Source organism: Somniosus microcephalus, unplaced genomic scaffold, assembly GCF_052327205.1.
Source record: "Somniosus microcephalus isolate GS21.2 unplaced genomic scaffold, FLI_Smic_1.0 unresolved_chr1, whole genome shotgun sequence".
Lineage (NCBI taxonomy): Eukaryota > Metazoa > Chordata > Chondrichthyes > Squaliformes > Somniosidae > Somniosus > Somniosus microcephalus.
In genome coordinates this window covers 146,421,700-146,539,504 of record NW_028225179.1, presented here as the reverse complement: position 1 = coordinate 146,539,504, position 117,805 = coordinate 146,421,700, and the positions used below count along the sequence as shown (strand labels likewise).

The window sequence follows — 117,805 nt, the reverse complement described above, 5'->3', positions numbered from 1 at the left end:
TAACCTCAACGACACCTCCCCATTCACCAACAGTCCCACACTCGTTACCTTTCCTCTATCACTGACCATCACATTGTCCTCTTTCGGACAACACAAATGTAAAAAACACCAGAAAATGCACATTCAAATCCAATTTTATACATTCACCCATTAAATAATGCATACAAAATGAAACTAATCCCTCTTGTGCATTCCCTTAGTGCCTGTCTTCAATGTGCCTTGGCCTATCCTAGTGCTCCTACGAGGTGCTTCCTCAGTGTCTGCAGCATGGGTGGTGGAAGGCTTCTGACCTTCAATTGAGGAGAGGGCAGATGGCCTTGGAGGATGACCTTGAGCATCTCTGGGCCTAGAGGACCTGGCCTCAGACTGCACCATCTCAGTATGGGCTACATCTGTTTGGGCCAGTTGACTGACAGGCAACAGCAAGGAGTGGCAGGCGTGGGAGCAGGAATGCTGTCATCCTGAGAGAGCACTGCAGGTTCTTGTTCCATGGAGCCACTGCCACTATCCCGGGGCAGCGCCTCAGCAATCCTGCTGATCTGTTGGAAAACAGATTGATGGACCGCTGTGACACCGTGGAAGCCCCATTGAACAGTGGTATCCAGAGCCACAATTGCAGCAATCTCAGATTCCACTGCAGCACTCAGACCTTTGATGGAAGCTGTGACATCGGCCATCAGATGCTGCATCATGGTGGGTTCCACCTGTGTGCTGATGGAAGTGACACCCATTCCATGTTTGACAGGGTGGCTCCAAGCTCTTTGGAAAGCCCTGTGTGAAGTTGGAGCCGGACTCCTCCGTGCTCCTTGACATTGTGCGCAGGCTTTCCAGTGCACCAGGCATTTGGTTGTGTACACCCATCAGCCTTCTTCAGTAGCCTAGGCCACTGAAGTCCTCATCTGAAGAGAGGAGGAGGATTAGGTAAGCCTCATCGATGCCCATTCAATGATGGCCAGCACGGTCTCCTCCATGGGGGTTAAAACATGCAGGTGCGCTTGTCCTCCTCCAGCTCCTTCCTGCTGCCACCTGTTATGCGCCACCTTATCCTGCAAGAAAGAGGTGTGAGGCTTGTAACAGTGCTAAGTGTGTGAGGGTTTGGTAAAGCAGACGAACTCAGTGTTCGAGTACTTCTTCCCACCGCCCCCTGAGCATATGTCTGGAGGGCTCCCTGCCCCCCTGCAGATACAGGATGTCTCTCCTTCTCTCCACGTTTCGCACCAAGGCCTCCAGTCAATTATCAGAAAACCTTGCTGCACACTCTCTCGCAGTTCGAGTTATCTTGACAAAATCAATTTACTTCCTGACACCAATTCCAGCAATCACAATGCAACTTCCCCTTTAAGACGCTCCTTAAAACCTACCTCTTTGACCAAGCTGCCCTAATACCTCCTTATGTGGCTTGGTGTCAAATTGTGTTTGATAACACTCATGTTTGTGAAGTGCCTTGGGATGTTTTACTCCATTAAAGGCACTATATAAATACAAGTTGTTGTTGTTGAGTTGCAGGCTGCCTTTAAGCAGCGATATCCACTGGCGATATCGGGCCCTCTGCTGAGTCCTTCTATTTTGGGGTCTGAAACCTGAGTTTACAGATAGAGTTTGACCAAATTATCAAATGATGAAATGATGAATACTGCTTTTCTATTGGTGGCCACTTTAGACAACTGGTTCTGTAAATTACATGAACAACCTCTCGCTCGTAATTCGGGAGTATCACGCAAACTTCATCACTTCTGACTGAATCAAGGAATCAATAATTTAAGGTGAATGAGAGCTAATAAGGCTTGAATAATGGAGTGTGATTGGGTACCTGGCGTTGTTGTGAGAGCGTGAGTGTGCTTGTTAACAACAGGTTCATTTCAATTTAAGAGTATTCCCCCAGAAGGTAGGAGAATTAAGTAAAACTTTTGTGCTTTATGAAAGTGTTAGGCTTTATACATTTTAAATTAGACATGTGGTTTGGATTTATTTTGATGAAATTTAAATACCACTGCTAAAATACACAAAGGTTTTTTAAAGAAGGGTAAAAAGCAGCTTTGGAGAATTACAAAGTTAGTTTGAATTTTTGCCAAGCACATTTTGTTATTGTCTCACCAGCAGGTCTGGAACTGCTGTTGTGCTGGCTGACTCCTCCCCCACCCCAAGGGCTTTTCACAGTGCAGAATTAATTCACCCCTTACTGCTATTTGCCAGATTGCAATCCTGAATGTAAAGACATGCTGGATTTGTTTATTGAAAGCATCAGCTCGAAGCGATACCCGCCGCTCACTACTGCGAACATTCTTGTGGAACAAGTTCTTTGAGTTGGGGAATTCGAGATGATTGATCATGATAATGGTGCATGATTTGTGGGCCAGGTCATTAAACAATGTGCACTATGTTAGGGATCGAGCAGAAATTCCACATCCCAGACCACCCGCATGTGTCAGGCTTGGTGTAAATAACAAACACAATGGCTAAAACTATGCTGGAGAAAGATGCCAGTGAGACTTGGATCTTAAAAGTACACCTGATAGGTGATAGTAATTAAAGGAACTGTCTTGTAGGGTTCGAAAATCCACAACCACGTTTTACCAAAAATTGGATTGCACTATACAGTTTAAAACCAACATTTTCGGCCAAGGCCGAGGTCCCGACAAGCAGGCTGGGATATGCCTGGGACATCCGAATACATGGGACTGTGGCTCAGAGGCGAGCCATAGATGTCGGCCAATCGAAGCAGAGTGCATTCTCAAAGGCCAATCAAGGGATCAAGTCAGACCTGAAGCGAGGAAACCCCCGGCCAATGGGGACCACCCAGTCCGGGTTTGAATATGTGACTCACCCCTAATCGGGCTATGAATACAAGCCATCATCACCTTAATCAACTCGGACTAGGGACAATAGTCTTGGGATCACGACAGTTAAGAGGTGGCCCAAACTAATCAAGTCCCAGGACTGACACAATGGGGCAGCAGACTTGGAGGAGCCGATGTGCACTCAAAACAATACCCCTGTCCTCACACCTACCTGTATAAATATGGAACACAAGAAGGACCAACGCTGAGAGAGAACTATTACCAGAAGAACGAACAGGAGAGCGAGTTAAGACGCTGAGGGAAAAGACGAGCCCGGGAGGGACGAGCTGGGGCGAACTAACATCTAAAGAACTCCAACCGCGCTGAGGAGAAGATCCACCATCAGGCCCCAGGCTCAATCGGTATACTGAAGGTTTACTCCGCTACCAGACGGCGCAACATCGCCGCAAGAAGCCGTACCGTATACCGACTCCCGTTCCGGGGACCTCGACAAGAAGACACCAGCGACCGAAGTGGCTGTGGAAGACGGCATTCACTCCAGTCATTTCGGGAACCTTTTCCATCAAGCACAAACCAACCAACGACAACCGACCGAAAGCGCAATCAACAAAACCAAACTTCGAGAAAACCCGACCAGACGCAGCAAGGCACTCTCCGAGGTTCGGGGTACGGCGAACCCCGAGGCACAGGTCGAATTCCGACGATGACAGCAACAACAACATCCCAAATACCGCACTCAAAATTCCATCTGTCAAGGGAGGAGGCTGTGAGTATAATCCAAGGGCCTGCAACTGTCAGTCTAGTTTAGGTAGGAAAGTGGGTTGGTGGGATTGGACTTGGTAAAGATAAAACTGTGTAAACATTCTCGTTGTGTCTGTTCTCTCTCATATTTTATTTATAGTTATAAATGTTTGTGTATGTTTATTACTTTTGTGGTAGAACTTACCTTGGCAAATAAAATTGGTTGTCACCTGTTCTTTTCCAAGGACTACTTGTCTCCGAGTGTCTATTTAAAGTGCATCGTTCTCCACCCAAATTCTGGAGTTAGAACCAGATAGGGGCAATAGGGCGCTTCGAACCCGCCAAACAAGGGAACAGCAGACTAGGGAAAAGAGAGAGGACTCCAGGAGCACTTGGGCTCAGGAGTACCCCACAGATTAGGTATAAACTGTGCGGGTCGCCACCGTATTTTAGTCCTCCTCTATAAGCTGTTGTTCTCTATCTCCTTAGAGGGTGTTTAGTGACACCCGACCTGCAGGCTAACATAAGCTGCAAGGGTATAAAGGAGACTGAGGTCCAATACATCAACAGGCACTAAAGACCCCTGCAATTGGGCAGAGCAGAGCCCCATCCCCCTTACAGTCTAAAGTACTGAAGTAACACCTTTTGATTTTTGAAGCTATGAGAGGTCATGAAAGAGCTTCTCCCGGAACACCAGTCCGCTTTATTTAAATCATTCCTGGGATGTGGGTTTTGCTGCCAATGGCAGCATTTATTGCCCACCCTTATTTACCCTTGAGAAGGTGGTGGTGCGCTATCTTCTTGAACTGCTGCAGTCTATGTGGTGAAGGTACTCCCACAGTGCAGTTAGGGAGGAAGTTCCAGGATTTTGACCAAACGACAATGAAGGAACGGCGATATATTTCCAAGTCAGGATGATGTTGGGTCGATCCCGGGTGGCGTGTCCAATTTTATTCTTACTATTGTTTTCTGTAGCGGTTTGTTACAACTGAGTGACTTGCTCGGCCATTTCAGAGGGCAGTTAAGAGTCAACCACATTGCTGTGGGTCTGGAGTCACATATGGCCAGACCGGGTAAGGACGGCAGGGTCCTTCCCTGAAGGACATTAGTGAACCAAATGGGTTTTTACCACAATCTGGTAGTTCCATGGTCACCATTACTGATACTAGCTTTCTTATTCCAGATTTAATTACCTAAATTTAAATTCCCCAACTGCCATGGTAGGATTTGAACTCATGTCTTTGGATTATTAGTCCAGGCCTCAGGATTACTGGTCCAGTAACATAACCAATATGCTACCCTGGCCATGTATGTTTAAATTTTCTATATGTTTTGGCGATGCCAAGAGACAGATAAATTAATCTGGATCAATTGTGGCAATTGTTTGAACTGCGGACTCATGTTAAAGGCGAAAAGGCAAGATCCCACATGTAACAAAGCTAAATTGGACCAGGGTGAATGAGCAAAATGTCTGAGACAAGGAAAAGGACCAAATAATGGACTGATAGCGATTTGCAAATTTTCCTACTGTTAATGTTTTCTTTAGTATCTTTGCCTTGCGATTTATGTAATCGTATGTATGTAGAATTTAATCAGGCCGTGCTCAGAGAAATGGTCCACAATCTTAATAAGTTCAATTCGGGAAGAAAATCAGGTGATTTGACAAAGAGAATGTGGGTAAATGATAAAACAATGCGCAAGCAATTAAAGGGATGGTTTAAAGGAATAAATAGGCAGCTGGAATGTTATACCAGAACAACGAAGACTATAAGAAACAATTTATCTCAAAGTGTAGTATGTATCAAGCTTTTTTTTACTTAATCCGAATGAGAATGTGGAAATCAGATGGGAATATGGATTGGCATAATGTGCAAAGATTCAGATTGGTGTATTATGCCAGGAAGCCTGCAAGCAGGGTGAGATTATTTCGGACTGATTCCCGGGATAATGGCAATCCTGTTGTATCTGCTGATGTGAGCCCGATGGAAATATTTGAAGTGGATTTGATAGACTTGTTGGAAGATGAAATACACCGAGGAGTTTGTAAACTATCCAAGGGTATTGGTGAGATGGAATGAGGGAGTGTGGAAAGCCCCAGACACCTCTTGCTGTTCCAGGGACAGTGGTTCCTCACTATGTGACTGCGACGTGCTGTGGAGCTCAGCATCACCATGTGGCTTCACCCTGGATGAAGAATCCCCTAACTGCACCATACAGATTGATCGATGGAACTCAAAGAGAACTAATGTTCAGAGAGAGGAAGCTACTGTGTTACACACCATGTGTGGTCTCGTCAACCACATTTTGCCTTACACCAAACAAAATGACGAAAATTGGGGATAAAACATTGGTGCCTTTTAGGGCCCACAAAGTAACAGAAATTCAAGTAAACATTACCCTTCAGACAGAACCCTGACGGGCAGTTGTAAATTTTGGCCATCCAATAGCACCCCTTTCATGAGTCTTAAATCTATATTGCAACGCACCAGCACTTCTCAGGGACAGTATCGACCTGGGTGTCCTTGTGCACCAGTCGCTGAAGGTAAGCATGCAGGTGTAGCAGGCGGTTAAGAAGGCAAATGGTATGTTGGCCTTCATAGCAAGAGGATTCGAGTACAGGAGCAAGGATGCCTTGCTGCAGTTGTACAGGGCCTTGGTGAGACCACACCTTGAGTATTGTGTGCAGTTTTGGTCGCCTTATCTGAGGAAGAATGTTCTTGCCATGGAGGGAGTGCAGCGAAGATTCACCAGACTGGGGTAAGCCATTTAGGATTGAGATGAGGCAGAATTTCTTCACCCAGAGAGTGGTGAATCTGTGGAATTCTCTACCACAGAAGGCAGTTGAGGCCAATTCATTAAATATATTCAAGAAGGAGTTAGATATATTTCTTAAGGCTAAAGGGATCAAGGGATATGGGGAGAAAGCAGGGACAGGGTACTGAATTTGGATGATCAGCCATGATCTCATTAAATGGCAGAACAGGCTCAAGGGGCCGAATGGCCTACTCCTGCTCCTATCTTCTATGTTTCTATGTTATGCAGCAGCAGAATGATGATATTGAACAGTCTATTGGCACCCTAGGTAAACATGAATGATGGGCGGTGGTATAGAGCATCAGTTGTGTATGTCCCTTTAAGGGAATAACTGGTCTCAGACTGCAGTACCGGCAGTGACCACCCCTGTATAAAAGACCCTAGCAGGCTTCTGTAGTTTCAGTTTCCAGGTTGTCTCCATTCAGTAAAGACTTGTTAAACCAACTCCTGCAGTCCGTGTCTCCATTAACACACGGATCTAATCCTGGCGACGAGTAAGAAACAAACTTACCTGCAACTCGGCAGCACCTCAGACGACGTTATTGAAGGTCGAAGCCAGAAGAAAGAAAAAAAAATAATCCAAAAGAACTCGAGAAACGGGCGTCGACCATGGGCAACCGCCCTCCAAATCATCAGATTGAAAACTTGCAGGAGAGACTGTCGAGAGCCAGGCTTGGTTCTCCAGTCTGTGGTTTCCCAGCTAATCGGGCTGGTGGCAGGTAGTGCACTGATCCTTCCTGGGCTGCGGCGGGCTAGAGCTCGATCGGGTGGCTCTGCAACGGGGCCGGGCAGTGAGTCGGGAAGCAAAGAGAGAGAGAGAGGGTGGAGCACACAGGGCGCGGCCGGTGCTTCGCAGCCGGGCAGCGTTCGGACCTAAGAAAAAGGAGGGAAGTGTCCCAGAGGGTCCGCTCCACGACGGGAACGGTTCTGCAATTAATGGAGCAAATATTGAAGCGCGATAGAAAAATAAAAATACCGCGGAGAACAGCGTTGGCAGCAGCGGCAGCGGCGGGAAAGCGCGGGAGGCGCCATCTTAACTCAGCGGGGAAGAAGGAAAAGCGCGGGAGGCGCCATTTTAGATTTTTAAGATGCCAAAGATGCAATAGAAGACTGGACCACGTATGTGGAAAGAGTCGAGGTATATTGCGAGGCAAACGAAATAGCCGATGAGAAAAAGGCATCGGTATTGCTAAATTTAATGTGCGCAAGAACGTACGGACTATTGCGGGATCTGATTACTCCAGCCAAACCGAAGGCGAAGAGTTTTAACAAAATTGTTGCTATCCTACAGGAACACCTAAATCCTACACCGCTGCTGATAGCAGAAAGATTTAAATTCCACAGGAGAAATCAGCATAAAAATGAGAGCAATGCTGATTACCTTACGGAACTATGCAAGCTATCAAAGCACTACCAGTTCGGAGCAGGACTGGCAGATACCTTACGGGACAAATTTGTCTGTGGACTCCTGAGTGAAGGAACCCAGAAGAGGTTACTCTCAGAGAAAGAGCTGACGCTAGATAAGGCTTTCAGCGTGGCAGTATCGTACGAAGCAGCAGCAAGGGGAGCTGCGGAAATACAACAAAAGCCACAGGAATACGGCACCCACGAAATGACACGGGGATTTGCAAAATGTTATCGCTGCGGCAGAACAAACCATGACCAGAAGGATTGCTGGTCCAAGGACAAAATATGCAGGCAATGCGGAAAGATGGGACACATTGCACGAGTTTGCAGGTCTGGGAAGAAGACCAACGACAACAAAAAGGCTACTAAGGAACCGTACAGGAAAGTACAAAAGATGACGGACAGTAGTTCCGAAGACCAGATGAGCAATAGAGAATCCGGGAACAAGAGCCTAAGCTGTCTCAAACTTCACAACGTAATCGCAAAAGAGGATCACCAAACCATTTGGGTCACCCTCACGATAGCAGGGTCCCAAGTCAAAATGGAATTGGATACAGGATCAGCTCTAACCGTCATGAATCGACGAGACTACGAGCGGCTATTCTCACACATACCCTTGAGAGAGACATCCATTGTCTTGAGGACGTATACGGGGCAAAAAGTATACCCCAGAGGAAAAATAAGGGTGCCTGTCGAATACAACGGCAAGAAAATACGGAAATTGTATCTCTGCATTCTGCAAGATGGTGGACCACTGTTATTGGGACGTGAATGGATCAGAAAGATAAGTTTATACTGGCACTCCATTCAGGCACTGATGGTGGCTGGTAAAAAGGATGACGACGTCACTCCTGGACGATTGTCAACAATCTTAGCTGACGCCAAAGAGGTATTTCAACAAGAACTGGGCACTCTTAAAGGCGTAACCGCCTCGATAAAAATAGAAGAGAATGCAATTCCCAAGTTTTTCAAAGCAAGACCGGTACCATATGCAATTCGCCCAGCCGTCGAGGCAGAGCTGGAGAATCTGGAGAATGCAGGCGTGTTATCTAAGGTAGACTGGAGCGAGTGGGCGACACCCATCGTTCCTGTCATGAAGAAAACGTTAAACAATAAGTCTGAGGAGCCAAGGAAGGTTCGCATCAGTGGGGATTTCAAGGTGACGGTGAACCCAGTCCTTCACACAGTACAATATCCTCTTCCAAGGATAGAAGATGTCTTCGCCTCACTATCTGGAGGGAAGCGTTTTACAAAAATTGACCTAGCACAAGCATATTTGCAGATGGAGGTTGAAGAATCCTCTAGGAAGTATCTCACGATAAACACTCACAAAGGTCTTTACCAGTATAATCGACTGGTATTCGGAGTAGCATCAGCTCCGGCGATAGGGCAAAGAGCGATGGAACAAGTCCTGCAAGGGATTCCGGGGACTCAGTGTTACTTGGACGACATCCTAGTTACAGGTGAAGATAACAGTGAACACCTTGCCAACCTAGAGCAGGTGCTCACTAGACTACGTGAACATGGGCTACGAGCCAATCGCCCCAAGTGCGAGTTTTTTAAGAAACAGATATCGTATTGTGGCCACGTGATTGATGAAGAGGGGTTGCATACGTCCCCTGACAAAATTGAAGCAGTAGTTAAGGCTCCAGCGCCTGAAAATGTGTCGCAACTGAGGTCATTCCTCGGATTGGTGAATTACTACCATAAGTTTTTGCCGAATTTGTCCACAATTCTGCATCCACTGAATGCCCTACTACGAACGGGAGTAGCATGGAAATGGAGCGATGAATGTAAGCAGGCCTTTCAGAAGAGTAAGGACCTAATCACTTCAAGAGAAGTATTGGCTCACTACAACCCATCACTACCGATAAGACTGGCGTGTGATGCGTCTCCCTACGGCATTGGGGCGGTAATGTCACATAAATTCATTGATGGTTCTGAGAGGCCGATAGCTTTTGCGTCACGCTCGTTAACTTCAGCCGAGCGTAACTACGCCCAGATTGACAGAGAGGCCCTCAGCCTGGTGTGGGGGGTGAAGAAGTTCAATCACTACCTGCACGGTCAGAAATTTACTCTACTAACTGATCATCAACCTCTCATCTCCATTTTCAACCCTCAGAAGGACGCATCGATAATGACGGCACAACGGCTACAGAGGTGGTCCCTTTTCCTAGGGGCACACCAATATGACATCGAGTACAAAGGAACTAAACAGCATGGGAATGCTGATGGATTGTCGCGCCTACCGTTGCCGATGGTGGAAGAAGAACTGGCAGTGGATCCAGTGGAGTTATTCCACTCGACTATAGTCGAATGTCTCCCTGTGACGAATGCAATCATAGAAAAGGAAACACGAAATGACCCGACACTCTCCTGGGTCTATGATTTAACGGTGAAGGGATGGCCAGCACATGGCGAATCACTGTTGCCAGCATTCTCGCCGAGAAGAGAACAGCTGTCAGTGTGCAGAGGAACCTTGATGTGTGGATCCAGATTAGTAATTCCACCCAAATTGAAGGATAGAGTGCTCAATGAGCTTCATGAGAGTCATCTGGGAGGGGTAAAAATGAAGAACTTAGCCAGAGCGTTTGTGTGGTGGCCGGGAATCGATAGAGAAATCGAAGAGATGACCAAGAGCTGTGCAGGATGCCAGAAGGTCCAAAACGCCCCACCACAAGCCCCTCTACATCCATGGGAGTCTCCCTCATCTCCATGGCAAAGGGTGCACATTGATTTTGCTGGTCCCTTTATGGACTCGATGTTTTTAATTGCGGTGGATGCACATTCAAAGTGGCCAGAGGTAATAAAAATGTCCTCAACCACCACAGAAAAAACTATCACAGTCTTACAAACCATATTCGCCAGGAATGGGCTGCCTGAACAGATTTGCTCTGACAATGGACCACAGTTTGTGTCTGAAGAGTTCCGGAGGTTCTTAAAGAACAATGGTGTTAAGCATTACACATCTGCCCCATATCATCCAGCCACTAATGGATTGGCCGAGAGGTTTGTTCAAACATTCAAGAAGGCTATCAAGGCAATGTGTAATGAAGATATACCCCTACAACACAAGGTGGATAACTTCTTGTTTGCCTACCGGAATGCGACACATGCGGTTACCAACCAAACTCCAGCCATGATGTTCTTCAATCGAAGACTACGATGCCGCTTGGATTTGGTTAAGCCAAATGTCAGAAGAGATGTGGAGAACAGGCAGTTTCAGAATATGAATGAAAGGCCGACCAGGAGTTTTAAGATAGGTCAACCAGTTTTGGCCCGGGACTACCGCACAGAGAAATGGCAGCCAGGAACGATCTGTACACGGCAAGGACCTCTAATGTATACCGTGGACGTTGGAGAGAGCATTGTAAGACGCCATGCTGACCAGATTCTAGAGTCACTGGAAAACGTCAACTCCACACCACGATCTGATACACCTGGCGATGAAACCGAAGTACCAATTGCATCTACCGCCGAATCGGTGATGTTGGAAGCAGACGAACCAAACAACGACATTGATCCGGACTCAACCTTGCCAGAAGAACCTGATATCCCAAAGAGGCGTTATCCAGACAGAATCAGGAAGCCTCCTCAAAGACTGAACTTATAATTGCTTAACTTCAATCAATGTATCTAGCAACCGTAATTGTAATTGTAATTAGTTATTATTTAGTTGTTAAATGAATGTTATGTACTGTTTGTCTAAAAGGGGAGGAATTGTTGTGTATGTCCCTTTAAGGGAATAACTGATCTCAGACTGCAGTACCGGCAGTGACCACCCCTGTATAAAAGGCCCTAGCAGGCTTCTGTAGTTTCAGTTTCCAGGTTGTCTCCATTCAGTAAAGACTTGTTAACCAACTCCTGCAGTCTGTGTCTCCATTAACACACGGATCGAATAGCATCCCTGGGCAAGAACAGCCTCTGTGCTCCTGCTAGTAGCACAGCTATTCGGGCCCATTGCTCTCGCAGTAATGGTCTGCTTGATTGTGATTTTTTAAAACCCTGAATCAAGTTAAGATCAGAGAGAATACGATATAAATATGAGCTCTGACCGGGAAATAAATTTACAAGGCCACAAAAAGGAGGTTCTTTTTAGCCTCGAAGTGGGGAATGTAGGAATATAGATATTGTTTTCACATTATTCTAATGCAGAACAAAGACAGAACCTCTCATCTAGATAGAATTAATTTAAACAGAGTGCTCGCAAATTCCTAACTTTTCCCTTCAATCACACTGATGACATTGGAGACGGACATTGTACTGTAAGGATTGGCTCATATAGATTATTAAATAAATAAACTAGTTAATATTAATATAATATCGAGCCAAAAGAGTTGTAAGGTTGAAAAATAAGCGTTTAAAACACAGGCTTTTGTTCAGAGCACGGTGGGGGTGGAGGTGTCAGAGAAGGAAATTACTGCAGTATAAATAAGGCAATCGATTCCTTTTACTATAGAGCATAACTTCAAAGGTTTGTTTGGGAAAAGCCAGGATAGGAGGTAACGCTATGGTATGACAAGACACGAGGCCCCTCATAATTGTCCAGCAATCTGTTCGATGATCCAAGGGTCAGAAAACACCCAATAGAGTTTGAATCCAGCAGGAAGCCAGACAATGACAGAAAATGGTATAAAGAGAGACAGAATGTTTCACTCAGTCCGAACTCTTTGACTACCTTCAAGACCAGGTAATGTGAACTGGCTTGGAGAAGCCAAGTGCACGATTTCCTGCTCAAAGTTCCCTACATGGATGGTTTTAGACATTGGGCTAAATGTATGTTTATTATTATGAGGAATAAGGAAATGGCAGAAATGTTAAACAAATATTTTGTATCTGTCTTCACAGTAGAAGACACAAAAAGCATACCAAAATGGTGGGGAAGCAAGGGTCTTATGAGGGTGAGGAACTTAACGTAATTAATATAAATAGAGAATAAGTACTAGAGAAACTAATGGGACTAAAACCCGACCAATCCCCTGCACCTGAAGGCCTACATTCTAGGGTTCTAAAAGACATGGCTGAAGAGATAGCGGATGCATTGGTTTTGATCTTCCAAAATTCCCTAGATTCTGGAGAGGTCCCAGCAGCTTGGAAGGTCGCAAATGTAACACCGCTATTCCAAGAGGGAGGAAAGAGAAAACAGGGAACTACAGGCCAGTTAGCCTGACATCAGTCGTCGGGAAAATGCAGGAATCCATTGTTAAGGAAGTGGTATCAAGTCACTTAGAAAATCATAACCTGGTTAGGCAGAGTCAACATGGCTTTATAAAAGGGAAATCATGTTTGACAAAATTATTAGAGTTTTTTGAGGATGTAACTAGCAGGGTAAATAAAGGGGAACCAGTGGATGTCGTATATTTGGATTTCCAAAAGGCATTCGATAAGGTGCCACGTAAAAGATTATTACACAAGATTTCTTCTTCTTAGGCAGTCCCTCGGAACCGAGGATGACTTGCTTCCACATTAAAAATGAGTTCTCAGGTGAAAGATGAGTCCAATGCGGGACCTACAGTCTCTGTCACAGGTGGGGCAGACGGTGGTTGAAAGGGCGGGTGGGTGGGGTACTTGTGTTGACGTGCGCTCATTGCGCTGCCTGCGCTTGGATTCCGTTTGCTCCCGGCAAAGAGACTCGAGGTGTTCGGCGCCTTCCCGGATACTTCTCCTCCACTTTGTGCGGTCTTGGGCCAGGGATTAGAGCTCATGGGATTGGGGGTAAAATAGTAGCATGGATAGAGGATTAGTTAACGGACAGAAAACAGAGAGTAGGGATAAACGGATCTTTTTCAGTTTGGCAGGCTGTAACTAGTGGGGTGCCGCAAGGATCAGTTTTGGGGCCTCAGCTATTTACAATCTATATTAATGACCTAGATGAAGGGACCGAGTGTAATGTATCCAAGTTTGCTGATGATACAAAGCTAGGTGGGACAGTAAGCTGTGAGGAGAACACACAGAGTCTGCAATGGGATATAGATAGACTAAGTGAGTGGGCAGTAAGGTGGCAGATGGAGTATAATGTAGGGAAATGTGAGGCTATTCACTTTGGTAGGAAGAATAGAAAAAAAGAATATTTTTTAAATGGTGAGAAACTTTCAAATGTTGGTGTTCAGAGGATTTGGATGTCCTCGTGCAAGAAACACAGAAAGCTAGCATGCAGGTACAGCAAGCAATAAGGAAGGCAAATGGCATGTTGTACAGGGCCTTGGTGAGACCACACCTGAGTACTGTGCACAGTTCTGGTCTGCTTATCCAAGGAAGGATATACTTGCCTTGGAGGCGCTGCAAGGAAGGTTCACTAGATTGATTCCTGGGATGAGAGGGCTGTCCTATGATGAGAGATTGTGTAGAATGGGCCGATACTCTCTGGAGTTTAGAAGAATGAGAGGTGATCTCATTGAAACATACAAGATTCTGAAGGGGATTGACAGGGTAGATGCTGAGAGGTTGTTTCCCCTTGGCTGGAGTGTCTAGAACTAGGGGGCATAGTCTCAGGATAAGGGGTAGGCCATTTAAGACTAAGATGAGGAGGAATTTCTTCACTCGGAGGGTTGTAAATCTTTGGAATTCTCTGCCCCAGAGGGCTGTGAATGGTGAGTATTTGAGTATATTCAAGGCTGAGATAGATAGATTGTTGGACTCATGGGGAATCGAGGGACATGGAGAGCGGGCGGGAAAGTGGAGTTGAGGTCGATGATCAGCCATGATCTTATTGAATGGTGGAGCAGGCTCGAGGGGCCGTATGGCCTACTCCTGCACTTACTTCTTATGTTTTTATGTACTATTCTGTTTGAAGTTAGTTGTCTGACATATTACTGTCTCTAGCTTTACGAATCTGTTAAAAGGATGAGGAAAGAATTAGCCAACAGGTCCCACAACATGTAAAACCACCGCTACAAAACAACAATACCTGAAATATCGGACGGAACCAGCAGCAACAACTCGGACAGGACTCAGACAATTCCAGTCAACCTGCAAAGTCATCATCAACAGCGGGGGATGAGGGTCCAAATTAGAATAGTTCTTCCACAGACTAGTTGAGCAATAGCCTGACACAGAGTCCCATCAGCCAGATACCCAAACTCCTCCATCACCATCCCTGGGTATGTCCTGACGCACTGATAAAATACACCCACCAGAGGAGGGTGCAGAACGGTGTAACATCGGCTGGATGTGGTCCTCAACATTGACTCCAGACCCCATGAAGTCTTGTGGCTTCAGGTCACAAAAGGCCAAGAAAAACTTCAACTGATCACCACCAACTGCCCCTCAACTAATGAATCAGGACTCTATGTTGGAGGAAGCATGGAGGGAAGCAAGGACACAGAATGTACCCTGGGCAGGGCTCTTTAAGGTAACATCACTGACCGAGCTAACTGAGTCCTGAAGGACATAACTGCCAGACCGGGCCTGTGTCAGGTGGTGGGAAAACCAACACGAGGGAATAACCTACTCGAGCTCATCCTGAAAAGCCTACCTGTTGCAGACACATCTGTTCATGATCACATTGATAGGAATTAAGACCACGCAGTCTTTGTGAAGGCAAATTCACATCTTCACACTGGGCAATTCCTCCCGGTGGAACAGATGAAGGACAAATCTCAGAAACAAAAACTAGTTATCCATGAGGCCCCCAGCAGCACCAGAATTGTAGATCACCTCATGGTCCACCACATCCTTCAGCTCCAACAAGCTAAAGACCAACCCTAGTTAACAGGGAGTGTAGAAGGACATTCCAAGAACAGCACCAGGCACCAGGCAAATGTCTAAACGATGGACCAACCAAGTGAAACTACAACACAGGACTACCTGCATCCAAAGCATAAAAAGTGACCGGCTATAGACAGACAAAGCAACTGCACCACCATCACCAAATACTACGCCAACCTGAGAGTCACCATCAAACAGAGGCTTAAGTGGACCAGCCACACCAACAACATGGCTACAAGAGACAGGCAGGGGCTTGCTACTCTGATCAACGGCTCACCTCCTCACCACCCCCTGAAAAGCTTTCCACCATCTATCGGGCTGAAGACAAGAGTGTGCTGGAATACTCACCACTCGCCCGTATGGGTTCACTGAATCAACACTCAAGAAACTCATCATCATCCAGGACCAAGCAGTCAGCTTGACAGGGGCCCCTGCCAGTGAACAGAATATCCACCCTCTTCACCAGTGAATTGTGGTTGCAGTATATCCTGTCTACAGGATGCACTGCAGCAACCCGGCAAGTTGCATTGAGCAGCACCTCAAAATCACCTCAAATAACCTTAAAATCAGAGCCAGGCCATTCAGGAGAGAAGTTAGGAAACACTTCTTCACACAAAGGGTGATAGAAGTGTGGAACTGTCTCTCATAAAAAGCCGTAGATGCTAGCTCAATCAACAATTTTAATCTGAGATCGATAGATTTTTGCTAGCCAAGGATATTAAGAGTTATGGAGCCAAGGCGGGTAAATGGAGTTCAGATAAGAGCACCCGTCATCTTATTGAATGGTGGAACAGCCTCCAGGGGCTGAATGGCCTCCTCCTGTTCCTATGTTCCTGAAGCAGCAGTTGAGACCTGGATATCGAGGCAGTTCAGGTCAGGTGGGACACACTTCAGGTGAGCTCCATCTGGTTTCTACCCAGGTGGGAGCAGGAGGAAAATCAACTCATACATACTTGAAAAGTTGAGGTATCGCAATCCAAAGATGAATTCCAAACTCTTTATTGAAACCTGATGTGCTCCCTATGCCCCAGTCTAAGACATGTATTTATACCAAGAACAAAAGTGGACCCAGCAATGACCTCTCGGGGACACCACTTCCAATCTACCCCAATCGGAGCAACATCCATTTGTTTCCCGCCTGTCAACTAACTTTCTATCCAAGCTACAGAAAATGCTGGAAATACTCAGCAGGTCAGGCAGCACCTGTGGAGAGAGAAACAGAGTTAATGTTTCAGGTCGATGACCTTTCATCAGAACTGAAAGAAGTTGGAAACAGTTTATAAGCCAATGGAAAAGGGGAAAAGTGGGTGGAGAGAAAAAACAAAAGGGAAGGTCTGTGATAGGGTGGAGGGCAGGAGAGATTAAATGACAAAAGGGATGATGGTGCAAGGCAAAAGAGGGTGGTAATGGGACAAGTAAAGGAACAAGAGATGGGTCGAGAGGAGCTGTAAATGGCAGCAGCAGAACCATTACCAGCAGCTGCTGTCCGAGAAAAAGGGAGCAGTGGTTCTGATCTGAAATTGTTAAACTCGATGTCGAGTCCGGAAGACTGTAAAGCTCCTCATCGAAAGACGAGTTGCTGTTCCTCGAGCTTGCGACGAGCTTCATTGGAACAGTGTCGGAGGCCGAGGACAGAGAGGTCAGAGCGGGAGTGGGACGGAGAATTCAGAGGACAAGCGAGCGGAAGCTCGGGGTCGGGCTGGCGGACTGAAGGGAGGTGTCCGGCGGAGCGAGCGCCCAATCTGGGGGTTGGGTCTCCCCGATGTGGGGAGGGGATTGTAACCCCATTGCCCTCACATTCAATCTGCTTGTGCCACCGGGCGGGGGATGTTGGAGAGAGGCTGCGGCCGTGTCTCAGGGCCCTGGGGACAGGGACGGGGCCAGGCGGGGACAGCGCTCTCCCAGCACCGGCTGCTCCAGGCTGCCCAGGAGCAGTGAGCCGGGCTCTTTACCCCCGGGGCGCGCAGCCGCTGCTCAAACCGCCCGGCCCCGCACACCCGCACGCTCTTTCATACCTTCTGTGATGTTAGATGCTCGGGCCACTTTTTTCTCTCTTGCCCCGCCCGGTTACGTCACTCCAGGATTTTTTCGGACGCATGAGCCTTCTCGCCACTCCCCTCCTCCAATGTCAACACCCATGCTCATTTCCAGCAGGAGTCATGGGATAGTGATCAGGAGAACCCGGTCTGATTTTCCCCTTCCTTCCGAGGGCACTGACACAACTTGGGGCACCACTGCCGCTGCCTGATCTGAGAATCTCGACATGGAACCTAGGATCCTCCTGGTCTGTATGGCTCAGCGCAACAGTGAACAGCGCCTCTGCCAACTGGGACATTGATAGCGTCTTGTCTATTGCACACATCCGCTTCACTTCATAATGTTACACCCTAACTATGGGATGAGAAGACCCCTCTCCTAACCGCTCCTACTGCCCCCTCCACCCACTGCACACACATATTACAAAGCTCCACTGGCAGGGAAGAGTGAATATACAGTCACCAGTGGCACATTCCCAATCAAACACAAGAAGGGGCAGAGGGAGCAATGAAAGGTGAGCAGGGTAACGGAGACAAAGGGAGGTCACGTCACGGAGAGGAGCTGAACATCCTCGCGGTGGACATTCCTGGAGAAATGGTGTGGTGTATGTAACCTGTTCCACCTTAAGAGATGTAATACTTTCTCTGGCTGCTGTATACGCAATACCGGTGGTGACCACACCGGTATTTAAGCACTGTGTAGTAATATTGTATTCAGTATAGTCCCTACCTCCAACCAGTAAAGACCTGTTGAATTTACTCTTGTAGTCTGTGTAGTAATTATCACTATAACACACAGACTTAACAGTGGCGACGAGTCCGATTCTTACCCTGCGGCAGTTATTTCCACGGCGGCTTCGTCCACAGACAGGATGTCGAAGAGAGGTTTCCACCCTCATCACCCTACTGGAAGACACGTCGAGCGGCAGGCATCGAGAAACCGGAGTGCAGAAGACATCCTGACCTCGAAGCCTCCATCAGCGACTGTCAGCTTCTTCTTTCTACCTCGGTGGTGGGTAAGCCGGGCAGCGACGCGACAGAAAGTCAACCGCGTTGGCTGTACAGACGGGGCTGGGAAGACGGAGGAATAAGGGCGGTGAGATCGATCGCGACCGGAGATAAGGGCCGGGCCGCTTTCGAGCGAGAGGCGCAGCGCGGGGACATCGATCGCGACCGGAGATAAGGGCAGCATTCGGGCTAAAAGGCGCAGCGTCTGGGGAAACTGAAGGCGCGAGAGCCGCGGTGAAGCGGAGACAGCGTCGGGGGACGGTTGAAGACCGCCAAGCGCGGGAAAACTGCCATTTTGTGGGCGGAGGACGACGACAAGAGCGGGAAGCCGCCATCTTGGATAACATAAAAATACAATAAATTGCAACGATGCCTAAACATGGGAACATTAATACCTTTGATAGTGACATCGAAGATTGGGCCATGTATGTAGAACGCATACAAAATTATTGTAAGGCAAATAAAATTCCTGATGCAGATAAAGCACTAACATTATTAAATTTAATGGGTGCGAAGACATACGGGCAATTGAAACACCTTGTATTACCAGATGAACCGGCGGATAAGACGTTCGAGGAGATTGTTACTGTCCTGAAAAATCATCTAAACCCCACGCCGCTGATGCTAGCGGAACGATTTAAATTTTACGACAGAAGGCAGCTGCAGAATGAAAGCAATGCTGAATATTTGATGGAATTACGTAAGCTAGCAAAATATTGTCAGTTTGGAACGGGACTGACAGAGGCACTACGAGATAAATTTGTGTGTGGTTTATTTAAACAGGATACCCAAAAGCGACTGCTCGAGGAGAATGAGCTGATGCTTGAGAAGGCGGTCACTATGGCAGCAGCACACGAAGCCGCAGCGAGAGGCACGGCAGTAATGCAGCTACGGTCACCGGAACTCGGTACAAACAAATTGGGTTTGAGTTCTGTCAAATGTTATCGTTGTGGAAAGACAACGCACGATCAGAACCAGTGTTGGTTTAAAAACCAAGAATGCAGAACGTGTGGCAGGCTTGGCCACATAGCTAAAGTATGCCAGTCAGGAAAGAAGACCAGCAACAAAAAGTCACCGCAAGGAAAATACGCAAAGGTACACAAGGTGACAAAGAACAGTTTGACCGAACAGAAGTCAGATTCAGACGCTAGCAGTAATGAACTGGATAGCTTAAGAGTACACAACGTTGGTAAGGATGCAGATCTCCAGACAATTTGGGTCACTCTTCAGATAGCAGGAGTCCAAGTAAAAATGGAATTGGACACTGGATCGGCATTGACGGTCATGAATAAGAAAGATTACAGAAGGTTATTCCAACATATTCCCCTACAGGATACGGAGATTATATTGAAAACATACACGGGGCAAAGAGTGTACCCCATCGGAAAAATAGAGGTAGAAGTGGTCCACAAGGGCGAAGAAAGCCAAGTAATGGACTTATATGTGCTACCTGAAGGAGGTCCACCACTACTGGGACGGGAGTGGATAGGAAAATGAATATGGACTGGCACTCCTTGAAGGCACTAACGGTAGATTCCGGGGAAACAGATGTCAAACCTAAACGATTGTCCAGAATATTGGATGATGCTAAAGCGGTGTTCCAGCAGGGACTGGGAACACTGAGAGGAATTACGGCAAACATCAAGATTGAGGAACATGCACAACCAAAATTTTTTAAAGCCAGACCGGTACCCTATGCAATACGACCTACTGTTGAAGCGGAACTGGAAGCACTAGAACGTTCAGGTGTACTGTCTAAGGTAGATTGGAGTGAGTGGGCTACGCCCATTGTTCCCATTATGAAATGTCCTGCGAGCAACAAGCCAGGAGATCCAGGGAAGGTTCGCATCTGTGGAGATTTCAAAATCACCGTTAATCCGGTGCTTCACACGGTGCAGTATCCGCTTCCACGGATTGAGGATATTTTCGCTTCATTGTCTGGCGGGAAACACTTCACCAAGATAGACCTGGCGCAGGCGTACTTGCAGATGGAGGTTGAGGAAGAGTCACGCCAATACCTCACGATCAACACGCATCGAGGGTTGTACCGGTACAATAGGCTGGTTTTTGGAGTGGCATCGGCTCCAGCAATTTGGCAGAGGGCCATGGAGCAGGTATTACAGGGAATTCCAGGCACACAATGTTACCTGGACGATATTCTGATCACAGGTGATGGTGATGAACAACATCTCGCAAACTTGGAACTGGTGCTCAACAGACTGAAAGAGTATGGACTTAGAGTAAATCGGCAGAAATGTGAGTTCTTCCAGAAGCGGATCTCGTAATGTGGCCATATCATTGACCGGGAGGGGCTTCATAAGTCTCCTGACAAGATTGAGGCAGTTGTAAAGGTTCCCGCTCTGGAGAATGTCTCTCAGTTGAGGTCGTTTCTAGGATTAATTAACTATTACCATAAATTTCTGCCAAATCTATCCACGGTACTGCACCCGCTAAACGCTCTTTTACAGAAAGGGGTACCATGGGAATGGGGCAAAAACTGTAAGAAGGCATTTCGCAAAAGCAAAGAATTGATCACCTCAGAGGAAGTGTTGGCTCACTTCAACCCGACACTGCCTATTCGGTTGGCTTGTGATGCTTCTCCATATGGTATTGGGGCAGTACTCTCACACAAGTTGCCAAATGGCACGGAAAGGCCAGTCGCGTTTGCATCCAGGTCATTGACCTCCGCTGAGCGCAACTATGCGCAGATCGATAGGGAGGCTCTTAGCCTTGTATGGGGAGTGAAGAAGTTTAATCATTACCTGCAGGGCCAAAAATTCACACTTCTGACAGACCATCAACCGTTGGTATCCATTTTTAACCCTGAGAAGGGTGTTTCGGTGATGACAGCGCAGCGTCTCCAGAGATGGTCTCTTTTCCTAGGGGCACATCAATATCAAATAGAATTCAAAGGTACGAAACAGCATGGCAATGCTGATGGGCTGTCGCGCCTGCCACTACCTGAAGAAGAAGACACGACGAAAGTTGACCCTGTTGAGTTATTTCATTCGACCATCATCGAGTGTTTACCAGTCACCAATGCAAGTATTGAAAGAGAAACCAGGAACGACCCGACACTGTCCAGAGTCTACGAGGTGACAGTGAAAGGATGGCCAACACGGGGTGATCCTCTGTTACCGGCATTTTCGGCAAGGCGAGACCAGCTGTCCGTCTGCCATGGTACCTTGATGTACGGGACAAGAGTGATTATTCCTCCCAAGTTAAGGGAAAGAGTTTTAAACGAACTGCACGAAGGTCATCTGGGGGGAGTTAAAATGAAAAGTCTTGCTAGGGCTTATGTATGGTGGCCGGGTATTGACCAACAGAGTGAGGAGTTAACGAAAAGCTGCACTGGGTGCCAAAAAGTGCAAAATGCACCTCCGATAGCACCGCTACACCCATGGGAATGGCCTCCAGCCCCATGGCAACGCGTACACATTGACTTTGCTGGTCCATTCATGGACTCCATGTTCCTAATCGCGGTGGACGCACATTCCAAATGGCCAGAAGTCATCAAGATGAATACCACTACTTCAGAAAAGACAATTGCGGTGTTAAGAACAATATTCGCAAGGAACGGATTGCCAGAACAGATCTGTTCGGACAACGGACCACAGTTTGTATCGGAAGAATTCCGACAATTCTTAAAGAAGAATGGAGTAAAACATTATACCTCTGCCCCATATCATCCGGCGACAAACGGGTTGGCTGAAAGATTTGTCCAGACATTCAAAAAGGCAATTAAGGCCATGAACGATGATCAGATTCCGCTGCAACACAAGGTCGACAAGTTCCTGATGTCATATTGAAACGCCGATCATGCAGTGACTAACCAAAGTCCTGCCATGATGTTTTATAACAGGAGGTTGTGGTCCAAGTTGGACTTGTTAAAACCAAATGTGCGGAGGGAAGTGGAAAACAAACAGTTTCGGCATATTAACAACAAGACCACTCGAACTTTCGACGTAGGACAACCAGTGTTGGCAAGGCGCTATGGAAACGAAAAATGGCAGTCCGGAACAATTCGGGCCAGACAAGGACCTCTGATGTACACAGTAGATATTGGTCATAATGTGATAAGGCGTCATGCGGATCAACTGGTAGAGTCGAGAGCAAGGGTCGAACCCATGGTTGTGACAGAGACAACTGTGGAAGACGTTAATGAACCTGAAGCATCTACCTCAGCAGGGAATGTACTTGATGATGATGACACCCAATACATTGGAAACCAAATAGAGGAGGCACCTCAACAACAAGAATCAGAGACTACTGAGAGGCGTTATCCAAGCCGCATCAGAAAGCCTCCTGAGAGACTGAACCTTTGAACTGTTATACCTGAAGTTATATATGTATATATGTTATTATGTTATGTTAAATGGGGATATGACTGTTAAGCTTAAAAGGGAGGATTGTGGTGTATGTTACCTGTTCCACCTTAAGAGATGTACTACTTTCTCTGGCTGCTGTATACGTAATACCGGTGGTGACCACACCGGTATATAAGCACTGTGTAGTAATATTGTATTCAGTATAGTCCCTACCTCCAACCAGTAAAGACCTGTTGAATTTACTCTTGTAGTCTGTGTAGTAATTATCACTATAACACACAGACTTAACAAATGGCAGTGAATTAAACAATACCAACAAACAGCAAAATCTGAGGGTGTTCTGACAAAGGTGTAATGTATGTACCTTTAAGAGAGGAACTATCTTTTACAGCCCCTGTATACTGCAGTACCAGTAGTGACCACACGGTGGCATAGTGGTTAGCACTGTTGCCTCACAGCGCCAGGGACCCGGGTTCGAATCCGGCCTCGGGTGACTGTCTGTGTGGAGTTTGCACATTCTCCCCGTGTTTGCGTGGGTTTTCTCCGGGTGCTCCGGTTTCCTCCCACAGTCCAAAGATGTGCGGGGTTAGGTTGATTGGCTATGATAAAAATTGACCCTTAGTGTTAGGGGGATTAAATACGTGGGGTTATGGGGATAGGGTGGGATATGTGTAGGGGTTACGGGGATCGGGTGGGATATGTGTCGGTGCAGGCTTGATGGGCCGAAATGGCCTCTATCTGTACTGTGAGGTTTCTGTGATTTCTGTGACCTGTATATAACCCTGTGTAGTAATTTGTACAGGTAGTTCCAGCATACCCTCTGTTCAGTAAACACCTGTTATTACCGTTCTCCTGCAGTCCGTGTGTTATTTATACGCGGACATAACAGTGGCGACGAGCAGGTTCGAACTCACCTGCAGTTCTGCATCACCTCACGGGGATTCATCCCTGAAAAGCAGCATCTTGGAGGTCGAAGCCAGAGCAACGGGCATCGACCGCGGGCAACCGCCCAGAGATCCATCGGAGTTCAGAAAATCACAGGGGAGACTGTTGAGAGCTGGGCTTGGTTCTCCAGTCAAGGTGTTCCAGCAAATCGGGCTGGTAGCAGGTAGTGCGCTGACCTTTCCCGGACTGCGGCGGGCTAGAGCTCGACCGAGCGGCTCTGCAAGAGGGCCGGGTAGCGTCGTCGGGAAGAAAAAGAGAGAGAGAGGGTGGAGCGCACAGGGCGCGGCCGGTGCTCAGGAGCCGGGCAGTGTTTTAAGAAAAAAAAAGGGGAAGGAAAAGAGACGCGCAGTGGACAGCGTTGAAGAAAGAATAAAACAAAAATTAAATTAATAAGAGAGACGCGCAGAAAGCCGCGAGGCGCCGCCATTTGCCACGAGGACCAGTGAGAGCGGCGTTGGCAGCAGCGCAAGGGAAGCGCGTGAAATCCACAGGGCGACGCCATTACCATATCAAACGCTAGGAGCAGCATTGGCAGCAGCGGGGGAAGAAGGAAAAGTGCGGGAGGCGCCATTTTAACCCATTGGAGAAGAAGGAAAAGCGCGGGAGGCGCCATTTTAAACCACCCAAGATGCCGAAGAGTGGCAGTATCACTGCTTTTGACAACGAAATAGAAGACTGGACTACTTATGTTGAGAGGATTGAAGTGTATTGCAAGGCAAATGAGGTGGCCGATGAAAAGAAGGCGTCGGTATTATTGAATTTGATGGGCGCGAGAACGTACAGCCAATTGCAGAATTTAATTACCCCAGCTAAACCAATGAAGAAAAGCTTTGAAGAGATTGTCAATATCTTACAGGAACATCTAAACCCTACACCGCTGCTGATAGCAGAAAAGATTCAAGTTCCCTAAAAGAAACCAGCACAAAGACGAAAGTAATGCTGACTATCTTACGGAACTACGCAAGTTATTGAAACACTGCAGTTTGGAGCAGGACCGGCAGATACCTTAAGGGGTAAGTTTGTCTGCGGGCTCCAGAGTGAAGGAACCCAGAAACGACTACTTTTGGAAAAGGACCTTACACTAGAAAAGGCTTTCAGCGTTGCAGTATCCTACGAAGCAGCAGCACGGGGAGCTGCAGAAATACAACAGAAACCGCAAGAATATAGCACCAATGAAGTGGCATATGGAGCAGAAAAGTGCTATCGCTGCGGCAGAACAACCCATGACCAGAAGGATTGCTGGTTTAAGGACAAAGTGTGCAGACAATGTGGAAAAGTAGGACACATAGCACGAGTCTGCAGGTCGGGAAAGAAAACCAACACTAAAAGAACTATTAAGGAAAAGTACAAGAAAGTACAAAAGATGACAGACAGTAGTTCAGAAGATCAGAAGAGTGATAATGACTCCAGGAGCAGGAGACTAAGTTGTCTAAAGTTACACAATGTGATCGCAAAGGAGGATCACCGAACCATTTGGGTCACCCTCATGATAGAAGGGTCCCAAGTAAAGATGGAATTGGACACAGGATCAGCCCTAACAGAAATGAATCGACGAGACTACGAGCGGCTATTTTCACACATACCCTTGAGGGACACATCAATTGTCTTGAAGACATATACGGGACAAAAAGTCAACCCCAAAGGGGAAATAAGGGTGCCCGTTAAATACAACGGCAAGGAAACACAGAAACTGTATCTATATATACTACAAGATGGAGGACCACCATTATTGGGACGTGAATGGATCCGGAAAATACAATTGGAATGGCATTCCATTCAGGCGCTGACTGTGGCTGACAAAAGGATGACGACGTCACACCTGGGCGACTGTCAAAAATCCTAACTGATGCGAAAGCAGTGTTCCAGCAAGGACTTGGAACACTAAAAGGCATAACTGCAATGATAAAGATTGAAGATAACGCAAACCCAAATTTTTTTAAGGCCAGACCGGTACCGTATGTGATCCGCCCAGCCGTCGAAGCAGAGCTGGAGAGTCTGGAGCGTTCGGGTGTGCTGTGCAAGGTGGACTGGAGCAAGTGGGCCACACCCATCATTCCTGTAATGAAGAAATCATTGAGCAGCACGCCTGGGGAGCTGAAGAAGGTTCGCATCTGTGGGGACTTTAAGGTAACTGTGAACCCAGTCCTTCACACAGTACAATATCCACTTCCGTGGATAGAAGATATTTTCACCTCACTATCTGGAGGGAAACTTTTTACGAAGATTGATCTGGCCCAAGTGTATCTGCAAATGGAGGTAGAAGAAGCATCGAGAAAATACCTCATGATAAACACTCACAAAGTTCTTTACCAGTATAACCGACTGGTATTCGGGGTAGCATCAGCTCCAGCTATCTGGCAGAGGGCGATGGAACAAGTCCTGCAAGGGATCCCGGGGACCCAGTGTTATTTGGACGACATCCTGGTTACGGGCGAAAATGACAGTGAACACCTTGCCAACCTGGAGCAGGTGCTCACTAGATTACAAGAATATGGGCTCCGTGCCAACCGCCCCAAATGTGAGTTTTTCAGGAAACAAATCTCGTATTGTGGCCACGTGATTGATGAAGAGGGGTTACATAAGTCCCCAGACAAGATTGAGGCAGTAGTCAAGGCTCCAGCACCGGAAAATGTGTCGCAACTGAGGTCGTTCCTCGGGTTGGTGAACTACTACCATAAGTACTTGCCAAATTTGTCTACAATTCTGCACCCACTGAACGCCCTGCTGCAAACTGGAGTAGCATGGAAATGGAGTGATGAGTGTAAGCGTGCCTTTCAGAAATGTAAAAGCCTAATCACTTCAAAAGAAGTATTGGCCCACTACAATCCAACACTACCGATTCGGTTGGCATGTGATGCGTCACCCTACGGCATTGGAGCGGTGCTTTCGCACAAATTCCTTGACGGTTCAGAGAGGCCAATAGCCTTTGCATCACGCTCGTTAACCTCAGCCGAGCGTAACTACGCCCAGATTGACAGGGAGGCCCTCAGCCTGGTGTGGGGGGGTGGGCGGTGAAGAAGTTCAATCACTATCTGCACGGGCAGAAATTCACCTTACTGACTGATCACCAGCCTCTTGTCTCCATCTTTAACCCAAAGAAGGGCGTTCCGGTAATGACGGCGCAACGGCTGCAAAGATGGTCCCTTTTTCTAGGGGCACATCAATACGAAATAGAGTATAAGGGCACGAAACAGCATGGAAACGCTAAATGGGCTGTCACGCCTGCCGCTGCCTACGGTGGAGGAAGCACCTGCAGTGGATCCTGTGGAGATATTCCACTCAACCATAGTCGAATGTCTACCTGTTACAAATACAAGTATAGAGATTAAAACCCGAAATGACCTGACACTCACTCAGGTCTATGATTTGACGGTGAAGGGATGGCCAGCACATGGCGACTCACTGTTGCCAGCATTCACGCCAAGGAGAGAACAGCTGTCAGTGTGCTGGGGGACCTTGATGTGTGGATCCCGAGTGGTAATTCCACGCAAGTTGAGAGATAGAGTGCTCAATGAGCTTCATGAGGGTCATCTGGGAGGGGTAAAAATGAAGAGCCTAGCCAGGGCGTTTGTGTGGTGGCCGGGGATCGATAAAGAAATCGAGGAAATGACCAAGAGCTGTACAGGATGCCAAAAGGTCCAAAACGCTCCACCACAGGCCCCTCTACACCCATGGGAGTGGCCCTCATCTCCATGGCAACGGGTACATATTGATTTTGCTGGTCCATTCATGGACTCAATGTTCTTAATAGCCGTGGATGCACACTCGAACTGGTCAGAGGTCATCAAAATGTCCTCCACCACCACGGAGAAAACTATTGCAGTCCTACAGACCATCTTCGCCAGGAATGGCTTGCCAGAACAGATTTGTTCCAACAATGGACCGCAGTTTGTGTCCGAGGAATTCTGGAGGTTTTTGAGGAATAATGGGGTAAAGCATTACACATCCGCCCCGTATCATCCAGCCACAAATGGATTGGCTGAGAGGTTTGTTCAAACCTTTAAGAAAGCAATAAAGGCGATGTATAACGACAACATTCCACTGCAACACAAGGTGGATAATTTCCTGTTAGCCTACCGGAATGCGACACATGCAGTCACCAACCGAGCTCCAGCCATGATGTTCTTTAACCGAAGGTTAAGATGTCGCCTGGATTTGCTCAAACGAAACATAAGACGAGATGTTGAGAATAAGCAATTCCAGCACATCAATGAGAAGCCAACAAGGAGCTTCAAAATAGGGCAACCAGTCTTGGCCCGCGAGTACCAAGCAGAAAAATGGCAGCCAGGAACGATATGCACACGGCAGGGACCACTAATGTACACAGTGGACGTTGGAGGGATCATCATGAAACGCCATGCTGACCAGATTCTAGAGTCACAGGAACAAGTCAACCCCATGCCACGATCATGCGTACCTGGTGATGAGGCCGAAGTACAGATTGCATCTACCTCAGAAACAGTGGTATTGGAAGCTGATGAACGAACCAATGAGAATGGGCCAGAATCGCCCCTGCCGCAAGAACAAGATACTCGGGAAAGGCACTATCCAGACAGGATCAGGAAGCCTCCTCAAAGACTGAATTTATAAATGATTATTTTCAGCTGATGTATATTGCACAAAATTGTAATTAGTTATTATTTAATTGTTAAATGAATGTTATGTACTGTTTATCTAAAAGGGGAGGAATTGTAATGCATGTACCTTTGAGAGGAACTATCTTTTACAGCCCCTGTATACTGCAGTACCAGTAGTGACCACACCTGTATATAACCCTGTGTAGTAATTTGTACAGTTAGTTCCAGCATACTCTCTGTTTAGTAAACACCTGTTATTACCGTTCTCCTGCAGTCCGTGTGTTATTTATACACGGACATAACAAAAGGCTCCACTGCTCCGACATCGAGCTGTCTGCTCTGTCCACAGTTGCTGCCTGACCTGCTGTGTGTTTCCAGCACTTCCTGCTGTTGTTAGTGATCTGTCCTTGTTGCTTTGTCTGCTGATGCCTCCTGTCTGATAAGAATACAGAAAAATATCTCAAGAGATTGTTGACCAAAATATTTATCCGGAGTACTTGCTAGACAGGAGTGATCTCTCAGCGTGTATTCAGTATCTGCTGGGCACGTTCTCTGCACTGTGTGAAAGCAAAGCGTCAGAGCAAATACCTAGAACAATTCTGCCATCTGCTGGTAGCACTGAGAAGTGGTTCATTTATTCTACCCCGTTCATGGTGGGTTTGTTAAAAGCAATTCTCATTTTGAATAAACTTTGATTTATCACGGAATCATGCAGCACAGAACCAGGCCATTCAGGCAATATTACGGAGGTGGAAGTACGCAGTCTTGGTGATGGAGTGGATGTGTGGTCGGAAGCTCATTTCGGGATCAAATACGACCCCAAGGTTGCGAACGGTCTGTTTCAGCCTCAGACAGAAAGGGCTGGAGTCAGTGGCTCGGGAACGGAGTTCGTGGTGGTGAGCAAAGACAGTGGCTTCGGTCTTCTCAATATTAACTTGAGGAAATTCTGCTCATCCAGTACTGGATGTCAGACAAACAGTGTGACAAATCAGAGACAGTGGAGGGGTCAAGAAGGTGGTGGTGAGGTAGAGCTGGGAGTCGTCAGCATACATGTGTGTAATGTATGTACCTTTAAGGGAGGAACTATCTTTTACAGCCCCTGTATACTGCAGTACCAGCAGTGACCACACCTGTATATAACACTGAGTAGTAATCTGTACAGTTAGTTCCAGTGAACCCTAAGTTCTGTAAACACCTGTTGCACCGTTCTCCTGCAGTCCGTGTCTTATTTATACATGGACACAACAGTGGCGACGAGCAGGTTCGAACCTACCTGCAGTTCTGCATCACCTCACGGGGATTCGTTCCTGAAGATCAGCGTCTTGGAGGTCGAAGCCAGAGAAACGGGCGTCGACCACGGGCAACCGCCCAATGATCCAGCGGAGAATTGAGATTCGCGGGGGAGACTGTCGAGAGCCAGGCTTGGTTTTCCAGTCGAGGTGGCCCAGCAAGTCGGGCTGGTAACAGGTAGTGCGCTGACCCTTCCCAGACTGCGGCGGGCTAGAGCTCGACCAAGCGGCACAGTAAAAGAGCCGAGCAGCGTCGACGGGGAGAGAGAGAGAGAGAGGGTGGAGCGCACAGGGCGCAGCCGGTGTTCAGGAGCCGGGCAGCATCGAAGAGAGAAAGAGAGAGAGACGCGCAGAAAACCACGAGGCGCCGCCATTTGCCACGAGCACCCCCGAGAGCAGCGTTGGCAGCAGCGCAGGAGAAGCGCGCAAAATCCACAGGGCACCGCCATTACCACAAGAACTGCCGGGGGCGGCGTTGGCAGCAGCGGGGGGAAGAAGGAAAAGCGCGGGAGGCGCCATTTTAAACCATTGGGAGACGCCATTTTAAAGCACACCCAAGATGCCGAAGAGTGGCAGTATCACTGCCTTCGACAATGAAGTCGAAGATTGGGCTACATATGTTGAACGGATAGAGGTGTACTGCAAGGCAAATGAGGTGTCCGATGAAAAGAAGGCGTCGGTATTGTTGAATCTAATAGGCGCGAGGACGTACGGTCTATTACAGAATTTAATAACCCCAACTAAACCAATGGAGAAAAGTTTTGAAGATATTGTAACTATATTACAGGAACATCTAAACCCTACACCGCTGCTAATAGCAGAAAGATTCAAGTTCCATAAAAGAAACCAGCATAAAGACGAAAGTAATGCTGATTATCTAACGGAACTGCGCAAATTATCGAAACACTGCCACTTTGGAGCAGGACTGGCAGATACCTTAAGGGATAAGTTTGTCTGCGGGCTCCAGTGTGAAGGAACCCAGAAACGACTCCTATCGGAAAAGGACCTCACGCTGGAAAAGGCTTTCAGCGTTGCGGTATCCTATGAAGCAGCAGCACGGGGCGCTGCAGAAATACAACAGAGACCGCAAGAATATAGCACCAATGAAATGGCATATGGAGCAGAGAAGTGCTATCGCTGCAGCAGAACAACCCACGACCAGAAGGATTGCTGGTTTAAGGATAAAGTGTGCAAACAGTGTGGGAAAGTAGGACACATAGCACGAGTCTGCAGGTCGGGAAAGAAAATCAACAATAAAAAAACTATTAAAGAAAAGTACAAGAAGGAAACCCGAAATGACCCGACACTTTCTCGGGTATATGATTTGACGGTGAAGGGATGGCCAGCACATGGCGACTCACTGTTGCCAGCATTCTCGACAAGGAGAGAACAGCTGTCAGTGTGCCGGGGGACCTTGATGTGTGGATCCCGAGTGGTAATTCCACCCAAGTTAAGAGATAGAGTGCTCAATGAGCTTCATGAAGGTCATCTGGGAGGGGTAAAAATGAAAAGCCGAGCCAGGGCGTTTGTGTGGTGGCCGAGAATCAATAAAGAAATCGAGGACCTGACCAAGAGCTGCTCAGGATGCCAGAAAGTCCAAAATGCACCACCACAGGCCCCTCTACACCCATGGGAGTGGCCCTCATCTCCATGGCAACGGGTGCATATTGATTTTGCTGGTCCATTCATGGACTCAACGTTTTTAATAGCCGTGGATGCGCACTCGAAATGGCCAGAGGTCATCAAAATGTCCTCCACCACCACGGAGAAAACTATTGCAGTCCTACGGACCATTTTTGCCAGGAATGGCTTGCCAGAACAGATTTGCTCCGACAATGGACCACAGTTTGTGTCCGAAGATTTCCGAAGGTTCTTGAAGAATAATGGGGTAAAGCATTACACATCCGCCCCGTATCATCCAGCTACAAATGGATTGGCTGAGAGGTTCGTACAAACCTTTAAAAAAGCAATAAAGGTGATGTACAATGACAACATTCCACTGCAGCACATGGTGGACAATTTCCTGTTAGCCTACCGGAATGTGACACATGCAGTCACCAACCAGGCCTCGGCCATGATGTTCTTTAACCGAAGGTTAAGATCTCGCCTGGATTTGCTCAGACCAAACGTACGACGAGATGTTGAGAATAAGCAATTCCAGCACATCCATGAGAAGCCAACAAGGAGCTTCAAGGTAGGGCAACCAGTCTTGGCCTGCGACTACCGAACAGAAAAATGGCAGCCAGGAATGATATGCACACGGCAGGGGCCACTAATGTACACAGTGGACGTTGGGGAGAGCATCGTGAGACGCCATGCTGACCAGATCCTAGGGTCACAGGAACAAATCAACCCTATGCCTCGCCCATACGTACCTGGTGATGAACCCGAAGTACAGGTTGCATCTACCTCAGAAACAGTAGCATTGGAAGCTGATGAACCAACCAACGATAAGGGGCCAGAATTGCCTCCGCCACAAGAGCAAGACACTCGGGAAAGGCACTATCCAGAAAGGATCAGGAAGCCTCCCCAAAGACTGAATTTATAAAGAGATTAATTTCAGCTAATGTGTATTGTACAAAATTGTAATTGTAATTAGTTTAATATTTAATTGTTAAATGAGTGTTATGGTACTGTTAATCTAAAAGGGGAGGAATTGTAATGTATGCACCTTTAAGGGAGGAACTATCTTTTACAGCCCCTGTATACTGCAGTACCAGCAGTGACCACACCTGTATATAACACTGAGTAGTAATCTGTACAATAGCAAAATACTGCAGATGTTGGAAATCCGAAATAACAACAGAAAATGCTGGAAAAACTCAGCAGGTCAGGCAACATCCGTGGAGAGAAATTTGAGTTGACGTTTCGGGTTTGACCCTTCTTCAAAACTGGAGAGAAAAGGAACTAGTTCCTTTTCTCTCCAGTTTTGAAGAAGGGTCAAACCCGAAACGTCAACTCAAATTTCTCTCCACGGATGTTGCCTGACCTGCTGAGTTTTTCCAGCATTTTCTGTTGTTATTTTAGTAATCTGTACAGTTAGTTCCAGTGTACCCTCAGTTCAGTAAACACCTGTTGCACCGTTCTCCTGCATTCCGTGTCTTATTTATACATGGACACAACAATGTGGAACCTGACATTGTGTTTTCGGATGATGTCCCCGAGGGGCAGCATGTAGATCAGCAATAGGAGGAGGCCTAGAATAGGACCTTGGGGGACACCAGGAAGAGAATCCATTGCAAGTGATTCTCTGGCTATGACTCAACAGATAAGAATGGAACCAGGCAACAGGAACTGATAACACCTGTTAGCCAAATGATGTACTGTGTCCCTAAATATAATCTGAGTTCAGGCCTGTTGAATCAGACACGACTACATATATGTAGATTAAAATCAATTGAAGCTTTATTTGCGAGAGACTTGAAACATACCAGCAAAGCAGCAACATGTCACAGCAGATAGAGGACATCGTACAACGTTCCCGCCATAAGACAGCCTCACCTAACAGGGCACAGTGATCACAATGATTGTCTCTGTCCTGGGAACTACGCCAACCAAGGCTTCTTCTGTGGAGGATTCACCGTAGCTCTCCTCCTCAGTTCAGGCTCTCTATTTTTATACCCTCTCTTATCATTGTCCTGTGATTGTCAGCGTGTCTCAGCAGCTGCGTTCCCTGCTCCTTCCCACTCTTTGATTATCAGAAAGTGTCAACACAGATGTTTCTCTTCCTGCAGGACTTAGCACCCAAGTCCTTGTCGCTCCTGCCAATGGGTAACAGCACCTTCTCATCCCACCCATTCTTTCGTGTAGCTGCTCAGTCCGTCCTCGCTGGGATCCTGGTCACTCCCAAGCTTGATTCTGAATTGTGTCTCTTTAGGCACCGGTTTGTCTGTCCCTGGCACCCTTTCTACATTCCCATGCTGGCTTTACCTTGACCAACTAACATTCATGTGTCCCTCCTGTGTCAAGTCAATAAACAGCAAGTAATTCCCCTGGACACACAATGCTAACATTGATTATATGTTCTAAGACACCATGGTTTGGAGATTATATTATCATACGTGACAGACTAAAGCTGAGAATTGACACCACTCATTGACATTCATAGAATCTGACATCACAGAAAGAGGCCATTCAGCCCATCGAGCCTCTTTGAAAGAGCTATCCAATCAGTCCCACTCCTCGCTCTTTCCCCATAGCCCTGTATATTCCTCCCCTTCAAGTATTTATCCAATTCCCTTTTGAAAGTTACTATTGAATCTGCTTCCACCCCGCTTTCAGGCAGTGCATTCCAGATCATAACAACTCGCTGCATCAAATATCTCCTCATCTCCCCTCTGCTTCATTACTACACTAACAAACTTCAGGAATTCACTTCAGCTTAGCTGTAGGAATCACTGATTAACCCTTTCCATCCCCGGTCTGTTACATTCATCCGATGTTAACTGGAGTCTGATCACCTATCAGACTGGAGCGGTCACTCTGTCAGACGGGAATGTTTGTAAGGAACTTTGTTATAGATCCCAAACTCTCACATTACACACTCATCACAGGAATCACACACATGTTGTAAATAGAGAGATGCTTTAAATGACCAACAAGTAAACCCGTGATCAGATTGCATCGCAAGTATTTCTACAAAGTATTGGATGTATATTGCAGTGACCTTACATCACATGTCAAACACAGTCAGTGAAGCTGAGGGACCTCACATAAAGATCACCTCCAGAGATATAGAGCAGAGCACTAAATACATGTAGAGAAATACATTCAGGACCACAGGGAATGGAATAATTATACAGACCCGATACGCCATCAATTCAGCAGTTTCCAACATCTTACACAGGACATTATTCTTAAAGCAATGTGTTAGTGTGTGTGAGCCTATTCTATCACTATGGTTCAGTTCATTGTTTACTGATACTCATACAACTTACTATTATAAACAGAAGCTGGGATCCTAAAATCAAACTGTTTTCTCAATCGCTGAGGCACTGGACAATGGCAAAGTGCAGATATTCAGATTATTGTAGTTATTCAGTAAAGTGGGTGGGATTTTCCCTGACTCTGTGGGTATTTATCGGTGATTATTGGTGTTATCGGTGTGGGATTTTCCCAGACCCTGCGAGCATTTATCGGGGATTATTGGTGTTATCGGTGTAGGATTTTCCCAGACACTGCGGGTATTTATCGGGGATTATTGGTGTTATCGGTGTAGGATTTTCCCTGACTCTGTGGGTATTTATCGGCGATTATTGCTGTTATCGGGTGGGATTTTCCCACTACGTGCGGGTATTTATCGGCGATTATTGGTGTTATCGGGTGGGATTGTCCCAAACCCTGTGGGTATTTATCGGTGATTATTGGTGTTATCGGGGAGGGATTTTCCCAGACCCTGTGGGTATTTATCCGGGATTATTGGTGTTATCGGGTGGGATTGTCCCAAACCCTGTGGGTATTTATCGGTGATTATTGGTGTTATCGGGGGGATTTTCCCAGACCCTGCGGGTATTTATCAGTGATTATTGGTGTTATCGGGGGGGATTTTCCCAGACCCTGCGGGTATTTATCGGTGATTATTGGTGTTATCGGGTTGGATTTTCCCAGACCCTGCGGGTATTTATCGGTGATTATTGGTGTTATCGGGTGGGATTTTCCCAGAACCTGCGGGTATTTATCGGTGATTATTGGTGTTATCGGGGGGATTTTCCCAGACTCTGTGGGTATTTATCAGTGATTATTGGTGTTATCGGGGTGGGATTTTCCCAGACTCTGTGGGTATTTATCGCTGATTATTGCTGTTATCGGGTGGGCTTTTCCCAGACACTGCGGGTGATTATTGGTGTTATCGGGTGGGATTTTCCCAGAACCTGCGGGTATTTATCGGTGATTATTGCTGTTATCGGGTGGGATTTTCCCTGACTCTGTGGGTATTTATGTGATTATTGGTGTTATCGGTGTGGGATTTTCCCAGACCCTGCGGGTATTTATCGGTGATTATTGGTGTTATCGGTGTGGGATTTTCCCAGACCCTGCGGGTATTTATCAGTGATTATTGGTGTTATCGGGTGGGATTTTCCCAGACCCTGTGGGTATTTATCGGTGATTATTGGTGTTATCGGTGTGGGATTTTCCCAGACCCTGTGGGTATTTATCGGGGATTATTGGTGTTATCGGGTGGGATTTTCCCAGACCCTGCGGGTATTTATCGGTGATTATTGGTGATATTGGGTGGGATTTTCCCAGACCCTGCGGGTATTTATCGGTGATTATTGGTGTGGGATTTTCCCAGACCCTGCGGGTATTTATCAGTGATTATTGGTGTTATCGGGTGGGATTTTCCCAGGCCCTGCGGGTATTTATCCGTGATTATTTGGGTGTGATTTTCCCAGACCCTGTGGGTATTTATTGGTGATTATTTGGGTGTGATTTTCCCAGACACTGCGGGTATTTATCGGTGTTATCGGGTGTGATTTTCCCAGACCCTGCGGGTATTTATCGGTGATTATCTGGGTGTGATTTTCCCAGACTCCTGCTCCACTGCCGGGACCTGGCACTCACCGGATGAGTCAATGGGTGGAGTATTGGGCCGGTGCACCGCGGGTTTCCAATAAGCTTCAGGCTGCCTGCGCGGTCTCGCTGGAGGTGCCGAGTCTGGGAATATTGTGTCTGGTATAAGAAGCTGTTTTATTTTTATAAAGGGATAAAACCCTGGATTGTTACTGTCCGGGGACAGATTTTCAGCGGGTCTGTGTTTTTATCCCCATCAGGGAGGAATGGACTGAAGTAAGGATAGAGTTTCTCAGTGAATGTACCAGTGAAAGTGTAGATATGGGACTTGTTATCTGAGTTATAAAAGGACACCTTCCCTCCCTCATAATCCAGGCAGACTCGAATCTTTCTTGGGTTCACACTCAGCTCTAAGGGTTTCCATGGTTTGACACAAGCCCAGTATTTATTCCCATCTCTCAGGCCCACTGCCCAGAATCCGTTACCTGGGCTCAGGGTGATTCCACCCTTCTTGTTGATGGACTCTTTGGCCACACCCACATCCCAGGCAGTCTTGTTCCCCACCTCCACCTCCCAGGAATGTTTCCCTGATGTGAATCCCTCCAATCCCAGGGCACAGACGCAGTAATTAAATCTCTCCGGATTGTCGGGGATCTGCTGCTGTTTCCCACTGTATCTCACGGTGCTCAGGTCCTCAGACAGGAGAAGGTGAGGACTGGCTGTATTCGGGTCCAAGGTGACTGGAGCTGGCGACAGAGGGACACAGATAGAAAGTTAGTCGCTCACTGCAACTTTCACAGCCAGTTAGTGAGTGGTAAAATCGGCAATGATCCAGAATTAGAAATTAATTCAGCAGCGCACAGGAGAAACGGGAAGACACTGTTGGGGAAAGGTTTTACCAGGAGGACACACCCTGCAGTGAGAGAGAGAAAGAGAGGGGGAGAGAGAGACAGGCAGTGAGAGAGAGAGAGAGAGAGAGATTGACAGAGAGAGCCCGAGAGAGGGACAGGCACAGAGATGGAGAGACAAGCAGAGAGAGGGAGAGAGACAGGAGGAAAGAGGGAGGCAGGGAGAGAGAGAGAGAGACACACACAGAGAACGACAGGCAGAGAGAGAGAAAGAGACAGGCAGAGAGACAGGCACAGAGAGACAGGGAGTGAGAAAGATAGAGCGTCAAGCACAGAGAGTGATAGAGACAGGCAGAGACACAGACAAGCGAGAGGGAGAGAGAGTGACAGGGAGAGAGACAGATAGAGGGACAGGCACAGAGAGAGAGAGAGAGAGACAGACAGGGAGAGAGACAGACAGGGAGAGAGACAGGGCGAGAGAGACAGGAAGAAACAGGCACAGAGAGACAGACAGACAGGGAGAGAGACAGACAGGGAGAGAGACAGATGTAGTGTATGTACCCGTTTACCTTTAAGGGAACTATAGAATGTAACCGTTCGCCTTTAAGAGCACTACTTTAGGTGTGGCACTATTTGTTGGCTCATGTATGCTGTAATACCGATAGTGACCACACCAGTATATAAGGGTTGTGATATGTTAACTAGGGCAGATTCGCCCGAACCTCTGAATAGTAAAGACCTGTTTTATTTGTTAATCTTGGAGTCTGTGTATTATTTGCAATACAACCCACAGACTTTACAATGGCGACGAGGCCGATCGTACCCTGCGGCAACAGTACTTCCTAAGCTACTAAGGAGCGTCGAAGTGAGGCAATCGCCTTCGTCGTGCTGCTGGAAGAAAACACGAGGCTGCAGCAACAGAAAGGAAGCAGACTAGCAACAAAAGTTCATCAGCAACAGGCACAACTACCCTTTTACCACGGTGCGGAGTGCGTCGATCAACTAACAAAATAAAGCAACCGGCGACCGCAACGACTGTGAGTAGGGGAAAGTGTGGAAAATATCCGGAGGATAAGGGCAGTGAACTCGACCACGGTCGAGGGGGTGAAAAAAAGGCCGGACAGCGACCGGGATCACAAGGCGCGGTGGCGATAAATAAATAAATAACTAAATAACCCACGAAGAATCAGCCGCAGCCGGGGAAAAAAGGGCCGGACTGCAGGAGGTCGGGGAGAGGCGTTTGAATCCGCTGAGCGAGAGCCACGCGAGCGGGTGAGCCAGAGCCTGAGAGGGAGCGAGCGAGAGCCGCGCGAGCGGGTGAGCCAGAGCCCGAGAGGGAGCGAGCGAGAGCCGCGCGGGCGGGTGAGCCAGAGCCGAGAGGGTGCAAGCGAGAGCCACGCGAGCGGGAGAGCCAGAGCCCGAGAGTGAGACCGAGCGAGGTTCCGGCCAGCGGCTTACAGCAGCTGCCGTGAAGGATCAGGAGCTGGATCTGTCCGACGCCAACTGGTTGTCCCCAGCGCCGGTTGCCCCTGCTGAAAAGAAGGGGGGAGGAGAACAAGGAACGCGATCGGCTTTTCTAGCGCGCTTCAGAACAAACTGAAGCCGGCGCACAGGCTACAAACCCCGTAAAACTGCGGTCGTCGCCCTAGGGCAAGGCTTACCCCTTCCAACAGAGGAAGAAACGCGGGAAGCCGCCGGTTAGGCGGGGAAGAAGACAAGCGCGGGAAACCGCCATTTTTGGAGGCGGAGAAGAAGTTAAGAGCGGGAAACCGCCATTTTAGAAAAAAAAAGAGAAAGTTAAACAGTTAAATAGAAATTCTGTTGTTTCGCAGAGAGAGAATAATAAGTATATTTAAAGAAATACAGGTGCTGCCACCAAGGAAAGAAAGATGCCTGAGCGAGGGAAGACTAACGATTTTAACTCCGAGATAGAAGACTGGCCCACGTACGTAGAACGTATTGAGATATATTGCAAGGCTAACAAAATAGCGAAGGAGGAACAAGCTGTAACCTTACTTAACATGATGGGTGCAGAAACATTCGGGTTGTTGAAACATCTTCTCTCTCCAGTTAAACCGGCAGATCAGACTTTCAATGAGATTGTAGCAGTGCTGAAGGATCACTTGAACCCCACACCATTGAAGCTGACTAAACGATTCAGATTTTACGCAAGAACCCAGAGGAAAGATGAAAGCAATGCGGAATACTTAGTCGAACTGCGTAAGCTAGCGAAATACTGCCAGTTTGGAGGGAATTTGACAGAGGCGCTGCGGGACAAGTTCGTATGCAGCTTGGCCAAAGAAGGAACGCAGAAGCGACTTCTGGAAGAAAACGACCTCACACTGGACAGGGCTGTCCTCATAGCTTCATCGCACGAAGCCGCAGCGAAAGGAACGGCGGAAATGCAGCTAAAGGCGGCGGCACTCGGGGTGGACCAAATTACTGCAAGCACTTCCAAATGCTACTGTTGTGGAAAGACAACGCACGACCAGAATCAGTGCTGGTTTAAGAACCAAGAGTGCAGGAAATGTGGCAAACTGGGTCACATCGCGAAGGTATGCAGGTCCGGAAAGAAGACCAACAAGCAAAGGAAGCCACCACCACAAGAAAAGTACAACAAGGTACATCAGGTGGCTGAAAAGAGTTCAGACGAACAAAATTCAGACTCAGACCCAAACAGCCAGGAGCTGGATAGTCTGAGAATCCACAATGCGGGTAAAGTAACTGATCTACAGACGATCTGGGTCACACTAAAAATAGCTGGAGTCCAAGTACGAATGGAGCTGGACACGGGATCAGCTGTATCAGTCATCAACCAAAAGGACTACCACCGGCTATTCTCTCACATACCCTTAAGAAATACCAAATTCGTATTACAGACATACACGGGGCATAATGTATACCCCATGGGAAAAATACGAGTCAAAGTGAGAGATAGGGGCAAAGAACACCCACGAATGAATCTGTACGTATTACCTGAGGGAGGACCACCACTTCTAGGACGGGAGTGGATTAAGAAAATAAACATGGAATGGCATTACCTAAAAGCCATAATGAGGGAGGACTCGGTGCAAGCTATCAGCTCAGATTCTGAAATGGATGACGATAAGACCAATCCAAATATGGAAGGCAAAGCAAAAAGGGACTTGCCGACGATGGGGAAGGAAACGAAGACAGGCCGACTGGCTTATGTTACCAAGAAGAATAAAGCTGCAGAGCAGAACTCCAGGTTGACACAGAATTCTGGGTCTGTTCAAGCTAAGGATTCATCCATGACGGAAGAACACCGAGCTCGAACTCAAAATTATGTCAAAGTACAACGACAATTAGAACAGTTGAGTGCCCGTCTCGTACAAGAGATGGAAAAGATGAAAAAGTTCTGGGACACCGAATGGGAGACCCTGGAAAGACAACAGAGACAGCTAGCTCAAGCAGAGAGCGACCATAGAGCCATCGTGGCCAAGTACCAATCACATCTCCCTGAGGCTGTTCAGGAACTAGAATATGCACAGAACGATCTAAAGGAAGAGGAATCTTCAGGAAGTCAGGATGGTATTCCAGTTCATCTCTACGACTTGTTGCAAGCAGAGTGTAACGAGTTGAAAGAACAGTATGAACAGGCTCAGACTACATTCCTGGAAGGGGTTAACTTGGCAACCTCCGAAAAGCTAGTGTTAGTGAAAGCATATGAGCAACTAAAGGTTGAACATGAGCAACTAAAGGTTGACCATGAGCAAGAAGTCCAAAGGCTATAGGATGAGAATTTGGAGATGAAAGACATGGCAGAACAGGAAAGACAAGATGTCCAAGAACTCATAAAAATATTAAAGGAAACCCAAGACAGATATGAGGCGGCAATGACCGAGGTTCAACGACTTGAAGAACAGATTCAACTGGGAATCTTTTCAGTGGAAGAAAAGGGAACTGTAAGAAACACAGAGACCGTAAGAATGGGCCCTGAACATGAGCTTAAATCGTCAAAGGAGAGGGGTTTGGAGCAGAAAAAGCTGGAGGAAGCTGAACACATGAAGAAGTCTCTTCAGCAGAGATGTCTGGATGTGGAAACAGCTGCTGCGGTAGAAGGATTAAATCACCTGATAACTCAATCCTCGATGGAAGGGGAGGTATTGAGGTCAGTAGTGAAGGAATGGCAGACAACCCTGGAGGAGTGGAATGAATATGAACGCATGAGGAAGTCTTTTAAAGAAAGAGAGATAGAGAAGGAACAGCAGTCGGCTAGCGTCCAGTTGGGTAAGGAAGAAGTAGAAGGGCCTCTCGATGGACTAACTCAGGATGACCCCGAATGTGACCATGACCTGTTGAGTGACACTGAATATTACGAGGATGTGGTCTGCCCAAAGTGTGATGAAAACTCCCAAAGTGCTGAAATGCGGATGAAGCACTTAAGGTCTAAGGAACATAGAGAGTTGGTGGCGCTACAGCTGGCCGCTGAGAAAGGAGCTCCGAGAGTTTCAAAAAGGCAGAAAAGAAAAAGAAGAAGCCGGAGATAATAACTGTTTAAAATATTATTACTTCTACTACCTCAGGCCGAACACTACGAAAGGTGCTAAATTAGTAAAAAAATCCGGGGACATTATCAAGACAGCCAGTGGGTTGTATAAGTCCGCACTGCTGGTTCAACAGGACGAAAGTACAAGCTGTTAAAAAGGCTATGGAGGAGTCACGTTTACCATGTGAACCGGCTACACCAAAAAAGATGCTGCCTGGGACGAATTAATATCAGAGACTGAATTTATGAACTGTTCCCACAGAGACTGAACCTGTAAACTGTTTCCACTGAGAGTATGTTTGTAAACTGTTATATGACGTTGACTCCATCGAGAGTATATCTGCAAACTGTTTATATAAAGTTGAAGATTGTATGTTTAACGGGATTCTGTAAGTAAAAAGCTAAAAAGGGAGGATTGTAGTGTATGTACCCGTTTACCTTTAAGGGAACTATAGAATGTAACCGTTCGCCTTTAAGAGCACTACTTTAGGTGTGGCACTATTTGTTGGCTCATGTATACTGTAATACCGATAGTGACCACACCAGTATATAAGGGTTGTGATATGTTAACTAGGGCAGATTCGCCCGAACCTCTGAATAGTAAAGACCTGTTTTATTTGTTAATCTTGGAGTCTGTGTATTATTTGCAATACAACCCACAGGCCTAGAAATTGAGTTGGCGCCGCGCCAGGGCTTTAGCGCCGGAAATTTAGCGCCGGCGCAAAGTCCCCCTGCGCGCGCCAAAAATTCAGTAGCGCCGCGCCCAGACGGCTGCCGGCGCTACTGGCGGGCGTGAGCGCCTCCCAATGGGCGCTGACTGCCGCATTGCGGCGCTGATCCGGCGCTGCGGGACCCGATGCGGTGCGGCAGGCTGGGGAAGTGCAGGCCTCCTCCTTCAGTTAAGGAGGAGCTGCCTGCACCCGCCCGCTGTCCGTTCAAATGTTGAAAAAAATGAGCCCGGCACCTCGGACAAGTGCCGGGCTTGCAGGCCAGACGCATCTGGTCCGCGAGGGGGGGGTGGAGGAGTCCGGGGAGGGAGGTGCGGGCAGGCGGCCGTCGGGAAAGCGGCCGGCCGCCGCGCGACCTTAATGCGCCGGCGCTAACTCGGGGAAGACTCGGTTGAAAAAATCTTAGTTGCGGCTGCCACGGGCGAGGCGGCCGCAACTCAATTTCGGCGCTGGGGCCCGTCACCACGGCAACCGGGACGCTGTGCACACCGATGACGTCATCGGTGCCGGCGCAGCGCAACCGGTGTAACGCCGACGGAAGGGCCCCACTGAATTTTCAAACTGGCCATAACTGCGGCGCTAGGCCCTCCAGCGCGCCAAATGGGGCGCTAAGCCTACTGAATTTTCAGCCCACAGACTTTACAACAGACAGGGAGAGAGCCAGGGCGAAAGAGACAGGGAGGGACAGGCACAGAGAGAGAGAGACAGACAGGGAGAGAGAGAGAGAGAGACAGGCAGAGAGGGAGAGAGGCAGACAAGCTGAGAGGGAGAGACAGGCAGAGGGAAGGAGAGAGAGAGAGGGAGAGAGGCTCCTTATCTCACCATATATTCTCCATCACGGTGCAAAAGCAAAATACTGTGTCTGACCTCCAGAGGCTTTCCAGTATTTTCTGGGGGCTTTTCTCCATCACAGTGTATCGTGATCTACAATAAAAGGGCCAAGGAAGGGATCTGGGACTTAAAATGTCACGGTTCAGATGTGGTCGACAAGACATTGAAGTGAAGTATAACATGAACAGAAATTCATTATTGACTAAAGGATGTTTGTGTAGACTTTCACACAAGGTCAATCCAGTTTTGGTCACACTGAACATTAACACTTTTATATCTAAACACACTGTAATCCTCTCTAGTGACAGTGTCTGGAATTGTCCAGCAACCCAGGTTTGCTGAATAAATAAAATAATTACAAATATTCTCATTTCAAGTTAATTATATGCTCCAAATTCTTGAGTAAGTGTGGCAAACAAATTATCCCCTTCACACAACAGGAGAGAAAGTATATACAGGTAGTTATCAGATAGGCAAATGGAAAAGGGATAAACAGTCAGGAGGATTGAAAGAAACCGAGACAGAGGAAGTAAAGGACCAGGTCAGTGAACTGAACGAGAAAATGTAATCAACAGCTTCCAGCAGTTACACATGCAGAACTGGTCAGTATCAGTTTGATGTCATTGAATACATTTGTACCGAATGAACAAATAGATTGGGTAAAATTAAAATCATTCTGGTTAAAAACATAGAATGTAATCCTGCGTGTGGTGTGGTATAACTGCCAGTCACTCTGATTGATGGGGTCGATATCCTTAGAATAGGATCCCATGAAATTATTACAATTCTACATTTACAGACTCCGCTTTTGTAAAGATTGATCTGTGCACAAAATGATTCTCAGGTGCCAACATTTGACTTCAACAGTTATTATATTTATTATAAAAACAGAAAATGCTGGAAATATACTGCACGACAAAAAGCATCTGAAGCAAGAAGAGACAAGTTAACATCTTGGGTGTCGACCCTTCATCAGAACTGAAAACTGAAATATAAGTAAATCCCTGAGTAGAGGGGGAGAAAGAAAAGGGGGAGAATAGCAATAACAACAGAAAATACTGGAAACACTCAGCAGGCCAGGCAGCATCCGTGGAGGGAGAAACAGAGTTAACGTTTCAGGTCTGGGACCCTTCGTCAGAACTGGTAAAAGTTGGAGATGTAACAGGTTTGAAGCAGGTGCAGAGACAGGGAAAGGGGGAGGGGAGGGGAGGAAAGAATTGAAGGCACAGTCTGTGCTAGGATTGAACTCAGGAGAGATAAAATGTTGCAAATGGGGATGGCAGAATCATCAACAGCTGCCGCCTGAACAAATGGGGGCTTATAGTCTGAAATTGTTAAAATCAATGTTGAGTACAGAAGGCTGTAAAGTGCCTAATCCAAAGATGAGGTGCTGTTCCTCGAGCTTACATTGAGCTTCATTGGAACAGTGTAAGAAGCCGAGGACAGAGAGGTCAGAGTGGGAGTGAAGCGGATAATTAAAGTGACAAGTGACCGAAAGTTCGAGGTCACTCTTACGGACTGAACGGAGGTGTTCCGCAAAGCGGTCACCCAATCAGCGTTTGGTCTCCCCAATGTAGAGGAGACCGCATCGTGAGCAGCGAATATAGCAGATGCTCCAATCACAGAGAGAACATTAATGGGCTGAATGATCGGATAATTGCAGGAAGTGGGACTAAGTGGTGACAAATCCCCTGGACCCGACGACCTGCATCCTTGGATTTTAAAAGAGGTAGCTGCAGAGATAGTGGATGCACTGGTATTAATCTTCCAGAAATCCCTAGAATCCAGAACAGTCCCCACGGATTGGCAGGTAGTAAACATAACCACACTATTTAAGAAAGGAGGAAGAGAAAAAACGGCGAACTATAGGCCAATTAGCCTGACATCAGCAAAATGCTAGAATCTATTATTAGGGACGTGGTAACAGGGCACTTAGAAAATAGTAATATGGTTTGGCAGAGTCAACGTGGTTTTATGAAAGGGAATTCATGTTTGACCACAAGGATCAGTGCTTGGGTCTCAGCTATTTACAGTCTATATTAATGACTTAGATGAAGGGACTGAGTGTAACGTTTCCAAGTTTGCTGATGATACAAAGTTAGGTTGTAAAGTAAGCTGTGAGGAGGACGCAAAGAGGCTGCAGAGAGATATAGACAGGTTGACTGAGTGGGCAAGAACATGGCAAAGGGAATACAATGTGGGGAAGTGTGAAGTTATCCACTTTGGTAGGAAAAACAAAAAAGTAGAATATTGTTGAATGGTGAGACTGGGGAATGTTTGCATTCAGAGGGAGCTGGGTGTCCTTGTACATGAATCACAGAAAGTTAACATGCAGGTACAGCAAGTCATTAGGAAAACAAATGGTATGTTAGCTTTTGTTACAAAGGGATTGGAGTATAAGAGTGAAGAAGTCTTACTACAATTATACAGGGCATTGGTGAGGCCACACCTGGAGTACTGTGTACAGTTCTGGCCTCCTTACCTAAGGAAAGACATACTTGCCTTAGAGGGAGTGCAACGAAGGTTCACCAGACTGGTTCCTGGGATGAGGGGATTGCCCTATAAGGAGAGACTGGGTAGACTAGGCCTATATTCCCTCGAGTTTAGAAGAATGAGAGGTGATCTCATTGAAACATATAAAATTCGTAAGGGGCTTGACAGGGTTAATGCTGAGAAAATGTTTCCCCTGACTGGGGAATCTAGAACACGGGGTCACAGTCTGAGAATAAGGGGTCGGCCATTTAGGACTGAGATGAGGAGAAATTTCTTCACTCAGAGGGTTGTGAATCTTTGGAATTCTCTACCTCAGAGAGCTGTGGATGCTCAGTCGTTGAGTATATTCAAGAGAGAGGTCGATAAATTTTTGGGAACTAAGGAAATTAAGGGAGATGGGGATAGTGCAGGAAGGTGGAGTTGAGGTAGAAGGTCAGCCATGATCTAGTTGAATGGCGGAGCAGGCTCGAAGGGCCAAATGGCCTATTCCAGCTCCTATTTGTTATGTTCTTATGAGGTCTGAAATGTAAACAGAATATGCTGCAAACACTGACCTCACCCACATTTCATGTCACCTCTCACTGCAGTCTTTTATTAATTTCTTGCCAATTTCTATGAAATCTTGCCTCTTTTCCTTGTGAAAATCTTTCCCATGCATTCTCCCTATCTTAGCTGGCTCCACACTCTTTGCTTCTCTTAATGTCCTATCATTGCCTCACTGACAGGATCTTGTACAATCGAACAGGTTCTCCCTTTACTACGGAGCAGTTTTCAGTTCATTGAATGCATGAACTTTCTCTCTGATTAAACTATCTGTGGTTTGTTTGTCTCTTTATTCCGCCCTGCAAAGAGTTTTACTTATCTTCCAGTCTTCAGTTCCGAAGTAGGATGTAACTAAAACACGAGTCTGTTTTTGAATGCAGACTGATAAAAGCATAACATTCTATAAATACATATATTTCAGAATTCCAACACTCAGGTTTTTTTTTCTTTTCCTTTTATTTGTCCCATTATTTACTGACATTGAGAGGAATGTTTCATCATCCTTACAGGTAACTGCAGTGATCATGTTTATTTTTAAGCCATTCTTTTGGTGAATGTTCTTGTGCGAGTTATAGTTTGGGCTTTCCATTACCCTCTTTATTGGTGTGAACATCAAATTGCAGTTTCCATAAGCAGACTGTGTGTTCTGTGCAGAGCTCAGAGACCTCGAGGACTCAGACCAGGTATCAGCCGTGACTCAGTGGTTGCACTCTCACCTCTGAGTCAGAAGGTCATGGGTTCAAGTCCCAACTCCAGAGACTTGAGCACAAAATCCAGGCTGACACTCCAGTGCAGTACTGAGGGAGTGCTGCAGTGTCGGACAAGACATTAAACTGAGGTCCCGTCTGCCCTCTCAGCTGGACATGGATTTCAATCTACAGCACAACACTAGAGATGTTGGGGGTACACCAGGAGACCCTGAGAAGGGAGCGATGTAGCTTTTTGAAGGAAAAGCTACACAGAGATTTGCTTATTGGGAAAAGAGTCCTGGAGAAAATTGATGGAGAAGTCAAGGAATCCCAGAATGCTCAATGACAGAATCAGGTCATGTCTGTGCCTGTGTCTTTTATTTCGATGTGAGGGGCTGGATTCTCACCAGTTGCTGGTTTAGTCCACGTGTCTCTGCCACTAACCCACTGATGTCCTGGGGCCCTAATTATTCAAACAGGGCAAATTAGGAGCAGTGATAGTGCTCCTCATTGAGAGACAGAGTTAGCAGGGAGGGAATAGAGCGCTGTTGAGGCCTGTTAATTAAAGGACAGGTGATTTCTTAAACAGCAGGAAACACAAGTGGCAAGAGGTCTGAAGGAGTAGCAGGAAGGACACCCTGATTCTTTGCTACATCGATGGAAGTGTGTCAGCTTTTATTCATTGAAAGCACTGCGCTAGAATTGGTGTCCTCCTGTCTCTGGCTACTGGTTTTGTACCACATTCTCCCCTTCCTGTGCACCCTCCTCATGCTGTGTGAATGGATATTCTTCCCCCGTCTTCATCATCATCCCCTTCCAGTAGCAGCAAGCTCGTCTTCACTGTGATATTATGTCGTACGTAGCAAGCTGCAGTGATTCTGGTGACTCTCGACAGACTGTATTGCAGGGCTCTACAAGATTTATACAGGCATCGAGAAACTGGGCTTCAAAATTGCATGGGGGAACAATTTGGTTAGTTATCGCCGCCCATTAGCGCCTGCGGGGGGGCGTTTAACAGGGCCCTCGGAACTTAGCGCCCGAGCACGGCAATTTTAGCGCCATTCGTAAAATTGACCAGCAGTTTTGCGGCAGCACTAAACACTACCGCCACGATCTCCTGTGCCCGCAGATCGTGACGTTGGTTGAGCGTACAACGCCTAGTAGCGCCTCGGACCAGAAATTGAGTGGAACCCCCTGCCTTAGCGCCGCCCGCTAGGAATGACAGGTAGAGGGGAACGTTTTCAAGTCGGGAAGAGGATGGGGGAGCGTTATTTAAAGGCGGGCGCTTCCTGCTTTTTCTTGTCGGCAACATTTTTGGTACATGTAGGTTGAGCGGGAGAGAGACATCTAGAGAGATTTAACGCTGTCCTAAGGAGTTCTGGTCCTCAGCACCACTTTTGAGGTTCCTAAGCACCAAACTCTTTCCCTGGGCCTATCCACTAGTGCTTCCAACACAATTCCTTTCGAGGTCTCTCCAGGCCAAGATTCAAGCTGCAATGAGCAGGATGTGGCTGGCGAGCAAGATGGCCCCTCCCCTTTAAGAACTGGAGGGCGCCAGTCTGTCTGGCTTCCATGGTAACAGTCATCACCTGAGCTTCGGTAGCGTTCTGAGGTAGCGCCTCGCTCCCAGACGTTAATGCCTTAAGAGAGGTGTGTAGCGCCTGATTTAGTGCTCAAATCACCGACAGGGGCGATAGAGGCGAATTTTGCAATCGGAGGTGATAATTAGAGCCAGGCGCTAAAGTTTGCGCCCGGCCGATATTAACGCCCCAAAGTGGATGAATTCCAATTTTTCCACCCTATAGTCTTCTCTATCGCCCTTCTTGCACTGACATAGGCCTCATTATGTCTGGTGTCCCCCTCTGTCTGTAGAAACCTTAGTGCAGTGTAAGCCATGACTGCTGGGGATAACCCTGATCACCAATCAACCATCTTGATACTTGGTTTGAGTCAGAGGAGCTGGTGTGGTAGATTAATACATGATGGAAGCATCAAGACAGCTTCCCAGATAGTGGGGTTAATGTTCAATATTAGATATGGGACATCACACACTAGCTCCACATGAATCAAATTAAAGCATTACTTGTTCATGATACTGAGCAGGTTTTCATACGGGGCTTTGATATGTATTCATTCAGTTGCTCCTTGTAACTGTGGGATCCCTGCCAGTCTGTAGCACTGGACAGCTCGTCCTCATTGTTTTTCTGGTTCCATTGGGAAGAAAATGAAGTGAATGGCCCACAGTTTTTTTTTTCGTTCATGCGATGTGGGTGTCGCTGGCAAGGCCAGCATTTATTGCCCATCCCTAATTGCCCTCGAGAAGGTGGTGGTGAGCCGCCTTTTTTGAACCGCTGCAGTCCATGTGGTGAAGGTGCTCCCACAGTGCTCTTATGGATGGAGTTCCAGGATTTTGACCCAGCGACGATGAAGGAATGCCAAAATACTTCCAAGTCAGGATGGTGTGTGACTTGGAGGGGAACTTGGAGGTGGTGGTGTTCCCATACGCCTTCTGCCCTTCTCCTTCTAGGTGGAAGAGGTCGCGGGTTTGGGAGGTGCTGCCGAAGAAGCCTTGGTGAGTTGCTGCAGTGCATCTTGTAGATGGTACACACTGCAGCCACGGTACGCCAGTGGTGGAGGGAGTGATGTTTAAGGTGGTGGATGGGGTGCCAATCAAATGGGCTGCTTTGTCTGGGATGGTGTCGAGCTTCTTGAGTGTTGTTGGAGCTGCACTCATCCAGGCAAGTGGAGAATATTCCATCACACTCCTTACCTGTGCTTTGTAGATGGTGGAAAGGCTTTGGGGAGTCAGGAGGTGAGACACTCGCCACAGAATACCTAGCCTCTGACCTGCTCGTGTTGCCACTGTATTTATGTGGCTGGTCCAGTTAAGTTTCTGGTTAATGGTGACCCCCCAGGTGTTGATGGTGCGAGATTCGGTGATGGTAATGTCATTGAATGTCAAGGGGCGGTGGTTAGACTCTCACTTGTTGGAGATAGACATTGCCTGGCACTTCTGTGGCGCAAATGTTACCTGCCACTTATCAGCCCAAGCCTGAACGTTGTCCAGGTCTTGTTGCATGCGGGCATGGACTGCTTCATTAGCTGCGGAGTTGTGAATGGCACTGAACACTGTGCAGTCATCAGCGAACATCCCCATTTCTGACCTTATGTTGGAGGGAAGATCATTGATGAAGCAGCTGAAGATGGTTGGGCCTAAGACACTGCCTGAGGAACTCCTGCAGCGATGTCCTGGGGCTGTGATGTTTGACCTTCAACCACCACAACCATCTTCCTTTGTGCTAGGTATGACTCCAGCCAGTGGAGAGTTCCCCCCCCGATTCCCACTGACTTCAGTTTTACTCGGGCTCGTTGATGCCACACTCGGTCAAATGCTGCCTTGATGTCAAGGGCAGTCACTCTCACCTCACCTCTGGAATTCAGCTCCTTTGTCCATGTCTGGACCAAGGCATCAATGAGGTCTGGGGCCGAGTAGTCTTGGCGGAACCCAAACTGGGCATCAGTGAGCAGGTTATTGGGGAGTAAGTGCCACTTGATAGCACTGTCGATGACATCTTCCATCACTTTGCTGATGATTGAGAGTAGACTGATGGGTGGTAATTGGCTGGATTGAATTTGTCCTGCTTTTTGTGGAAAGGACATACCTGAGCAGTTTTCCAGAATGTTGGATAGATGCCAGTGTTGTAGCTGTACTGGAACAGCTTGGCTTGACACGCGGCTAGTTCTGGAGCATGAAGAGAGCATCAGTCACCTTCTTTATGCAATGGTGCATGACGAATGTGGTAAAGGTCACCAGATGCTGCCTGGAAGGATCCCAGTCCAGATGCAATAAAATTCAAGAACGCAGTGACTTTGACTGCCAGACAGTGCTACTGCCCAAGTGGGTGTGAGCTGCGGGTCAGCAGCAAGCAGCGGACAAATCTACCCAAAAGCATCTGGGGGAGGGCTGCATCTTCGTGGGAGGAGAAGCACCGAGAAATGCAGATTAGCGCCTCACTATGGGAGGTGAATCATAAATTTCTCATCATTTACCAATGATTTTAAATCTATGACCTATGGTTATTGACCATTATTGAATTATAGGCCAATCCACACAAACAAATTCCACTGTCCCACTCACTGCCCCTACACTTTAATATGCTTCTTTTCAAGCAATTATCTAATTTCCTTTTAAAGAATTTACTGACTCCGTTTCCCTGTCCCTGGTGTCCAGTGTTACTGAAGACATGGGGGTATTTAACATTTAAAAGGCTAAATTCCCAAATGTAATAAGAACATAAGAAATAGGAGCAGGAGTCGGCCATACAGCCCTTCGAGCCTGCTCCGCCATTCAATAAGATCATGGCTGATCGTCGACCTCAACTCCACTTTCCCGCCTGATCCCCATATCACTGGATTCCCCTAGAGTCCAAAAATCATTCTATCTCAGCCTTGAATATACTCAACGACTCAGCATCCACAGCCCTTTCGAGTCGAGAATTCCAAAGATTCACAACCCTCTGAATGAAGAAATGGTCTTAAATGGCCGACTACATGGTTTTATGAAGGGGAAGTCATGTTTGACAAATTTGCTGGAGTTCTTTGAGGAAGTAACATATAGGGTGGATAAAGGGGAACCAGTGGACGTAGTGTATTTAGACTTCCAAAAGGCATTTGACAAGGTGCCACACAAAAGATTATTGCTTAAGATAAAAAATCACGGGATTGGGGGTAATATTCTGGCATGGATAGAGGATTGGCTATCTAACAGAAGGCAGAGAGTTGGGATAAATGGTTCATTCTCAGACTGGCAATCAGTAACTAGTGGTGTTCCGCAGGGGTCAGTGCTGGGTCCCCAACTCTTTACAATCTATATTAACGATTTGGAGGAGGGGACCGAGTGTAACATATCAAAGTTTGCAGATGATACTAAGATGGGAGGGAAAGTAGTGAGTGAGGAGGACATAAAAAACCTGCAAGGGGACATAGACAGGCTAAGTAAGTGGGCAGAGATTTGGCAGATGGAATACAATACTGGAAAGTGTGAGGTTATGCACTTTGGCAGGAAAAATCGTAGAGCAAGTTATTATCTTAATGGCAAGAAACTGGAAAGTACTGAAGTACAAAGGGATCTGGGGGGTCCTGGTGCACGAAACTCAAAAGGTTAGTATGCAGGTGCAGCAAGTGATTAAGAGGGCCAATGGAATGTTGGCTTTCATTGCTAGGGGAATAGAATATAAAAATAGGGAGGTATTGCTTCAGTTGTACAAGGTATTGGTGAGACCGCACCTGGAATACTGCATACAGTTTTGGGACTCTACTCATTGGAGTTCAGAAGAATGAGAGGCGATCTTATTGAAACATATAAGATTGTGAAGGGGTTGGATTGGGTGGATGCGGGGAGGATGTTCCCGATGATGGGTGAAACTAGAACTAGGGGGCATAGTCTTAGAATAAGGGGCTGCTCTTTCAAAACTGAGATGAGGAGGAACTACTTCACTCAGAGGGTGGTAGGTCCATGGAATATGCTGCCCCAAAAAGCTGTAGAAGCTACATCATTACATAAATTTAAAACAGAAATAGACAGTTTCCTAGAAGAAAAGGGAATTAAGGGTTACGGGGAGCGGGCAGGAATTTGGACATGAGTCTAGGTTCGGATCGGTCATGGCCCTGTGGGTAGCGGAGCGGGCCCAGGGGCCGTGTAGCCTGATCCTGCTTCTGTTTCGTGTGTCTAATGCTGTTAGATTCAGGAGATGGTTCTGTGATAGTGGATTGGCGGTTAGGATCAGATCAGCCATGATCTTATTGAATGGCGGAGCAGGCTCGAGGGGCCGATTGGCCTACTCCTGCTCCTATTTCTTATGTTCTTATGTTACATATCCTGAGACTATGCCCCCTAGTTCGAGACTCTCCAGCCAGGGGAAACAACCTCTCAGCATCTACCTTGTCAATCCCCCTCAGAATCTTATGGGCCAGAAATTCGTGACCAAATGCGTGAGTACGGTCGGGGTACTCACGCATCTGGCCGTTGGAAATGCCGGCATTCAGCATGCACAGCGCATGGGGGGACCGCCGGCATTTCCAGTCCTCGGAATGAAGGGGTTCATAGGCACAGCGCGTGCGACTGCACAGGCAGCGCTTGCGCAGTGAACTTCGTAGATTTCATTCATGGATTCAGTGAGGGTAAGTCCTTACAAGTTACACTTGAAAAAAGCAGGTGTAAAGTTGTTCCAAGGCTGCGGAGGAAGATATATTTTATTGTGGAGCTTCTGAAAGGCAATATTTTTGTTTGGGAAAGGGAGGGAAGTTATTTTAAGAAATTTTAAGTAAGTTTTAAAGTTTAAATTTTTTTTTTTAAACGGGTTTTCAGAACGGTAGGTAGAAGGAGCAATTGTGGCTGTGTGAATGGAATGTGAAAATGAGTGTTCTAAAATGAGTAATGTAACATTTCCAGCACTTTTAAGAAAGAAACTTTTCATCAGTAATAAGTAATTATGTATGTATGTCCGCATATATTCCTTTACATATATGTATGTATGTTTTATATTCCTTTACTTATGTGTATGAATGTATGTTTTTAATTATGATTTTCCAATAAGTTACTTTCTCTGAAAGTCATAATTAAATAATACATTCATACACATAAGTAAAGGAATATATACATAACACGCAAAGGAATATATACAGACATACATACTTTCAGAAGCTCCACGATAAGAAATATCTTCCTCCGCAGCCTCTGGAGCAACTGTACCCATGCTTTTTTCATGTGTAAGTTGTAAGGACTTGACCTCACTGAAAGCATGAATGAAAGCGGCGAATTTTACTGCGCATGCGTTCTGCCTCTGAACCCCTTCGTTCAGAGGACAGGAAATGCCGGTTTTCCCCGCATGCGCTGTGCATGCTGAAAACCGGCATTTCCTCCGGCCAGACGCGTAAGTACCCCGACCGTACTCGCGCATTTGGAAGGGAATTACTGGGCCAACATTTTACATGTCAATAAAATGAAAAATTTAACAATTGCACGATTTGCCCCCTCGCATCTGCGACTGAGGGTCCAAGGAGGTGCATTGCGCAAGAGGTCATCGTCGTACGTATCCTCACACTGTTCCCTTTCGGGAACTGTATGAAGTGGTGGAAGGATTTATGGCCGTGATTAACGCTCATTCCGTGACCGTAACCATCTTTGAACCAGCCATTAGGGTGGTTAGTCCTATGGCGTGAGGGTTTTACGGGCTCCCACAACCCATCTGGGGGCGGGGGTGGCCACCCACACCCATGGACGCAAGTATCCCGCTGGATGTCCACCCAGAATTTATAGTTGGAGCTCCGACTCCACTTGCCGGGACTGTCTGGAGTGGGGTTCGAAACCCTACTCCTTCTGGCCCAGCGGCGGGGATGCTTACTGCTACGCAAAAGGCCCACTCCGCACAAAAGGTGACACCCATACGTTTCCTGCGCCTTTTCCCTCCCCGTGACTGGAGCCCTATGCTGCCACTTGAAAGACCAAGCTATCATCTGCCCTTTTTGCGGCGCCTTTGACTTCTCATTACCAATGATGAGCAGGCGCTGCGCCTCCACCTCCTTGAGGAGATTGCTGAGGTCATCATCAGTTCAATTGTGAGTTCTTTTAATGCCGTGAATTGTGCTCATTCCAGCCATTTCACGTTGCTAATCGGATTGGGCCTTTGGCATAGCGGTAGGATCCCCGCCGCTGGGCCAGATCAGGGTAGGGTTTCAAACCCCGCTCCAGACAGTCCCGGCAAGTGGAGTCGGAGCTCCGGCTCTAAATTCTGGGTTGACATCCAGTGGGATATTTGCGTCCGTGGGTGTGGGTGGCCCCCCCTCCTTGTATAGCTTGTGGGAGCCCGTAAAACCCTCCCGCCATAGGACTAACTGCCCTAATGGCTGATTCAAAGATGGTTACGGTCACGGAATGAGCGTTAATCATGGCCATAAATCCTTCCACCACTTCATACAGTTCCCCAAAGGGAACAGTGTGAAGACACGTATGACGACGACATTGCTAAATAAATAAATGGAATTTAAAAAATTCTTTTAGGGCTTTTAAAAGTCTTTAAATTGCTTTAATTCTGTTTAAAACTACTTCAGATTCTTCAAAATAATGTAAACATTTTTAAAAGTTTATAAAAGTTACCAAAATCTTCAAAAAACTTCCAAAAACCTATTTAAACTGCTGCTTTGCATGTAAAAATGCTTAGCAGCTTGGCAGAAACATTGGGGGCGTGTCCTGTGAAACTGAGACCTCAAGGGGCGTGTCTCAGTTGCACAGCGCGCTACAGGCTTCGCGCTGGCTGCACTCCTGGGCGGCGTGACGTCATACGCTGCCCGGGATTCTTCTTTTTGAAACACGAATTCCAGGCGTCCCTGGAGGTGATCGGCAGGCGCGTCGGGTAAGTGCAAATCGGGACCTTGCACGCGCGGCAAGCCCCGTTCACGAATTTCTGGCCCTATATGTTTCAATGAGATCACCTCTCGTTCTTCTAAACTCCAGAGAGTATAGTCCCAATCTACTCAATCTCTCCTCATCGGACAACCCTCTCATCCCAGGGATCAATCATGTGAACCTTTGTTGCACCGCCTCTAAGGCATGTATGTCCTTTCTCAGATAAAGGAGACCAGAACTGTGCACAGTGCTCCAGGTGTGGTCTCACCAAGGCCCTGTACAATTGTAGTAAGATTTCCTTACTCTTGTACTCCAATCCCCTTGCAATAAAGGCCAACATGCCATTTGCCTTCCTAATTGCTTGCTGTACCTTCATGCTAACTTTCTGTGTTTCCTGTACAAGGACATCCAATTGCCTCTGAACACCAACATTATATAGTTTCTCCCCATTTAAAATATATTCTGTTTTTCTATTCTTCCTACCAAAGTGAATAACCTCACATTTCCCCACATTAGACTCCATCTGCCACCTTATTACCCACTCACTTAACCTGTCTATATCCCATTGCAGGCTCTTTGTGTCCTCCACACAGCTTACTTACCCACCTAGCTTTGTATCATCAGCAAACTTGGATACATTACACTCGGTCCCTTCATCTAAGTCATGAATATAGATTGTAAATAGCTGAGGCCCAAGCACTGATCCTTGCAGCACCCCACTAGTTACAGTCTGTCAACCGGAAAATGACCCGTTTATCGCTGATTGATCGTGAGCTTTCAGAAAACCGGCCTCCAGCTGCAGCAGCTTTCAGTTTTCAAATGTAGCTCCTCATGTCCCTTACATTTCTGACCAGTCTACTCTCACCTAAAGTTGGCTCCCTATTCAAGCAGGAAATAGTATTGGCACCGACTCACAATATGGAAATACCCAAGACTCCAGGGCCTAGAAATTCAGTTGCGTGCGCCAGCCGTTAGCGCCTTAGGAGGAGTAGATCTCGAGCGCTAGGCACTTAGCGGCCGGGCGCAGCGCGATCTGCGCCTACGCCCAACTTCAGTCGACATTTAGCGCCGGCGCAAAGTGTTTGCGCGCGCTCAGCTGCGCGCGCAGATTATGACGTCATTTCCTCGTGCAACGCCCTTTGTGCACCCCAATCCGGAACTTCAGTCCCGCCCGCCCAATGTGGGCGTGGCGGTCCTAAGAACTGTGAACTGGAACGCAGCAGAGGCCATGCGGGCCGTGGGGAGCACAAATTAAAGGGCACTTACCCTGAACTATAAAGGCCAGCCATTTTGCAGCAATCACTCTTGTGCAACGGATTTATGGACAAAGACCAAGGAAGAGAGCTTACTGCTTTGGCCCAACATAGGAGAGGTATTTTTGGCTTCAGTCCAGAGCTTCGCAATTCGCCTTCATTGTGAGGTCATTGTTTGGCAGTATATTATGGGGGCTGCATGGGGTGCCAACCCTCAGTTTCAGCATTATGTGCGAAGGGCTCGCAGACGCTGTGTGAGAGGGGCAGCTGCACAACCTGGCTATCCGCAGGACTCAGGCACTGCCACCTCACGCTGGAGCACCACCTCAGGAGGAGGAGCAGGAGGAGCATGAGGAGGATGAGGAGGAGGAGGAGTACCAGCCCAGGAGGGAGGCACAAGGTCCAAGGGCCGCCCGTCGGCGGTTTATTGAACGTCACTTCTAGGCCCCCTGTCAGGGAATGGCTTGTGGCAATGAAGGGACCTGAATGCAGCCGCTCCGCAAGCCCTCAGCCGGTTAAGACAACAACCACTTCAAACATCAAACATGGACAAGCTGAATAAATAAAATGCTTTATTGAACAAACTCAGGGCCCTTCCCACATGAAACCCAAAAACAGACAACACACCCAAAAAACAGTCACACACATGACTCACTCCCACAACCTGGGGAGGAATAACAAAACATTTCCGCAAAAATGGCCTTCATCCTCGGCCTTACAAAAACAACCATCCCCATAAACAAAACAACCATCCCCATATAAAAACAACCATCCCCATATAAAAACACATTTGCCCACACCCTCTACTTTGTGGCCCGCGAGGGCGATTCCTTGACCAGCCTTTTGCGGCCCCTGGCCGCCCTGCTGCTCCTCCTCAAAGTGTGCCCAGTGGCTGCTGCAAGGCTGGGGGAAGGCTCCTGAGGGGCACATGGCGTGACGGCAGATGCCCTTGGGGGTCGGCCTAGACGAGCTCTGGCCCTCGAGGGGCCGGCTGGTGACTGCTGCAGCTGTGGCTGGGCAGCAGCAGTCTCTCCAGCAGCTCGTCGCAGCTCCACTGGGGGAGTGGCAGTGGCGGCAGCAGGAATGGGGGCAAGCTGGCTGATGGCAGGCGCTCGCTGCTCGCCTGAGACACTGGCACTCGCCCGGGCCAGCACTGTAGCATGCGCAGCAATCTGCTGAAGGACAGACCGCTGTGCTGCTGCAGCGTGGCGGGTGCCCTGGCGATGCCTGGCTGACACAGCGAGTGTGGCAGCAGTGAGTGCCCGTACTGCCCTGGTCTGTGCCCGCATCAGACCAGCCAGTGACTGCACGGCACCACTGATCACCTGGTGACTCGCGGACTGTTCTGCCCCGAATTCGGCCCGACTCGCGGCCTGTGCCGCCCCGAATTCGGACCGACTCGCGGCGTGTGCTGCTTTGAATTGCTCGAAACTCCTGGCCTGTGAGGCGCCGAAATCGGCCACACTATGAGCCAGGGACTCGATGGCCTCAGGCAACCGTGCCACAACCCCCATGAACTCGGTGTGCCGGCGATCCGAGTCCACGGACATTTGATCGAGGAGGCGCACCTCCTTGGCGAGGACCATCTCCGGACTGGAGGCCGGACTCTCCCTCTGGGGAGAAGGCCGCCGAGCTGGCCGACCCTTCCCGCGTTGCTGGATGCCACTGGGCCCAGCAACTACACTCCCCTGCGACACTTCCCCCTGGCTCTCCTCCAGGGAAGACGTGTCCCCTCCATTGGCATCCCCTGGCGCGGCTGAGGGTTCCCCTGATGGGCCGCCTTCCTCTTCCTCTTCCTCCTCCTCCTCTTCCGAGGGGCTGTCACTGGCAGCTTCAGGGACCTCCTCCTCACCATCTGAAAGCAGGAAGGCACAAGAGTAGCTTTAGAGTGAGGAGAGGGCGTCAGCGAGGGAGGCATGAGTGGTGGCATTCAGCGCATTGGTCGGACAGTGGCAAAGGATGTAGATCTGAAGCGCAAGTGGGACGAGAGAGGTCCAAAAGGTGATGTCCTTACCATTGGTGCCCAGAACAGGGTCGGCATCTCCAGATGCAACGGGGCCAATCACCCGGGCACCCATGAGGCTACCCACGCGCTCTTCAAGGTCACTGAGCTGCTGGATCTGGGGACGGCCTCCCCCGGTCACAGTCCGGCTCTTCTGATTGTGTGCCAGCTTGGCCTGCAAGAGAAAGGACGGCCTCTAAGTACAGTGTGGTGCCTTGATCTTGTGTGCACTGCCTCCCATGGTCGAATAGCTTGGCCAGTGTGGTGCCCAGATCTTGTGTGCACTGCCTCCCATGGTCGAATAGCTTGGCCAGTGTGTAAAGTGCAGAATGTGCAATTGATGTTCATGCCAGTCCCATAGCTGCTGGATGAGGGCTGGCCATTAGGGCTTTTAGGTCCCTTTGCCCATAATGTGAGGTGCACATGCAAGGATGAGGAGGACACTGGAAAGGGGACTCACCCTGACAATCCTTGTGAGGTCATTGAACTTTTTCCGGCATTGGACACCGGTCCTGGGGACCTCGCTGTTGGATGTGACCCTGTGGGCGACCTCCCTCCAGGCTTTCCTGTAGACGCTGGTGGCAGGCTTCTGGCCACTGTCCGGGAACAAGAGTTTGCGTCTCCTCTCCAAAGCCCGAACCAGCACCCTCAAATCATGGCCAGTGAAGCGCTGCGCTCGTTCACGGGCCTTCTGCATCTTTCCTGGCGCTATTTCTGTTCAGCAGCAGTGTTTAGGCCTAGCTGGAGGGCTGTAGTGTCCAGGGCGTGGCAGCAGACGAACTCGACCCTTCCCCCTTTAAGAGCTGGCCGGCGCCAGGGTATCTGCTGTCAATCAAGAAATGACCGCACCTGCGCTGCGCCCGGCCTCGGCGGTTTAGCTCAGCACCGCCGGCTTTGCGCCTAAATATAGTTGTGTAACGCCAGTTTTAGCGCTCGAGCAAACTCTTAGGGCGAAGCTACTGAATATCGGCGAAGTGGCCTCGACTTTGCGCCGGGCGCAAACTTTAGCGGCCACCCGACTTTTCCGCCCGAAAAGTGGCTATACTGAATTTCTAGGCCCAGGATTTGGGACAGGGACACATCCATGGGGCAGGCAGAAGTTCAGCACAGCCCACATCTGTCCTGAAAATGCTCCCACTGGAATTTCTGCTAATTATTCAGCAAAAATGTCAAATGGAAGCTGATCTGACAATTATGTAACAGAAAACCGACCAGTAAAATCTAGTCAGTTACAAATACAATGAGATATTTATTATAAAAAGACAGGTCCCTTCTACTAATAGTGAGAGCTGTTTAATAGCTGGTGTCAGGAAGCTCACACCCACCTGTATTAATCACCGTCAGCATCTTTCTCCACACTCTGTACTGCAGTGACCCAATGTACTTCCCCACATTTATTAAAGGGTAAACCTTCTGCGGCTCTGGGAGAGTTCGCTTCGCTCTGGAACAGGAGATAAAGGTCAGTGTTGGATCATTCCAGGATGGGCGAGAGATGTTAGAAATTCAAATATCGACTCAAATCAAGGGTGTCAATTATACCTTTTCGCAGTTTCCGGAAATTTCTGCGGAACAAGAACAATTATTACTATTTGTGTTTAGAGAACATTTTATCACAAAAAGAAAGTAACAGACTGGATTCCACCGAAAAGTACATTCTAAATGTGGAAAGTTATTGGACTGCCTCTTCCTGTCCTCACTGTACTGTGAGTTACTCCACAACATTACAACTGACTCGATCTGACTGCACAACACAACTCACAGAGCTACAATCCAATTGTAAAATCCTGAAGTCTCAAATTCTTAGAATTAAAGTATTATTTAAAGAGAGTCACTTTAATCTATTCAAGTTGTAATTTGCATGTGTCCTTTTCTAGAATCTGAAAATATAATGAAGAATAGTCAGCACTGATTTCAAAAGGGAAGGTCATGCTTGACCAACCTTATTGAATTCTCTGATGTAACAGAAAGGGTAGACAAGGGGAATTCAGTAGAGGTATCATATTTGGATTTCCAAAAGGCCTTCGATAAGGTACCGCATAGTAGACTCGTGACTAAGGTCAGAACATGTGGAGTCAGGGGACAAGCAGCAGAATGGATAGCAAGCTGGCTACAGAACAGAAAACAGAGAGTAGGGGTTCAAAATAGTTACTCAGATTGACAAAAGGTGTAAAGTTGTGTTCCACAAGGATCGGTGCTGGGACCACTGTTGTTCACCATTTACAGAAACCCTTTGGACTCGGGAATTGGAAGTACAATTTCAAAATTTGTGGATGACACCTAATTGGGGATATAGTTAATACTAAGAAGGACCGTGATAAAATACAGAAAGACATTAATAAACTTGCAGAATGGGCGTGTAATTGGCAAATAAATTTCAATATAGGCAAGTGTGAGGTGGTACATTTTGGTTGGAAGGAAAGGAGGCCACATACTCCTTGGAAAATAAGTCTAAATGGGGAAGAGGAACAGAGGGATCTGGGGATACCAGATACACATATCACTAGAAGTAGTGACACAGGTTAATAAGGCCATAAAACAAACAAAGCACTGGGGTTCATTTCTAGAGAATTGCGAAGCAGAGAAGTTTCTTAAACTTGTATAGAACCTTGGTTAGACCACACTTGGAGCACTGGGAACAGTTCTGGGCCTAGAAATTCAGTAGGCTTTGCGCCCACTTTTCGCCCAAAGAGGGTTTCTGCGCCAGTGTAAGAGGGTGCGCTGATATTCAGCGCTGCGGTAATGGCGGCGGTAGCCGGTAGCGCTGCGCCGACACCGATGACGTCATCGGTGTGCGCAGTGCCCCGGTTCCGCCCCGCTTCCGGCCCAAACCCCATATTTAGTTGCGGCCGCCTCTTCTGCAGCGGCCGCAAACAGCGTTTGAAAAACGGGGCCGTACTGCTGCGCTACTGGGGCGCTTTAAGGTGGAGGTGCGGTCGGCCGCTTTTTCGGCGGCCGCCTGCCTGCACCTCCCTCCCCGGCCTCCTACACCACCCCCCCCCCCGCGGCATTGGTGGCTGATTCCCGTGAGCCCGGCACTTCTCCGTGGTGCCGGCCTCATTTGACGGCAGAATTCAGCGGCGATCTCACGGCTGCAGGCAGCTCCTCCTTAAGAGAAGGAGGAGGCCTGCAGAACCCCAGCCTGCCGCACCGCATCGGGTGGCGCAGCGGCAGCTGGAGCACTGAAATTCACTTTCAGCGCCCCAAGCGGAGGCGGGCACACCCTGGAACAGCGCCAGTTCCGACTTGGAGCGCTAAAAGTGAATATCTGTCGGGCGCAACTGGCTCTGCGCGCAGCGCTAACTTTTGGGCGTTAGCCTGCTGGCGGGCCTTAACTGAATTTCTAGGCCCTGGTCTCCATATTATAAAAAAAAGATAGAGGCCCTGGAGAAGGTGCATAAAAGATTTACTAGAATGATACCAGAATGGAGAGGTTGCACCAATCAGGAAAGAGTGAACAAACTGGGGCTCTTTTCTCTAGAAAAGAGAAGACTGAGGGGTGACCTGATGGAGGTCTTTAAGATTATGAAAGGGTTTGATAGACGTAGAGAAGATGTTTCCACTTGCAGGGGAGACCAGAACTAGGGGCCATAAATACAAGAAAGTCTCTAATAAATCCAATAGTGAATTCAGCAACAACTTACATTTATATAGTGCCTTTAACGTAATAAAACTTCTTTACCCAGAGAGTGGTGAGAACGTGGAACGCGCTACCACGTGGAGTGGTTGAGGTGAATAGTATAAATGTATTTAAGGGGAAGCTAGATAAACACGAGGGAGAAAGGAATAGAATATGTTGATGGGCTTAGTCTACGAAGGGTGGGAGGAGGCTCGTGTGGAGCACAAACACCAACATGGACCTGTTGGGCTGAAAGGCCTGTTTCTGTGCTGTAAATACTCTGTAATTCAATGTATTATTCTAGGTTTTGATGGCACACCCTGCGCGGTCTTGGAGACTGTGTCAAAGAGGGACGAAGGAAACAAAAACCAATAAATAAACAGCTACCGTTAAAAACTTGATGCTGTCCTGTTCATTCAGCTCTTGTTCAATATCCTGAACAGTGACTGAAAGCGATGAGATTTCCTCCGTTATCTTCTCAATCCTCCCCTTCATCTCCCGACTGTTTTTCTCTTTCTCCAGTTTCAGATCTTCCAACACAATCCTCTCCTCCTCACGGAGAAACTGGTGAAGTTTTTCAAATTCTGTTTTAATCTGTTTCTCTGTCTTTACGCCTTGGTCCTTTGGAAAAGAATAGTGAGATTGAAAAAACAAATGAGCATTTTAAAAAGGTTGTGCAGCCTGTGCAGTTCTCTTCATACAAGAATCTTTTAGAGAAAAACATTCCCTGCTGCAGTGAAATCCTGTTAATGGGGACCAGATGATAATTTATTCAGAAGAGGGAGCTCTAACTGTGGATCGAGCTGCTGTATTTTCGTTAATTCCGGTTTCACCAACACAAGGGAAGTGTCTGTGCTAATTCAATGATTATCTAAATTGAGATTTTACTTTGGTAATGGACATTCAACGGTTCAAAGAAAAACAAATCGTGATTGGAAAATATACAACAAAGTGACATAAAACGTACCTGAATGTGGGTTAATGTTTTCACATAATCACTTTTTACAGCGTCACATTCCTTCTTCTTGTCCTGGACCGGCTTCAGTAAGGTTCGCAGTTCCTCCTGAACAAAGATCAGTTAATTTGTACACTTTTGTGCCATAAACAGCTGAAAATTAAATACCATCTAGTTTAATCAATGAAAATTCTCAGAGCATTCATTCCCTCGAATATAGAAGATTAAGGAGTGATCTAACTGGGGTGTTTAAGGTGATTAAAGGAGATGAGAGGGGAGATAGAGAGAAACTATTTCCTCTGGTGGGAGCGTCCACAAGGGGGCAGAACCTTAAAATGAAAGCCAGGCCTTTCAGGGGTGATGTCAGGAAGCACTTCTTCACACAAAGGGAAGTGGAAATTGTTGTGTCTGTGTCTAATAAGACACAGACTGCAGGAGAACGGTGCAACAGGTGTTTACTGAACTTGGGTTACACTGGAACTGAACTGTACAGATTACTACTCAGTGTTATAGACAGGTGTGGTCACTGCCGGTACTGCAGTATACATGAGCTGTAAAAGATAGTTCCTCCCTTAAAGGTATATACATTACAGAAATCTGGGACTCTCTCCCCCAAAAAGCTGTAAGGCTGGGGGTCAATTGAAAATGTCAAAACTGAGATTGATGGATTTTTGTTAGCAAGGATATTAAGGGTTACAGAACCAAGGCCGCTACATGGAGTTAAGATACAGGTCAGCCATGATCTAACTGAACGGCAAAACAGGCTCAATGGGCTGAAGGACCTGTTCCTGCTCCTATGTACAGCTCTCAGACTTTTATGGGACCCCTTTTTCTTCACATTCAGCAGTTTCTGAGATAGATTTTCAGCTTGCTGTCTGGCATAAAACTGGCGTTAGGGATTGGCCGCCCGCTACAGGAACCACCTGATTCCATTTCCTTTCAAAAAAGACTTGCATTTCTATAGCGCCTTTCACGACCACCGGACGTCTCAAAGTGCTTCACAGCCAATGAAGCACTTTTTGGAATGTAGTCATTGTTGTAATGTGGGAAACGCAGCAGCCAATTTGTGCACAGCAAGCTCCCACAAACAACAATGTGATGATGACCAGATAATCTGTTTTTGTTATGTAGGTTGAGGGATAAATATTGATCAGGACACTGGGGTAACTCCCCTGCTCGTCTTCGAAATAGTGCAATGGGATCTTTTACGACCAACTGAGAGAGCAGACGGGGCCTCAGTTTAAAACCTCATCCAAAAGACGGCACCTCTGACTGTGCAGCACTCCCTCAATACTGCACTGGAGTGTCTGCCTAGATTTATGTACTCAAGTCCCTGGAGTGGGACTTGAACCCACAACCTTCTGACTCAGAGGCAAGTGTGCTACCCACTTTTTTTAAATTATTAATATACTCTGTTGAATATTAAGAACATTTACAACATTTACAAATCAATTCCGCTGCTCTGCACAGCCATTCCGCCTCCACATTTTAACATCAAAACCTGAAGTTTAATTTGTCTCCTGTAACATATTAATCGATTGTACTTTAAAAATTGGTTGTAAAATACTAACTTTAAAGTCCTTTCTGAATAAAACATCCACAGAGCCATATAATGATGTTTTAACTTATATTTAAAATACTCTTTTAGATTGATTCTCCTCCCCTTAAAAAACAGAGCATTCCTTCTTTGCACAATCACAAATCTAGCCAAGCTGAACATTAAATTAATTGCCGCTCTGCTAGACTCGGGCAGACTCTCCTGCAATCCCCATCTCAAAATTGAGTCCCACGGGATTCCCATTCTCGCTCTTCGGTCCCCACCCAGCAAAAAAGCTTCACACAACTGTCGAACATAGTACTTAAAGTCATTTAACTGCGGACATAACACCAGTAAATGGGACAGAGTCTCATCCCGTGTCCCACACACTGGGCAAGTTGCCCCCTCCACTCGTCCAATCTTGCACAAGACTGTCATGGTAAAGATCGGTTATGAGCCAATTTGAAATGCAGTTCAATCCATTCTGGACATTTAAAATTCGCCCACACTCCCTTCCAAATCATGTTGAAGTCCAGCTGTGGGTATATACTCTGCCAAAACTCCTGACCAGCAGATGTCTTGAATCTCCATTCTCTAAATACCTCATAAAAATCTCGAGTATTACATTTGTCAAATTGGACCAACTCTCCCCCTTTCTCCAGCAGAAATATTGGAAAAGCAGGACGCATTTAACTTCCTTTGGAGATTTCCGCATTTATTTCTTCCATCCAATCCTGTGGCATTGCCCTCACAATCTTCTCATACATGATCCCTATTGCTTTTTTCTCTACCTCCTGATCCTCCTCCCACACCATGTCCCTCACTATCGCTTCCGACAACCAACCTGGAATTACCTCGTATAATACATCTTTCACACATATAATACCAGCTTTTATAAAAGCTTGATTAAATAAAACCTCTTCTTCAATGTTGACCCACCTGTTCAAAAATAAGGGCTGTTCTATAAATGCCTCAGCCCCCTTGGGCATAAAATGCACACATTTTAAAAATTGGGCCCCAGACTCTACAACCCCCTTATAAAACCTAGGGAGAAGTTTAATCGATTTCAAAAATATATTATTGTATTCCATATACAATATCCCCTGCCCTCCTATCCCACTTCGTTTAAAAAAATGCTCAAAACAACGCTTCCAAAAACTTGTATTTGACTTCTGAAGAAATCTCTTCACCCATTTGATTCTAAAGGATTTTTTCTTCAAATCAATATCTGGGAAATTGAGTCCTCCCTGATTTCTCCGTCCAATGATGGTATTGTAAGCCACCAAGGCTGGTTTCCCTTCCCATAAAAACCTCACACAAGCCTCTCGGATGGACTTTTCCACCCACTCAGGAATATCCTCCACCGTCAATAAGTACCATAGCTTAGATAGCAGGAGAGCAGACACCACTGTCACTCTTCCTTGCACTTTCAACCACCTTCTTTCCCATCTTCCCAAAATCTTTTTAATTTTCATAACCTTCGGTTCCCAATTTAATCGATCCACTTCATCCCTGTCTTTCTTGCACCCCATATGCACCCGCAGAACTTCGAAAACCTCCACCACCTTAAAGGGACTTTCCCCCAACCATTCCCCCCTACCCCTTCCTGCAACCAGGCATTGGGACTTACTATAATTCACTCTGGCTCCTGAAGCTCTACAATATTCCTCCACAACGTCCATAGCTTTCCTCACTGACTCCCCATTTCTCAATGTTAAGGTTGTGTCATCTGCATATTGGTGTATCACCGACACCAGCCCAGAACTGGGAACCACAATCCCAACTACACCTTTTGCATCATGTAACCTAATGGTTCTGCTACCAATGTGTACAACAATGGGGACAGGGGACAACCCTGTCTCACTGATCTCTGTATCGGAAAATACTTGGATAAAAAACCATTACATTTAACACAGCTAAATATGTTTGAATAAAAAATCCTTATCCACTGAATGAAATTTCCCCTGAAACCAAATGTTTCCAAAACCTTCAATAAAAACTCATGAGAGACCCTATCAAAGGCTTTCTCTTGATCTATCTTTAATACATAAGCCTCCCTCCCACTCTCTCCCATGAGCTCTATCGCATCTTGGATTGAGACCACAGAGTCTGCGATGTCCCGGCCTATGACTCCATAGGACTGAGAGGGCAAAACTATCTGCGGCAACACCTCCTTCAAACGATTTGCCATAACCCTCGCCAAGATCTTATAATCCACATTTAATAATGTGATGGGCCTCCAATTCTTCAGATCCTGTCTATCCCCTTTATTTTTATAATAAGCTAAGCTTATGATACCTCTCCTCATAGATGGGGCCAGGCTTCCCTCAATTTTAATTTCCCTAAAAACTCCTAAGAGCAATGGACTTAAAATCTCGTAAATTTCTTAATAAAATTCTGCACTTAGTCCATCGGACCCTGGGCTTTTCCCCCCTTCATTCCGCTTATTGCTACTTTTATTTCCACTAATCCTACTTCTTGGTCACGCATGCTTCTCTCATCCTCCTTTAAACCCTCTTCAATAAAAGCAGTAACCTTCTCCATCGCCAAATTCAAAATGTCTTCCTTTGTATATAACTCTTGATAAAAGTTGCTAGCCGCCTCTAAAATCTCCCCACTTTCATGAATGATCTTCTCCCCAACTTTCAACTCTTCAATTAATGATAATCTCTGTCGCAGCTTCTCTTGCTCTAGAAAATATCTAGTGCATCTTTCGCCCTCCAATGCATCTCTAGCCTTTGCACGGAGAATGACCCCCTTGCATTTTTCAGCTCGCAATAACTCCCACTCTTCCATTAGCACCTGGATCTTAGTCTCAGCTCCCTTATCCCCTCCGTCAACTGCTTTACAGACATCTGTAAAACTTTTGTTTATATTCTCTTCTCGACGCCGGTTAGCTGCCGCTCTCTTTTTCCCATAACGTATCGAAAAAACTTTTACGTCATATTTGAAATTGTCCCACCAAACTCTTCTTTCTTTCAAGAACAAGGGTTCCTTCCGAGCATTCTTTATTATATTTAAAATCCCATCTTTATAAGCCATTTCTTTCAGGTGTTGATTGTTTAAAATCCACACCCCTGAACCGATCTTAACTCTGCTGTTCCTAAATCTAAGAACCAAAGCCGAGTGATCACTAAAAAACTTTTTTATAATAAATCTCCATCACCTCAGAACTTAACCCTTCCCGCATTAACACAAAATCTATTCGGCTCTGTTTTAAAACATCACCCACCCAACCTGATCTGGAGAACTCCCTTTTTATGGGGTTCTGGTACCTCCATAAGTCACTCAAATTTAAATTTGCCATCATTTTTACAACCTGGAGTTATCATCCTTAAAGGTCATCTGGGCTGAAATGTCCATCCGAGATAAAAATAGATTAAAATCCCCCACTATTCAAGGATTTTCCACCTCGGCCACTTCAGTGAATAACCCCCGAAAAACTCGCGACGCTTGCAATGGTCGTTCGGTGCATAGATATTAAAGAGATCGCAATTAAATCCCTCCAATTTTACCCTTGGCCGTAAAAATCTCCCCTCAGTGTCCTTGTCCACCAAGGCAACGTTCTCTTTTATGGACGGACTCACCAAAACAGCCACCCCTCTACGGTTATTGTTTGCACAACTTGCAAACACCTCTCCCTTCCAAACCTTCTGAACTCTTTCTAGGATATCCTCATCCCAAAAGGTTTCTTGCAGACACAACAAGTCCGTGCCTCTAAAACCTTGCAACAACTGCTGCAATTTCTTCTCACCCCTCAGTCCGTTCACATTAATCGAGACCAATGTAATCATGGCTCCAAAGAAGGGAAGTATGCCTGATAATCTCCCCATCATGTAATCTCTGGCCCTTCCCTCCTCACATGCTCCTTCCCAACTTTTCGGCCAGCTGTTGCTTTTTCCTGCAGCCTCCAACTCTTTTTCACCTCCTGTTTGAACCTTCCCTGCTGTTTCAGCCTCTTCCTTGCATTATGTTTGGGCCCGGGAGCTGCCCTTTCTCCCTCCTTCTGCCCCTCACTAACCTTACCCTTTCCACATAATGCCACCCCACCCCCCGCTCCACTTCCATGTCTCTGTCCCCCTCTAATTCCTCACTCTCAAGCTCTTCTGTAACCCTCTGTGCCTGCTCCCCGTCAGATACATAATCCTGCTCCCCGTCAGATACATCATCTCCCATAGAGAGTTTTCCCGCTATCGCGGTTTCTCCAACAGTGCCGCTCCCTTCGATCTCATATCCACCTCTGACCCTTGCTCCCTGATCCTTCTCTTTCTGGGACAATGGCGCACCTATATTGTTCCCTTCTGGCGTCTTTGTCTCGCTGCTCCCGTCCTGCTGCCCCTTTAAGGCTCCTGCCTCTTGCACCCTCTCCTTGTCTTGCCCTTCCTGCTCACCGAGTTGTCCGACTCCCCGTCTTTCTTTGGAGTACTTACATTTAAGATGCACCCCGCTCCCGCCTCCTCTCCCCCCGCGGACACCAGATTCTTTAGGGAGAGCTGAACCGTATTATGGCTCGAGTTTGCACTCGACACTTGCTGCCCGCTGCTGTCTTTGTTCTTTTCCACTGTACTTGGTGTGTTTTCCACCATCTCCATCCTGTTCTCTGCTCCGCAACTTTCTGCCTCTTCCTGTGCTCTTTTCTCCTTCAATTTACCAGCTGTGTCCTCCGACTTCTACGCTCCTCCAGCCGCTCCACTCACACCTCCTGCTCCTTCTCCCATCTCATCACTCATAGAGCTTCCTTCTGCCTCACACTCACAGCGGGTGGGGCCTTTGTGACACACCCCACAGCTCTCCGCCTTGCAGCTCCGAGCGATGTGTCCAGACTCGCCGCAATTATAACAGTACAAGTCTGGACAGCTTTTTACAAGATGGTCGTGTCCAAGACAATACAGGAAACACTCGTTTAAATGGCACCTAAATATCCGGAATTCTCTAATAACCGGCACAATTCTCACTCCAAAAACTACAGTATTCAGTCATTTATAAGTTTTGTTTTACTGTTAAGTAATTAAAGAGTTATGGATTACCCTCAACTGGCATTACTGTACTTAATCAAGCATCTTCCACCATCCATTTAACACAACATTCTGTAGGTGAGTACCCAATTATACTGCACATTTCTTGATTTTTTATTTCTGTTTGTTAAAAATAGCCTTGGTAGATAAACCTCGCCGTTATCCGGAATTTTTAATCAATCAGCACCATCCCAGTCCCGTCGGTGCCGGATACCAAAGAGTTTCCTGCAATAACAAACCTTAATTTGGTTATCATGCAGTACTCGAAAGTACTGCACTCCTTCCAGTGTCTCGAATTTCATGCTGTACGGTAATGACTTCACCCCCTCTGGGAACCGCACCTTTACCTAACGGGTTCCATCTGCTACCTGTGTTCCTGGATAGTACCTTTTCTTTATTGCTGAGCAAATTTTAATGTCCCACGACTCCAACTTTTTGATTAGCACATCGTCCTCAATATAAACTGGCAAGTTTAAGAATGAGATCACCACCTCTTCCGAATATAGCAGAGATACCTCCAAGAACTTATCGCCAACTTTCAGACTGAGTAAAAGTCTTTCCACCTCCTCTCGGCCACTGACCGTCACCTCGAACCCAACATTCGGCTTTGGTCGGCAGGCAAAGCAGCTTCCCTCGCCAGTCCTCATGTACGGCTTTGATAATATCATTGTTGGAGCTGCACTCATCCAGATAAGTGGAAAGCATTCCAGCACACTCCTGACTTGTGCCTTGTAGATAGTGGAAAGGCTTTTGGGGAATCAGGAGGTGAGACACTCGCTGTCGAATACCTAGCCTCTGACCTGCTCTTGTTGCCACAGTATTTATGTGGCTGGTCCAGTTAAGTTTCTGGTCAGTGGTGACCCCCATGGTGTTGATGGTGTGGGATTCGGCGATGGCAATGCCGTTGAATGTCAAGGGGCAGTTGAGCCCGATGGCCTGTTTCTATGCTGTAAATTCTATGTAATTCTATGCACTGCTCTTGTTCCAGGTTAGCAGCTCACATCCTGCAGGTATTGCACTGAAGACACGAATGGCCAGCCACCTTCTTAGTGAACAATCACCAATGACTACAATCTCACTCTGACCTGCAAACTGCATCTTTGTTTGGCTGTCTCTGGTTTTCTATCGGCCTTTTCTTCTACGATCTTATGACCTTCTACCTACAGTAGCCTGGTGGTTATGTTACTGGACTAATACTCCAGGGAAACTGAGCTCATATCTCACTATGGCAGTTTGAGAATTTGAATTCAGTTTAAAAAGCTGGTACCAGTAAAAGTGGCCATGAAGTTGTCGGATTGTGGTAAAAATTTAATTGCGGTCCTTACTCAGTCTGGCCTGTGTGTGGCTTCAATCCCACACCAATGTGGTTCACTCTTAACTGGCCTTTGAAGTGGCCGAACCACTCAGTTGTATAAAAACTGCAACAAAGAATAAGACTACAGAGGCTCACAAGGTTCACCACCACCTTCTCAGGTCAATTAATGCTACCTTGACAACAATGCACACATCCTGAGAATTATTTTTAAACTGGGCGGTGCCTGGTATCTGCTCACTAATTATAATCTTGAGCATCTTCACAGGGTTTCTGACCTTTCTTGCTTCTTTCAATAACTTCGATCCATCCAGCATTCCCCTATCATTGGCTCCCTTCAGCACGTGTCCCTCTATGATGAGAATCTGCTGCTGATTGTACTGGTCTATGCTGTGTCTGTGTATAATAAGACACAGACTGCAGGAGAACGGTACAACAGGTGTTTACTCAACGTGGCTCACACTGGAACTGATCTGTACAGATTACTACTCAGTGCTATATACAGGTGTGGTCACTGCCGGTACTGCAATATACATGAGCTGTAAAAGATAGTTCCCCCCTTAAAGGTATATACATTACAATTCCTCCCAGTTTTTGGGGAGGCTTCCTGATCCTTTCTGGATAGCGCCTTTCCCGAGTGTCTTGCTCTTGGTGCGGAGGCGATTCTGGCACCCTGTCGTCGGTTGATTCATCAGCTTCCGATGCTACTGTTTCTGGGGTAGATGCGACCTGTACGTCGGGTTCCTCACCAGGTACGTATGGCTGAGGCATGGGGTTGACTTGTTCCTGTGACTCTAGGATCTGGTCAGCATGGCGTCTCACGATGCTCTTCCCAATGTCCACTGTGTACATTAGTGGGCCCTGCCGTGTGCATATCGTTCCTGGCTGCCATTTTTCTGTTCAGTAGTCGCAGGCCAAGACTGGTTGCCCTACATTGAAGCTCCTTGTTGGCTTCTCATGGATGTGCTGGAATTGCTTACTCTCAACATCTCTTCGTATGTTTGGTCTGAGCAAATCCAGGCGAGATCTTAACCTTCGGTTAAAGAACATCATGGCCGGGGCCTGGTTGGTGACTGCATGTGTCACATTCCGGTAGGCGAACAGGAAATTGTCCACCTTGTGCTGCAGCGGAATGTTGTCATTGTACATAGCCTTTAGTGCCTTCTTAAAGGTTTGTACGAACCTCTCAGCCAATCCATTTGCCTTACCCCATTCATTTTCAAAAACCTCCGTTGTTGGAGCAAATCTGTTCTGGCAAGCCTTTCCTGGCAAAAATGGTCCGTAGGACTGCAATAGTTTTCTCCGTGGTGGTGGAGGACATTTTGATGACCTCAGGCCATTTCGAGTGCGCGTCCACGGCTATTAAAAACATTGAGTCCATGAATGGACCAGCAAAATCAATATGCACCCGTTGCCATGGAGATGAGGGCCACTCCCATGGGTGTAGAGGGGCATGTGGTGGTGCATTTTGGACTTTCTGGCATCCTGAGCAGCTCTTGGTCAGGTCCTCGATTTCTTTATCGATTCCCGGCCACCACACATAAGCCCTGGCTAGGCTTTTCATTTTTACCTCTCCCAGATGACCCTCATGAAGCTCATTGAGCACTCTATCCCTTAACTTGGGTGGAATTACCACTCGGGATCCACACATCAAGGTCCCCCGGCACACTGACAGCTGTTCTCTCCTTGTTGAGAATGCTGGCAACAGTGAGTCGCCATGTGCTGGCCATCCCTTCACCGTCAAGTCATATACCCGAGACAGTGTTGGGTCATTTCGGGTCTCCTTTTCTATACAAGCGTTAGTTATCGGTAGGTATTCAACTGTAGTCGAATGCTATATTTCGACAGGATCCACTGCTGGTGCTTCCTTTGCAGTAGGCAGTGGCAGGCGTGATAGCCCATCAGCGTTTCCATGCTGTTTCATGCCCTTATATTCAATCTCATAGAGGTGCACCCCTAGAAAAAGTGACCATCTTTGTAGTCGTTGCGCAGTCATCACCGGAACGCCCTTCTTCGGATTAAAAATTGAGACAAGAGGCTGGTGATCAGTCAGCAAGGTGAATTTCTGCCCGTGCAGATAGTGATTGAACTTTTTCACTCCCCACACTAGGCTGAGGGCCTCCCTGTCAATCTGGGCGTAGTTACGCTCGGCTGAGGTTAGTGATCGTGACGCAAAGGCTATTGGCCTCCCTGAGCTATCCGAGAATTTGCGCGACAGCACCGCTCCAATGCCGTAGGGTGACGCATCACATGCCAACCGAATTGGTAATGCTGGGTTGTAATGGGCCAATACCTCTTTCGATGTGATTAGTATTTTGCTCGTCTACATTCGTCACTCCACTTCCATGGCACACCAGTTTGCAGTAGGGTGTTCAGTGGGTGTAGTATTGTAGACAAATTTGGCAAGAACTTATGGTAGTAGTTTACCAGCCCAAGGAACGACCTCAGTTGTGACACATTTTCCGGTGCTGGAGCCTTGACTACTGCCTCAATCTTTTCTGGGGACTTATGTAACCCCTCTTTATCGATAACGTGGCCACAATACGAGATCTGTTTTCTAAAAAACTCGCATTTGGGGCGGTTAGCTCGGAGCCCATATTCCTGCAATCTAGTGAGCACCTGCTCCAGGTTGGCAAGGTGATCACTGTCATTTTCGCCCGTGACCAGGATGTCGTCCAAATAACACTCGGTCCCTGGGATCCATTGCAGGACTTGTTCCATTGCCCTCTGCCAAATAGCCGGAGCTGATGCTACCCCGAACACCAGCCGGTTGTATTGGTAGAGACCTTTATGGGTGTTGATTGTGAGGTATTTTTTTGATGCTTCTTCTACCTCCATTTGCAGATACGCCTGGGCCAGATCAATCTTAGTGAAGTGTTTCGCTCCAGATAGCGAGGCGAAAATATCTTCAATCCGCAGAAGTGGATATCGTACGGTGTGAAGGATCGGTTTCACTGTTACGTTAAAGTCCCCACAGATGCGAACATTCCTTGGTTCCCCAGGCGTGCTGCTCAACGACTTTTTCATCACAGGGACGATGGGTGTAGCCCACTCGCTCCAGTCTACCTTGGACAGTACACCTGAACTCTCCAGCTCTGCTTCGACGGCTGGGCGGATCGCATAAGGTACCGGTCTGGCCTTAAAAATTTTGGGCTTGCGTTTTCTTCAATTTTAATTGTTGCTGTCATGCCTTTTAGTGTTCCGAGTCCTTGCTGGAACACTTCTTTCGCGTCGGTTAGGATCTTTGACATTCGCCCAGGTATGACGTCGTCATCCTTTTTGGCAGCCACAGTCAGTGCTTGTATGGAATGCCAATCCAGTTGTATTTTCTGGATCCATTCACGTCCCAGTAATGGTGGTCCTCCATCTTGCAATACATACAGGTCTAGTTTTGGTGTTTCCTTACCGTTATATATAACGGTCACCCTTATTTTTCCTTTGGGGTAGACCTTTTGCCCCGTGTAAGTCTTCAAAATAATTTTTGTGTCTCTCAAGGGTATGTGTGAGAATAGCCGCTTATAGTCCCGTCGGTTTATGACTGTTAGGGCTGATCCTGTTTCCAATTCCATTTTTACTTGGACTCCTGCTATCTTGAGAGTGACCCAAATGGTTCGGTGATCCTCCGTTGTGATCACATTATGTAGTTTCAGACAACTCAGTTCCCTGCTTTCGGAGTCGTTATCACTCTTTTGTTCGTCTGAACTATTCTCCGTCACCTTATGTACCTTCTTGTACTTTTCTTTTGGAGATTTCTTATTGCTGGTTTTCTTTCCTGACCTGCAGACTCATGCTATATGTCCTACTTTTCCACACTGTCTGCACACTTTGTCTTTGAACCAGCAATCATTGTGGTCGTGTGTTGTTCTGCCGCAGTGATAGCACTTCTCTGTTCCATATGACATTTCGTTTGTGCCATATTCTTGCAGTCTCTGTTGTATCTCTGCAGCGCCCCATGCTGCTGCTTCATGTGATACCGCAATGCTGAAAGCCTTGTCCAGCGTAAGGTCCTTTTCAGATAAAAGCCGTTTCTGGGTTCCTTCACTTTGAAGCCCACACACAAACTTGTCCCTTAAGGTATCTGCCAGGCCCGTTCCAAACTGGCAGTGTTTCGATAGTTTGCGCAGTTCTGTCAAATAATCAGCATTGCTTTCATCCTTATGCTGGTTCCGTTTGTGAAACTTGAATCTTTCTGCTATCAGCAGCGGTGTGGGGTTTAAATGTTCCTGTAGTATCGTCACGATGTCTTCAAAGCTCTTTTCCATTGGCTTCGTTGGGGTTACTAGATTTCGTAATAAACCATACGTCTTTGCACCCATTAAATTTAACAATACCGACGCTTTCTTGTCATCTGACACCTCATTTGCCTTGCAGTATACCTCTATTCGTTCGACATATGTAGTCCAATCTTGGACTTCATTGTCAAATGCGGTGATATTGCCACTCTTCGGCATTTTGGGTGTGGTTTAAAATGGCGTCTCCCAATGGCTTAAAATGGCATCTCCCGCGCTTTTCTTCCTCCCCCGCTGCTGCCAACATCGCTCCCGGTGGTTCTCGTGGCAATGGCAGCGCCCTGTAGGTTTCACGCGCTTATCCTGCGCTGCTGCCAATGCCGCTCTCCGCGGTCCTCGTGGCAATGGCGGCGCCTCGCGGATTTCTGCGCGTCTCTCTCTCCCTCTCCTCAACGCTGCTCGGCCCCTGAACACCGGCTGCGCCCTGTGCGCTCTGCCCTCTCTCTCTCTTCCCCGTCGACGCTGCTCGGCCCTTTGCTGTGCCGCTCGGTCAGGCTCTAGCCGCCGCTGTCCGGGAAGGGTCTGCGCACTACCTGTTGCCAGCCCGTTTCGCTGGACCACCGTGACTGGAAAGCCAAGCCTGGCTCTCGACAGCCTCCCCCGCAATTCTCGAGTCTCTGCTGGATGACTGGGCGGTTGCCCGTGGTCGACGCCCGTGTCTCTGGCCTTGACCTCCAATCCACTGATCTCCAGGAACGAATCCCCGGGAGGTGATGCAGAGTTGCAGGTAGGTTCGAACTTGCCTCGTCGCCAATGTTGTGTCCGTGTATAATAAGACACAGACTGCAGGAGAACGGTACAACAGGTGTTTACTCAACGTGGCTCACTCTGGAACTGAACTGTACAGATTACTACTCAGTGCTATATACAGGTGTGGTCACTGCCGGTACTGCAGTATACATGAGCTGTAAAAGATAGTTCCCCCCTTAAAGGTATATACATTACAGTCTCCAGCTACAGTCCCTGAAGGTTCCCTCTCCTGGCCTTATCACTTACTGAATCGAATTCTATCCACTCAGACTCAGAAAATCTCTTGATTTCTCTCCCTGTAAGTTCCTGCACCTCGAAGGTCAGAAATCCTTTATAAGCTGCTGATTAGAGTCATAGCTTTATCCAGCACAGAAAGAGGCACTTCAGCACATCGTGTCCGCACCGGCCATCAAACTCTGTCTATTCTAATCCCAGTTTCCAGCACTTGGTCAGTAGCCTTGTATGCTATGGCATTTCAAGTGCTCATCTGAATGCTTCTTGAATGTTGAGGGTTCCTGCCTCTACCACCCTTTCAGGCAGTGAGTTCCAGATTCCAACCACCCTCTGGGTGTAAAAGTTTTTCCTCAAATCCCCTCTAAACCTCCTGCCCCTTACCTTAAAACTGTGCCCCCTGGTTATTGACCCCTCTACTAAGGGGAAATGTTCCTTTCTATCTACCCTATCTATGCCCCTCATAATTTTATACACCTCAATCAGGTCCCCGCTCAGCCTTCTCTGCTCTAAGGAAAACAACCCCAGCCTGTCCAGTCTCTCTTCATAGCTGAAACGCTCCAGCCCAGGTAACATCCTGGTGAATCTCCTCTACACCCTCTCCAATGCAATCACATCCTTCCTATAGTATGGCGACCAGAACTGCACACAGTATTCCAGCTGTGGCTTAACTAGCGTTCTGTACAGCTCCATCATAACCTCCCTGCTCTTATATTCTATGCCTCAGCTAATGAAGGCAAGTATCCCATATGTCTTTTTAACCACCTTATCTACCTGTCCTGCTGCCTTCAGGGATCTATGTACATGCACACCAAGGTCCCTCTGATCCTCTGTCCTTCCTAGGATCCTACCATTCATTGTGTATTCCCTTGCCTTGTTAGTCTCCCAAAATGCATCACCTTGTAGGAATGGCTAGATTCCTAACTAAAGGACTGAGGTCGAGTCAGTCTATCAAACAAACGATGTTTAATACTAATCAACAGAGTTTAAAATGAAAACACAGGAGAACTACATTACAGGTCTGAACTCTTTGCTGGCTCCACGAGTACTGGCTAGGGCGGCTCCCCAGCCTGATGTCATGACGTCATCACATTTTCCCGCCGCTGGAGGATCACGTGATCAACGTGATGACGTCATCGCGTTTGGTCTCATTCTTAAAGGGACCGCGCTATGTACATGCAATGATATGAACAAAGATACAGATTCACTCTGTAGCTAATAATTTGTTAAAGATAATTATGTACATTAGATCAGAGTCCCCCTGGTGGCTCCACATGCGCCCCCCCAGAATTGTCTTTAACAGTAAAAGTCAATCGAATAGGAGGTCTGACAAGCCTGTCAGAGCGACTCCTGTATTCTTGGAGTGGACGTTGTTGAACAGCGGGCGGGCTGGCGGATGGAAGCCTTCGGTCTGGCGTGGATGCAGCGGGAGGTCGACCACATCATGGTGGCTGTGCAGTCTCTACTGGCCAGTCGATTTCCAGGTGTGCCGGTTTGAGACGGTCAATGGATATGTGGTCGGGTTTACCACCGATGTCTACAGAGAAACTCTTATCGCCTGTTTCCAGTACGTGAAAAGGGCCTGTATAAGGGGCCTTGTGTGGATCCCTATGGGCATCATGAAGAATTGATACAAATTCAGCATTCTTTAGCTCCGCTGGTGCGTGTGAAGATGGAAGGCCGTGATGCAAAGCTGGGATAGGCGCAAAAGCCCTGGCTGTTTCCCGGTGGCTGCTGAGTTATTCGGCTGCGGACCACGGCTCAGTTGGAAGCGGCAGGAAATCTCCCGGTACGCGGAGTGGCTGGCCGTACATGAGCTCCGCGGCGGACGATTACAGGTCCTCTTTGGGTGCCGTGCGGAGACCTAACATGACCCACGGAAGCTTATCCTCCCATCCGGCGCCTTGGAGGCTGGCCCTCAGCGATGCCTTTAATGATCTGTGGAAACGTTCACACAAACCGTTTGCTTGCGGGTGATAGGCCGTGGTGCGGTGAAGCTTGGTGCCAAGACCCTGGGCCACAGCGTTCCAGAGCTCGGAAGAGAACTGTGGACCGCGGTCTGAAGAAATGTCCACCGGAACGCCAAAACGTGCGATCCACAAGGAAAGGAATGCTCTGGCGACATCAGCGGACGTAGTAGATGCCAGAGGAACTGCCTCTGGCCATCTAGTAGTACGATCGAACATGGTGAAGATGTGTGTGAACCCCTGCGACGGTGGAAGTGGCCCGATGAGGTCCACGTTGACATGGTCGAATCGACATTCTGGTACTGCGAACGTGGCCAATGGGGCCTTAACGTGACGTTGCACCTTAGACATTTGACAGACGACGCAGGTGTTAGCCCAGTCGCGGATATCCTTACGCATTACTCTCCAGACGAACTTAGCTGACATTAATTTTTGAGATGCCTTCACGCCAGGATGCGAAAGCCCATGTATGGCGTCGAAAACTTTGCGGTGCCAGGCGACTGGAACGATCGGGCGGGGATCTCCCATGGAGACATCGCAGAGTAATGAGGTGCCTGCAGCGTGGAATTGCACATCGGTCGGTTGGAGGCTAGAGGTGTCGGTGCGATACGCCTGTGTTTCAGGGTCGGATGCCTGATCGGTAACCATGAGGGCATAATCGATGCCCAGCTGGACCGCCCGTACGGTCGCGTGAGAAAGGCAATCAGCTACCAAGTTGTCCTTGCCATCTACGTGTTGGACATCTGTCGTGAATTCTGAAATGAAAGTTAGCTGTCGCTGCTGTCGAGCCGACCACGGTTCGGCGGTCTTGGCCATGGTGAATGTCAGTGGTTTGTGATCTACAAACGCAGTGAAAGGACGTCCTTCTAACAAAAAACGGAAATGGTGGATAGCCAGGAACAGCACCAGCAACTCCCGGTCGAAAGTGCTGTATTTGCGTTTGTTGCGCCGGAGTTGGCGGCTGAAAAATGCCAGTGGTTGCCATGTCCCGTTAATCCACTGTTCCTGCACAGCGCCTATGGCATAGTCGGAAGCGTCGGTGGTAAGGGCGATGGTGGCACCTGGCAGAGGGTGCGCCAACATAGTTGCATTGCCTAGAGCGGTTTTTGTGTTGTTGAAAGCGTTGTCCATTTCGACCGTCCAGGCTATTGTATCCTTTCTGGCCTTGCCTTTGAGGGCCTCGTAGAGGGGCTGCATGAGTCGTGCTGCCTTGGGCACAAAGCGGTGGTAGAAATTCACCATGCCCAGGAATTCTTGAAGAGCCTTGGTGGACTGCGGCCTTGGGAATGCCGTAATTGCTTCGACCTTTGACTGCAGCGGAATTGCGCCCTGCGAAGTAATGCGGTGGCCCAAGAAGTCAATCTGGTGTAGGCCGAACTGACACTTGGCCGGGTTGATTATGAGGCCATGTTGGCTGAGGCGCCGAAAGAGGGTGCGGAGATGGCAGACGTGCTCCTCTTTGGTAGAGCTGGCTATCAGGATGTCGTCATGGTAGACAAATAAAAAGGGAAGATCCCGCAGGACTGAGTCCATTAGTCGTTGAAAAGCCTGTACGGCGTTCTTGAGCCCAAATGGCATCCGCAGAAACTGAAACAGTCCAAAGGGAGTGATGGCAGCCGTTTTCTGGACGTCCTGCAGGTGTACGGGAACTTGGTGGTAGCCACGGACGAGGTCGACCTTAGAGAAGATTGAGTTTCCTGCCAAATGGGCGGAGAAATCCTGTATATGCGGGATCGGGTAACGATCGGGAGTAGTGGCATCATTAAGGCATCAGTAGTCCCCGCATGGCCGCCATCCACCGCCGGGCTTCGGGACGATGTGGAGAGGCGAGGGCCAGGGACTATTCGATCGGCGAATAATCCCCAGCCATTCCATCATGGCAAACTCTGCCTTCGCAGCCGCGAGCTTGCCAGGTTCCAGGCGCCGAGCTCGCACGTAAACCGGAGAGCCAGTCGCAGTAATGTGGTGTTCGACACCATGCTTAGTGGCCGAGGAGGAGAAAGTGGGCTTGGTCAGCTCCGGGAATTCACCTAATATGCGAGTGAACTCGTCCGGCGAGGACAACACGCAGGAGACAGTGTGTGACGTTGCGGAACTGCGGAAGCAAGGGATGGAGTGGAAGGTGGCCGCGTTGACCAATCGACGATTTCTTACATCCACCAAGAAGCTGTTGGCGAATAAGAAATCCGCGCCGAGGATGGCTTGCGAAACCCTGGCTGTAATAAATTCCCACTGAAACCGTTGCTCGCCGAAATACACCTGGACCCGCCGTTTGCCAAAGGAACGAATGGCCCCGCCATTAGCTGCCACGAGGGAGAGGCCGTGCATCCCAGACTGAATGTCAAGTGGTGAGGCAGGAAGGATGTTACACTGCGCCCCGGTGTCGCATAAAAAGCACCGGCCTGAGAGGGAATCTGTAATGTAGAGGAGCTTCCCGGAATTTCCAATCGCCATCGCGGCCGCGGAACGTCCCTCAGATTCGGTCCTCCTTTTCTGGAGTTGCTGCTGGTGTTGATGTCGGTTTTTTTTTCAGGCGCGAAACTGCAGGGAGGGCGGCAGCCTCTGGCTTTTGCGCCGAAACGGGCGTGGTAAAAACACAAGCCAGGGGATGGAGGCGTCGGGGCGGCATTCGCGGGGGAGGGGTGCCTCGTGGTGGCGCAGGATTGCTGCGTGACCGCATAAATCGTATCTGCTTCTGCAGCAAGTGCTGCGCAATCTGTGACTTCCGATCCGGCGAGGGCAGCCTGAACCTGCTCGGGTAGTTGACTCAGGAATAACTCCCGAAAGAGGAAACATTGCGATTCTGAGCCAAGGACCGTGAGCATCTGGCTCATTAACTCAGATGGCTTGGAATCGTCAAGCCCGGGCAAAGCGAGTAGCCGGCGGGCACGCTCTGCCTTCGTGAGCCTGAAGACCTGTATTAACCACGCGTTGAGAGTATTATACTTGCTGTCAACTGGGGGGTTTTCGAGCAGGCTGATGATCTGTGAGGCCATGGAGCTGTCGAGCGCGGAGACCACGTAAAGGTAACGGGTCTGATCCGCAACGATGTTTCGGAGATCGAATTGTGCTTCTGCTTGGACGAACCAGGAGGCCGCCTGTTGTTCCCAAAACTGTGGGAGCTTCAAAGCCACGGAGTTTGCTTCCATGTTTCGTCGTGCTTCACTTCTTCCGCAAAAATTGTTCATGAAAATTCGGGGTCACCACTGTAGGAATGGCTAGATTCCTAACTAAAGGACTGAGGTCGAGTCAGTCTATCAAACAAACGATGTTTAATACTAATCAACAGAGTTTAAAACGAAAACACAGGAGAACTACACTACAGGTCTGTACTCTTTGCTGGCTCCACGAGTACTGGCTAGGCCGCTGGAGGATCACGTGATCAACGTGATGATGTCATCGCGTTTGGTCTCATTCTTAAAGGGACCGCGCTATGTACATGCAATGATATGAACAAAGATAGAGATTCATTCTGTAGCTAATAATTTGTTAAAGATAATTATGTACATTAGATCAGAGTCCCTCTGGTGGCTCCACCACAACCTCACACTTTTCAGGGTTAAATTGCATTTGCCACTGTTCTGCCCATCTGACCAACCCGACTATATCGTCCTGTAGCCTGAGGCTTTCCTCCTCACTATTTACCACTCACCAATTTTCGGGTCATCTGCGAACTTACTGATCATACCTCCTACATTCATATCTAAATCATTAATGTACACTACAAACAGCAAAGGACCCAGCACCGATCCCTGTGGTACACCACTGGACACAGACTTCCAGTCACAAAAACAACCTTCGACCATCACCCTCTGCCTCCTGCCACTAAGCCAATTTCGGATCCAATGTGCCAAATTGCCCTGGATCCCATGGGCTCTTACCTTCTTGACCAGTCTCCCATGCGGGACTTTGTCAAAAGCCTTACTGAAGTCCATGTAGACTACATCAACTGCACTACCCTCATCCACACACCTAGTCACACCCTCGAAAAATTCAATCAAATTGGTTAGACATGATCGCCCCCTGACAAAGCCATGCTGACTATCCTTGATTAATCCTTGCCTCTCCAAGTGGAGACTAATTCTGTCCCTCAGAATTTTTTCCAATAATTTCCCTACCGCTGATGTTAGGCTCACTGGCCTGTAATTCCCTGGTTTATCCCTACTACCCTTCTTGAATAATGGTACTACGTTAGCTGTCCTCCAGTCCTCTGGCACCTCCCCTGTGGCCAGAAAGGTTCTGAAAATTTGTGTCAGAGCCCCTGCAAGCTCCTCCCTTGCCTCACACAGCAGCCTGGAATACATCCACTTTTAAGCCCGCTAAAACCACTAGTACCTCCTCCCCCTCAATACTAATTTGTTCAAGTATATCACAACCCACCTGCCAGATTTCTGTGCCTACATCGTCCTTCTCCATAGTGAAAACAAATGCAAAATATTAATTTAAAACCTCACCCACATCTTTCGGCTCTACACACAGATTGCCACTTTGGTCCCTAATGGGCCCTACTCTTTCCCTGGTTATCCTCTTGCCCTTAATATACTTATAAAACACCTTGGGATTTTCCTTTATTTTTCCCGCCAGTGTTTTTTCATGCCCCCTCTTCGCTCTCCTAATTTTTTTTTAAGTACCCCCCTGCACTTTCTATACTCCTCTAGGGCTTCCACTGTTTTTAGTCCTTTGTATCTGCCAAAAGCCTCCCTTGTTTTCCAAATCCATTCTTGTATATCCCTTTACATCCAGGGTTCCCTGGGCTTGTTGGTCCCACCCTTGACCTTTACGGGAACATGTTGGCGTGTACTCTCTCTGCAGGAAATTCTCTTTTTACCGGCACCTAAATAATTGGAAATCTCTCTTAACTGGCAAAATTCAGGAGTAGGTTCAGGTAAGTTTTACTTCATTTTAGTGGCCGTGTAACCGGGGTTCCTGCACCTGTTGCTATGCAACAGGGATGCCTGAATCTGTGGCCATGTACGGGCCTCTCGTACCTTAGTAAGTATACCTCTCTGTAATCCGGACTTTTAGATCAACCGGCATCACGCCAGTCCCATCGGTGCCGGATAAAAAAGAGTTTCCTGTATTTCCTTTCTGAAAGACTCCCACTGCTCTGATGTGGATATTCCCAGAAGTAGCTTGTCCCAATCCACTTTGGCCAGGTCCTACCTTATCATATTAAAATCAGCCTTCCCCCAATTTAGAACCTTTATTTCCAGTCCATCTTTGTCCTTTTCAATGACTACCTTAAATCTGACCGAATTATGGTCACTGTCACCAAAATGCTCTCCTACTGACACTTCTACCACTTGCCCGGCTACATTCCCTAGAATTAGGTCCAGTACCGACGCTCTCTTGTAGGACTTTCTACATGCTGGCTCAAAAAGCTCTCCTGGATGCACTTTAAGAATTCCGCACCCTCTAAGCCTTTCACACTCTGACTATCACAGTTAATATTGGGGAAGTTGAAATCCCCTACTATTATTACCTTATTATTTCTATACTTCTCTGAGATTTGCCTACATACCTGTTCCTCTATCTCCCCCTGACTGTTTGGGGGCCTATAGTGCACTCCCAGCAAAGTGCTTGCCCCGTTTTTGTTTTTAAGTTCTACCCATATGGCCTCATTAGAGGAAGCTGTTAAGATATCATCCCTCCTTACAGCAGTAATTGACTCCTTGATTAATATTGCGACACCCCCTCCTTTGTTACACCCCCCTCTGTCTCGCCTGAAGATTCTATACCCCGGAATATTGAGCTGCCAGTCCTGCCCCTCCCTCAAACATGTCTCTGTGATAGCAACAATATCATACTCCCATGTGTTCATCAACACCTTCAATTCATCTGCCTTACTCGCAAAACTCCTTGCATTAAAATAAATGCCATCCAGCCTTGCCATACTCCCTTGTGCCGTTACATATTTGCTCTGCCTTCCAGGCTGACTCCTCTATATTTGGCTGTGCATCACCCCCTACTATAGCTCCACTCCGTATCCCATCCTCCTGCCAAGTTAGTTTAAACCCCCCGCAACAGTACTAGCAAACCTCCCCGCAAGGATGTTGATCCCATTCCGGTTCAGGTGCAACGCGTCCGACTTGTACAGGCCCCACACCTTCCCCAGAAGCAGACCCAGTGATGAAGGAAACAAAAGCCCACCCGCCTGCACGAACTCTTTATCCACGCATTCATCTGCTCTATCCTCCTATTCCTATACTCACTAGCACGTGGCACCGGGAGTAATCCAGAGATTACAACCTTTGAGGTCTTGCTTTTTAATCTGATACCTAGCTCCCTAGATTTTGTTGCAGGACCTCATCTCTCTTTCTGACAGAGGCCAGTGTCGGAAGGAGCAGAGTGCGGCGGTACAGTACTTAAACTCACTTTCACAGGCTTTCTTACAGAGGCCTGTGTCAGGAGGAGCAGAGAGCGACAGTACAGTGAGTACTTAAACACACTTTCACAGGCTTTTTTACAGAGGCCTGTGTCGGGAGGAGCAGAGAGCGGCGGTACAGTGAGCACTTAAACTCACTTTCACAGGCTTTTTTACAGAGGCCTGTGTCAGGAGGAGCAGAGAGCGACAGTACAGTGAGTACTTAAAGTCACTTTCACAGGCTTTTTTACAGAGGCCTGTGTCGGGAGGAGCAGAGAGCGGCGGTACAATGAGTGCTTAAACTCACTTTCACAGGCTTTCTTACAGAGGCCAGTGTCAGGAGGAGCCGAGAGCGGCGGTACAGCGAGTACTTAAACTCACTTTCACAGGCTTTCTTACAGAGGCCTGTGTCGGGAGGAGCAGAGAGCGGCAGTACAGTGAGTACTTAAACTCACTTTCGCAGGCTTTATTACAGAGGCCTGTGTCAGGAGGAGCAGAGAGCGGCGCCGGCGGTACAGTGAGTACTTAAACTCACTTTCACAGGCTTTTTTACAGAGGCCTGTGTCAGGAGGAGCAGAGAGCGGCGGTACAGTGAGTACTTAAACTCACTTTCACAGGCTTTTTTACAGAGGCCTGTGTCAGGAGGAGCAGAGAGCGGCGGTACAGTGAGTACTTAAACTCACTTTCGCAGGCTTTTTTACAGAGGCCAGTGTCGGGAGGAGCAGAGAGCGGCGGTACAGTGAGTACTTAAACTCACTTTTGCGGGCTTTTTTACAGAGGCATACCAATCTCACAGACCGGCGGCAGTGTTCCGGAGCCACGTCACGATTCAAAAAGTGACGCGGACAAGAGGAAGCAGCTGATTGGGTGAATACGGGCAGGTGAGTATTTATACTACTCTATAGTTTGACAGCTAAGATTAATAGTTTATAAAATTTAGAGGCCTAGAAATTGGGTATAGCCCCGCTTGAGGCGTTAGAACTGGCGCTGCGCAAAGTTTATAGCCAGACGAAACTTATCGCCGCCTGGCGCGATATTGGGTTGCATCGCCCCTAAAGGGGATTGAGGCACAAATTCAGGCGTTACACGGGTCTCCTAAGGCGCTAAACTTCCGGCGCAACCCAATATCGGAGCGGACGGGCGCAGCGCAGGTGCTCTCAATTACTGATGACCACCAGACTTCCAGGCGCCGGCCAGCTCTTAAAGGGGTGGGTCAGTCAGCTTCAGCATCCACACTCTTTGCCTTGCAGGCCTCAGAATCGGCGCAGGCCCTTCTCTGGCGCTAAAAACTTGGACCAGATGGAGAAGGTGAGACAGAGAGCAGAGCGCTTCACCAATGAGGCTCTGGAGCAATTGGTGGCCGCAGTGGAGCGCCGGCGAGATATTCTCTACCCAGACAATGGCACGAGGCCGAATCATAAGGACTACCGACGAGCTTGGAGGGATGTATGCCAGAGGGTCAACTCCAGCAGCATGGGGACCAGGAGCCCTGTCCAATGCAGAAAGAAATTCAACGACCTCACTCGGGTCGTGAGGGTGAGTGTTGTTTCTGCAAACTTCTGCATCCCTTCATTTGCACCTGACTTTATGGCTACAGGGTGGGCTGTGCCCCATTGGCCATCTGCCAGCAAGCACCCATGGCCCTTTCTGGGCACACACATGCACATTTGACTCAAGGCTCTTGCACCATGGGGGGCATGAGATGATCACTCAGGGCATCATGTAAGGGCTCTTCCACCATGGGGGGCATGAGATGATCACTCAGGGCATCATGTAACATAACTTCCCCTCCTTTCCCCTGCAGTCGAAGTTGGCGAGGATTGGCAAAGACCAGCTTCGCACCGGTGGAGGACCTCCACAAGTGGTCACTCTCACGGATCTCGAGGAGAGAGTCCACCAGATTGTTGGAGGACGTTTGAGTGGGCCTGTAACCACTGCAGCTGCCGACCCCATTGTCAACAGCGATGGTAAGTTTCACACCTTTAACAACTGTCTCCTTCCACTTGTTCCCCCCGCCAGCATGCTTTCTCACTGTGGACCCATGTCATAGCCTTGCCGCAATCTGGCATCCCTTGCTGCCAAGCTGTCCTTTTGCAAAAGCCACTCTTCCACCTCCCTGCTTTCAGATGCTGCATCACCAGCTCGGGAGCCGGGCCCTCAAGCTGCCAGTGCCAGTGCCTCCGAAGGCTCAATGAGAAAATTACTGTCCAACATAAGGTCAGCAACTCTCTCCAGCAACGATCAGAATGGCCAGCCCAAATGGCTGCAGCTTTTATACTAGTGCTGTCCCCTTTAAATAGCGCCCCCCGAGTCCGAGAAGGGCCTGGGAACGCTCCATCCAACTGTCACTAATAGCGCCAGGTGAAAAGGTTGCGGGCGCCACTGAATATCCGGTCAGGGGCGCCAAAAAGGCGTTGCACACTGAAATGACGTCATGATCTGCCTGCGCCCGCGGGCGAGCGGAAAGAGTTAGCGCCGGCGCTAAAAGGATACTCAATATGGGAGGTGGCGCTATATTCACTGCGCCCACCCGAAAATTGGGTAACGCCCCAATTCTCGGGCTCTTTAGGCACTAATCGCTGGCGCTGCCAACCGAATTTCTAGGCCAGAATGTCTTAATTTTTGTGGTTATACTTTCTCAGGTCTCTGTTGTTTATCGGGGAGTGCTAGTAACCAAGGGTCCTTGAGTATATCATTTAATTGTAGTGTAATTAGTGGTATTGATTTGATTTAATTTAATTTAAATTAATTAAAGGGTAAGTCATGGCAGGACAGCTCGGCCCCGTGGCATGCTTCTCCTGCGCTATGTGGGAAATCAGGGACACTTCCTGTGTCCCTGATGACCAAGTGTGTGGTAAATGTATCCAGCTGCAGCTACTGACAGACCGCATTGCGGCGCTGGAGCTGCAAATGGATACATACTGGAGCATTCGCGATGCTGAGAACATCGTGGATAGCACGTTTAGGGAGTTGGTCACACCGCAGGTAAAGGCTGCACAGGCAGGAAGGGAATGGGTGACCACCAGGCAGAGTAGCAGGTGCAGGTAGGTAGTGCAGGGGTCCCCTGTGGCCATCCCCCACTCAAACAAATATACCACTTTGGATATTGTTGAGGGAAATGGCTTATCGGGGGAAGGCAGCAGCAGCCAACTTCCTGGCACCATGGGTGGTTCTGCTGCACAGGATGGGAGGAAACAGAGTGGGACAGCTATAGTGATAGGGGAGTCTTTTGCAAGGGGAATAGATAGGTATTCCTGCGGCCACAAACGAGACTCCAGGATGGTATTTTGCCTCCCTGGTGCAAGGGTCAAGGATGTCTCGGGGCGGCTGCAGGGCATTCTGGAGGGGGAGGGTGAACAACCAGTTGTCGTGGTGTATATAGGTATCAACAATATAGGTAGAAAACAGAATGAGGTCCTAAAAGCTGAATATAGGGAGTTAGGAGGTACATTAAAAAATAGGACCTCAAAGGTAGTAATCTCAGGATTGCTACCAGTGCCACGTGCTAGTCAGAGTAGAAATAGAAGGATATTTCAGATGAATACGTGGCTAGAGGAATGGTACAAGGGGGAGGGATTCAAATTCCTGGGACATTGGAACCGATTCTGCGGGAGGTGGGACCAGTACAAACTGGACGGTTTGCACTTGGGCGGGAGCAGGACCGGTGTCGTAGGAGGATTGTTTGCTAGTGCTGTTGCCGGGGGTTTAAACTAAAATGGCAGGGGGTTGGGAGCCTGTGCAGGGAGAGAGAGGAAAGGGAAGCAAGGATAGATACAAAAGACAGGAAGGAGAAAAGCAAAAGTGGAAGGCAGAGAAATCAAGGCCTAGAAATTGGGTATAGCCCCGCTTGGGGCGTTAGAATTGGCGCTGCGCAAATTTTATAGCCAGATGCAACTTATCGCCACCTCGCGCGATATTGGGTTGCAGCGCCCCTAAAGGTGATTGAGGCATGAGTTCAGGCATTACACGGGTCGCCTAAGGCACTAACATGCCGGTGCAACCCAATATCGGGGCGGGCGGGCGCAGCGCAGGTGCTCTCTGATATACCTATCAATTCATTCCATGAAAAGCGACGAGTTAAGGTAGTTACTATAGGTTGTTATTGGCTAAATAACAGAGCCCACCCTCGTGGGTGATCGGTTCCAACAAGGAAGAATACTAGCCAAGCGGTCACCTTTATACCTGGGCAAGCAGGCGGAGCCATGGGCGGAGTCAGCTGAGGTATGCCTAGGTATAACAGCGTGCGTGGCAAGAGGTAACCTTGTGTAGTGATAACAACAGTGTAAACAGTGATAACAACAGTGTAACAATAGTGAACGGTTGTGAACGGTAACAGTGGTTTACCACATTCACCCCTTGTTTAAAATTGAGTCCGGCGGGGTGAAGTGTACTACCAGTTCGTGTATGTCAGTCTCTCAGGAGGCCTCGTAAGCCTTTCTGATCTGCGCAGCAGCGGCGGCGGTGGTGCAGTATCCGATGTTAATGCTAGTGTTTGCGTGGTCGATGAAGGCTCCTGGGGTTCCGGCATGCTGTCTACAGGAGCTGGATTTGGGGGAGTGGTGGGGGGTAACGGTGGTATCTCAGGGGTGCCCGAGGGTGCGAGGTCTCGCAAGGAGACAGTGTCCTCCCGCCCGTCTGGATATGCCACATAGGCGTACTGGGGGTTGGCGTGCAGGAGGTCCACCCTCTCAACCAGGGGGTCCATTTTATGGGCCCTCACGTGCTTCCGCAGCAAGACGGGCCCCGGAGAAGTCAGCCATGTTGGTAGCGAGGTTCCCGTAGTCGACTTCCTGGGGAAAACAAACATTCGTTCATGGGGGGTGGCGTTAATGGCAGTGCAAAGCAGTGACCGGATGGAATGGAGTGCTGCCGGGAGGACTTCCTGCCAGCGAGAGATTGGGAGGCCCTTAGACTTTAGGGCTAAGAGGACGGCCTTCCAAACTGTCGCGTTTTCTCTTTCCACCTGGCCGTTCCCCCGGGGGTTGTAGCTGGTGGTCCTGCTCGCAGCAATACCTCTCGCGAGCAGGAACTGGCAAAGTTCCTCGCTCATGAAGGCTGCGCCCCGGTCGCTATGTATATAGTTCGGGAACCCGAACAAGGCGAAGAGGTCGTTCAGGCATTTGATGACCGAGGTACTAGTCATGTCTGGGCAGGGGATGGCAAAGGGGAAACGGGAGTACTCGTCAATAATGTTGAGGAAGTACACATTACGGTCAGAGGACGGGAGGGGCCCCTTAAAATCGATGCTCAAGCGCTCGAAGGGGCGGGTGGCCTTGATCAGGCTTGCTCTGTCCGGCCTATAGAAATGCGGTTTGCATTCGGCACAGGTGTGGCAGTTCCTGGTCATGGTCCTGACCTCCTCGATGGAGTAGGGCAGGTTGCGGGCCTTAATGAAGTGGTAAAGTCTGGTGACCCCGGGGTGGCAGAGGTCGTTGTGGAGGGTCCGTAGTCTATCAACTTGCGCGTTTGCGCAAGTACTTCGTGATAGAGCATCCGGGGGGTCGTTGAGTTTACCAGGCCGGTACAAGATATCGTAATCGTAGGTGGAGAGCTCAATTCTCCACCTCAAGATCTTGTCGTTCTTGATTTTGCCCTTCAGCTTGTTATTAAACATAAAAGCAACCGAACGCTGGTCGGTGAGGAGGGTAAATCGTTTGCCTGCCAGGTAATGCCTCCAGCGTCGTACCGCCTCCACAATCGCCTGGGCCTCCTTCTCGACAGACGAGTGTCGGATCTCAGGGCCCTGGAGGGTCCTTGAGAAGAAGGCCACAGGTCTCCCCGCCTGGTTAAGGGTTGCCGCTAAGGCGAAGTCGGAGGCATCGCTCTCCACTTGGAAAGGGATGGACTCATCCACAACGTGCATTGTGGCCTTTGCAATGTCTCCTTTTATGAGGGAGAAGGTTATGCCTGCTTCTGCTGTCAGGGGGAAGGAGGTGGGCTTCATGAGGGGTCTGGCTTTGTCCGCATAATTCGGCACCCATTGGGCATAGTAGGCGAAGAGCCCCAGGGTTCTCTTCAGCGCCTTTGGACAGTGGGGGAGGGGAAGCTCCATGAGGGGGTGCATTCTTTCGGGGTCGGGGCCGATGACTCCGTTCTCTACTACGCAGCCGAGGATGGCAAGGCGCGGGGTATTAAACACACATTTATCCTTATTGTAAGTGAGATTCAGTCGTTGGGCCATACGGAGGAATTTATCCAGATTAACATCATGGTCCTGCTGGTCGCGGCCGCAGATGGTGACGTTATCTAGATAGGGGAACGTGGCCTGAAGCGCGTTCTGGTCGACCATCCGGTCCATCTCCCTTTGGAAGACCGAGACTCCGTTGGTGACGCCGAAGGGAACCCTAAGGAAGTGGTAGAGGCGGCCGTTCGCCTCGAAGGCGGTATACTGGCGGTCCTCAGGGCGGATAGGGAGTTGGTGATAGGCTGACTTGAGGTCGATGGTGGAGAATACCCGGTACTGTGCAATCTGGTTGATCATATCAGATATGCGGGGAAGGGGTATGCGTCCAGCTGGGTGTACCGGTTTATGGTTTGGCTGTAGTCGATGACCAGGCGGTGTTTATCGCCGGTCTTAACGACTACGACCTGGGCCCGCCAGGGGCTGGTGCTCCCCTCGATGATGCCCTCCTTCAGGAGTCGCTGCACCTCAGAGCTAATAAAAGCTCTGTCCCCGGCGCTGTACCGCCTGCTCTTGGTAGCGACGGGTTTACAGTCACGGGTGAGGTTAGCGAACAAGGAGGGGGGCGGGACTTTGAGGGTGGAGAGGCCGCAGGTGGTACGCGGTGGGCGGTTTAAAATTTGCTGGTTGTAGACTGTGAGTGGGGGGAGGGGTCCACCGTAAGCCAAAGTGACACTTTGAAGGTGGCATTGGAAATCCAGCCCGAGTAGGACGGCAGCGCAGAGCTGGGGCAGGACGAGAAGTTTAAAATTTTTATATTCCGTGCCCCTAACCAACAGGGTCACTACACAGTAGCCGCTAATGTCTGTTGAATGGGACTTCGCCGCCATCGAGATCCGATGGCGCGCTGGCCGGACAGTGAGGGAGTAGCAGCTCACCGTGTCTGGATGAATAAAACTCTCCGTGCTTCCGCTGTCGAACAGGCAGGACGTGGCGTGGCCGTTTACTTCGATGTCCATCATGGACTTGGACAGATGATGCGGGAGAGCTTAGTCAAGCGTGACGGAGGCCAGTGTATGGCTGAGCGAGCTGCTGTAATCTGCAGGCGAGGCGCTGGTTGGGTCTGGAGACAAAACGGCGGCCGAGTGCGGCGAACAAAATGGCGGCACCCATGACGTGGGTTCCCACGAAGTTGGACAAAATGGCGGAGAAGATGGCCGCCCCCACAACTCACATGAGGCACTGCTGGCGTCTGTGGCCTTGATCAAAGATGGCTGCCCCCACGACCCACCTGAGGCAATGCTGGCGTCTGTGGCCTTGATCAAAGATGGCCACCCCCACAACTCACATGAGGCAATGCTGGCGTCTGTGGCTTTCCCCCTGCAGGCGTTTATAAAGTGGCCTTTCTTTTTGCAGCCGGAGCAGGTCGCGTTCCTTGCAGGGCAGCGCGCCCTTTGATGTCTCGCCTGGCCACAGAAGAAGCAGCTGGCGGCCCGATCTCGGAGGTCCGCTGCCACAGCGGGTCCCGGGGGTGGCGGTCCCGATCGATTCAGGGACACCGACGCCGTGGTGGGTCCCAGGGGCGGCGGTGCGAGGGGAATTGCGGCCGGAGTCGGGCCCGAGTCCCAGGGTCGCGCAGCACAGTACCTGGAGTACGCCTCAAGGTCCCGATGGGCCACTTCCAGAGAGCGAGCGAGGGCTGCAGTTGTATTCAAGACGAGGTCCTTTGATTCGAGCAGTCTTTGCCGTGAGTAGTCGGACCGAAGGCCTTTCACGAAGGCATCGCGGATATTTCCTTCAGTATTTTCTGCAGCCGTTACAGCTTCAAAGTCACAGTCCCTGCCGAGTGTTTGTAGCGCCTGTAAAAATTCATCTACAGACTCTCCTGGCTGTTGCGAGCGGGATCTTAGGAGATGTCTGGCATACATAGAATTTACAGGGCTCCGGTACTGCTCTTTTAGCAGGTTGAGGGCGTCCTCGTATGTAGCAAGGTCCCAGATGAATGCAAATACTTTAGGGCTCACCTGGGCGGTCAGAACTCTTAGTTTGGATCCCGGAGGCACGCCGGATTCTCCCAGGTAGGATTCGAAACAGCTCAGCCAGTGTTCGAAGTCGAGGGCTGAGTTCGCTGCCTGTGGGTTTAGATCCAGGTACGGCGGTCGGAGGGCTCGCAGCCAGGCCGGCTGCTGTGGCTGTTGTAGCTGGCCGTTTGGCTGGTCGTTTGGCTGCTCCGATCCACTCATTTCAAAATTTAGCCAATAAAATTGATATACCTATCAATTCATTCCATGAAAAGCGATGAGTTAAGGTAGTAACTATAGGTTGTTATTGGCTAAATAACAGAGCCCACCCTCGTGGGTGATCGGTTCCAACAAGGAAGAATACTAGCCAAGCGGTCACCTTTATACCTGGGCAAGCAGGCGGAGCCATGGGCGGAGTCAGCTGAGGTATGCCTAGGTATAACAGCGTGTGTGGCAAGAGGTAACCTTGTGTAGTGATAACAACAGTGTAAACAGTGATAACAACAGTGTAACAATAGTGAACGGTTGTGAATGGTAACAGTGGTTTACCACACTCTCAATTACCGATGACCACGAGACTTCCAGGCGCCGGCCAGCTCTTAAAGGGGTGGGTCAGTCAGCTCCAGCATCCACACTCTGCGCCTTGTAGGCCTGAAAATCGGAGCAAGCCCTTCTCTGGCGCAAAAAACTTGGAGCAGATGGAGAGGGTGAGGCAGAGAACAGAGCGCTTCACCAATGAGGCTCTGGAGAAATTGGTGGCCGCAGTGGAGCGCCGGCGAGCTGTGCTGTACCCCGACAATGGCAGGAGGCCTAATCATAAGGACTACCGACGAGCTTGGAGGGATGTTTCTCAGAGGGTCAACTCCAGCAGCATGGCGACCAGGAGCCCTGTGCAGTGCAGGAAGAAATTCAACGACCTCACTCGGGTCGTGAGGGTGAGTGGTGTTTATGCAAACTTCTGCATCCCTCCAATTGCACCTGACTTTATGGCTACAGGGTGCGCTATGCCCCAATGGCCATCTGTCAGCAAGCACCCATGGCCCTTTCTGGGCACACACATGCACATCTGACTCAGGGCATCGTGTAAGGGCTCTTCCACCATGGGGGGCATGAGATGATAACTCAGGGCATCATGTAAGGGCTCTTCCACCATGGGGGGCATGAGATGATAACTCAGGGCATCATGTAACATCACTTCCCGTCCTTTCCCCTGCAGGCCAAGCTGGCGAAGAACCACAAGGACCAGCTTCGCACCGGAGGAGGTCGTCCTCAACTGCAGACTCTGACGGATCTCGAGGAGAGAGTCCACCAGATTGTTGGAGGACGTCTGAGTGGTCCTGTTACCACTGCAGCTGCCGACCCCATTGTCCACAGCGATGGTAAGGTTCTCACCTTTTACAGCTGTCTCCTTCCACTTGTTTCCCCCGCCAGCATGCTTTCTCACTGTGGACCCATGTCATAGCATTGCCGCACTCTTGCATCACTTGCTGCCAAGCTGTCCTTTTGCTAAAGCCACTCTTCAACCTCCCTGCTTTCAGATGCTGCATCACCAGCTCGGGAGCCGGCCCCTCAAGCTGCCAGTGCCAGTGCCTCCGGAGGCGACGATCAGGAGGAAGCCGGACCATCCATGCCAGCCTCAGGGGAGCCAACGCATCTGGAGACTGGGGATAGTAGTTCCCTGGAGGGGAGGGGGGTGGCTCTGATGAGGAGCCAGTTGCAGGAGCCAGCGGCCTGCAACAACGCGAGGGGGGTAGGGAAGCTCGGGGGCCATCTCCCCAGAGGGTGAGGCAGGCCACGATGACTGCTGCACAGAGTGCAGAGGATGTGCGTAGCCTTGCCGATATGAGTGCCCAGGCCCGGCTCAGGCACACTGAGCTTATGGCTGCAGTGGGGAGGATGCCTGAGTCGATCGACACACTGGCAAAGAGTGTGCTGGACTTTGGGGCAGCAATGGAAAGGTCTGTCCAGGGCTTCGGGGCAGTGGAAAGGGCTGTTCCGGCCTTGTCCGAGGCAGTGGAAAGGTCTGTCCAGGGCTTGTCCGAGGCAGTGGAAAGGACTGTTCCGGCCTTGTCCGAAGCAGTGGAAAGGTCTGTCCAGGGCTTGTCCGAGGCAGTGGAAAGGACTGTTCCGGCCTTGTCCGAAGCAGTGGAAAGGACTGTTCCGGACTTGTCCGAAGCAGTGGAAAGGACTGTTCCGGCCTTGTCCGAAGCAGTGAAAAGGACTGCTCCGGCCTTGTCCGAAGCAGTGGAAAGGACTGTTCCGGCCTTGTCCGAATCATTGGAAAGGACTGTCCAGGGCTTGTCCAAAGCAGTGGAAAGGACTGTTTCGGCCTTGTCCGAAGCAGTGGAAAGGACTGTTCCGGCCTTGTCCGAAGCAGTGGAAAGGACTGTTCCGGCCTTGTCCGAATCATTGGAAAGGACTGTCCAGGGCTTGTCCAAAGCAGTGGAAAGGACTGTTCCAGCCTTGTCCGAAGCAGTGGAAAGGACTGTCCAGGGCTTCTCCGTAGCACAGGCACCTGCCACGCAGGTCCTCACTGCTGCCACGCAGTCACTTGCTGGCCTCGTCAACACGCAAATTGAGGCCACGCGCACACTCACTGCTGCCACCCTAGCTGCATCAGGCAGGATCACCCCGGGCCCTTGCAGCACCACAGCAGGCCATGAATCTGTGGAGCAGTCGATTGTGGCGGATGATCCGGTGCGGCCCCGTCAGAGTGCCAGTGTGTCGGCCGACCACGGTGCAGGTGTCCTCTCTCGGCATGTGAGCATTCCTGATGCCACCGCTGGAACGTCAGCAGTGCAGCTGCCACCACCTGCACGGCAGACTGCTTCCAGCCATGCCCAGTTGGAGCAGCCAGCTTCCGGGCCCTCCAAGCCCAGAGGTCGTCCAGGCCGTCCCTCAGGGGCTTCAGCGCTTCCAGACACTCAGCAGGCGTCCCCCAGCCTTGACGCAGCCACTGGGGTCCAATTACGGAGGAGCTGCAGGGAGGGAAGGAGCCGACCTCGTAAGAGAAGTCGGTCTCCATCAAGGGGTCAACAGTAGAGGGAGGTGCTAAGACGTTTCTTTTTTCGAATTCAAGGCTGTCCACACCTGCTGTGTTTGTTTGTTATGTTTTGGTTAGTCTCGTCGGTTTGCCTGACAGTTATCTGTTAGTTTGTTAGTTATGCTTTCTGTTGCCATTACGTTGTCATGCTGGAAGGAAGCACTTTTTTCAAAATAAAGAAAATGTTTTAGTTACAATGGAGCTGTAGACTATTTACAATCATGGTAGCCTTCATAGGCTTACTGCGAACCGACCGGCGATGTTCCAATCACACCCAGCATTCCGTCAGAGGGGCCTAGAACCGAGTCCTTATGAGCCTCTGATGAACGGCCCTTCCAGTTTCTGGAGCCCTCCCATCTTCCTCCTCCTCCTCCTCCTGCTCCTCCTCGTCCGCATGCTCCTCCTCCTCCTCCTCCTCCTGGTCCGCATGCTCCTCCTCCTCCTCCGCCTGCTCTGCTGGACCTTGAGGGTCGGCTGGCATTGGCTGGGTGCGTCGAATGGCCAGGTTGTGGTGCATGCAGCAGACAACGACGATGCGCACCACATGCTCCGGCGAGTACTGTAGGGCGCCCCCCGAATGGTCGAGACAACGGAAACGCTGCTTCAGCACACCAATTGTGTGCTCCACAATATTCCTGGTCGCCTGATGGCTGTTGTTGTAATGCTCTTCTGCCGGGGTGCTGGGCAAACGGAGCAGGGTCATGAGCCACGGGCAGAGAGGATAGCCCTTGTCGCCAAGAAGCCAGCCTCTTGGGTGAGCCGGGGCCTCAAAAAGGTGGTCTGCCGCAGGATGAACGCGTCGTGGCTGCTGCCAGGGAATTGTGCATTGACCGCCATGATCATCTGCCAGTGATCACAGACCAGCTGCACATTGAGGGAGTGAAACCCCTTGCGGTTGCGGAACTCCTCAGGATTCTGTAATGGCGCCCGCAAAGCCACATGTGTGCAATCAATGGCCCCCTGCACCATGGGGAAGTCCGCAATAGCCGCGAAGCCCTGTGCGCACTCCCCCTGCTTCTCCAGGGTCACAGGGAAGGTGATGAATTCGCGCCTCCTTCTATAGAGGGCAGCTGTCACTTGCCGGATGCAGCAATGCACCGCAAATTGTGAAATATTTGCTATGTCCCCAGTTGCTGCCTGAAACGAGCCGCTGGCGAAAAAGTTGAGGGCAACAGTGACTTTGACGGCCACCGACAGAGAGGTCCTGCACCGTAGCCGCGGCTGCAGATCTTCAGCAAGCAGGTGGCACAGCTCAGTCACAACATCCTTACCGAATCTGAGCCTTCGCAGACACTGCTCCTCCGATATGGTAAGGTATGAGACCTGCTGCCTGAAAACTCTGGCAGCATATGGTCGGATTTGGCGACGTCCATTGCCCCTCCTCCTTCTGCTCAATCCCGGCCCTCTCTCCCTCCATCTCTGTGCCCTTGCCAGTTGTTCAGCCAGGAGGACGTTCCCCTCCAAAGCAGCACCCATTATTATGTCAGACGAGTAAGATGCAGTAATCTCTCACGATCAAACTGTTCTGGACAGGGCTGAAGGTCCCAAGGCTCCGCTGGCTCAATGACAAGAGCACTCTCCAACTGAAGGTCTGCCACTCTCTCCAGCAGCGAGCAGGATGGCCAGCCCAAATGGCTGCCGCTTTTATACCAGTGCTGTCCCCTTTAAAGCGCGCCCCCCAAGTCCGAGAAGGACCTGGTAACATTCCATCCAGCTGTCACTAATAGCGCCAGGCAGATCGGAGGGGGGCGCCACTGAATTTCTGGTTCGGGGCGCCAAAAAGGCATTGCACACTGAAATGACATCATGATATGCCTGCGCCTGCGAGCAGACGCAAAGAGTTAGCGCTGGCACTAACAGGCTACTTGATATGGCAGGAAGCGCTGGGTTTACTGCGCCTGGCCGAAAATTGGGTAACGCGTCAAATCTCGGCCTCTTTAGGCATTAATCGGTGCCGCAACCAACCGAATTTCTCCCCCTTTGTGTCTTAATGCGAGGAGCATTGGTAATAAGGTGGATGAATTAGCTGCGCAAATAGATTTAAACGGATATGATGTAATTGGAATTACGGAGACATGGCTCCAGGGTGACCAATGCTGAGAATTCAACATCCAGGGGTATTCAATATTCAGGAAAGACAGGCAAAAAGGAAAAGGAGGTGGGGTAGCATTGCTGGTTAAAGAGGAGATTAACACAATAGTAAGGAAGGATATTAGCTCTGATGATGTGGAATCTGTATGGGTAGAGCTGAGAAATACCAAGAGGCAGAAAACATTAGAGGGAGTTGTATACAGACCCCCAAACAGTAATGCTGAGGTTGGGGATGGCATTAAATGGGAAATTAGAGACGCGTGCAATAAGGGCACAGTAGTTATCATGGGAGACTTTAATCTACATATAGATTGGGCTAACCAAATTAGTAACAATACTGTGGAGGAGGAATTCCTGGAGTGTATACGGGATGGTTTCCGAGACCAATATGTCGAGGAACCAACCAGAGATCAGGCCATCTTAGACTGGGTATTATGTAATGAGAAAGGATTAATTAGCAATGTTGTCGTGCAAGGCCCCTTGGGGAGGAGCAATCATAATGTGATAGAATTCTTCATTAAGATGGAGAGTGAAATAGCTGACTCAGAGACTAGGGTCCTGAATTTAAATCAAGGGAACTACGATGATCTGAGGTGTGAGATGGCTAGGATGGATTGGGGAACGTTACATGAAGGGTTGACGGTGGATAGGAAAGGGCAAACATTTAAAGATCGCATGGATGAACTACAGAATTTGTTCATCCCTGTTTGGCATAAAAATAAAACAAAAAAGGTGACTCAACCATGGCTAACAAGGCAAGTTAGGGATAGCATAAGATCCAAGGAGAGGACAGATAAATTGGCCAGAAAAAGCAGCAAACGTGAGGATTGGGAGCAATTTAGGATTCAGCAAAGGAGGACAAAGAGATTAATTAAGTGGGGGAAAACAGAATTTGAGAGTAAACTTTCAGGGAACATAAAAACTGACTGTCAAAGCTTCTATAGATATGTGAAGAGAAAAAGATTGGTGAAGTCAAGCGTAGGTCCCTTGCAGTCAGAATCAGGGGAATTTATAATGGGGAACAAAGAAATGGTGGACCAATTAAATACATACTTTGGTTCTGTCTTCACAAAGGAGGACACAAATAACCTTCCAGAGATGTCGGGGAACATAGGTTCTGATGAGAGGGAGGAATTGAATGAAATCAATATTTGTAGGGAAATGATGTTAGGGAAATTGACGGCATTGAAGGCCGATAAATCCCCAGGGCCTGATAATTTACATCCTAGGGTACTTACGGAAATGGCCCTAGAAATAGTAGATGCATTGCTGGTCATCTTCCAAAATTCTATAGACTCTGGAATAGTTCCCATGGATTGGAGGGTAGTTAATGTAACCCCACTACTTAAAAAAGGTGGTAGAGAGAAAACATGGAATTATAGACCGGTAAGCCTGACATCGGTAGTGGGGAAAATGCTAGAGTCCATTTTAAAAGATGTAATAGCAGTGCACTTGGAAAACAGTGACAGGATCGGACAAAGTCAACATGGATTTACAAAAGGTAAATCATGCTTGACTAATCTACTTGAATTTTTTGAGGATGTAACTGGTAGAATAGATAAGGGAGAACCAGTGGATGTGGTGTATTTGGACTTTCAGAAGGCTTTCGATAAGGTCCCGCATAAGAGATTGGCATGCAAATTTAAAGCACATGGGATTGGGGGCAAGGTATTGACTTGGATAGAGAACTGGATGGCAGACAGGAAGCAAAGAGTTGGAATAAATGGGTCTTTATCCGAGTGGCAGGCAGTGACTAGTGGGGTACCACAGGGATCGGTGCTAGGACCCCAGCTATTCACAATATATATTAATGATCTTGATGAGGGAACTAGATGTAATATCTCTAAGTTTGTAGATGACACAAAGCTGGGTGGGTGTGTGTGCTGTGAGGAGAATGCAGAGAAACTCCAGTATGATTTGGACAGGTTGGGTGATTGGGCAGATGCATGGCAGATGCAGTATAATGTGGATAAATGCGAGGTTATCCTCTTTGGTGGCAAAAACAGGAAGGCAGATTATTTTCTGAATTGCAATAGATTGGGAAAAGGGGAAGTGCAACAAGATCTGGGTGTCATTGTGAACCAGTCGCTGAAGGTAAGCATGCAGGTGCAGCAGGTGGTTAAGAAGGCAAATGGTATGTTAGCCTTCATAGTGAGAGGATTCGAGTAAAGGAGCAAGGATGTCTTGGGACAGGGTACTGAATTTGGATGGTCAGCCATGATCTCATTAAATGGCAGAACAGGCTTGAGGGGCCGAATGGCCTACTCCTGCTCCTATCTTCTATGTTTCTACCTATGTCGTTGGTACCAAGGTGAACCATGACCTCTGACTGTTCGCCCTCCCCCTTCAGAATGCTCTGCAGCCGTTCAGTGACATCCTTGACCCTGGCACCAGTGAGGCAACATACCATCCTGGAATCACGTCTGCGGCCACAGAAATATCTATCTGTTCCCCTTACGATAGAATCCCCTATCACTTTTGCTCTCCCACTCTTTTTCCTCACCTACTGTGCAGCTGAGCCACTCGTAGTGCCATGGACTTGGCTCCTGCTGCATTCCTCTGAGAAACCATCTCCCCCAGCAGTATCCAAAATGGAAAATCTGTTGCAAACGGAGATGGACCCAGGGGATTCCTGCACTACCTTCCTAGTTCTTTTACTCTGTCTGGCGGTCACTCATTCCCTGTCTGTGCAGTCTTTACCTCCAGTATGACCACCTCATTAAACGTGCTATCCATGAAGATCTCAGCCTTGCGGATGCTCCACATTGAGTCCAGCCACAGCTCCAGCTCCGAAATGTGGATTTTGAGTAGCTGCAGCTGGAGACACTTCCTGCACATGTGTTCGCACTGGACACCGAAAGTGTCCCTGACTTCCCACATAGCGCAGGAGGAGCACTCCACGCTCCCGAGCTGCCCTGCCATGTCCTAACCTTAACTTACTCCCTTTACTTCCTTTAAATTAAAGAGTATTAAATACACTAGGGACCTTACCTCACTTTAACCACTACACACTCTAAACTAGAGAACTTCCTTTTACTTCAACAACTGGACTGGAGAAATACTCACCAGGTCCTACTTACCAATCAGCTGCTTCCCTGGTTGTGACGTCACTTTAGTGGTTTTGCAGTTGTTGTTGTTTGACTGCTTCTGCTCTCGGACTCTTTCCCAACTCGCAACACTCCTCTGCCGTGCTCCTTTATGGGCGCTCTGCCTTCTCTCAGGTCCTGCTGCCGCTCCCACATAGGTCCGCCTCCTCCCGTGTCGGGCCTCCTCTGCCGTGCTCCTTTATGGGCGCTCTGCCTTCTCTCAGGTCCTGCAGCCGCTCCCACACAGGTCCACCTCCTCCAGACACTTTTCATATTTCTTCACCTTTCTATTGTATCCCTCTTTCTCCTTTATGAATATTGCACAATAACCACACCTCATCGACTCCACCTTAGTTATAATTTTCTTAGCTGTTTCCCTTTCTTGTTCTATTTCTCCTGTTGTCCCTTTAGGTTATACTTTATTTAAATTCCAAACATTCCCTTTTAATTTTCCTTCTGTTCACTATCCCTATTTTTACCTTTTACTTCTCTGGGGTTTTCTTTGCTGTATCTGGTCTCTGGTGGTGTGCTGTGTCACCTCATTCACACAGGGGTTTTATTTCACCTTACTTCTCCTCCACTCTATCCCTTTCCCCTTAACTTCTCAAGTACTTTCCCGTTAAATCTGCCTCTGCTGTTCTTTAAGCAAATACCGAGAGTAATTGGTCTGCTTCTGTTTCCTGGTCCCTGTTGTTTTACCCGATCGCTGAAACTTTGCGCTGTTCGGGAGGCTTTGGAGGGAGTTTAACAAGTTCATGCCGACATTAAACGCTTCACATCTGGAATATAAATAGGAGACACATTCCACAGGTCATCACTTGTCATGGAGACAGGATCGGTATCGATCTGATAACATACTGTACAAGAGACTTCACTCTGCATTCCAAGGGCTGATCAATTTACACTGATCTATTAAAATGGTGTTTAGAATAAAGTGAAACTCTCACTTCCTGTCCCTGGTTCCTTCAGCAGCGATACAAATGGCAGTCCGTGTAAGGACTGAGTAATTAAATAAATACAAACACATTATCTAAAGAGCTTTAAGTATTGAGAGACGCTCAAACCCGATTCTGTGAACGCTCCCTGTTCAGGATTCTGTTACCTGTGTCTGTATTTTATTTTACAGTGTCTCACCTTAAACTCTTCAGTAGCTTCTTCCAGTGGCAGCACCTCGTGGTTTTGATGGTTTTTTGAAACCTGACAAACGACACAGATGGGCTGTTTGTCAGTTTTACAAAATAGTTTCATCTTCTCCTTGTGGCGGCTGCATTCCTGCTGACTTTTAGCACTTTGATCACTTTTTACAAAAGTCTCCACGATGTTGGCGAGGATGCGGTTGGGTCTCAGGTTCCTGGAGGAAGTCTCCTTTCTACAGACAGGACAGGCGGCGGTGAAAGCGCTCCACCAGTACCGGGTTATACAGGATCGGCAGAAGCTGTGATCACAGTCGAGTAAGACAGGGTCTTTATACAGATCATGGCACACAATACAGGAGAGATCACCTTCCATCTCGAAGGACTGGTCACCTTGCACTGCGCTCCAAGTAAAATGGTGATCAGTGTAAAGTCAAACACTTTCAGTTTCACTTCCTGATTCCAGCAGCAACATTATAAACCACCGCCCAGAAAAGGGCAGGGAAGAGTGATAAATATAGATGGATTGTTGAAAAACCAGGCTGGTTGGTTCACTCATTTTGCTCAGGGAACTTGCCACCCCTTCCCAGTCTGGCCTGAATGTATCTCAGCTCCTGTAAGAATATAGATATGTTTTACATTATTCTAATACAGAACAAAGGCAGAACAGCTAATCTCGACAGAATTAATTTAAACTGTGCTGACAAGCTTTTGATCACAGCAAGGGCAAGTGTAAGAGAAGGAAATTGCTGCAGTCTAAATAAGGCAACAGTGTAGGAACTCGGAGCGGCTGGCCATAAACGAGTTCCGCCGAGGACGATTGCAGGTCTTCTTTGGGCACCGTATGAAGACCCAAAAGTACCCATGGGAGTCTGTCCACCCATCCCGCACCTTGAAGACTGGCCCGTAGAGCGGCTTTAATCGACCTGTGGAATCGCTCGCACAGGCCGTTCGCCTGTGGATGATAGGCGGTGGTGCGATGAAGTTTGGTGCCGAGCCCCTGAGCTACAGCGTTCCAGAGCTCCGAGGAAAATTGTGGCCCACGATCGGAAGAGATGTCTGCCAGTACCCCGAAATGAGCAACCCAACAGGAGATGAAAGCTCTAGCGGCGTCTGCCGAAGTGGTGGAAACCAAAGGAATTGCCTCTGGCCACCTAGTGGTGCGGTCCACCATGGTGAGGAGATGCGTATAACCATGGGAAGGCGGAAGTGGCCCCACAAGGTCCACATGCACGTGGTCAAAATGATGCTCCGGAACATCGAATGTAGCCACTGGAGCTTTTACATGACGCTGGACCTTAGCCTTCTGGCAGACCACGCAGGTGTTGGCCCAGTCACGGACATCCAGGTGCATACCTTTCCAGACGAATTTCGCCAGCATTAGCTGTTGTGAGGCCTTCATACCAGGGTGCGACAACCCGTGTATGGCGTCAAATACTTTCCGGCGCCATGCGACTGGCACAATAGGTCGGGGAACGCACATGGAGACGTCGCAAAGGAGCGTGGTGCCTGCGGCCTGGAAACTGACGTCGGCTGCCTGGAAACTAGAGGGGACGGTTCTGTATGATTGGACCTCTGGGTCCGAGGCCTGAACCGCAGCCATGAGGGCGTAGTCGATCCCCAGGTGAACCGCATGGACCGTCGCGCGGGAGAGGCAATCCGCTACCAGGTTGTCTTTACCAGACACATGTTGAATGTCCGTGGTGAATTCAGAAATAAACGTCAGGTGACGTTGTTGATGAGCTGACCACGATTCGGTGGTCTTGGCTATGGCGAACGTTAGAGGCTTGTGGTTGACAAAAGCCGTGAAGGAACGTCCTTCTAATAAGAACCGGAAATGGCGGATGGCTAGAAAAAGGGCCAGCAACTCCCGATCGAAAGTGCTGTATTTTCTTTCATTTCTCCGTAGTTGACGGCTGAAAAACGCCAGCGGTTGCCACGTGCCGTTCACCCACTGCTCCTGCACTACGTCGATGGTGTAGTCTGACGCATCGGTGGTAAGGGCGATGGTGGCACCTGGAAGCGGGTGCGCCAGCATGGTTGCATTGGCCAAGGTGCTCTTGGTGTTGATGAATGCCTGATCCATCTCGGTCGTCCAGCTGATTGGATCCTTACCGGACTTGCCCTTGAGGGCCTCATACAAAGGCTGCATAAGCAGAGCCGCCTTAGGGACGAAGCGGTGATAGAAATTGACCATCCCCAGGAACTCTTGCAGGGCCTTGACGGTTGGCGGGCGCGGGAAAGAGGTAACAGCCTCAATTTCGTCAGTAAGGGGGCGGCGCCGTCTGATGTGATGCGGTGTCCCAAGAAATCGATCCGCTGCAGGCCGAACTGGCACTTTGCCGGGTTGATGATCAAACCGTGCTGACTGAGGCGTGTAAAGAGGGTACGCAAATGGGCTCTTCCTTGCTAGCGCTGGCGATGAGAATGTCGTCGAGATAGACGAAGATGAAGTTTAGGTCTCGGAGCACGGAGTCCATCAATCGCTGGAAAGCCTGTGCCGCGTTCTTCAAGCCAAACGGCATCTGTAGGAACTCAAAAAGGCTGAAAGGGGTGATGACTGCGGTTTTCAGGATGTCTTGCGGGTGCACGGGACCTGGTGATACCCCCGGACGAGGTCTACTTTTGAAAAGATGGAATTTCCCGCCAAATGGGCCGAGAAATCCTGAATATGCGGGATCGGGTACCGATCAGGAGTAGTGGCGTCATTCAGGCATCGGTAGTCACCGCATGGCTGCCAGCCACCGCCCGGTTTCGGAACAAAGTGGAGAGGCGAAGACCAGGGACTATTCGCCCGGTGAATAATCCCCAGCCGCTCCATCATGTTGAACTCCGCTTTCGCAGCCGCGAGCTTGCCGGGTTCCAGCCGTCTAGCCCGTGCATAAACCGGGGAGCCAGTAGTGGTGATATGATGTTCAACACCATGCTTCGTGGCTGAGGAGGAGAAAGTGGGCCTGGTCAGCTCCGGGAACTCTCCAAGGAGCCGAGTGAAGTCATCCAGAGATGGGAACATGCAGGCGATAGAGCGCGACACGGCGGTACCTTGGTGGCACGGAATCGAGTGGAAGGTGGCCGCGTTGATCAACCGGCGGTGCCGGACATCGACGAGGAGGCCGTTGGCACACAGAAAATCCACCCCTAAGATGGCCTGCGAGACTGTGGCCATGACGAATTCCCAATGGAAGCGCTGACCGCCGAAACACACTTGGAACCGCCGTTTTCGGAAAGTTCGAATGGCTGTGCCATTAGCCGCCACGAGGGAAAAGCCCCAGTCCCCAGCTTGCATATCGAGATTCGACGCAGGTAGGATGCTACACTGCGCCCCGGTGTCGCAAACGAAACGTCGACCCGATAGGGAGTCGGTGATGAAAAGAAGTTTCCCCGAAGATCCGATGGCCATCGTAGCCACGGAGCGCCCGTTAGACCCGGTCCTCCTTCACCAGGAACGCTGCAGGAGCTTTGTTTTTTTTCTGGGCGAAAAGCTGCAGGGAGAGCGGCAGCGTCGTGCTTTCGCGCCAAAACGGGCGTGGTAGGAGCACCAGCCCGCTGCAAGAGGAGCTGGAGCCGCGTCTGTGGGGGATGGGCATCTCGTGGCAGCGCAGCACTGCTGGGTTACTGTGAAAATCTTATCTGCTTCGGCAGCGAGCTCTGTGCAGTCCGTGACCTCGGACCTGGCTAGGGCAGCCTGCACCTGCTCCGGCAGTTGGCAGAGGAATAGCTCCCGGAAGAGGAAGCATTCCGGTTCGGCACCTAAGAGCGTGAGCATTTGGCTCATGAGCTCGGAGGGTTTGGAGTCCCCGAGGCCGAGCATAGCGAGAAGCCGGCGAGCGCGTTCTGACTTCAAGAGCCCGAAGACTTGTAGCAACCACGCCTTTAACGTATCATACTTGCGGTCAGTAGGAGGACTACCGAGGAGGCTGATGATCCGCGAGGCAGTGGCGCTATCGAGGGCGGAGACCACATAGTAATAACAGGTCTGATCCGTGACGATGTTCCTGATGGCAAACTGGGCTTCAGCCTGGATGAACCACGCGGCTGGTTGTTGCTCCCAGAACTGTGGCAGTTTCAGAGTCACGGCATTCATTTCCATGCTGAAGATCTTCCGCAAAAACCGTTCGCGAAAGTCGGGGTCACCAATGTAGGAACGTGGGTTCCTAACTAAAAGACTGAGTTCTACTCAGGCGATCAAACAAAATGAACTTTAATGAAACAAACAGGTTTTAACAAGAATCTGCAGGATAACATCGAATGTAGGTCTGCTCTCTTTGGAGGCTCCACGAGGACTGCTCCTGCGGTCCCGTGGCTGACGTCATCACGTCATCACGTTTTCCCGCCAGTCGGGGATCATGTGATGAACGGCGTGACGTCATCACGTTTTAGCCACGCTGTTAAAGTAACCACGCTCTGTACAGTTAAACAGCATAAATAAAGATACAGACTCAGGCTGTAGCTAACATGTTGTTAAAGGAATTATATACAAACGATCTGAGTCCTTTGGTGGCTCCACCACAACAGGTTCATTTTACTATAGAGCATAACATTAAATATTTGTATAACATAGACTGTGGGGGCTAAATTGGGCCTTGTAGTGCCTGCTTTTTAGTTGCTATGCCGCTACATAAGACTCGAAAATGGGATCGGAGATGTGCACACAGTTCCGATGGGAAGTGCGTAGGATGCCATCTTGGTAAAGGGGTTTGTGCGCACGCCAAACGACCGCCGGCAGCACGTAGAGTACCGAGATGATGACGTGAATCAGAGTGCAATGCTGATTTGAAGCCACCTCTGCTATTTTGAAACTCCTCAATCCAGCCAACAGTCTTAGCCTTGCACAGCTGAACACGGTGTTAAAAAAAGAAAGAGTTGAATATATATAGTGCCTTTAACAACCACCGGACGTCCCAAAGCGCTTTACAGTCAATTAAGTATTTTTTGATGTGCAGTCACTGTTGTAATGTAGGAAATGTAACAGCCAATTTAAGCACAGCAAGCTCCCACAAACAGCAACGCGATCATGTGTCAGCCAGTGGCTCAGTTGGTAGCACCCTCGCCTCTGAGTCAGAAGGTTGTGGGTTTGAAGTCCCACTCCAGAGACTTGAGCACCAAAATCTAGGCTGACACTCCAGTGCAGTACTGAGGGAGTGCGGCACTGTCGGAGGTGCTGTCTTTTGGATGCGACGTTAAACTGAGGTCCTGTCTGCCCTCTCAAGTAGATGTAAATGATCCATGGCACTATTTCGAAGAAGAGCAGGGGAGTTATCCCTGGTGTCCTGGCCAATATTTATCCCTCAATCAACATCATTAAAACATTATCTGGTCATTCTCACATTTGCTGTCTGTGGGAGCTTGCTGTGCACAAATTGGCTGCTGCGTTTCCTACATTACAACAGTGAGTACACTTTGAAAAAGTACTTCATTAGCTGTAAAGCACATTGGGACGTCCGGTGGTCATGAAAAGCGCTATATAAATGCAAGTCTTTCTTTTCTTTCTGATGTTAAATGGAATGAAGGACCCCCCACCAGCACTATTTAAAGGGTTCATCAAGTATTTACAAGGTAGTTGCTGGAATATTTCTTCTGGTTGCTGGTGCAATTGTGTGTGTTTTAGGAGGTTTCCTGTACTTGGCTAATGTTTGAATACTCTACAGGGAGTGGTGTGGCGAATCCTGCTGTACTTCTTTAGTTATATAAAATATTGTGGTGAAAGAAGTTGCTTCCAGACATGGGTGGCCTGGTAGGGCTTCCTCTAGGAATTGAACACGAGTGAGAATGAAGAGAAGCCACGCAGAGCAGGACAAGCTGCTAGAAGGGGGATGAAGTGGAGGAGGAGGAGGAAGTGGAAAAGGAAGGAAGGCTACAACGTACACAGCTCCTTTCTACGTGAACAGATTATTCATGAGCGATACCAGTAACCTCAACGACACCTCCCCATTCACCAACTGTCCCACACTCATTACCTTTCCTCTATCACTGACGATCACATTGTCCTCTTTCTGACAACACAAATGTAAAAACCATCAGAAAATGCACATTCAAATCCAATTTTATACATTCACCTATTAAATAATGCATACAAAATGAAACGAATCCCTCTTGTGCATTCCCTTAGTGCCTGGCTTCAATGTGTCTTGGCCTATCCTAGTGCTCCTACGAGGTGCTTCCTCAGTGTCTGCAGCATGGGTGGTGGAATGCTTCTGACCTTCAATTGAGGAGAGGGCAGATGGCCTTGGAGGATGTCCTCGAGCAGCTCTGGGCCTAGAGGGCCTGGTTTCAGGTTGCACCATCTCAGTATGGGCTACATCTGTCTGGGCCAGCTGACTGACAGGCAACAGCAAGGAGTGGCAGGCGTGGGAGCAGGAATGCTGTCATCCTGAGAGAGCACTGCAGGTTCCTGTTCCATGGAGCCACTGCCACTCTCCCGGGGCGACGCCTCAGCAATCCTGCTGATCTGTTGGAAAACAGATTGATGGACCGCTGTGACACCGTGGAAGCCCCATTGAACAGTGGTATCCAGAGCCACAATTGCAGCAGTCTCAGATTCCACTGCAGCACTCAGACCTTTGATGGAAGCTGTGACATCGGCCATCAGAGGCTGCATCATGGTGGGTTCCACCTGTGTGCTGACAGAAGTGACACCCATTCCATGTTTGACAGGGTGGCTCCAAGCTCTTTGGAAAGCCCTGTGTGAAGTTGGAGCCGGACTCCTCCGTGCCACAGGGCAGCACGGTGGCATAGTGGTTAGCACTGTTGCCTCACAGCGCCAGGGACCCGGGTTCGAATCTGGCCTCGGGCGACTGTCTGTGTGGAGTTTGCACATTCTCCCCGTGTTTGCGTGGGTTTACTCCGGGTGCTCCGGTTTCCTCCCACAGTCCAAAGATGTGCAGGTTAGGTTGATTGGCTATGATAAATTGACCCTTAGTGTTAGGGGGATTAAATACAGGGGGTTACGGGGATGGGGTGGGATATGTGTTGGTGCAGGGGTTACGGGGATCGGGTGGGATATGTGTCGGTGCAGGCTCGATGGGCCGAAATGGCCTCTATCTGCACTGTGGGGTTTCTGTGATTTCTGTGATTTCTGTGCTTCTTGACATTGTGTGCAGGCTTTCCAGTGCACCAGGCATTTGGTTGTGTACACCCATCAGCCTTCTTCAGTAGCCTAGGCCACTGAAGTCCTCATCTGAAGAGAGGAGGAGGATTAGGTAAGCCTCAGTGTTGCCCATTCAATGATGGCCAGCACGGTCTCCTCCATGGGGGTTAAAACATGCAGGTGCGCTTGTCCTCCTCCAGCTCCTTCCTGCTGCCACCTGTTATGCACCACCTTATCCTGCAAGAAAGGGGCGTGAGGCTTGCAACAGTGCTAAGTGTGTGAGGGTTTGGTAAAGCATATCAACTCAATGGTCGAGTACTTCTTCCCACCACCCCCTGAGCATATGTCTGGAGGGCCTCCTGCCCCCCTGCGGATACAGGATATCTCGCCTTCTCTCCATGTTTTGCACCAAGGCCTCCAGTCAATTATCAGAAAACCTTGCTGCACACTCTCTCGCAGGTCGAGTCATCTTGACAAAAATGTTCAAAATCAATTTACTTCCTGACACCAATTCCAGCAGTCACAATGCAACTTCCCCTTTAAGACGCTCCTTAAAATTATGAATACCGCTTTACTATTGGTGGCCACTTTAGACAACTGGTTATGCAAATTATGTGAACAACCGCTAGCTCACAATTCGGGGTTATCACACAGGGCCAGAACTTCGGGTCCCCACGGGTGAGCACGCGCTGGGTACTCACGCGTAGGCCCAACGAAGGTGCCGGTTTCGTGCATGCACTGCGCATGCCGGGAAACCAAAACATCTGTTCCCTTAAAGGAAGGGGTTCACAGGTCGAACGCGTGCGCCGGAGAGGCAGTGTGTACGCCTGGAACTTCCAGTTTTTTTGCAGGTTTCTCCGGGAGGGTAAGTCTCCAAGAGCTACGCTTGTAAAAAGCAGTCGTAAGGCCGTGCTTTTAACAAGGTAAGTGGTGAATTAAGTAAAATAAAACGTTTTTTCCACAGGTTTATTATTTTTAAATACTTTAAAGAAAGGTAAGTTTATTTAAAGCCCCGTTAGAAACTGTAATTAATTTTTTCAAAAATTTAAATCATTTTTTAAAATAGTTATTTTATGTAATTTATAGTTATTTTAAAAACGTTATTTAAAAAAAAAATGTATTTGACCTTTTAGTGATGTTTTGGGGCTGAACTGTATTAATAGATTTGACAGCTCTTCCTGTCAAATCTATGAATACAGATTCCCTGCTACTATTGGCTCTCCATGGCCCAAGTGATCCCAGGGGACACTTCGAACTAACTGCGCCCCTGGGATACGCAAGCACTGCACGCCGGCAGTTCGAGGAGGCCCAGGATCAGAATCCCACGCGGGCCCACAGCACAACGGCCAACGCGCAAGGTAAGTGCAGGTCGGAGGCTTGCACCCTCGGGAAGCCGCCGACCCGAATTTATGGGCCACAAACTTTTTCACTTTTGAGTTAATCAAGGAATCAATAATTTAAGGTGAATGAGAGCTAATAAGGCTTGAATAATGGAGTGTGATTGGGTACCTGGCGTTGTTATGAGAGCGTGAGTGTGCTTGTTAACATGTTTATTTCAATTTAGGATTATTCCCCCAGAAGTTAGGAGAATTGAGGAAAACTTCTGTGCTTTATGAAAGTGTTATCTTAAATTTGACAACAACAACATATTATTAAAGACATGGATGAAGGTACCGAATGTAATGTAGCCAAATTTGCTGATGATACAAAGATAGGTGGGAAAGCAAGTTTTGAAGAAGGCACAAAAAGGGCTAAAAATTGAGTAGCGCCACTTTGGGGCGCTAACTTCGCCGGGGCACTACATTTAGCTCCCCAGAACAATTAGCACCCGCATGACATAAATTGAGTGGTAGCGCCGCAAGAGGGAAGCTGGAAGCGCCCTGCATCCCTCTTGGGGTGCTGCGAGGGAATACTGCGGCGCTACGTGCCGCTGCGCCACGTGCTGCGGCACGTCACACCACGGTATTGCAGGCCTTCCTCCCCTTCTTAAAGTGGAGGGGCCTTGCGCAGCGTGACCCGGAGCCCAGCTGGGCCCCCGGGGATCGAGAGTGCCGGCAAAAGAGCCCGGCACCCAAGAGAAGTGCTGGGCTCTTGGAGCGCAGCCGGCACTCCACGGCAGGGGTGCGGTTCAGGAGGCCGGGGACGGGAGCACAGGCAGGTGCTGGAAGGCAGCCAGCAACAAAAACGACCGCCCCACACCTCGCCTTTAAATAGTGCCACCCTGGCCACAGGTAGGCCCCCCTGAGCCCATCGGACATTGCATCCGGCGGTAAGTATGGGGGTGCTCCCGAAGATCGCGGCCGGGGCGCTGTGCACGGCGATGACTGGCTAACCAGCTAAAGGTTAGTGCTGCCGCTAAACTCGTGCTGAATTTCACGGGAGGCTTTGGCGGCGCCACGCTCGGGCGCTAGTTGCTTTGCGCCCCATTAGCACCGCCTTAGGGCACTAACGGGAGGCACAAAGCAACCCAATTTTCTGCCCAAAGAATTTGCAAAGGGATATAGACAGGCTAAGTGAGTGGGCAAACATTTGGCAGATGGAGTATAATGTGGGAAAGTGTGAGCTTATCCACTTTGGTAGGAAAAATAAAAAAACAAATTATTATTTAAATGGAGAGAGATTACAAAATGCTGCAGTACAGAGAGACCTGGGGGTCCTTGTGCATGAAACCCAAAAATTTAGCATGCAGGTACAGCAAGTAATCAGGAAGGCAAATGGAATGTTGGCCTTTATTGCAAAGGGAATGGAGTATAAAAGCAGGGAAGTCCTGCTACAACTGTACAGGGCGTTGGTGAGACCACACCTGGAGTACTGCGTACAGTTTTGGTCTCCTTATTTAAGGAGAGATATACTTGCATTGGAGACAGTTCAGAGAAGGTTCACAAGGTTGATTCCTGAGATGAAGGGGTTGACTTATGAAGAAATGTTGAGCAGGTTGGGCCTATATTCATTGGAGTTTAGAAGAATGAGAGGTGATCTTATTGAAACATAAAAGGGGGCTCGACAAGGTAGATGCAGAGAAGATGTTTCCCCTCATGGGGGAATCTAGAACTAGGGGACATAGTTTCAGAATAAGGGGTCACCCGTAGGATGCATTGTGGTCCTCCCGACCTCACTGATGTCATCTCCATCAATGCAGCCCCAAAACAGCGGCGGCAACAGAAACAATGCAGCAGGAAAATTAACGCTGGAGCATTCAAAGACCCCGCTAAGAAAGCCCTATTCAGCCTGTGCCTCACAAACAACCTGACGACGCCCAGTGATGCAGAGACACAGAGTGCCCACAGCGTCTGGTCTGCACTCAAGGCCTCCATAATCAGCACCTGTGAAGAGACGCTCGGTCACTCAACCAGGAAACACCAAGACTGGTTCGACGAGAATGACCAGGAGATCCAGGAGCTAATAAGCCGCAAGCACAAGGCATTTCTGATCTGGAAACAGAAACAGAACTCGAGAGCAAGAAAGCAGCTCTACAGAAGCCTGAAGGCCGAGGTCCAACAAAAAACTCGCGACCTAAAGAACAGATGGTGGGTGGAGAAAGCGCAGGAGATCCAGCAGCTAGCCGAAAACCACGACGTGCGTGGATTCTTTAACGCAGTCAAGACCATCTACGGCCCAAGCACCCAAGGCCCTTCCCCACTGCGGGCCAAGAATGGAGAGGTACTCATCAAGGACAGGGAAGCAGTCAGTGCCTGCTGGAAGGAGCACTTCGAAGATCTCCTTAACCACGACTCTGTCTTCGACACGAGTGTCCTCAACTCCATCCCACAGCATGCTACCCGCCACCATCTCAGCACAACCCCAGCCCGGCATGGCCTACTCCTGCTCCTATCTTCTATGTTTCTATGTCACAGAGAGGAGCAGAACTTCCTCACGGTGGACATTCCTGGAGAAGTGGCAGTGAATTAAACAATACCAACAAACAGCAACATCTGAGGGTGTTCTGACAAAGGCTCCACTGCTCAGACATCGAGCTGAAACCCTCCTCCATGCCTCTGTTACCTCGAGACTTGACTATTCCACTGCTCTCCTGGCCGACCTCACACCTTGCACACTCCGTAAACTTGAGCTCATCCAAAACTCAGCTGCCCGTCTCCTAACTCGCACCAAGTCCCGGTCACACATCGGCCCTGTGCTCACTGACCTACATTGGCTCCCGGTCCAGCAACGCCTCGATTGTAAAATTATCATCCTTGTGTTCAAATCTCACCATGGCCTCGCCCCTCCCCATCTCTGTGGCCTCCTCCAACCCCACCAACACTTCAAGATCTCAGCGCACTTCCAATTCTGTTTCCTTGCACATCCCCAATTTCCTTCGCTCCACTATTGCGCCTGCAGCTGCCTAGGCCCAAAGCTCTGGAATTCCCTCCCTAAACCTCTCCGCCTCTCTATCCTCCTTTAAAACGCTCCCTCAAACCTACCTCTCTCACCAAGCGTTTGGTCACATAGGAACAGGAGGAGGCCATTCTGCCCCTCGAGCCTGTTCCACCATTCAATGAGATCATGGCTGATCTGTGACCTAACTCCACACACCCGCCTTTTCCCCATATTGCTTAATACCTTCGGTTAACAAAAATCTACCATTCTCAGATTTAAAATGAACAATTGATCTAGCATTAATTGCCGTTTGCGGAAGATAGTTCCAAACTTCTACCACCCTTTGTGTGTAGAAGTGTTTCCTAATTTCACTCCTGAACGAACAACAGAAAATACTGGAAACACTCAGCAGGCCAGGCAGCATCTGTGGAGAGAGAAACAGATTTAACGTTTCAGGTCTGGGACCCTTCATCAGAACTGGAAAAAGCTGGAGCTGTAACAGATATTAAGCAGGTGCAGAGACAGGGAGATGGGGGGCGGGGGTGGTGGTGGGAGTGGAGGAACGAATTGAAGGAACAGTCTGTCCTAAGGTAAGTCGGGAAAGATAAAATGTTGCCAATGGGGATGGCAAAATCATACAGCATGAAAAATGGGAGCAGGGGCTATAGTCTAAAATTGTTGAACTCAATGTTGAGTCCAGAAAGCTTAAAATTTGTTAGATCTCCAGCTTTTTCCAGTTCTGATGAAGGGTCCCAGAGCTGAAACGTTAACTCTGTTTCTCTCTCCCCGGACGCTGCCTGACCTGCTGAGTGTTCCCAGCATTTTCTGTTGTTATTTCACTCCTGAAAGGTCTGGCTCCAATTTTTAGGCTGTGTCCCCGGTCCCAGATTCCCCAACCAGCGGAAATAGTTTCTCTCTATCTCCCATGCCCTAATATCTCATTATGTTGTTCAGTTTAAAATTGTGTTTGATAATCACTCCTGGAATGTTTTATATAATGTTAAAGCAGCTATATAAATGCAAGTTGTTGTTGTTGTTGTCTGCTCTGTCCACAGTTGCTGCCTGACCTGCTGTGTGTTTCCAGCACTTCCTGCTGTTGTTAGTGATCTGTCCTTGTTGCTTTGTCTGCTGATGCCTCCTGTCTGATAATACGGAAAAATATCTCAAGAGATTGTTGACCGAAATATTTATCCAGAGTGCTTGCTGGACAGGAGTGATCTCTCAGCGTGTATTCAGTATCTGCTGGGCACGTTCTCTGCACTGTGTGAAAGCAAAGCCTCAGAGCAAATACCTGGAACAATTCTGACATCTGCTGGTAGCACTGAGAAGTGGTTCATTTATTCTACCCCGTTCATGGTGGGTTTGTTCAATGCAATTCTCATTTTGAATTAACTTTGAGTAATCACGGAATCATGCAGCACAGAAGCAGGCCATTCGGCCCATCATGCCTGTACCGGCTCATTGAAAGAGCTATTCAATCAAGGGCAACGAGGGATGGGCAATAAATGCTGTCCCTGCCAGAGACCCCCATATCCCAAGAATGAATTTAGAGAAGGACAAGGGGACACAGGATCAATATAGTAAAATGCCAGATGTAGGGGGTGGCGTGTGCCCAGTCAGCTCTGCCCCTGACTGTCTCTGAGTGGTTCGAATCGCTCCCACACCCCTGGGTTCTAGACAGCGGACTTAGGTACAGCGGCGATACAGAATTAGAGTAGACAACTGGTTTGGCACAAGAAAACCGCAATTTTATTAAAGGCACAACAATATAACAACACAGGAAATTACTAGGATAATTACAGACATATTGGGCCAGAAATTCGCGGCCAAAGGCGTGAGTACGGTCGGGGTACTCACGCATCTGGCCGTTGGAAATGCCGGCGTTCAGCAGGAACAGAGCATGCGGGGAACGCCGGCATTTCCAGACCCGAGGTCTATTCACAGCGCGTGCGACTGCACAGGCAGCGCTTGCGCAGTGAACTTTGTAGATTTCAATGATGGATTCAGTGAGGGTAAGTTTTAAAAAGTTACACTTGAAAAAAGCAAGTGTAAAGTTGTTCATTGGCTGCGGAGGAAGATATATTTTATCCTGGAGCTTCTGAAATGCAATATTTTTGTTTGGGAAAGGGAGGGAAGTTATTTTAAAAAATTTTAAGTAAGTTTTAAAGTTTAAATTTTTTTTTTAAAACTGGTTTTCAGAACAGTAGGTAGAAGGAGCAATTGTGGCTGTGTGAATGGAATGTGAAAATGAGTTATGTATGTATGTCCACATATATTCCTTTACGTATACGTATGTATGTTTTATATTCCTTTACTAATGTGTATGAATGTATGTTTTTAATTATGATTTTCCAATAAGTTACTTTCTCTGAAAGTCATAATTAAATAATACATTCATACACATAAGTAAAGGAATATATACATAACACGCAAAGGAATATATACAGACATACATACTTTCAGAAGCTCCACGATAAGAAATATCTTTCTCCGCAGCCTCTGGAGCAACTGTACCCATGCTTTTTTCATGTGTAACTTGTAAGGACTTGACCTCACTGAAAGCATGAATGAAAGCGGTGAATTATACTGCGCACGCGCTGCCTGTGCAGTCGCACGCGTTCTGCCTCTGAACCCCTTCGTTCAGAGGACAGGAAATGCCGGTTTTCCCCACATGCACTGTGCATGCTGAAAACCGGCATTTCATCTGGCCAGATGCGTAAGTACCCCGACCGTACTCGCGCATTTGGAAGGGAATTACTGGGCCAACATTTTACATGTCAATAAAATGAAAAATTTAACAATTGCATGACTTGCCCCCTCGCATCTGCGACTGAGGGTCCAAGGAGGTGCATTGCGCAAGAGGTCATCGTCGTACGTATCCTCACACTGTTCCCTTTGGGGAACTGTATGAAGTGGTGGAAGGATTTATGGCCATGATTAACGCTCATTCCGTGACCGTAACCATCTTTGAACCAGCCATTAGGGTGGTTAGTCCTATGGCGTGAGGGTTTTACGGGCTCCCACAACCCATCTGAGGGGGGGGGGGCCACCCACACCCACGGACGCAAGTATCCCGCTGGATGTCCACCCAGAATTTATAGTTGGAGCTCCGACTCCACTTGCCGGGACTGTCTGGAGTGGGGTTCGAAACCCTACTCCTTCTGGCCCAGCGGCGGGGATGCTTACTGCTACGCAAAAGGCCCACTCCGCACAAAAGGTGACACCCATACGTTTCCTGCGCCTTTTCCCTCCCCATGACTGGAGCCCTATGCTGCCACTTGAAAGACCAAGCTATCATCTGCCCTTTTTGCAGCGCCTTTGACTTCTCATTACCAATGATGAGCAGGCGCTGCGCCTCCACCTCCTTGAGGAGATTGCTGAGGTCATCATCAGTTCAATTGTGAGTTCTTTTAATGCCGTGAATTGTGCTCATTCCAGCCATTTCACGTTGCTAATCGGATTGGGCCTTTGGCATAGCGGTACGATCCCCGCCGCTGGGCCAGATCAGGGTAGGGTTTCGAACCCCGCTCCAGACAGTCCCGGCAAGTGCAGTCGGAGCTCCGGCTCTAAATTCTGGGTTGACATCCAGTGGGATAGTTGCGTCCGTGGGTGTGGGTGGACCCCCCTCCTTGTATAGCTTGTGGGAGCCCGTAAAACCCTCCCGCCATAGGACTAACCGCCCTAATGGCTGGTTCAAAGATGGTTACGTTCACGGAATGAGCGTTAATCATGGCCATAAATCCTTCCACCACTTCATACAGTTCCCCAAAGGGAACAGTGTGAAGACACGTATGACGACGACATTGCTAAATAAATACATGGAATTAAAAAAATTCTTTTAGGGCTTTTAAAAGTCTTTAAATTGCTTTAATTCTGTTTAAAACTACTTCAGATTCTTCAAAATAATGTAAAAGTTTTTAAAATGTTATAAAAGTTCACAAAACAGTCATAAAATAGCAGATAACTTACTTTCCCTGCAGCTGTGTAACTACAAAGTCCTCTCAAGCTGCTTGGAGAGATTGGGGGCGTGTCCTAGTACAATGAGACCTTAAGGGGCGTGTCTCACTTGCACTGCACGCTCCAGGCTTCGCGCTGGCTGCACTCCTGGGCGGCGTGACGTCATACGCTGCCCGGGATTCTTCTTTCTGTTTCACCAAGTGCAGGCGTCCCTGGAGCTGATCGGCAGGAGCGCGGGGTAAGTGCAAATACAGGGCTTGCATGCGCTGCAAGCCCCGTTCACGAATTTCTGGGCCATAAAAGTACACTTAGTTGGGAATGGGGTACACATGGCACAACGAGGGAACAATCACATTAATAATCCCCCTACCCTTGTCCCACCCCAATACCTAGCTAGATTGAGCTAAGAAGGGCCAGCGATTTATGCTCACCAATGGGGTTTCCTTGACAGT

The 117,805-nt window shown here is 48.6% G+C and overlaps 1 protein-coding gene across 1 annotated transcript; it reads right to left on the bottom strand.

Moving 5' to 3' along the window:
• Positions 1-33,033: 33,033 nt before the first annotated feature.
• Positions 33,034-102,418, bottom strand: LOC147096204 (zinc-binding protein A33-like). The gene is made up of 6 exons (XM_085975073.1): positions 101,994-102,418; positions 63,045-63,140; positions 62,465-62,698; positions 60,001-60,023; positions 59,787-59,902; positions 33,034-36,906 (listed from the first exon to the last, which is right to left on the bottom strand). Exons 1-6 carry the CDS (start codon positions 102,366-102,368, stop codon positions 36,344-36,346), a joined length of 1,407 nt encoding a protein of 468 aa, XP_085831199.1. The 5' UTR covers positions 102,369-102,418; the 3' UTR covers positions 33,034-36,343.
• Positions 102,419-117,805: the final 15,387 nt, after the last annotated feature.

Bases quoted from the DNA above. Each gene is read 5' to 3' on its own strand.
- LOC147096204 (XM_085975073.1), bottom strand. From the start codon at position 102,368: ATGGAAGGTGATCTCTCCTGTATTGTGTGCCATGATCTGTATAAAGAC. The intron at 63,141-101,993 runs GTGAGACACTGT...ATCTTTGTTCAG, and splicing joins AAGCTACTGAAGAGTTTAAG to GAGGAACTGCGAACCTTACT. The intron at 59,903-60,000 runs GTATAATTGACA...CTCCTGTTCCAG, and splicing joins TTTCCGGAAACTGCGAAAAG to AGCGAAGCGAACTCTCCCAG.